This window comes from Vulpes lagopus, chromosome 22 (genome assembly GCF_018345385.1).
Source record: "Vulpes lagopus strain Blue_001 chromosome 22, ASM1834538v1, whole genome shotgun sequence".
Lineage (NCBI taxonomy): Eukaryota > Metazoa > Chordata > Mammalia > Carnivora > Canidae > Vulpes > Vulpes lagopus.
Window position 1 is genome coordinate 8,352,744 of NC_054845.1, and position 144,179 is coordinate 8,496,922.

Here is a 144,179-nt window from a genome sequence, read left to right on the forward strand (position 1 = left end):
GCATCTGCCTTTGGCTCAGGTCCTGATCCTTGGGTCCTGGGATCCAGTCCCACATTGAGCTCCCCACAGGGAGCCTGCTTCTTCCTCTGCCTATGTCTCTGCCTCTCTGTCTCTATCATGAATAAATAAAATCTTTTCTAAAATGTTGGTAAATTTAAATCGATTCTTACACACAGAAGTAAAATTATTATTTAAGTGTCTTTAGGTAACTGTTGATTGACCTGATAGAATCATTTTAAAATAGTTTTTATAATTTCCTTAAAATACTGTTTAGTAAGTGGTAATATACTTATCATTTGGACTCTCAATAATTCACTACTAAAAACCTCAATCAATATCTATTAGGAAGTAATGAAAGCATGCATAATATTTATTAGGCATCATTCTAAGTTATTTTATACGTATTAAATCATTTAATCGGGATCCCTGGGTGGCTCAGCAGCTTGGAGCTTGCCTTCGGCCCAGGGCGTGATCCTGGAGATCCGGGATCGAATCCCATGTCAGGCTCCCTGCAGGGAGCCTGCTTCTCCCTCTGCCTGGGTCTCTGCCTCTCTCTCTGTGTCTCTCATGAATAAATAAAATCTTAAAAAAAAAAAAAATAAATCATTTAACCCTATAATCTTATGAGGCAGAACTATTATTATTCCCATTTTATAGGTGAGACAACTGAGACTCTGAGAAGTAATTTGCCCATGGTCATGTATGTAGTGAGTGATAGAGCCAAGATTTTAACCCAAGCAGTTGGTGTCCAGAATCAATCATCTTAATTACTGCATTAACCTATAACCTGTAATCTTAAACTCTAGAGGAGGCAAAGCAGTAGAGAGAGTAAACAAATTCTTCACTCAATGAGCAAGAAAAGGGTGGATGTGTTTGTATAATGTCTAATGAATCCAATTTTTACTAGATATTGATCAATTCTACAAAAGAATTTGGGACATTAACACTCTGACTTAAGCCAATTTCATTTTGTATTTAAAGCAACTGCATGCACTTCGGTCTTCAAATAAAACTATCAGGAAAGACCATCTTGCTTTGCTATTTATTAAGCTATTAGAACATCAATCACTAATTCCACTCTCAACCTCTAAAACACACATGCCTACCTACATGTGCACACACACGTATACACACTTTCCTAAGTTGCAAGATCTACCTAAGTAGTTTAATGTTCCTGGAGAGAAAGGGTGGCTGACAGGAACAATATCCCTACTGTTTCATGCACTGTCCATTTCTGTTTTTCTCATAAAGATCATAGCAAGCAATATAATCTTCTGTAACTGACTGATGTTTTGGTTTTGTGAGGCTTGGGAAGCAAAACGACCAGGGTGAGAAATCAGTTCTTCTGCCTAATTTCTTATAATTTCTAAGTTCTTCTGTACAATTCCCTGAGTTTTAGGTCCCTTGTCTGAAAGATGACAATGATGAAATCCACCTCATAAAGTTATTGTATGTAGGCCCGCCCAGGACAAGAATACAAATAGAGCCTCACATACCATATGTCTAAATATTTAAAAGTTATAAATGAAGCCAACAAACTGCTAAATAAAATATGCTCTACGCTCCTACCTTGACAAATATACCTTCATAATGACAAAAATCAAAAACAATATGTAAAGCTATGATTCTTACGTGATCAAAAGTTGGCAAATACTAAAGATCAGGACTTCTGTTAATGAGTCAGCAGTTTTAGAATCAGAAATAAAATAACAACTTACATAATGCAAATTAGGATCCATTTGTCCTGTAATACTTATTGTTTACCTTTATTTTAGCAAAACGATTATGTTGTTAAAAAAAAAAATCAAGATTTTTACATAATCTGTTTTGTTGACCATAAGGATCTAAAGATTCTTTAAAATTACACATCAAGTTCAAAAATATATACAAAATTAATCAGCATAATTTAATGTAAATATAAAAATCTAAATATTTTCATGTTAACAAAAAGTTACTTCCAATATTTGCTTATCAGCTAAAATCAATATTAGCAAGTATCAAACTTATTAATCAAGATTATTAAACAGAGATAAATTTTTATTTTGAAAATATAATGAAACCTTAAACATCTTTAATAAACTTATTTACAAATTCTACTGTTCAGCCCATCTCATTGCTAACATAATGAATATATTTCATATTATATGTTACAATACACACACACAAACTTAAAACTAATAGAAATTGTTGCACAGCAAAATGTTTTCTGTTCAAGTGCCACAGATCTGCACTAATTGATAACTATTGCTGGAACCACTGAAGAACACAAAAAGAGGAAAAAAATAAAATTCAGTACTTCTGGGAAAAAATGCTTGTTATTCAAGAATCTTTGTACCCACGCTATTAGAGGAAGAATTTCATTAGTTAATCTCCTGATCTTTTCTTACGGAAGTCTTTCCACTACTCAAATACTCCCCATATTCCAAAGCAGTGTTCATCCCTGAGGTCAACAGTGGACAGTCAACACACCTATATAGCATTTGTAAGCACCATCCTTCATTTCAGAGACAGAGCAAGAAATGTGAAAAAGCATTGCTCTGGGGTCATAAAAACAATGCTTAAAGTTAAGATTCATACTGTGTCCATACTAAGTGCCTGTCCTTGAGGAACTCATGGTCCAATCTAAAGTTAAAGGTGCCAAAGAATCTGAAAATGTATGATCTGTTTTGTTTTGTTTTGTATACTTGCAGTGTCAGGGCTCTCTGAACCAAGGCCTGGGCCCCTCTTATGACCAGGGTGTCCTGGTCATACAGATTAAATATGCAGAGTAGAGCATATCAGGTATGTAGTAAATGTTCACTAGGTGACAATTATTGTGATGACGAGTTCTGCCAAATTTAAAAGATTTACCTCAACTGAAAACTGTGTATGTGCAATATTTGTGGTGGAACTTCATCAGACAATATTTTAAACACCCACTGAAGAATAAAAGCTTCTATGTCTATAATAATAGTCACTACTTTTGAGATTTCCATTCATTCATTCGACTAAAATTTACTAGGTACCTACTAAATGCAAGGGCAGTGTGCTAGAGATTTTGGTAATACAAAGATGTGTAAGGTTCACAGTTTAGAGCAGTAGTTTTCAATCAGAGAAAATCAGAATTGCCAGGGGACAATTTGGCAACATCTAATGAAATTTTTGATTGTTGTTGTGTTCGTAGGGGGTGGTGGTACTGAAAGATGCTACTGACGTCTAGTGGATAGAGGCTAAGGATGTTGCTAAATACCCTATGACAAAAAGGGCAGCTTCCACAACAAAGAATTAACTGGCCTAAAACGTCAATAGTGTTCAGGATGAGAAACACTGTCTAGTGAGAGAAATAAACTATGTAGTAATATCTAATACATGTATACACAATGTGCATCTATAACAAAGCAAAGGTAGCTCCAGAGATATTACTGGAGAGCTACTCAGTCTTTGAATCATTAGGTCTTCTTAGCCTGTGTCTGAAGCATGAAGATGTTCAGAGTATCATTCAGTCCATTTAAATAACAGCATCAGTAGGAGTGGTAGGCATAATAATGATCTTCCAAAGAAGTCCCTGTCCTAAACACCATAACCTGTGAATATATTATTTCATATAGTGTAAGGGAATTAAGATTATAGATGGAATTAAGGTTGCCAACCAGCTGACATTAAAATAGGGAGATTATCCTGGATTACCCATGTGTCACAATGTAATCGTAAGAGTCTTTAAATGTGAATGGGGGAATCAAAACACTTGGTGTCAGAGTGATGTTATGTAAGAAATACTAGAAAGCCGTTGCTGTCTAGACAGAAGATGGAAGGGGACCACAAGCCAAGGAGCGCAGTTGGTCTCTAAAGAGCAGAAAAGAAAGAAAAAAACGTTCTCCGCAATAGTCTCCAGAAAGAAACACAGGCTCACCAAAACCTTGATTTTCACATAGTAAGACCAATTTCAGACTTCTGACCGCCAGAGTTAGAAGATAATAAATTTGCATTCTGTTAGGGCATTAAGTTTGTGGTAATTTGTTAGCAGCCAAAAAAACCTAATAGAGTAGGATATCTAAAATATCAATAGAATATAAAAGGATGGAACACCAATTAACAATACTATCATGTGGGATGTTATTCACTCAGTTATTCATTAAATTGGAATTTGCAGGCCATCCTCCTGGTTTCCACCAACATGGATAATTTCAAAACTCTATTGACTGGTAATATTTGATAGAAGTATGGTTAATTGAATATTCCTAATTTATGTGAGTTCATGAAAAAGAAAATGAGTCCATGTGTTTTTTAAATCTCCATGAATTAAGGAGATCTGTGTTAGAGTTCTCATCACACTGTTATTTGTCTGCATCACCTTGAATGAGTCTCATTACCTATCCAGCTCTAGTTTTCTCAGCTATAACATAGGAGGCTGGACTGGATAGTGAGCTTCTCAAAGAGAAGACCCACATCCTGACCATCTCAATATCAATAGTAGTAGCCAGCACAAAGAACATATGTATTCTCTGTTGAATAAATGAACCATCTCATGGTTCCAAAGTTATCATGTTATGTCTTCCCAACAACACCTCAGCAGAAATAATAACATTTATGAAAGACAGTTTTAGAAATTTTAATTCCGTGCTTTGCCTCCATTCATGCACAAATTCCTACGGCTTCAGTGTCCCTCACTTCAGTGCCTACCACTCCTACTGAGCTGTCCCAGCTCAATAAAGTCATGAGATTCTAGGAAAGGAAATAGAATTCTGTAACCCATTTTAATGACTTAGGAAATCAGAGAGTTTTGCCTAGACATAAAAGGTAAACTCTTTATGGGGTAGATCCAAACCCTGCCATGCTGTCTTAGTAAAAAAGAAAAATACCAATTACATCTCAGTGAAGAAAAATCAGTGGGAAAACAAAATAAAACAAAACAGAAGCACTCAATTGTGAAACAGTCCATTGCAAATGTGAACTACTGTCCTTTTTTCTATCCTTTTTTTTTCTTTTTTTTTTTTTTTTTTTGGTCATTCTCTACTGAAATCCCAACTTACAATGGTCCAATTAAAAACCACTTTATGAAACCTTTTTGCGATTGAAACTCCAATTGAGCTTCCCTTTGAGTACTCTATTAAGATTCAAGTTTTGTGTACTAAATATTTTGGCCTTTAATTATAATATGTTTGCGAAGTGCTCTTAATGCCCTTGATAAAATTTTTCTTTTGATGCAGTTTTCCTGTCTTACATTTTTCACAAATTTCTTACAAAAGTTTTCATAGCCTTATGTATGTGAAAAAATACCTTGTGGTTTAAAGTGAGTATTAGTTAAACTGAGCACAGAGGCCTCTCAATATTTTTATCAAATAGGCTTGGAAATTTGATTCCAGTCCAGGTGAAATAATAACAAATATTGACAATACAGAGAAAAATAAAGTGTCTCTAAATCCATTAGTCACACTTAAGCGACCAAAACAAGTATCAGTGCAAACAAGATGGAAAAAAGAAAGAAGAAGAAAGAAAGAAAGAAAGAAAGAAAGAAAGAAAGAAAGAAAGAAAGAAAGATAGATAGATTGGTTATTGAAGGGAAGGAAGGAAGGAAGGAGTGAGCAAGTCAAATTTCTAGTCCATGAAAAGACCAAAAGCCTGCCAGAAGGCATTTCGCATAGCTGAATAGGTCAAATTTGCTGTCACTGTACAGGTACCACTGCCCTTGGTCTACACAAATGTCATAGATATAGGAGCTGATGGCCAGTCCTTTAAACAACATAGAAAGGCCATTCAGAAGCACATGCTTTATGCGTTAGGCATTATGCTCTTAGGAGATCCCTGAAATCTGAATATAAACATAACCTAGCATGCATGCTAAAATAGATTTGTTTTTAGAACATTTTTTACAACCTATGTTCACCATGTCTAACTACCTTTTCTCTCTAACATGTGTCCAGATAAGCATGGTATTATTCTTATGAATTTCAACTTGAATCTAGCATGAATGGTAACTTTTTATATTGCTAATCCAAATAGAATCTGACTGCAGACTCATTAGCACTTCTGTTCCCTGGGTCATTCTAATTGAGTTTTTCAGAAGTAAAGGAAGATGATCTCAATTGATTTCATCTCATTTTGAGGTGGTAAGTAGGAAATCAAATATATCAAATCTTACAATTTTTATTTCTTCAAGAGATGACACTTAAACTTTAAGTAATTTTCAAATCCAATTAGTATATTTTAATCCACAGTTTCCAAACGCTGCCCTAAATCTTTAATTCCTAGCTAAAAAGAGGAATTAAGCATAATATTAAATTATGCTTTAAGCATAATGTTGTAATGCAACCAAACTCCATGAAAATAAGCGGGCCCCCAAATATCTGCTATTCACTTAGTAATGCTTGAGAGTATTTGGAAATAATTATTATTGTCTTATATTCTTACCTGCTTTTAACATTGTTAATATACTTGCAAATAACTGTCATCTAAACACATTATAGAAGAATAATCTGCTGAAATATTATTTGCTGTCTTTGTAATTTACTGTAAGTAACTCAGAACAATTTTCCCCTTACTCTCCATCCTGGAAAAATAGCCAAGCTTTCATTCCTATATTTTTAAGTTTTTCTGGTTCCAAGGGCACCATCTAACAAAGCTCATGCACCAGAGATGCATGAAACCTTTATGAAACCTTTTTGAAACTCTCCTTTATGAAACTCTCTCTTCTAGAGAGTGAGAGACTCAAGATTTTGAGGGAAGAGGCAGTTGCCCAAATATAGGGAGTAAGATTTTTTTTTTCATTTCAAGGGTCATAGAGCAAATTCACATATATTACAATAAGATATTCATTTCCACATCAATTCACATTTAAAACCACGACTCTATTTCTGGCAAATAGTCTACTATTTTCTCTAAGTTAGGTAATTATGTGATTCTGGCCATACAAACCAAAATTTACTATGCTCAAGATTCCTCTGCTCTTGTTATGTATTCTAAAATAAGTTTATTAACTTCAGTATTATTCAGCAATAGGAAATTATTTTCTGAGAAATTACACTGTCCTTTTTGTTTGTTAATTTTGAAACAGGATATTCAGAGGTGGTATTTTTTCATGACCTCCATCCACAATATAAATGCCCTGATTTTCTGCCTGGGATGAATAATTCCAAAAAAAAAAAAAAAAAGAGCAGAAATAAAACACATTCAGGTTTTTAGAAAACTCTTATATGGACAGGATTACTTATAAGAAGGACAGTTCTTTCAATGGGTATATCTCCTAGCTTAAGACAACATTCCATAAAGCAAAATGGTAAAGGAGAGCCTAAAGAAAAAAAGATGAAATATTTACTTCAAACACCACAAATTAGTATGAACTATATACTCTCTGGGTAAAGTGTGTCATTGAGGAACGATTTAGTGAGAAAGAAAGTTAGGGTGCTGAGAAACACCCTTTCACAAGTACCTATGCAACAAATGTTTCATATGCTGTCGTGATTTTTTTCCCTAACTCTTCCTTATTTCCAAATAATGACCAATAATTGCCCTTGTTTGCCAATGTTGAAACTGGATTGATTTAATAAGGCAGCCAACTGAATCAATTTTTATAAATAACTATCTTTATTGTCTTATTTCAAGAGCTAAGTCCAAATTTGCCTTCTATTTCTTAATTATCTAAACTGCATTAGTAAAAGCTGGCCTTTGCTAAATGTAAATAGACCCAAATATACAGTTAAGGAATTGTGTTAAACAAAGGCAGTTTATTTTTTAGATTTGAGGTCCTGTCTAGTTAAAAGCTAAGGACCATATTAGCAAAACCAAAGTAATATGGCATTACTTTCCTTCCCAAATGGATCTAATTTATAAATATATATGACTTTCCTTATAGCTCTCAAACTTTTTAGACAAAATCTATACCACAAATTCTCTCCAAAATAAAGGACAGCACACGACAATTTATCATACCCCTCAGGCTACAATGTGTGTGTTTTATAGTTATATGATGTTCTTAGTTCATATAAAATATATAAATTGATTGAGCATAGTACCTGAACTCTCCATATAACCTTATCAATTTACCACAAGTTACATATTTTTAAACAGTCTTATTTTTTTAACGTAGGACTTTAAAAGTTAAGAATGCCAGAAGACAAAGCTAAACATTCACTCAAACCATACTTTTTCCATGTTTCCACTCCACCCCAAATGGCATTCATTCATGGAGTACCCATATTGAGTATTGCTCAGTGCTAAGTGCTCAGAGGTTTTCAATAATTCCAGGAAAACATGTCCCTAACCTCACTGGTATACAGTTTTAAATTGCCACCTTATGTATTAATTTAGTGCGTTAAATTTGCACAAGACGATGCATGATGTGACGTGGAATCTACAATTTAAAAAGTTCCTCTCTGATGTACAGAAAGTCATAAGTAATACTGAATAAACAAAGGGGATTTTGTGCTTTTAATTAAATTGATGGCCAAAAGCTTTATATATTATGATGTTGTCATTATCTTTTTTTTTATTTTAAAAGATATTCTTCCAGATATAAACTCTAGTATTCTTTAACACTACTTGACTCTTTCCAATAAGTCTATAAAGAAATCTGAAAGATCTATTTGTTGCTAAATATTACCCAGAGACATTCCATTTTATACAAAATCTATCATATTTATGCCCTGTATCCAAGACTGCTTACTTATTATCCCTTAGCGTTTATCTCTTAGATGTTTAAATAGTAGTTCATCAGTCCCCAATCTCGTTAGCCTTTATCTGCTCTCCTCTTCAGTTGTAGCTGTCATCAGCAGAAAGGAAAGAGTGGCAGGGAAAAGGAGAATCAAATTTCCAATGACTTTTATCCTCTGAAAAGAAAACTATTAATAAGTAAAACAGCCCTTGCATGAAATATATATGCTGGAAATTGTTCAATGCATTATTCTGTTGGGAGCTTTCCCCCCTGCCTTCAGAAAGATGATGAGAGACAAACTTTACTATGTGATATAACATCACAAAGAGGAGAGAAAAATAAAAGTTTTGCATATTCCCATTCATTCCTAGAAACAAATAATTTCTAAAATATCCTAATAGCCAAATCCTTCCAATACTAAAAAGATTAAAACAAGGGAAAAAAATCTACCATCAATTCAGTATTATGAACTACCAAAATTCCAAAATCATTCATCTTTATTTACAGAACCTAAAGTAAATAAACTTGTGAAAACATATTTTTATCTTTTACCTTTTAAATCATCTATTTAATATAAGAGCATTTGGATTGATCTTTATTAAATAATTTAACTAGAAAATAAATTCTGAGAACTACCCTATAATCTCTCTGTGAAGATCCTAAATCACATTGATCATCATGAGGAGTGATAAAATGGAAAATATTTTTTCCAGGATCCATCCTGTAATACTGTTATAATATTCATTTTTGTCATGGTAATTAATGCATAAGTTACAAAGGATCCCAGATTAGATTTCTATTTATTATATTGGGCCCTTGGGGAATAGAAAATAAAGGTTATGATTATATCGATTCCAGAATTTGGGGTTTCAGGAGATAACTAAAAAATATACAGTTCAAAGTAACAGAAAAAAAAAAAAAAAAAAAAAACAAGAAACAGAAATTGGTAACCAAACACAGTGTATAAAAATAATTACAAGTTGTAAGGAATGGGACCAAGAAGGATAATATTTGAAAAGAAGTTACTGAAAGCTAACAGGCAACGTCAACATAATAAATAAATAGAAGGCATTATAAAGCCTATGCAATTGAACTAAAGTTAAAGGAAAGTCCTAGTTAATAGCAGGGGCATTTTCCATGCTTCCTCTTTCCATACAGTGGCTCAACCATTCTCAACACCTTAAACAAGGTCTCCATTTTCACCAGCCAGAAAGGGAAAAGAACATGGAGGATTGTAGACAGTATGTTAAAATGGTACACATTACTTTCACCCACATTCCAATGGCCAGAATTTAGTCACAAGGTCACATCCACTGTAAGAGAATCTGAGAAATGGCTGTTCTAGTTCTACGCTCAAAAGGAAAAGAATGTAGTTTTGGTAAATGCAGAGTAGCTTCTTCCAAGGATTATGTTAAGAGGGGCTAAGCTGGTGACACCTCTCCACTATTCATTACCAGTCTGAGTGTTTTTATATTCTAAGATATAATCCAATAAATACCCCCTAAATAAAAAATCATGGGTCAGGCTCAAATGACATAAAAGCATATAAGTGTAAATCCAAGAGGTATTAATGGGGAAAAATAGAAAAACAGAAAACTAAGCTTTGCCCATAAGAGAAATACACTGAATGGAATCGAGCTCATGTTATCAGCAGGCAAGAAGTGAGGACAAAAGGTAGCTTGGTGCCTCCTTTTTTCTCCCACACATATTCTAAACCTCAACCTCCTTATTGAAATTAGTTCCTCATTTAAATAACTTCAGAAAAACTTCTGATTTTATTTATATGTACACAATACATAGTAACAAGTAATAGGATATAACATATACATATTTATGTAAACAAGTACAGTTGATCTGTGAACAATGCAGGTGTTAGGGGCACTGACCTCCGTGTGGTCAAAAATTTGTGTATAATTACTGTTGACCAGAAACCTTACTGAAAACATAAAATAGTCAATTAACACATTTTGTATGTTACATGTATTATATACTACACAACAATAAAATTAGCTGGAGAAAAGAAAATCATAAGAGAAAACACATTTCTAGTATTATACCATAAAAAAATTTATGAATAGATCCACATGGTTCAAACATGTATTGTTCCAGGGTCAACTGTAGATATGACCTTGGGTAGATGCCCCATATTTGAATCCTCCAAATAGCTTATCTGAGGTGGCAAGGACAATATGTGGTTGGTAAAGGGAAACCCAAGACAGTTATCTAGCCAAATTGGGGAGGAGACAGTGAAAAATAGCTAGTACTAAGAGATGAGACTATCATAGATGGTATAAAGTGGTAAAATTTTTATTAAATTATTATCTGTGCAAATTTTTGGCAGGAACAAGGCTCACTGCTATAGAATAACATGTGTAGGATCCCTGGGTGGCGCAGAGGTTTGGCGCCTGCCTTTGGCCCAGGGCGCCATCCTGGGGACCTGGGATCGAGTCCCACGTCGGGCTCCCGGTGCATGGAGCCTGCTTCTCCCTCTGCCTGTGTCTCTGCCTCTCTCTCTCTCTCTGTGTGTGACTATCATAAGTAAATAAAAATTTAAAAAAAAAGTTTCTAAAAAAAAAAAAAAAGAATAACGTGTATGTGTGTGTATCATCTAAAGAATCCAATGACTGTAGAATAGGACGGTTGTTAATAGTACTGGACAGCACAATATATAAGGTGATAATCTTATCATCTTATCAGCTGAAAGTTGAAATAGAGGAAAATCAAACGTAAAATTTGGTCAAATAGAATGCTGAATTAAAAGGTCATTTCAATGCAAAGCCTTAACCAATCTCTTATATGAAATTAATGGCACTGATCAAGAAAAAGAGGGATGTTACAAATTAAAATGAGATAAATTGGAGAGTTCAGAAGAATGAAAGTAACTTTACATGTCCAATCTCACTATGCCTACATTGCCAGATAAAGCAGTTCTTTGTCCACTGTCTACAGAGGCTCTTTCTGCCTTACTTGAAGGCCCTATATAAACTTTTGTCTAGGAGAGTTGTTTTGCAAGGGAATATCAATTGTGTTCACTGCTACCTCCACTATTCCTAATGTCTTGAACTCTTTAACTAGAGTCAAATCTAAGTATACACAGTGGCCAAATACTAAGCAAGACCTGAAAGAATAAAAGCTCACACAGCAAAATAATTTCAAGATTTTGCTAAATTATATCAATAATATAATGAATGTGTGGGGAGCTAAATAGAAAATAAAAATTTTATACTGGGCTGAAATTATCAATTTATTAAATATGAATATCAATGCATACTTACATGTATATAAATATAGAGAGAGTAAAATGTATAACTAAATATAAGATTGTTAGCTGAGGTAGCTGGGAGTGGTTGTAATTGTTTGTTTGGCTGAACAAAATATGAACTCAAAAGTAGCCCATACTAAATGAAGTTGAAATGGCAGATATTTCTTTACATAATATAAAGAAAGCAATCCAAAAATAGAAATAATAGAAATTTGGGAGTTTATTTATCACATGTTGTCCTCTTATGCATACCCCTATCCAAGTTCCCCAATGGCCCATTAAGGGTTTGAGAAAGCCATTAGTTAAGGGAGTGCTAATATCTCTATAATGACTCTAATGACTCTAATGGATGTACTCTGGTTGCTAGTAAAAAAATGATGAAGTAGAAATGGATTCCATGATTTCAGTGATATATCAGAATCCCAGCTTGGCAGAGATCAATGTAGTAGTACTTACTTGCCTGAAGTAAAATGGACATGATTGCTATCTGTCAGAGAGTGACAACAAGGACAGTGTGGTAATCAAAATAGTCAGAAACTCCAGGATCTGAACCAGTAGGTACCTGATTATGGAGTAAGGAAGTCTAAAAAGTGAGCAATCCACTAATGACCTACTCGATGTATATAACCAAATAAATTTTAGTTCTGGGGGACAGACAGGTGACTTTAGCAACTACATACAAAGTCATACATAATCTCTATCCCAATTCCCGTATTTGAGTGAGTTCATAAACCCAAAGTCCATTAAATACAGGAGAAGCCAAAAACTCTTTAGGAAGTACCTCCTTACATTCTCCAAAAAGAGCTGTAGCAGTTTAAAAGGATAACTATAATTATAAAAGGTATATATCTATATATTTGGGGATTATTAAGCACTATCTATGAGATAACACTAATTCCTGGAGATATAAAACACAAACAAGTCTCTGTGGAGATCAGAGGGAAGCTCATAATAAGGTTAGTTAGAAAAAAGTCCCATTTCAAATTGAGAATAGGCATAGTGGTATCTCAAACCTATATTATGGTTATTTCCCCAGATCCTAAGTATCTATTTGTAACATATATCCTCAATAACTAGAAGAATCGCCACAGTAGATACATGATCCATGCATAAAGTAATATGATCCATGGCAGAAAAATATGACTGTAAGAATTTAGGAGAGGTCCCTAGAGCTCTTTCCATCTACCAAAATGGTAAATCACACACACACAAAAAAAAACAAAAAAAACAAAAACAAAGCTGTATCTCTAGGAGAATAACAAAGAAGAGTGCCATCATCCAAGACAAATGATGCAAGTTAGACCATTCTTATCACATCCCCATTTAATTCTCTAGTTTGACAACAGCATAATAGAGATGGGTTGGGGAAATAGTAGCATATCATATGAAATATAATCAGATTAGAATTCCAATAATCTATTCCAAGTATGATTCCATCAATTGTTCTAGATTTGACTCCTTTTGATATGGCAAATGGCCTCCTTTCTTCATCAAGTAGCAGACAAAACCAGAGGCAATTTCCTTTTCTTAATAAGATAGTAGTATACTTAACCAACTTGCCTCAGAATTACATCTATCCTCTCCTCTCTGTCACAATTTAAGTTATAGATACAACTTGTAGATATTCTCATGATCCTACCAGCTATCAGTTTCACTACATGGATAGCATCATGCTATAGAACCTTAAGAATGCTGGACAACACTTTCTTTAGTTGCCTTGGGAAGACCTATGAAAGTTAGATGGTAGTGGATCATGTGGCCTGTGGATCCATAAGGCATTCACTTGGACGAGTCCACTAAAAAAAAAAAAAATCATTTGAGTGAGGTTTGATGGTTTTTCTGCCAAAAGCAGACTCCTGGTATTATCTATTTTCTATTTATTTATCTATTTGGACAGGCTCTTAAAGAACAGTAGAGAAGGGAAAGCCTCAAAATGAACATAATTTTAAGCAATACATATCCACTTTGCCTAGAAGGAGAATTTGCCTCTGGTTAGGATATGCATCATTTCATGGGCAGTGACTAATCACTGCCAAATGACGGACGATTTGAAATAATATTGGAGGACTGATAAAAAAAAAAAAAGAAGATTGAGACATCCATGAATATTCTAGAACCAGTCTGGGTTATGAGATATTTTTATATTATACAAATATTCATTAAAAGGCTCTACACAAAAAGAAGTTAGTAATAATCATATGAAAAGGATAACCTGTCAGTCATTTTCCTTAGCTACTCTAGTCACTCATCAATGAGATTATAAATAAAGCAAATAAAAGGATATACTTAGGCTCAACAGCATGGATATCTCCCACACACAAAAGAAGTAATTAATACCCCAAAATCACAATGTTTTTGCAGTAAATTTACAATACTGAAATGTCTTATTAGTTTCCTATTGCTTCTGTAATAAATTAAAATAAACTTTGTGTCTTAAAACACAAATGCATTATTATAGTATTCTTTTTTTATATATTTTTTTTAATTTTTATTTATTTATGATAGTCACAGAGAGAGAGAGAGAGAGAGAGAGAGAGGGGCAGAGACACAGGCAGAGGGAGAAGCAGGCTCCATGCCGGGAGCCCGACGTGGGATTCAATCCCGGGTCTCCAGGATCGCGCCCTGGGCCAAAGGCAGGCGCCAAACCGCGGCGCCACCCAGGGATCCCCGTTACTTAGCTTTTTCAACCCACATTCCTTATCTCATGGCTCCACATCACTCCGATCTCTGCTTCAGTGTTCACATCTCTGTCTCCGATGGACTCTCTTGACTCTGTTTCATAAGGATCCTTGTAGATATATTGGGCCTATCCTCACAATTGAGGATGATCTCCCAACTCAAAATCCTTAATCACATCTCCAAAGTCCTTTATGCCATATATATTAATACATTCATAGTGTCCAGGGATTAGAATGTGGACATCTTTGGAAAGGGAGGGCATTATTTAGCTTACCAAAATAAACAATAAAAGACAGACTCACATGCAGAATATATAAAGAACCCCTACAAATGAATATGCCATATTTCTAGGCAACACTATCAATTAATTTCAAATTAACTTACAAGTTCAAAAAAACCCTCTGAGTATAAAAGTTGGTAGGAAAGATGGACAATAATAGCCAATGATTTTTGAAAAAGGACAATGAGTAATACTTGCCCTAATAATCATTAGTGTCATACAGATTCCAAAATAGAGAAAATGATAAACAAAACCAAATGGAGTCTAGAAATAAACTTATGTTGTCAAGAATACTAAACATGTAGTAGAGATGACACTCGAAATTATCAGAGTAATATGAACCATATGATTAATATATTTTGACTAGCCATTATCTTTTTGAACAAAATAAAATTAGACTCCTAGCTTATATGCAAAAGTAAATTCAGGATAGCTTAAGGAGAAAAAAAAACTTTTTAACTCTAAAGTAGTGGATTATAATAAAAGTATCTATTATGGAGCACTAGTCATTGTGAGAAGCTCTTCACTTGAAGGATCTCAGGTAATTCATACAACAATCCTCTGAGAAAGATTATGACCTGCATTTTAAGATGAGAACGTGGACACATGTAGAGGTGTCTTGTTCAAGGTCACACAACTAGAAAAAGATATAGCTAGGATTTGATCTCAGGTATCATGACACCAAATTCCAACCTCTCAACCTCACAGCCAACGTTCGAGAGAAGAATGTATTCTTAAGGAACAAAAATATTCCAAAGCCATTATAGGAAATAATGCTAAATTTGATTAAATATATGTTAATATATTTTTGCACTCCAAATAACTATAAACAAAGTTAAATAAAAAAGCAACACAACAGGAGAAAGGGTTTGTTAACTGATAAAGTCTTAAAATACATAATATATATAAAGCTCCTAATGATCATTAAGAAAAGAAAAAGGAGAAAAAAATAAGAATCTTAATAGGCAATTTAGAAAGGAAGAATCTGGAGGGTATTATGCTGAGTGAAGTAAGTCAATCGGAGAAGGACAAACATTGTATGTTCTCATTCATTTGGGGAATATAAAAAATAGTGAAAGGGAATAAAGGGGAAAGGAGAAAAAATGAGTGGGAAATATCAGAAAGGGAGACAGAACATGAGAGACTCCTAACTCTGGGAAACGAACTAGGGGTGGTAGAAAGGGAGGTGGGCGGGGGGTGGGGGTGACTGGGTGACGGGCACTGAAGGGGACACTTGATGGGATGAGCACTGGGTGTTATTCTATATGTTGGCAAATTGAGCACCAATAAAAAATAAATTTATAAAAATAATAAATAAATAAATAAATAATAAATAAATAAATAAAATATATACGAGTGTACTTACATATAGTCTAACTTCGATTTAAAAATTATGTCTAGGGATCCCTGGGTGGCGCAGCGGTTTGGCGCCTGCCTTTGGCCCGGGGCGCGATCCTGGAGACCCGGGATCGAATCCCATGTCGGGCTCACGGTGCATGGAGCCTGCTTCTCCCTCTGCCTATGTCTCTGCTTCTCTCTCTCTCACTGTGTGCCTATCATAAATAAATAAAATTTAAAAAAAAAAGATAAAAAAAATAAAAAAATAAAAAAAAAAATAAAAATTATGTCTAGCTATCCATTTTACAGAAATACTACTTCTGTAAAATCAAATCCTAGTCTTTTTCTAGTTGTGTGACCTTGAACTTCACCATCATGCACAAAGATGTTCACTGTAATATTACAGTTAGAAATAATCTAGTATCAGAAATAAATGACCATGAAACACCAAAACTATGGAATCCTCTGCATAATTTAAATATGAAGCTAATCTATAGGAAATGATATAAAAATATATCTAAGATTCATATTGTTATAAGGGAAGTTGCAGGATCATACATCATGAGTATATACATTAAATACATTATGAGCCTCTTTTAAAGAGGTTTTAAAGAGGTTTTTTAAAAAAAAAAAAAAAAAAACTATATGATGTCCATGCAGTACATAGAACGCAAACAAATGTTTTAGAAAAGGGCTAAAAAGGATACAGAGTAAACTGTTAGAAAATGGTTATCTCTGAGAAGGGGGAGTTAGATTGGAAAAAGATGGTGATTTAAGGGGAACTCTTTACATCTTTTAATGTTAAAAATGTATTCAGGTATTCTATAAATTTTTTAAGAAAAAAAAATACATTAAGTGAATCCTGCGATTGGGAAGGAGCTTTAATGGGTGGTACCAGTTGCCCCAGTAAAACCCAGGACCCTGGCAGTCTCTCATTTTTGTTGTTTTGATTTGTTTTCAGCTTCACTGAGATATAACTGACATATTGTGTAAGTTAAAGGGTTGATTTGATACATTTATATAATACAAAATGATTACCACCATAATGTTAGCTAATACCTGCTTCACATCACATAATTCCCATTTCTTTTGTTTGTGGTGAGAATATTTAAGATCTACTCTCATCAATTTTCAAGTATATAATTCAGTACTGTTAACTATAAGGTCCTCAGTTATAGGATCCTCAGAACTTATTATACTGTACATTATACTCAGAACTTACTCATCTTATTAGTTCTAAGTTTACACTCTTTGACAGATATTCCCCCCTTACCCCAATCATCACCCAAACCCTGGTAACCACCATTCTAGTCTCTGCTATTAGCATTTTTAGATTCCACATATAAGTGATATCATACAGTATTTATCTTTCCCTTTCTGACTTATTTCAACTGGCATAGTGCCTCCAGACTCATCCATGTTGTTGCAAACAGTAAGATGTCCTTTCTCATGACTGAAAAATATGATACAAAAAAAAAAAAAAAAAGGATTTAAAGGGATCCCTGGGTGGTGCAGTGGTTTGGCGCCTGCCTTTGGCCCAGGGCATAATCCTGGACACCCGGGATCGAATCCCATGTCGGGCTCTGGGTGCATGGAGCCTGCTTCTCCCTCTGCCTGTGTCGCTGCCCCTCTCTCTCTCTCTCTCTCTCTCTCTCTCTCTCTCTCTGTGACTATCATGAATAAATAAAATCTTTAAAAAAATTTTAAAAAATCAAAAATATGATACACAAACACGCTATATGTATGCATGTGTGTATGTTTGCATGTATAAATCTTCCTTATTCATTCATCAACCGACACTTAGATTGTCTTCATATCTTAGCTATTGTACAAAATGCTGCAACGAACATGGGAATGCAAAGTGCAGATGTCACTCAAGATTCTGTTTTCATTTCCTTTGGACACATCCAGAAATGAGATTGCTCAGTCATATGCTAGTTGTATTTTTTATTACTAATACGGAGGTATAGCTGACACACAACTAATTCTATTTTTAACTTAAGGAAACTCCATACTGTTTTCCATAATGACTGCACCAATTTATACTCCCACCAACAGTGGGTTCTCTTTTCCACACACCTTCACCAACACTTGTTACTTCCTATCTTTTTGATAGCAGCCATTCTAACAAGTATGAAATGATATCTCATTGTGGTTATAACTTGCATTCTCCTTATCATTATAGATGCTGGGCATCTTTACATATATCTGTTGTTTGTCTGTCTGTCTTCTTTAGAAAAAATATCTATTCAGATCCTCTGCCCATTTGTTAATCAGATTTCGGATATTTTTTTTTTTTGCTACTAAATTGTATGAGTTCTTTATACAATTTGGATATTAACCCCTTATCTGATATATGATTTGCAAATATTTCCTCCCATTCAACAGGTTGCCTCTTCATTTTGTTGATTTTTTCCTCTATCTTACAAAAGCTAATTTTTTTTTTTTTTTTTTTTTTTTTTGCATTTGGTGTCAGATCCAAAAACAGATTTCCAAGACTGATGTCATGGAGCTTACCCCCTATGTTTTCTTCTGGGAGTTTTATAGTTTTAGGTCTTGCATTCAAGTCTTAAATCCATATTGAGCTGATCTTTGTGTGTGGTATAAGATAATGCAGGCTTCATTCTTTTGCATTTGGCTGTCCAGTTTCCCCAACACCATTTATTGAACAGATTGTCTTTTCCTATTGCATATTCTTGACTCTGTTTTGCAAACTGATTGAACATATACGTATGCATGCTTATTTCTAGCCTCTCTATTCTGCTCCAATGGTCTATATTTGTATTAAGGCCAATACCATACTGTTTTGATTGCTTACAACTTTATAGTATAGCTTGAAATCAGAAAGTGTGATGCCTCTAGATTTGTTCTTCCTCAAGATTTATTTGGCTTTGTGGATTCTTTTGTATTACATGAAATTTTAGGATTATTCTGTCTCTGTGAAAAATGTCATTGGAACTTTGACAGGGATTGCACTGAATCTGTAGGTTGCTTATGTCATATGGACACTTTAACAATATCAATTATTGCAATCTATTAGCATGGAATATCATTAAAGACTAGAATCGTCTTTAATTTCTTTCACCAGTGTTACAGTTTTTTTAGTAAACACTTCTTTCATCTCCTTGGCTAAATTTATTCCTAAGTATATAATTTTCCAAATGCTGTTGCAAACTGGATTTTCTTAATTTGTCTTTCTGATAATTCATTGTCACAGAGATGTAATTGCATTTTTTTGTATTTTGTTTCTGCAGCTTTACTGAGTTTAGTATTTCTAATGTATTTTGGTACAATCAAGGATTTTTATTTAAGAAATATCATGGCATTCATACATAAAGACAATTTTACTTCTTTACTTCTGATTTGGATCTTTTGTTTCCTTTTCTTACCTAATTGCTCTGGCTAGGACTTTCAATACTCTCTCAAACAAAAGCTGCAAGAGTGAGCATCCTTGTCCTGTTCTTGATCTTACAGGGAAAGCTTTCAGCATTTCACCACCAAGTATGAGATTAGCCTTTATTATATTGGGGTATGTTCCCTTTATACCCTGTTTGTTGAGAGTTTTTATCATGAAAGGATCTTGGATCTTGTCAAATGCTTTTTCTGCACCCATTGTGATGATTATATGATTTTTATCCTTCATTTATTCATGTGGTATATCACATTGATTTATTTGCAGATACTGAATCATCCTTGTATTCCTGGAAAAAAATCCCACTTGATCCTGGTATACAATCCTTTTAATGTATGTCCAAAATTTGTTTGCTGATATTTTTTTTATGATTTTAGCATCTATGTTCATTGGGAATATTGGCCTATGATTTTCATTTCTTATGATGTCCTTGTCTGCTTTGGGTATTAGGATAATGCTGGCCTTGTAAAATTAATTTGGAAGCATGCCCTCCTCTTCCATTTCTTTGGAAGAGTTTCAGAAGTATTGGTATTAGTTCTTCTCTACATGTTTGGTAGATCTCACGCATGAAACCATGTGTCCTGAACTTTTGTTGGGAGATTTCTGATTACTGAATCAGTCTCTTTACTAATAGTCTATTCTGACTTTCTTTTTATGATTCAGTCTTGGTAGGTTGTATGTTTCTAGAAATTTATCCATTTCTTCCAGAATGTCCAATTTGTTGGTATGTAATTGTCCATAGTAGTCTCTTAAGATACTCTGTATTTGAGACGTCTGGGTGGCTCAGCAGTTGAACCTCCACCTTCAGCTCAGGGCATGATCCCATGGTTCAGGGATCGAATCTTACTTTGGGCTCCCTGCATGGAGCCTGCTTCTACCTCTGCTTCTGTGTCTGCCTGTGTGTGTGTATGTCTCTCATGAATAAGTAAATAAAATCTTTTTAAAAATCTTCTGTATTTCTGTACTATCAGTTGTAACATCTCTTTCATTTCTGATTTTGAGTCTTCTCATTTTTCTTGGTAAGTCTAGTAAACATCAGTTTCCTTCCTTTCAAAAAATCAGCTTAGTTTCATTGATACTTTCTATTGTCTTTAAGATTCTGTTTCTATTTTTCTGCTTTGATCTTTGTTATCCTTCCTTCTACTAACTTTGGGCTTAATTTTTTCTTTATTTTTCCTAGTTCCTTGAAATATAAAATTAGGTTATTTGGAATTTTTCTTGCTTCTAGAGGTAGGCATTTATCATTATGAACTTCCCTCTTAGAATTGTTTTGCTGCATCACAAAAGCTTTGGTACATTGTACTACCACTTTCATTTGTCTCAAGATATTTTTAATTTCTACTTTGACTCAGTGGTTATTCACTAATATGATTTTCAATCTCCACATATTTGTGAATTTTCCAGGGTTTTTTTTTCTTGTAATTGATTTCTAGTTTCATACCATTGTGTTTGGAAAGGATGCTTGATATTATATCATTTTTCTTAAATTTATTAAGACTGTTTTGTGTTCCAACATATGATCTATCCTGGAGAATATTCCATGTGTGCTTGAGAAGAATGTGTGCTCAGCTGCTATGGGATAAAAAGTACTGTAAATGTCTGTTAAGTCAATCAAGTCTAACATGTAATTTATGTCCAATGTTTCCTTACTAATATTCTACCTAGATGATCTATCCGTTGTTGAAAGCAGGGTCCTGAAGTCCTCTAATATTGTATTTCTGTCTATTTCTCCCTTGAGTTCTGTTAATTTTGCTTTATAGATTTAGAGGCTCCTATGTTGAATGCATTAATATTTACAAATCTTATATGCCCTTGACCCTTTTATTATTATACACTTACCTTCTTTGTCTCTTGTTACAGTCTTTGTCTTAAAGTCTGTTTTGTCTGTATGTAGTAGAACTACTTCTGCTTTCTTTTGGCTTCCATTTGCATGGAAACTCCTTTTCCATTCCTTCACTTTCAGTCTCCATATGTCCTTAAAACTGAAATGAATCTCTTACAGGCAGCATATACTTGGGCTTGACTTTTTTTTTTTTTTTTGGCCACTCTGTCTTTTGATAGGTGAACAGTCCATTTACATTTAAATAAATTATTGATATGTGTGGACTTGCCATTTTATTAATTGTTTTCTGTGGTTTTGTAATTCCTTTGTTCCTTTCTTCCTCTCTTATTCTCTTCCATTGTGATTTCATGATCTTCTGTAGTGGTATGCTTAGATTTCTTTATCTTTTGTATATTTACTATAAGTTTTTGCTTTGTGGTTGTCATGGGTCTTACATAAAGATATTATAATAGTCTATTTCAAGTTGATAACTACCAACATACACAAAAGCTCTATATTTATATACTCCCCTCCTCTCCTATTTATGTGTTTGATGGCACAATTTACTTCCTTTTACACTGTGTATACATACCCTCACAAATTATTGTGTTTATAGTTATTTTATATAAGTTTTATATAAGTTACCCACCACCATTATAACATTAGAGTAGTCTAATGGAGTTACAATTAATTTACCATCATCATTGCAACATTAGAGTATTCTAAATATATATTTACTTTTCCAGTGAGTTTTATACTTTGATGTTTTCCTGTTATTAATTAGTATTTTATTGTTTTCACTTGAAGAATTCTTTTTAATATTTCTTGTAAAACCAGTCTAGTGGTGACAACTCCTTCAGATTTTGCTTGTCTGGAAAACTATTTCTCTCTCCTTCAATTCTGAAGGATGACTTCAGATTGGTTGGCAAGTTTTTCCTTTCGTCATTTGAATATACCATGCTAGTTACTTCTGGCTTGCAAAGTTTCTACTAAAAACAAAAACAAAAACAAAACTGCCCACTATCTTATTGGGGGTTGCCTTGTAAGAAACACCTTGTTTTTCTCCTGTTTCTTTTACTATTCATTTCTTGTCTATAATGTTTGACAATTTAACTATAATGTATCTCCTGTGAATCTCTTAGGATTCCTCTTGTTTTTGCTCTCTGGGCTTCTTGCATCTGGACATCTGTTCTTTCCTCAAATTCAAGAAATTTTCAGACACTTTTTTTTTTTTCAAATAAGCTTTCTGTTCCTTTCTCTCACTCTCTCCTCCTAGGATGCCTATAATGTGTATACTGGTTGGCTTGCTGGTATCCCATGAATCACTTTAGCTATCTTTGCTTTTTCCTTTTTGCTCCTCTGATTGAATTCTAGTGCCCTGTCTTCAAGTTTCTTGATCTTTTCTTCTACTTCAGCTAATATACCACTGAAGCTACATATTGAATTTTTCAGTTCAGTTATTGTATTCTTCAGCTCCATGATTTATGTTTGGTGCTTTTATATAATTTCTATTGTTTTGTTTAAAGCCTCACTCTGTTCATACATTGCTCTCCTGATCTTGGTGAGCACCTTTATTTCCATTATTTTCAACCCCCATCAGATAAATCACTTATCTCCATTTCACTAAGATGTGAAGTTGTTTTTATCATGTTCTTTCATTTGGAAAATATTTCTGTTTTTTCATTTTCCATGACTCTGTGTAGTTTTCTGTACATTGGATAAAATAGCCATCTCTCCAGTCTTGAGAGGTCAAGTGTAGGAGACAAAATGTATTAATCAGCCCACCCCAAGCTCCTAGTCATCTTTCAAACTTCTCTAGGTATCTAACTGCCTGCCTCTTATTCTTGGTCCTCCCTAATAGCTGAGGGTATGCAAAGACCCATCAACGTTCCATAATGAAAGATCACAGTTGGCACCTACATGCAGTTAAATGGAAGCTGAACTCTCACATAGCAGCTGGAAAAGTATGCATTTGGGCCCCTTCCAGCAAGAAGCTGAGAGGTGGCCATTTTTGTCTGTTGCTCTGCACTTGGCCTAGGTACAGTTCTGGTGGGGGAGGAGGTACACCTAATGCCATCAAGATCTGCTACAGTGTTGTGGGATTCATGAATACAAACCCTGTTGGCTATCAGTGCCATGCAGTCCAGGGGCCTATGCCTTGGTTAGCAGCCACAAATGCTGGTGTACCAGGTATGAGTACAAACATCTTCCAGGTGTCTTGGAGAATGAAAGAAGGCAGCAGGGAAAGTATCTACAGGCTTCCTTGGTCTCCAGAAAAAATCTCAGTCAGCCTCTAGATACATGCTAAATTAGAAACCTGGCCCGCAGGTAGCAAGTTTTAAAGTATGCAAATAGGCATTTTTCAGTGGAAGACTAGTAAATGGGTATTTTTGTTTGTTTGTTTCTTGCCAGCTCACACTGTGCTGAGCCCTGGGAGAATGACTGGTTAAGAACTATTTCTTTGTTTGCTACAGTCCTATGGGACTTGTGAACATAAGCCCCATGGGATATCAGAGCCAGGTGATCTGGGGACCTGTCCCTCAGGCAGCAGCCACTAAAGCTGGGGTACAAACATGTGTACAAGCTTTTAGCAGGTGATTTGAAGTGGATTAGAGGGAGAAGGCATTAGAGGCATCCCAGGCCTCCAGGGACAATGGCAATCATCCACTGTGTGCTAAATTGGAAGTCTGACCCTCAGGCAGCAGCTTTTAATGTAAATATATACTTTTCAAGGAAAAACTGGAAGGTGAGCATTTTTTGTCTGTTCTCTCTGCACTGAGCCCTAGGGAAACAGCCATCGTGAGCTCTCTAAAGCTCATTAAAAATGGTTTTATTATTTGCTATAGTATTGTGAGTCTCAGGGACACAAACCCTGTTGGCTTTCAGAGCTAGGTGTTTGGAGAGTCCACCCTGCAAGTGGAAGTTTTAAAAGTGAGGCATTAGATGAAGGGTCCAAACCTTTAACTCCTCAAAGAAAAGCTGGAAGTTAGGAGTTCCCTCTTAGTTATATGGCGCTATGCTGTCAGTAGGGAATAGAAAGAGTGTGTCTCAGACTTTCCAACCCATTTTGATGTGGGAATTTTCTTGTTTGACCAATGTGTAGGAATTGCTCAGCTAGTTTCTGGATTTCTTTCAAAGAGAATTGCCCTGGCTGTCTCTTATATTGGATTCCAGCTAATGAAAATAGCAGGCCCAAGCCCTCTGAAAATAATAAAGATTCTTCCATGTGTCCCAAACCAGTCCCAATTTAAAATTACAATATTGTGACTCAACACTCTCACTTGGAACTCAAGTGATTCTTCTTTAAAATATCCTTGTGGATTTAAAATTAAAGTACAGCAATGTATTTTGGATCTACTTCTTTTAATTTAGTTTTCCCAAGAGAAATACATGGACTCTGGCTTTCTCTTGCCCCCTCAGTAAAGCCTGTTCTTGGGAAAGTACCCACTTTCTTCTAGGAAAAACTGAATTGAAACAGTTACTTTTAATCCTAATCATTAATATGCCATTCAGTTCAGCTAATTCTGATTCAGAATTAATAGTGAGCACTAGGATGGTTTCTGGATTAAAGAAATCCAAATAACATCCAGAAAATGGAGCTATGGAAGAAATGTCTTATATAAATCCTGCTTTAAATATTTGTTGTTGATTGTATTAGAGGAAGAGGAAAAGGGTGAGCTCTCAAGTACATAATTGCCTTTTTAGACAATAAAAGGCTTTCCTAACATTAGTTCCATATGTTGAAAATGGCTTCTTTTTTTCTTTCCTATAACTAGAAATCAGTAGTTACATAAGCATTGGAATCTACATTTCTAGAAACTACCTTTTCATGGCTATATTTTTAAACACAGAAACAAAAGTATGCAGCTTACATAGCGTTAACCAGGGGGCACCAACCTCCACTATCTCCACTGTCTTCACTGTATTCATAGAAGTTCACTTTGTCCGTTTAGAAAAATAATGCTTACATTTTCTGGTGCACAATGCACATCCCCACAATATTAATGTTCTCACCATTTCTCCAGATTTAAAATAGCTCTTCTACCATAGATAAACCTCATTAACTCATACACTGATAATTCAGAATTTTCGGTAACTCAAAAATATTTTATATACTCCTCTGTTAGACAGTAAATCACATTCAAATAGATCAAGAGCCAATGAAAATAGGTTAAGCTTTATGTCTTAGAAACTCTTTCACCACTGAGAAAGCCTCATTTATTAGATTGTAAAAGGAAATACAAGGCTTCCATATCAACAATTAAAATACTAAATAAAATGAAACTCATATTTCCTATCAGATCCTAGCAGGGAAAGAGATGTGGAGGGATGGGGGCATTATAGAGAGTCCCACAGAATCAAGGAATATAATTATCTTTCTCTGAGCCCGTAAGGGAAAAATCTGTAGCCCAGAACCCCCCAAATTCCTCCTTTTCTTATCTCTACAATTTCAGAGCAGTTAACATCAGGGCTTGGAATGGGACGCAATATCAGAGCATTAATCTCTTGCTTCTTCCTCAGACAATTACTCAACCCAAGACTTAAGTACCTTATCTGCCAAAAGGAAATAATAGTTGCTTTAAGGATTGAAATAGTACATGTAGCCTAAACACAGCACCTGGTATATAAATTCTCTGAGTTTCTCCACGCTATACTCCCTTTTCTCACTCAAGTTCTCCTTTCCCTATGTTACCATCACTTGTTGCATTGCTATCACTCTTCTTGGTTGCAGCTATTGCTCAAAAGGCTTCCTTAGAATCCACATAGCAGTAGGGTCTTAGCTGCTGCTACTATTTTGCTACTAAGTGGATCCGGAATATAAAGCCAATGTAAGAGGATTTAGGCCTTGGAGGAAAGTCCAAATATAGGTTTCCTAGAATTTGCAGAAAATTTCTTGCATCTCATTTGTGCCAGTTTGGGTCAATGCCTATATTTCTAATCAATTGCTGTGGCCAGGGTAAATTATTGATTGGCTCAGGTCCAAATCTCACATTCCACTTAGAGAATTGGAGATGCTCTACCAAACCATATGGACAAAATAAGGGAAGGAGTGGGTCCCCAAATGACTATTGCCAGAAATAGGATGAATGGATGCAGAGAAAACACATCCTTTTATATATCTCCTTATATTCACTTCTCTTTAGTGGCTATATAATGCTTTTCCTTGATGTCTTCCAAAATTTCTGTAATACAAGTATTTGCATAGATGATCCAAAGTGTCTATTGCTTGGATATTCTAAAGTCTTTTAGTCTTTGGGGAACTCACTGCTTTCATAATTAAATTAAAAGGATTAGTCCTCATCTTATGTCCTGGAGGAAGTCCAAAACTCTCCCAGAATATTTCACATATTCTCATGGTTAGATGGAGTCTCCTCATCACCTCTCACTCACCTTACCCTCTCATTTCCTGCAGCTGCTATCTCATCTTGTCTTCTCTCTTACTCCTCAAAATAGGATGTAAATTAGGATTACAAAATAGGATGTGTAAATTTTATTAAAATTTTAGGTAAAATAGAAAAGGATCACAAAAAGGGTGGATCAGGGAATAATTTTAAACTGCACTTGAGAATTGCTATTCTTAGAATTTGCTTAACCACATGCCAAAGTTTAATTTTAGCGACTACCTTTCCACCACCACCCCTCAAACACTGATCTTCTGCCGAGCTGCTACCTCTTCTCTCTCTCTCTCTCTCCTCCACATTTTAGGACTCACAAAATCCTACCTCTCCAACCCATCAGGGAAAAATTTAAATATTTTCTTCCATTCCATATAGAGCAATTTAGCTCCATATCCCCATTCAATGGAGTATGTATTTCATTCATTTTATGCTATAAATCTGCATAGAGTAATGGCAAAATGTTCAATATCTGAATTTCCTTATGCTGAAAATTCCATAAGTTTAACACTGAGAGAAAAGCAGGAAATGAAGATGTCCTAAGACACATTTTATTGGCTTTTTTGCAACCTCAAATTTTAACATTAAAGTGATACAAACATTTAACATTAGAGTGATACAAAATATCTGGTGGATGGTCCCATAATTCTACAGCCCCAGAAGTTGTTAGTGGCTTTCTTCTATTGTTTTTATACATAAATTGCATTTGACAGTAAGAACTAACTCGCCATCTCCAAGCTTTCTCACCTTACCACATTAGTGTACATCCTTTAGCAATTCTGTCTTTATTAATCTCATAGCCATTGTTCCATTCTTGTCCTTCTGAGCCACCAAATATTATCATCATGTACATGAAAGTTAAAATATTCCCTAAGAGGACATGTAGTCCAGTGTTCTGCTTCCACACAGGAAAGCTGTTAAGTGTAACACAGTATCAACATTTACATACACAGTAATTAAGATTCAGACATACAATTGGCTTATAGTAAGTTGCCAGAGAAAGACAAGAATTCTCTCTCCTGATTCCTTGTACCATGCTTTGACCTAGACTCAGTGGATTCCAGCAAGCAATGCCAATAGATGCAAGCTACATCTTGATGTCACCACCTCTCTCCCAGGTTTTGGCAATCCTTCATTATTTGTGGATGTGTTTCCCCTCCACTGTACTTTCTGAAAATAACAGGCTCTTTTGTTTCTGCACCCTTAGGCTATGCTAAGGCTGGCATCATGGGCTCTAAAATAAATTTCAAGCCATTTTCCTGATGTCTTTTTCAAGAGCTATAAGCCAGTAGAAAAGATAGTTGATGCCTCATCCAGAGTAAGCTTGAGTGGCTATTTACGAAAAAAAATCCATATGCTGATCAATATATTGCTTCATATTTAAGGTTCTTTCAACAGTCCAGCAAATGCATTTTTTTTTCATTTTGGATCTTTACACTGATTTTGTGTTTGTGTGTCATATTCTTGTAGTTAACTAATTTTATCCTTCTTATAATTTTAAGTAAAAAAAACAAAAAAAAATTAAATAAACAACAACAAAAACCCCAGAGGTTCTGTGTTGTACTAGGTACTAAGCAGTAGCTTACATGGTAAGAAAGCCAATTGCATGAGTAGATGCCCTTTCTACGGAGACAGGATGGTGGTTAAGCCAAATGACTTTTTTTTTTTTCTTTTGAGAGAGAGAGAGAGGGGCAGAGACACAGGCAGAGGGAGAAGCAGGCTCCATGCAGGGAGCCTGATGCGGGACTCGATCCCCGGTCTCCAGGATCAGGCCCTGGGATGAAGGCGGTGCTAAACCACTGAGCCCCCCCCCCCCCCCCCCCCCCCCCCCGGGCTGCCCGCCAAATGACTTTCTAATGAAGCTGCCTAAGTTCAAATACCAGCTGCTACTTACTAACTACACTATTCAGGGAACTCGATTATCTCATCTTTTAAATTCGGAATAATGGTACCTACCTTACATAATTGTTATAAAAATTAAATGAGTTCATATATCAGAAGAATTTACTAAAGTGCCTTGGATATAGTAAGTCATTGCTAAATGCTTATCACCATTAATTTTTATTAACTGGGTTGAAACAACCACAAAGGCTCATTACTAGTTTTAAAAGTCTGAAAGTATTTACATTATAAAACACAAAGTTCTGCCTATTTTCTAGGGAAAAAAAGATATCCCCCAGCTATTTTTCAACCTTAATTCATTTCACAAATATAATATTGAGCACCTAATCGTTCATGCACTAGAAGATGTACCAGAGATATGGTGCTGAAGAAGAGAAAAGCTCTTTCTAAAGGAAAAGAAATTATAAACACATAAAAAAATAAAATGAATAAAATATATTATAAAATGGGATGATTTAATAGGTGAGTGTAGGAACAGGGTCATGGTGGGGGGAGTGACATTCTAGAAGATGAAAGCTGAGATCTGAGTAAGAAGATTGTTCTGCAAAGTCTAGGTGAGCACATTCCAGCAAAGGGAAGAGATGATGTTGAGGAGCAGAAAGAAGGCCGGTATGGCTGGAGTGGATCAAATCAAAGAACAGGAGATAGTGTCAGAGAAACAGTCAAGAAGAGGATTATGTAGAGCCTTACAGATCCTGTTGGAGTTTAGATTTCATCCTAAGTAAGATGAGAAGCCTTTGGAAGATCAAAGGAAAGATGTGATCTGATTCATAATTCTCAACAGTCACCCTGGCAGCCAGGCAGAGAATGAACAATAGAGGAGAAAGACAAGGGCAGGGCTGCTAAGAGGTTACTGCAGTCAGATGAGAGGCAATGGTGACAGTGGCGATGGGCAGATTCTGGAAAAACTTCTATTTTAGTCTTCTGAAATGGTACCACTGGTGAAGCTAACCCTAATTGACCAAAGAGACAAATTCACCCTCCCTTTATTATTTGAGTTGTGTGCTTCATTTGCATATACATATAGCTAAAATTCAAAGAATGTCTGCAATCTCTCTTTCCCTAGCTTTCTGCTGAAAATTTCAGAAAGCATGTACTCAAGAGAAACTAAGAACCATACCTGCTTCACTTACATTATATATGAGATATATATATATGTGTGTGTGTATATATATATATATCAAACCCACAGCACAACTTAAAGCAACATGAAATAAATGAATTTTATTGTGCTGATGATGGTAGCAGCCAAAAGACATACCACAAAGAGAAGCTAACAAAGTCCAGGACAGCTTATGTGCAATGTTTTATACCATGTCTTAAACATTAAATAGCTCTCATTCCAAATGAGTCATTTTTCTTCTATTTCAGGTCTTCACAAAGAGTACAATCAGTTCTGCTGTTGTTTGGAAAACAGGAATTTGTTCTGCTGCATTTGATACAGTAGGGACAACTTGAGGACAATGCATATTTAATGTTTCCTTATGCACCATTTCACGTGAGCAACACTAGATAATGAAGAAAACTGCACCCAACTGATCCAATTGCACAGGAATACACAAAACACACACCCTCCTCAAACATCTGCCAGCTACCTTAGTTCACTGGCCTGGATTATGAGCCACACCCATCCACATCTGGTATTAGAACCTCCCACCTAATTTCAGATAATCTTCCTTGCACCATTTCACAATAACTCACAAAATGCTACCCTTTTAACACCCACAAACTTCAAGTTTGTTTCAAGGTAAAGCACCATAGTTATTATAGTATTTACATATTTTCTAACCATTCAATGTATATAAAACAGTGCTACCATTTTTTACTAAGTTGCTACTTTTTTTCTCATATATCACTTACAAAAGTTTTGAGTCTTGTGCTCCTAACTGCTTTATTCCATAAACCCCAGACCATGTATAGCAGAATGGGGATATACCAAAAATGTAAATTCAGTCTTTGGGGGTTAAGTTTCTAAAACTAAATGAGTGTCATCAAAGTGATTAGATAAGTTTAATTGTAGTTTCTCTGAATCATAAAATGTGATTTAACAAATGCTTAGAATGAAAGGGCTATTGCAAGCTTAAGAAAATCACATTCTGATTGGATATTAGGTATCAGGCACTATTCTATTCGCAAGTATGGTCATATCTCATTTGAGTGTTTAATTTTTGCACTATATTTATCATTTTTAACATCTCACAAAAGAGAAAAGAAGTAACTAAAGAGAAGTTCTTTTAGTCTTAAAAGAAGCAGTCAGTTTTGTGAAATGTGTACATGGGGGGTGTGTGTGTGTGTTGGGGTTAATTTTAAGTGCCACCTCAATCTATCCTGAAAGAGAAGTGTTAATGTAAATGTTGAATGCTTATAGTGAAAGGAAAAGAAAAGAGAAAGGGAGGCAAGGGAGGTTGGTGAAAATTTTACTTTTTCACTCTCTAAAAGCTAGAAAAATCACTGCTTGGGAAAAAAAATTTAATAGTGGAATAGAAAAGTCTTAGCATTCATTCAAATACTATAAAGTCTTTATAAGCCAGACATACAACTATGGCATATTTTATGAAAATGAAAGTAAAAGAGAATAAAATATTAGTATCAAGAGTCTTGAACACTAGTCCATCCTGGAGCCCTTTGAGATTTAGCAGGTATCTCTTCAAGAAGTACTAACTAGCTGAGTGTGTGGGTGTGTACCAGAGACTCCTGTCCACTAGGGGCTAGACTTTCACCAATAAACTGTTTTTTACTATAGTCCTCTTAAATAAAGTCCTATTTAACAAGCATACAGATAAAAAGATTTTTTTTATTAATACTGAAATGTATTTCTGATCATAAGGGATTATTTTTAAATAAGTATCTTAGAATCAGTTTAATAGTTCCAAACAAACTGACTCAAAGATGTATATTCTCAAATAAAATGCTACTTCGGCAAGTTTACACCGATAGTAAGTTTCATTATTGAAACATTTGCTGTTTTCCCTCTTTTTCATCTCCTGGTTTTATGAGAGCTAAAGATTTATCATGCATTAATCATGCTTAATTAATATCAAGCAATCAAGTCTTCCTATTAAATAAAAGGCAGAACAAGATTATAGGCTTTTTAAAAAATGTTTGGAATTCCCCCATTTATCAAACATTTGTTCAGTTATTTCTGGATAATGGGTTTGGGGAATAATTTATGTTTTTGTTTGCTTATTTGTCTATTTATTTGGCCTTCTATAATAAGAAGGTAAACTTTTATAATCACAAAGAAGTGGTAATTTTTAAATTGGAGATTCATTTATTGAACTCCCAAGGATCTGCTCTAGCCACACAAAGATGAGGAAGACAAGAATTCTCTCAAGCTGGTCAGACTCATTAGAGATACTGGTAAATAAACCAGGCCCTCCCAAGATAATGAATAACCTTCCTTCTGCTATAAAAAAAAAAAAAAAAAGGTGTATAAAAGGCACATTACAGTATAATGCAAGGTATGTACCAGTTAAAATCCACGGGTTTGGACTCAGAGGGAGATGGTCTAAATATTGGCTCTGCTGTGTGATTCTCATTATATTTTTAGCTACCCTGTTTCTCCCTTTTTCTCTTTACTAGTACCAGGCACATATTAAGTGTTCAAAAAAATACTATGTTTTTACAATAGAGTACTAGGAAAAGATACGTAGGGCATTAAGACTGGACACACTTACTGATTGACAATGGACAGACAAAAGAGGATAGCTCCTCAATGTATCAAGAGTCATATACTTTGGATGTCTGCTACACTAGAATTTTAGGGTTACATGGAGGTAGACAGTTGATTAGATGGACGGACAGATGGATGGATGGACAGAAAGATCTTCAAGAAGCATTACTGCTTAATAGCCTAGAGTCTATTTTGAAGCTCTAAAATCAGTAAGGTCACAGAACTCTCTCAGGAGGAATGAGTTGGCCAAGTTCTGCCCAAGGAAGTTCTCACAAGAAGGCATTATGAAATGTCCTATTCCTCAGAACCTAACTGTAAAATGTTCCCACTGGAGTCCAATGGGAGGTTTATGAGAGTAAAGGATAGAACTAGGTCTTGTATATTTTTAAAGGGTCATTCAAAAAGGCAAAACCTAAATTTTTTACAGATGGCAGAGTAAGGACTGATGCAGTTGGCCAAAACTGACCTTTTATGTTTTCCAAAAGCAAATGTTTACTGAAAGAGGACTTTACTATACTACCAATGGAAAAAAAAAAAAAAAGTCCTGGATGCTTACATTGGACAACTCAGTACACACTCACTGCCAAATACATTTATAAAAATCAATAATAATATTTTCCATGGTACCTGTTTTCAACCTTCCCGCAAAATTTTGCCCTGTATTTGCTTTTTCTCAAACACAAATATGTTTCTGAGGAAAAACAACATTTCATATGAGAATAGGCTTGTGAAAGCACATGCATTTTAGGAACCTTACTGCTAGCTCCACAGCTCTACTTCAACAATGACACAGGCCAGGGTGAAGATAGTTGATTTTGCAAGGTCTTCTAGATAATGAGTTTAGAACTGGTTTTAAGTTCTTTCAGAATGAAACTCCTTTTAAACTTCTTTTAAAGCACACACCCCATCTCAAAGATGAAAAGAGGTTTCAGAAATTTTTATGTTCTTTTGGATATTAAATAACTCTTTAAAAACAAAATTTTGATGAATTCAGTGGAAAAAGTTAGAAATATTAAAATTCATGAAACATGAATGGGAAAAACTAAAAATGGATGGTCACAACACATATTGGGTTTGATGAGTTCAAAAAGTTTGGGGGGTGAGTAGGATGCTCCCATCAGCAGCACATATCCTAAAACTACAACCATAGGAAGATTAGCATGGTCTCTGAACATGACATGCAAATTGGAGCAGCACTGCATATTTTAAAGTTTTTTAAGACACATGTAATAAAAATGGATTTTAAGAATGCCACTGGCATCCTACTTGAGAAGAGTCTTGTTTTGTTTTTGTTTTTCTAGAAATGAAAGTAATATCCATTCTATAATGCAATTAGGGAAGTGTCTAGAAACACATGTAATAAAGATGGTTATGTAGTGCTATGTGGGAAAAAAAAAGTTTAGAGGGATAGTTTGAACTGTGAACTCAAATTAGGAGTAGGATTAATCATCCCCACAAGAGCCATAGTTTGGAACTTTCTATCTTCTTCCTTATTAAGTGGGTTTTAAGTACTCTTTTAACATATAGATTTTTTAAAACATTTTGTTCCATACTTAATCCCCAGAAAAATCAGAAATACCCTACTTTTCTTTCTCAGGGTAAACACAGCTGATTTTCCAACAACACTTAAAAATACCTTGTATATACAGAATGATTGGGTACCTAATCTAAGTTCCCCAAATGGCCACTTTCTGCTAGGAATTGCAGAAGTCTATATCATTTTATTTTATTTTATTTTTTTTTCATTTTAAAATAATAAAAATAAATGGGTAGTTTGAAGCGTAAAATAGACCCCTACTTTTGAGAAAGGTTTGGCAGATTCTTAAAAGGTAAATATACCTCTATCCTTTGTCCTAGCAATTCCACCCCTAGATATTTACCAAAAAAGAAAAAGAAAAACAAGAACATACATCCACAAAAACATTTGCACAAGAATGCTCACAGAAGCTTTATTCATTAGTGGCAAAAACCAGAAACTCAAATTCCATCAAGATGAAAACGGACAAATTTTAGCACATTCATACAGCAGAACACCACGCACCAATAAAAAAAATATTGGTAGGCACAACAACATGAATAAGTCTAACAGACAATATGCGAGCAAAAGAGGCTGAATACAAGAGTAAACAATTCATTTATATGAAAGGTAATATTAGGCAAAACTAAATCAACAGTTTAAAAATCAGAAAAGTGGTTGCCTCTGAATGAGAGGAACAACTGGGAAAAGGACGTGAAGGTACTGGCTGGAATGACGGCAAAGTAGGTTATATGGCTGGCTATATCCATTTGTCAAAAGTCATCAAATCATACCATAAAAATGTGTACATTTCACTATATAGAATTTCTATCTCAGAAAAGAACAAATACATTTTTGAAGATTTTTATGTATATTGTGTAAATAAAAGAAGTGTGGCTTCGTTTATGTGTCTTCCTATACCGCTGTTGATGAACCTAAGTGGTTCCAACCACTCAATGAACATATTTAATTCTGCAACTGTGCATCATTTTTCTAACTGGTCTATTTTCCAGAAGGCAAGAGCTTGTCTTTTTTTTTTTTATTTAAATTGTTTGTAATACAGCACATAAATTGCCATTAAACATGGCAATGCAATGAGAACCTCTAGAAGGAACAGGTGGGATCACTTCCCTTTTTTTTCTTATGACTTTGAGAATAAATCTCCCCCAAATGACACCTTTCTCCTTCAAACACTTCAGTTGTATATTTTATAACTTTTACATATGTCATTTTTACATGACAGTCACAGCTCCCACCTGGAGTTTTGCAACACTGTCCGCATGTTACCTTTTTTTTTTTTAGAATATGCATGTTTTATTCTGAATAATTTTGCATAATAAAAATGAAAGTACAAAATAATTAACACAAAATATTTTAACAAGCTGAAATAAATCATGAAAGAAAAAAAGCAGAAATGTAATCCATGGCAGAGTCTCCAAAAGTCTTAACAGCCTTTCAGTTTCACTAATGGGAAGACTTAAAGGTCAAAATCTAAGAGTCTAAATCAAGAGTCTAAAATAATCTACTATACACTACCTGGGCAATTAATATTGATGTTGAAGGTAGCCAGATTCAACAAGTTAAAAAAATAGTTTAATAGTTACAGGGATTATAACTAACATGTTAAGAAAAGCATCAAGAATCTTGAGATCCTTATTAGATATTTCAAAAAAGATTGCACTCATTCACTGCCTTGCATATTCATTCACATATCCACTTATTTGTTCATTTTAAAAACAAGTATTTATTGAGCATCCATTATGTATTAGAATGTTCTAAGCACCTGGAATATGTAAAAACAGAAAAATCTCAACTTTTTAATGAGATAGAATGTTTGATAGAGTTATAATAAGGGGGTATAGTAAGGCAGGGAAAGGGGGTTAGAAATCAAGGGAAGAAGGCTGAAATTTTTAGTAACGTGGCCAGGGAAAGCCTTACTAAATAGGTGGTCTTGAGTAAGGATGCAAAAGAAAGAAGAGAATCAGATATGCCAATATATGTAGGAAAGAGCATCCTACACAGCCAGAACAGTGATGCCAAGGCCCTGAAGGGGACAGCACCTGGCAAAATTAAGAAGTTAAAAGGCTGTTGCAAAAACAGCAACAGGAAAAGGGGAGAAAGTCAGATCGTAGCAGCACGGTAAACTAGGCCACACCTTTCAGACTATTGTCAAGATTGGCTTTTACCATGTGTGATGGGCCACTGTAGGTCAAAAGCAGAGGGGTCACATGATCCAACTTCCATTGTAACGAGATGATTCTAGCTGGTCTTTGGAGAACAGAATGGGAAGGTCAAGTGTGAAAATAGGAAAACCATGTAGGACGCTACTGCAATAATCCAGATGAGAACGAGAGTTTACAGTAACTGGGAACAGGGTGGAGGCAGGGCAAAGTAGTCAGAAACGGTCACGTTTTACATATATTTGGAAGGTAGAGCTAATAAGATTTACAGGCAGATCACATATCAGACGTGAAACAAGCAGTCAAAGACACCTGTAGGGTTTTTGGAATAAGCAACTGAAAGAACACTGATTTCCCAATTTAGGTAAAGTCCTTGTCATATTAATGGAATTATACTCACCTGCAAAGAGGGAAATGCAGTAGGGGAAAACCTGCTGGTGAAAACAAAACAAAACTTCTATCCCTATATAATAGATAACCTCTGAAATTTTTTCACAGAAGCAGTATTCCTCTAACTTGAGTCTTTGATGAACCTAATTAAATGCAAACTCCACTTTTTCTTACTAATCTTTGCTGATAGGTGATTTTGACAGTACAGGAGAATGATATCACGTATATAGAAGGATAAGTATTTTAAAAACATACCATTTACTGGGAGGTGAGGATTTTAAAAGGTCCACTTTAGAGGTAGGTCTAAGCATAGGTGATGATCTGAAATATAAAACACAATAATTTTCATCAATGGGAAATTTTCACCACTTTTCTTTTGTTAAATATATCATTAATTTATAGTGTTTATTAATCAATGAAGGTGATGTGGGGGTCAAGCACAAGCTCTGAGACAGAAAGAACTAGGTTGAAATCTAAAGTCACTGCTTCAGGTTACAGGAATTGGGCACATTATTTTACTTCTCTAAATCTGTTTCTTCTATTCAAGACTAGACGAACAGGGGTGCCTGGATGGCTCAGTTGGTTGGGCATCTGCATTCATCTCAGGTCAGGATCCAGGGATCCTGGGATCCTGGGGTCCCGGGATCCTGGAATCGAGGCCAGCCATCAGGCTCCCTGCTCAGCAGGAAGCCTGCTTCCCCCTCTGCCTCTCCCTCTGCCTGCTGCTCCCCTTTCTAGTGCTATCTCACACTCTCTCAAATAAATAAAAAATATAAAATTCTTTTAAAAAAATGACTAAATATACAAATACTTGTATCTGGCACCATTTAGGTATCTAAAAATAGTAATGATTATTATTATCCGCTGAATCAAATTTTCTAATTTAATTTTGTAATATTGAATTATTTAAATCTGGGACATAATTTTTTAGAATTTTTATTTATTTATTTGTTAGAGAGAGAGTGAGCGAGCAAGCACGAGGGGAGGAGGGAAGAAGAGGGAGAGGGAGAAGCAGACTCTCTGTTAAGCAGGGAGCTTGATCCCAGGACCCTGAGATCATGACCTGAGCTGAAGGCAGTTGACTGCCTGAGCCACTCAGGCACCCGTGAGACATAATTTTAAAAGGAAAAACAATATATATTTATTGTTGGGAAAAAGTTCTTTTGATTATTTATTTACATGAGTCATATTCAGAAAATGTGAATTTAGTTTCAGAATATTTTTTCCCAGCACACAACTTTTGCTCACTACCAGTGGCAAAAATTAACCCGTATCAGTAAGTTCAATAAGTATCACCTCAGTCATCTCTACTCTTGCCTTCTCTACCATAAAGGCTTCTGTTGCAACTAAAAGTAAAATGTGACACATTTCTAACCAATAAAATGTGGGGAAGTCTCCTGAATAAGGCTTCCAGATGGTTTTTGTTTTCTTAATAAAAAGAGACATTCTTAGCTGATATATTTCTCTTTTTCCTTACACCACTCTTTTCCTTTTATCCTTTCTGAAATGTGGATACAATACCATGAAGTCTAACAGCCATCTTGGTTTTATTAGGCAAAAACTATGTGAACAAAATGCAACAGCTAAGGATGAACAAAACAGAGATGGATATAATATGTATCCCTGAAAAGATCACTGAGACACTAAAAATTGTGAACTGTCAACCTCCAAACATCATCTCAGTTTGTGAGAAAAATTAAAACATATGTAAGCCACAGTAGCCATAGGCTGCTTCTACTCACAGCCAAATACAGTCCTGATAGGCCACTTTTCTTTATACAAGGTAAGAACTATCTGTCCACTTTGTTCCTTACATTTCATCTTGTCATTTTTTTCTAATAAGGTATATTATTTTTACTATCCTATTTTCCTTGTTTAAATCAGGTAAGCTACACCGGAAAAATCTTTTTTTCTGATACTACACCCATATTTTTCACAGATTTTAATAAACTCTGAAATATATACATCCAACTACTACTTCTAAAAGGAACAGGATTTTTTTAACCAAATTAATATCATAATATAGGCACTTTTAAAATTTTCATACTTTTTAAAAAGCTATAGTATCATCTTTAGAGAATTGATAAATACTCCCTAGTGACTGAAAACAGTTTTTCTCCATTTAATGGAGGGTAGGAGGCTAGTCTGTTTATCCTAGAAGAAAAAATTTGTAAAGCACATTTTCAGCCTAGGTTATTTCTTCTTCTAAAGGTGTAAGTCTGATGTTAATGGTAGCACTGAGGCATACTGGAATGGCTTCCTAAGCAAATCAAGCCTATGTCCCAAACAGCCATACTTATTGCTGGTTTTTTCTTTTCATCTCTGTTTCCTTCTTCCCTTTCAATCTTTTCTTTTCACCCAAAACAGGACAATTGCAAAACAAAATAAGAAAGAAGATGAGAAATGACCTTCATTTGCCAACATCAAGTAAGGTCAGCAACCTCTAAGTCTCATTTAGAGTAATTTATTTAAAGATAGACTACATAGGAAATACATTTTATAGTGATAATACTAATGATGCAAGAATAATATAGGCTAAGTGAAAAGTCACTTTTTTCAAAAGAAAATACATCAGGTAAAAATCTCTTAGATACTAAATTAGACACCCCTATTTTATAGATGGCCGCAATGGTGGAAATAGTTTATACAACAAGGAACTTCTAGAAAAGAATATTTCTAACAGAAATCCATAGGTAGCTATAATGCTAATCATATTTATTTGTTGATCTGCTATCAACAGGCCAACCATTTAGCTATTAAGATAATTAAAGTTCATTAGAAGAACTCAAAAGTCATATATCAAGCACTGGGATATGATTACATACCACAGCAAATGTGTTGCTTTCTGACAAAGAAAACAATACTATTTGGCAGGTTTCTACATAGTCAAAATGAACAGGAATGTCTGTGTGTGTGTTTATGTTGATAGAAAAAGAGATAAAATAAAAACCTGATATCCTTATATAAATAAAATGCTTAAAGACTCATCTAAAAATTGAGAAAGAGGGGACACTTCAAAACTCATTTTATTGGACTAGCATTACCCCGATACCAAAGCCAAAGATACCCCAAGAAAGAGAAATCTTTCAGGCAAATATCTCCGATGAGCATATCAAAAATCCACAACAAAATACTAGCACTAAAAGGATCATATACCATGACTCAGTGGGATTTATCCTAGGGATGGCAAGGATAGTTCAACTTACAAGTCAATTACTGTGATATACTAGATTAACAATATAAAGGACAAATATCACATGATCATCCCAATAAATGCAAAAAAGCATCTGACAAAATTCAACACTCTTTCGTGATAAAAAAAAAAAAAATTCTCAACAAACTACGTATAGAAGGAATGTACCTCTACATAATAAAGTTCATTAGGACAAATCCATGGCTAACACCAATCTCAATGGTGAAAAAGGAGAAGCTTGTCCTCCAAGATCAAGAACAAGGCAAAGATACCCACTCTCACCACTTCTAAGAGTACTGGATGCCTGAGCCAATTAGTTAAGAATAAGAAATAACAGGCATACTAATGATAAAGGGAAAAGTAAAATTTTTCCTGTTTTCAGATGATATGATCTCATACATAGAAAAACTCTACAGTCTCCATTAAAAACTGTTTGAACTAATCAACAAATTCAGTAAAATTGCAGGATTAAAAAAAATCAACACACAATAATCAGTTGCCTGTCTACATACCAAGACAAATTTTCTGAAAAGGAAATTAGAAAACCAATCCCATTTATAAGAGCACCAAAAGTGAAAAATACCTAGACATAAACTTAAGTAAGTAAAAGATGTGTACATGAAAACTATACAAACACTGATGAAAGACATCAAGGCAGAGACAGATAACTGAAAAGACATCTCATTTTCATAGATTATAAAACATAATATTGTTAAAATATCCTTATACCCTAAGTGATATACATATCCAATTCAATCCCTATCAAAATCCCAAAGGCATTTTTTACAGAAATATAGAAACAATTCTAAAATTCTTATGGAACCACAAAAGAACACAAATACTAAATCAATCATCACAAAGAAGAGCAAAGTTAGAAGTACCACATTTCCTGATTTCAAAACATATCACAAAACTAGAGTAATCCAAACAGTATGGTATTGTTAAAGACATGCAGTCCAATAAAACAGAATTAAGAAACCAGAAATAAATACACACACATATGATCATCTGATCTCCAACAAGAGTAGCAAGTAACACAATGGTAAAGAATATCCTCTTCAACAAATGGTGGTGGGAAAACTGAATACATACCATATGAAAAAGAATGAAATTGGACCCTAATCTCTTACACCATACACAAAACTCAACTCAAAATGGGTTTAAAACTTCAGCATAAGATCTGAAACTATAAAACTCCTAGAAAAAAACATACAATTATAGTTTCATGACATTAAACTTGGCAATGATTTCTTGGATCGTACCAAAAGCACAGACAACAAAAACAAAATAAACAAGTGTAACTACACCAAACAAAAGCTTCTGTATGGCAAAGAAAATAATTAACAGAATGAAAAGACTGTGGAATGGAGGAAAATATTTACAGACCATGTTATCTGATAGAGTCTCTAGAATATATAAGAAACTCATACAACTCAATAGAAAAAATAATAATCTTATTAATAATCTTATTTAAAAATAAAAATTGGGTGCCTGGGTGGCTCAGTCAGTCAAGAATCTGCCTTCAGCTCAGGTCGTGATCTCAGGGTCCTGGGATTGAGCCCTGCATTGAGCTCCCTGTTCAGCAGGGAGTCTGCTTCTCCCTCTCCCTGTGCCCCTCTCTGAGCTCATGCTCTCTCTCAAATGAATAAATAAAATCTTTTTTAAAAATTTTAAAACTATATTAATATTTTATAAAAATTCAGTGACTATTCCACATTTCCAAAGAATATTTATCAAATCACCATGTAATTTAAAATTCGATAATGAGCATCTCATTTAAAAAGTTTTTATTGTGGAAAGAACATTTAAAAGGAGATGTACTTTTGTAACAGTTATTTAGGTATACACTATATTATTATTGATCATAGATAGTCAATGTTGTAAACAGATTTCTAGGGCTTATTTATCTTGCTTGACTGAACCTTTAACTTTGTTGATTAGAACTCCCTATTTTTCCTTCCCTCTAGCTCCTAGCAACCACCATTTCATTCTTTGATCTATGAATTTAACTATTTTAGATACTCATATAAGTGGAATCATGCAGTATTTGTCTTTCTGAATTGTTTTGTTTCACTTAGCATAATGTCAAGTTTCATCCACGTTATGGCATATTGTGGAATTTCAATTTTTTTTAAGTCCGAACATATTCCATTGCATGTATATACCAGTTTCTTTATCTATTCACTTGTCAATGAGTATTTAGGCTATTTCAACATCTTGACTATTGTGAATAGTGCTGCAATGAACAGAGGATTGCCAATATCTCTTCAAAATCCTGACTGCAATTCTTTCAGAGGAGTATCCAAAAGTGGGATTGCTAGATCTTATGGCAATACTATTTTTAAATTTTTGAGGAAACTTCACACTGTTTTCCATAGGGACTGCACTCTTCTGCATTTCCACCAATAGTCTGAAGTGGTCCCAAACTTTCCACATACTGCCAATACTTGTTGTCTTTTGCTTTTTTGAGAACAGCCATCATGCTGAGGTGATGTCTCATTGTGGCTCTGATATTAATTTCTCAGATGGTTGGTGATGTTAAACAGTTTTTCACATACCTGTTGGCCATTTGTGTGCCTTCTTTGGAGAAACGTCTATTCAAGTTTTTAGTCTATTTTTTTTAAAGATGTTATTTGATTATCTGAGAAGGAGCAGAACAAGAGAGAGCACAGCAGTAGGGAGGAGCAGAGGGGGAAGCAGACTCTGAGGCTGAGCAGAGACTCCAACACAGGTAGGGAGCCTGATTCCAGGGTCCTGAGATAACCAACTGAGCTGAAGACAGATGTTTAACCAACTGAGCCACTCAGGTGTCCCTAAAATATTGTTAATTTAATACTTAGAGGCTGAGGGATCCCTGGGTGGCGCAGCGGTTTGGCCCTGCCTTTGGCCCAGGGCGCGATCCTGGAGACCCGGGATTGATTCCCACGTCGGGCTCCCGGTGCATGGAGCCTGCTTCTCTCTCTGCCTCTCTCTCTCTCAATGTGTGACTATCATAAATAAATTTTAAAAAATGTAAAAAAAAAAATGCTTAGAGGCTGAGGTAAGAAATGCATCACTAACTGCTAAGAAGACAGGAGTAATTCTTCCCACTATGAATTTCTGTTAGAATTTAAGACAAAGTGGAAAGAACACAATCCTAATAGATGAAAGTTTCAAAAAACATAGAAAGTTTCCTATATGGAGCCCTATAGGCAATGCTATCTATCATCAGACCGAAAGCAAAAAAAAAAAAAAAAAAAAAAAAAAAAAGTCATGGCAAGTTTACAAAAACCAAATGCACTGCCTATCAATATATCAGTTAGAAAGTACATTCTTATGTTAGTAACAGAAATCCAGGCTTATATACAAAAGAAGTCCAGAGTTGAAAGCCCAAACTTAAGGTGGCTACACAGTCATCCTGAATCCAGGATCCTTCAGTCTTTCTGCTCTACCATCTTTGAGGTTGCTTAAGGATCCAAGAGGACTGCTGGAGCTCTAGTCAAAGAAACAGAAGAGAGGTAGATAGCTAGGACAGAAGAGTTTTTCCAGATATCCAACCCACAACCTCCAATAACATTTTATTTTTTCATCCCTACCATGGAAGGCAGAGGGATGTAGTTTTTCAAATGTCCAAGATTAGTAAGGAAAAGAACAGATATTGGGCATTCCTTCTTATAAAACCAATGTCAGAAGCAAAGATTAATTACACCCTTTTGCCTAATAGAATAATACAACTATAACAACTGTAGTTGTTTTTGGTCTTCAGTGATAATAGCAAAGCAAACAAGCGGTTACCACATCAGGCAATGTTCTAATGCCTTACTTGCATTAATTAATTACTTGTCTTAATGTATGTACTCTTTATAACAAGCCTATGAAATAGGTATATTGTATCCCCATTTATAGTCATGAAACTAAAGCACAGAGTTTACAAAACTTGCTCAACTTAATAGAGCTGTATGTATCGGAGCCAGGATTTAAAATCAAATAGTCTGCTTAAGTCTATAAAACAAAGAGCTGGGATCCCTGGGTGGTGCAGCGGTTTAGTGCCTGCCTTTGGCCCAGGGCGCGATCCTGGAGACCGCGGATCGAATCCCCACCTCGGGCTCCCGGTGCATGGAGCCTGCTTCTCCCTCTGCCTATGTCTCCGCCTCTCTCTCTCTCTCTCTTTCTCTCTCAATGTGTGACTATCATAAATAAATTAAAAGAAAATTATAAAACAAAGAGCTATAAGAGAAATAGTATTTTTAAATAAAAAGTGATTCAGAGGGACGCCTGGGTAGCTCAGCGGTTGAACATCTGCCTTTGGCTCCAGGCGTGATCCCAGTCTGAGATCGAGTCCTGGGAGGAGCCTGCTTCTCCCTCTGCCTATATCTCTGCCTCTCTGTGTCTCTCATGAATAAATAAATAAGATCTTTAAAAAAGAAAGTGAGTCAGAAAGGTAAAACTGTCCTTAAAATTATAGTATTTCATTAATATTGGCCATAACTTTTATTCTAAATCTCCAAAATCACCATAATGGAGGAGTACTGCTTTTTTAAGAAAGAAAATATTTCATAAAATAACAATATCACCAGGCCCAGAGGAAGAAGAGATATTTAATTGCTAAGCTTAACAAGTACATAAAACATGAGATTGAAAGGAGTCAGCATCTTCACCTTCATAAATGCCGACAACACCCAACCATCAATGCCTACAGAGCTACGTCAGTTAATGCACTTAAATGTAATTCTCTCCAAAGGCAAAAACACTGTTGATCAACAGCCTTTTAGTAAATAGTCATCGACTTAAATGCTGGATGTCTAAACAATGCACATTAAATTCACTTCAACCAGGCACACATTCTAATTAACAATGTTTATTGGAAATGCCACATTGTGGTTCAACAATCCTTAAAGGGCATTTCAATTAAATCAAAAGAGAATAACTGAAAAAAAACCAAAAGGTGTCTGGGGAAGAAGGGAGTCTTCTATGACCATAATGACTAAATTTTGCTCAACTGCTAACTTTGTACCCCTCTCAACGTGATAATGTGATAAAGACAAAATCTTTATTCTAATGGAAAAGAAAAGAAAAAGGATTCTCGTAACTTACTAAAAGGGCGGCTGACTAAGCATTGTACAAGAATACACTTTGTTTTATAAGGTCTTTTATGCAGAGCCATTACAATATAATCTGTGACAATTGAACATTATTGAACCTAAATTTGGGGTTTGGGTCTTTTACATCAACAGCAAAACAAGAGCAATAAAACAAGTCATAAAAAAAAAAAAAAAAAAAAAAAAACTTTCCAAGAACTGATTCTATTGCAAGACCTATTCAATTACAGGACTGAGAATGTTTTTAGAAAAAACATTCTATTCTACCTCACTCCTAAATTATAGACCTTCTGAAAACAGAATTACCAACAACTGGGGAAATGAATAGAAAACATTTCAACACTGGTGAAGCATTCAAAACACGAGTTACAGGGTTCTGTTAGGTCAGATAAATGAAATTAGATGGAGAATAGGACTTGGATCAGAGGGTGGGAAATCAACCAGGACATGAGAAAGCTAATCTCTTGCGAAGACATGCAAACGCCGTTAGGAGACACAAAGAATTAAGAATAGGTAAATCTCAGAAAGTTAAGAGTTCAGGCTGAGTATGTCTAAGAAATGAAGTAAAAGTTTAGGTGCTTATCTAATACTCTACATAGCACTTAGGTTTGCAAAACTGAGCATGATCATTTGCCAAAAATACCAGCTTTCTTAAGAGATGGCTGGTTTTTCCACCTCCCAACCAGACAGATTTGAGCTTGTCTGATGGCTTCTGCGGACTCTCCTCCTCCTAAGAAACTAGAAATCAAAGATACTCATTTCAGTATTTTTCAACTGTAAGAGATACTTGCACAATACTTTGTTTTCTTAAATTGGAAGGTTTTGAAGGGAAGTCTTAATTTACTGTATTTTACCCATGCTTATGAATAAAAAGGAAACAGTATTTATTTTGTCAGTTATTTTTAATGAATGTTAAAGAGCCATACTTTTTGGAAAAATACCCAGTTGGCAGCTAAAATCAATTCCATAAGATATTCCAAGTTGATTATGATATGTGGCTTCTATACCCTTTCCATTTTCTTTCTTTAAAAGGGAATATAATACAAACAAAGAACCAAAGTTTTCTTCATTTTGTTCTAAACAAATTCTGTATTGATATGTATAACAAAGCTTCACTTATCTTAGAGACTTCTGTATAGTAATTTTTATATTTCTTAAGCGGACTGGCAGCGAAATAAAATGTTATGTAGGACACACAAGGAGGTGTTTGCCAGTGGCAGAGGAACCAAGATGAGTCCATGAATGTAGACATCAATAGTAAAATCATCCTGTTTTCTAATTTTCATGCACTATTCCATTTTCCTCACTGTTTTTTGAGAAAGCAATCTTATCTGTTATATATGTATGCCTTAAAAGCATCATGGGTACCTTCTGACGTTCATCATCTTGCCCCTTGTAGCAGGGATGTGCAATAGAGGGTATCAGGAGCTGCTAACTGTCCCCCAATATCTTTCCCCTTATTCCACGAAAATTGAAGTCTTCACCATGCAAATGGCTTCTCAAAAGAAAAATTTTATTTTCAAACCTCCTTTGTAGAGAAATGAAGCAGGTTATTAAGTTTTGGCTAATGGCAGATAAGCAGACAACTCTCCCTGAGGTTCAGCTACTAAGCACACTTTCCGCCCCCATCCCCAAATTCTTCCACTAAGCCTAGGCTCTGGAATGTAGATCTCAGAGTCTGAGAATAATGGTCATTATCCAGGAATGAAGAGCAATGAACTGAAAGAAGGCTGGATCCCTGAGGACTTGAGAAGCAGATCTATCTAGTAAAACTTCCAGACTTTGCAATGAATATCAAAACACTCTCTATGCTATTTCTTGAACTTGCTATGCATTCTTCTGTCTCAGAGCTTTTATACCTGCACTTCCCTATGCCCAGATCTCCTTCTCCCAGTATATCCTAATGACTTGGTCCTTTCCTCACGTGTCCTTACTCAAATATTCCCTCTCAGGGCAGTTACCCAAACATTCCTATTTAAATCACAAACCCATGTCTGTTTTTCCTCTCCTCCTTCCCTGCTTTAATTCCTTTTTAGAACTTATTAATATGCCATATGTTTTCCTATTTATCCTGTTTACTGTCTCTGGTACTAAAATATATGACTCAGTGAAGACAAAAAATTTTATCTGTTTTGTCTATTCATATACTCAACACCTAAATTAATGACTCACAAATTCCATTAAATATTTGCTGAAATGAAAGAAACCAAAAGAGTAGAGAGATATCAAAATGAAAGAGTGATCATGATGTTATGAATCATATGAACCTTTCCAACTCACATTACTCAAATGCTTTTTGAACACTTAATCTGTGCCAAGCATTAACATGTTAGCTTCACATGTAACATCTCATAGAATCCCAACAAGAGCCTGCCTCAGTAAATATTAGTATCCCATTTTTTACAGGTGAAGAACTTGGGGTGTAAACATTCTAAGCAAGTTACTGAAGTTAAGAAAAATATTTTCAGAGAGGACACTGACCAGATTGGTTCCTCTCTGCTTCATCAAAAAGGATGAGGTAAGGAGAAGGGCATCTTCCCCGGTGTCTAAATAAAAGATAAAAAAAAATAAGACATAAGTAATAAAACCTGGAAGGGGCCCTTATTCCTTCTTTCCTTCTGTACTCAAGCAAAACAGGGAACCTAACAAAAATTCCTAAAAGCAAAATATGCATAATGATCTTAAGAAAACAGCAGTCACTAGTAAAATGCATAAGGGTATTACCTTAATCAGCACGTCTAGACTAGTCTTTTGAAAACTGTACTCATAATGGCAGCTGTGCCTTCCGTATCTGCACTAATTAGCAATCTGCTTTAAATAAGTATCTTCTAAATGAAAATGAGTCAAAGAAAAATTTCTCAAATTACTTTATATCTTCAGCTACAATAGAATTAAATCATATATTTTTATCCAATATAAGTGGTATATTATAAACATTAGCACTTGCACTCTTTAGATGTGTCTATAGGTACATGTGAGTAGTAGACATATACATAAAAGAAATAAATGTTGATGGCTTAAGCCCTTTCCAAATAAATAAAGCAATATCTGAATACTCATATTATTTCTTTAAGATTTTATTCATTTATTCATGAGAGACACAGAGAGAAAGGCAAATACAGGCAGAGGGAGAAACAGGCTCCCCACAAGGAGCCCGATGAGGGACTCAGGATCATGCCCTGAGCCGAAGGCAGACACTCAACCACTGAGCCACCCAGGTGTCTCTACTCATACTATTATTAACATTATTTTTTAAATCATTCTCCAGTTTATTTGGATAGGAACAGAATGTGTAAAAAGAGAACAGATATTTCACTCAGATAGAAGTGGTCCCTAATGTTTGTGACATAATCAAGGGTAGGTTACTGTGTATCTCTAATCACTAATCAGTAGTTTCCCCACCAGTAATCGAAGAAAAAGAATATTTACCTTGCAAGAATTTCTATGAGGAATAGAAAGAACATACGTGAAGTGCCTGCATGTGCCTGGCTCCAAGTGGGTGTTCAACAAACAGTAATCATAATTATCACAGTTTTGAAAAGGTAGCTCATGAAACATCCCTCCTCTTTCTTAGGTCAATTGTACTTTCTTCCCCCTCTGAAGCCTCAATAAAATAACATGTATCAGATTCTCCTAATTCAGACAACAGGTCAACTCTTAGAACTAATTCTTCATAATGATGTATTTGGTGCAATATTCAAACCTAGCCCCCAAAAAGATAAACCATTTTTCTCTGGATCAAAGAATCTAACCAACAAACCCTAATTCCATCAAAAGTTCTATAGAAAACAAAGTTGGTGGGAAGTATGTGGATTTTGAAACCTCTGAAAGAACCTGATCACAGATGATGTGAATGTCTCTTCCATAAACATATTTATTCCCTTTCATACTGAATAATGTTCCAGATGTTTTGGCGAACACTCCTTCAGTGCAGCTGGTGCCTACAGCAGCGTACCTGGGATGTTCTGACGCTTCAGTCATTCTAAAAGATGTGCTAAATAAAATTGCATGCAAGATGTTCACCTCGGCTATCAACAGCTGATTGAAATGAAACGATTACTTGGTGAAACTAAGAAATAGCCACTTGAATATGTGTCCATGGTATATAAAAGAATAGTACTAGATCATAGAGAGAAACTTTCAAAGTTTCATTTCAAAAGTGTCATTTGTTTTGAAAATACCATCATAGCAAAGAAATATACTCCAACTAGCTCATTAGATTTGTAATTTGGTCTTTGATGATGTATTCATACTAGACTTTGCCCCGATTTTTCAGTTAATGAGTTGAAGGCCAAATGCCCCCAAGATTTAGTTCCAAAGAACTAATGGTTGGATTCAAGATGAAAATATTTCATACAATCTAAATAGGAAAGCTGTAATAATGAACACTACAGTGTCTGTGGAACATTCACGTGAAAGCAGCAGTTTCTAACTGCTAATTCCTCCACCCGTATACTAAGTCCCTTCCTTTCCTGTCTAAATAACAATGACCCACTCCATCTCCTATATGTTGTCAACTTTTTTGTATCCACTGGGCCTTCCTGTCAGTATTCCAACAGGTTCTAGTCTCTACCAGCTTATTAAAAACAAAAACTTTCCTCAAGCTTCTGACTCTCCAGCCCTCCTCGCTAGTTCTCTTTTCCCATCTAAAACCAAGGTTCTTAAAAGAAAGGTCTACACTCACTGTCCCCACTTCTTCAGAACTCTACAGAAATATTTCGTAACCAAGGTCACCAGAAAACTTTTTTGTTGTCACAAGCCAAAGGACTCCTTCCACTTTACCTCTTATTTTTCACTATTGTTTATTCACTGATACTCAGAAACCCACTCTTCACTTGAGTTTCCATGACAACACACCCTTCTGATTTCCACGCTACCTCCCTGGATCCTCCTTGTCAGTCTAAGCTTCAAGTTTTTCATTCTCTATCTGCTTCTCAGAGTTTGGTCCTCAGCCCTTTTCTCTACAACCCTTCTTGACAAATCCTCCATCATTGCCAAGGCAAGCATTAGTAGTTCCCAGTTATCTTTAGCTACCTCCCAACACCTCTGTTCTCTGTGCATTTCCTTGCTTCACTGTCCACTGAGTCGCTCAAGTTGGGAACATTCGTTGCTTTGATTCCTTCCTCTCCTTTATTCCTCAATATTCAACAGATGGCCAGATTCTGTTGTTCCCATCTCCTAAATGCCACTTGAAACTATTAGCTTCTTTTTTGTCTCTTTGTCCAGAACACTACCCTCCCCTTCCTGGTTGACTGTAATAGACTAGTCTGTTTCTACTTGTGTTTCATCTCTATTCTTCATGCTATCATAAGGAAAATCTTTCTGAAACATACTATCCTGTTTAAAATGTCTCAGTGGCATTCTCTTGCCCTCATAATACTAAATTACTTAGCATGTTATATTAGACCCTCAGTGATCTAACCCGGGTTTACCTCCCTAACCTCATTTCCCTCTTTGACACCACAGTCCAGCCAGACTGTGCCAAACAAATTCGACTTTATCAGGATAACACAATCTCCTTCACCTTCCAGTGCAACACATGCCAGCCCTCCTGTTGGAACATCCCCCCTTCTACTTTCATGTCACCAGCATCTATTCTTTCTCTACTTAAGTGCCACCTGCTAACTCCTCTGACCATCTTCTTCACATGAACCATTTGAAGCTAGCATTAAGTTTCCAGGAACAGGAGATACTCCAGGGTCAAGCACCTGCTTCAGGGCCCACTAATTCTGTTGATTCATATTTGTCTATGATTGCTGACTTCTAAGGGTTTTTTTTTTCCTGCCAAGTTGGCTATTATTGTAAAATATGGTCTTTTTATTCATTTCAGCATGTTATTTTTATCATACCTGACAGGGTTTCTCTGCATGTCTAATTCACAATAATGCAGAAATGAACATTTTTGGTATGGGCATGGATTTCTGGTCAACGATACTTCTTCCTATAACACCTTTGCAAGATGACTGACCAGATATTAAGAGGAAAATCTGTGACTCCGGAAAAGAACTGTTAACCTACAAAAAGTCAATTTACCAACACATTTGTAGGATGACTCCTGGTATATAATGAAGCCTGATATAATTCTGAGCCTCTACGACATTGTTTTAATCAAATCAATTAACTACTACATGCTTTAAATTACAAATCAAAAATATTTCACATGATAGTAGATTATTAATTAATTGCAGAGCACATTATCAAGACCTTAAAACATACCATTTATTTAGAATTTTAGCAATTAGAGTATTTGCCGTAATGAGTACTAAATTTTTGTGGCTGATTAGAAGTTCTCTCACAACCACAATGAAAGAAAAAGGAGTCTCTGCGTTGCTAGGGCAGGTGAAGCAGAACACAGAAGGTAAACATCTTGGGGACTATTTTCAGAAGGTGATACATTCTTGCGGTGACACCAAGACTGTGGTAGAGTTTACAACAACTGACTCCTTGGCACAATGTTTCATATTTTCAATGCATTCTAATTTTTGCTGCAAGCATATTAAGGAGATACATGACAAATTTTTAATTGCATGATGAACTTTTCATGGTGGATCAGTTCAATTATTTTTTCTAATTTTATTTTTGTTTTATTTCGTTTTAGTTGAAATTCACTTCTCTTAAAATAAATTTGTTCTAGAGAAAGAACTTGAAGAGTAAAGATTGGGATCACATATGCTACTTTCAAAAGGTAGTGTTTTTTAACTGCTCTCCACATAAATTTTGTTCAGTATATGCATTCTTTGATCAAGCCAATGTTAAACTCAAGTCTCCAAAGTTGTTTTTTTTTTTTATAGCTTAATTCAAATGAAATTATCTTTAAAAAATCTCTTAGAAGTAGGGTGCCTGGGTGGCCTAGTCAGTTAAGCAACCAACTCTTGATTTCAAGTCAGATCATGACCTCAGTGTTTTGAGATGGAGCCCTGAGCCCAGCATTGGGATCCATGTTCAGCCAGCTTCCCTCTCTCTCTCTCTCTTTCTCTGTACCCCAAATAAATCTTTAAAAAACCTCTTAGGAGCTACACTTTAATATTTGCATAAGCTTTTCTTCTGCTTTTAGAAATATTTTTTGGAAAAAACATCTGAACAATAATATAGATCTAATATAAAAAACATACACAGAAATACAAAAACAATAAAAAGCATTCAGATTTCTACCACCCAGAGACAACGTCTTTGACATTTGCTTCATTTTCACATGGCTTTAGGTTTATATTTTTTAAAGTTGTTTTATAAATTTGAGGTTATCCTATATATTGTTTTGTCTCTAGTTATTTTTACATTAAATTCTTAGTATTCTTCTCTCATCACTTTTTTCCCATGAAAATTCAATATGACACAGATGTGTTTAATTTTTCATTTATTCTTTATTATTTAGGTTTTCCATTTTTTAGTATTATAAATTACACTATGATGAAATCCTTAAACTTAATTCTTTGTCTTCACTCGTTGTTTCCTAAGGTAAATTCCCTGAAATTTAATAATTGGATCAAAAATACTATTTCCATTAAATGTTATTTAAATATTTTAATCTATACACATATATATGAATATAAATTTTAATATTGTGTGCAAGGATCATTTATTCCCTGATGCCTCATAATGTTAGAAGGAATCATGGTGAAATATTTCTTCTTCATGTTAAATATTAATAAGCTCCCTAAGACTTGTATCACCTTATTTTCCTTTTCTTCTTGTACATATAGTTCATACACAAATTAAAATACCAACAGAGGTGTCTCCCTGTGGGGAAACTGAAATGGTATTTCTTTTATTCACTGGTCTTGAAACCAAAGCACTTTTCGTGATCACTTTTCATCATTTTATGGCAGGAGGTATGCAGTGTAGGCTATTACCCAATAACCAGTCAATATTAATATACAAAAAGCTTGGCTGGCCAGTTCAAACCCAACAATAATACTTGAATTACAAATTATATATATATATATATATATATATATATATATATATATATATATATTGCAAACACTGATGATAGTGTTGCTCAAAATAAATATATAGTTACAGCCCTTTCTCCTGAAACTTCCCAAATTAATTAGAAAACATATTAATTTTCATCACTGCAAATTTCACAATGCCTTCATTTACAATACCATTAAAGTCTTTTTTATAGGGATTAGAGAGGGTGCATACTAACCAAGCACACATACTGCAGGTGCAAATTATCAGTAAATTAGCATTTCTCATATACAGAACTCATTTATTCCATTTATAGCAGTGAACCAGAAAATAAGAAAAAAAGCGATACAATCAAAATAGATTTTACCTAATCTCATCCAGTCAAATGCACATATTTCATGCAAAGATCTCAGATCCTCACTCAGAGCATATTTACAATTTTTTTTAGTTAAAATTCCAACTAGGGTAGAAAACTTATTTTCCACTGAGTCACAGATTACATGGAGGTAAATTAGAGCCACCAAGAAAGTATCAGGGCTTGCCTAGAAGTAACAGAGGTCATTTAATGCATTCAGAGTTGGAGTAAACAGCCTCCCATGTAGACTGCAGCACAGACCCATTGAGTCAGTATAGCAAAGTTCACACATTGACTCAGAGTCACCAAGAAATGGTGTTATACTCAGTACCTTTGCTTTCAGACCCACAGAAATATGTATTCGGTCTCAAACACAAATGCATAAAAAATGTTTGAAATAATTTTAGGCATTTAAAGACTTGTATGGATTTTATCACTAACTCACTCTGTTTTAATTTCTGATCTATAACAATAATGTTCATTTTTAAATCTTTGACATAATCATAAATATTAACATTGGAAATTCTGGTTAGTTAACCTTGTCTTCATCTTAACTGTCTTGCATAGCCATCAAAGATATTATTGGCTCAAGTTCTACAATCAAAGGATTCAAATAACCTCAGGAGCTAATTCCACTCACCCAAACAGAAAATAGGCCCAATTTTCCAACTCACAGGTATTTTCTTGGCGTACCCTGAGTTATACCAATTAACCTCATTCCATGGGAGCAGGTATATTTACTATTATTTACTATATATTTGTTTAATGATCATATTTAATATATTACTATATTTTTAATAAATTACTATATAATGTATAGTAATATTTATAGATTGTTGTTCTATGGTGAATAAATTATGAAATTTCAACTCAGTCCACACGTTGGATATAGATGCTTGATAACAAATTTTTTTAATAACATGAATTTGTGGACATATGACACTGAATACAGTTGAAGATAGGGTCATATTTTTTCAACAATTTGACTTTTTTCTAAAGTTACTATAGTGACATGGTTATTAGAAATTTATGCCACCAAATTTCATCTGGGCCCTTGCTTCTTCTCAGCTAGTGTCTAATTCATTTCTTGTTGATTCTCCAGGTTGGATTCCTGAAGACAAATCTTCATTTTCCCCGGTCTCACAGAGCTTCCACCCTGTCTTCTTTCTTCTTCAACCTCTTCCTAATTTACCCCCTGCCTTCTAAAAAAGATTATATCCTAAGGCCTTCTGAGTTCCAATAGATTTAGCTAAGATACCTGATTTTGTCACTCAAAATTCCCTCTGAAAATCCTATTCACTGTCAACTGCTATTCACAATGCTTATGAAAAATAAGACTAATCTGTTGTCAAATAATGGGAGAAAAGTTATTCTTTCATTAGTGTGGCTGAACTGGAAAAACAAAAGAAAAAATTCTTTTAGCTCACTCTGTGTATGTTTTAATTTCTGACCTATAATAACAATATCTATTTTTAAATTCTCAACAAAACGATAAGTATTCATAAACATTCAGCAATCCTATCAACCTAGTCTTCACCTTAACTGTTTTCAAAGATCAATTACCAGCTCTAATTAGTAGCTCTAGGATCTGTATCACCACCACCACCCCAAAATTAGAAATTCAGTGCTCCACTTTATCAGCACTTGTTTCTTAGGCAGTCAAGGTCTTCTTCTTGGACTAATTACCTCCACCACTACCCCCATCACATTCATAAATTCTTTTTCTGCAACTCTGCAATAACATACTACTGAGAAACAACCTTCAAGAAGGAAGCAGAATACAGGTGATCCTTCCTGCATGATACAGTTGTTATATGTAACATATTTGAGTCAGAGCAAAAACACAAGAGATGCTGAGAGAAACCCACCTTATGGTAATAGCATGTTATGTTCTTTTTCCAGTCTAAGATTCAGAGAACCCTTCAGAGAAGGAAAAAATACTTGCCTCAGTCCAGTAGACCACACTGTGTAAAAGCCTGCTAGACACTGGGAACTAGAGCTATGATCCTCCACTTCTCATTGTCAATATTTTTCAAAAAGCAGACTTATGTTAAATAATTCTACCTTTTTATTTAGTCCCATGAGATCTAGTTTCAATCTATATTGTCCTGTTCCAACAATATCCTCAAAAACTCAACAATGACTTTCTAACAAACCCAAAGGCCTTTGTTCTTAGGTCTTTATTTTTCTTGGCTTCTCAGCAACATATCATTGTTGAAGACTCTTCCTTTAACATTCTTCTACTCTGATTGTTAGTCTCTCTACATTAGCATTTTCTAAATTGTTTGCTTCAAATCAGTGGCCAAAAAAGATGGGATTCAGAAGAATATTTATAGTCAATTAATTTGCCAAACATTGCTCCCTTGGAAGATTCATAGTCCTTATTAGCTTATGAGAGTCTCTGTGAAGTGTGACACTATGGCAAACTTCCACAACTGTGATAAGCCCAAAGTTTCCAAACTTTTTGAACTACAGAACCCACTTCAATGTTTATCACATGTTAACACCTTTGATAGTAGGCTGCATCTAATAATCAGTGGCATCTTAAATCACTGCTAACTGGCAAAAGTAACAGTGTAGTAGATAATGATCTTTTCTTTTGCATAGACAAAAGGTCATAGCTGATCATGTTTTCATCAAAGCAATCGAATGGTGTGTTTTGTTAGTACTATACATGCCAATTTTAATTACTATTTAAAATGTCTTCAAAAATAATACACTCTAACTCAGCACTGAACAACAACAACAACAAAATGTATTTTCTAAGCAGAAAGAAAATTAGACCAGTGGGGTATAAACTGATTTTAGTGAAGCAAGTATTTGTCATTAGAAATAACTGCAATTGAAGGGAGCCTGGGTGGTTCAGTCAGTTGAGTGCCCAACTCTTCTTGATTTCAGCTCAGATCATGATCTCAGGGTCATGAGATTGAGTTCTGCGTGGGGCTTTACACTCAGCATGAAGTCTGCTTGAGATTCTCTCTCTCCCTCTCTCCCTGCTCACATGCTCTCTCTAAAATAAACATATAAAAATATAAAAATATAAAAATATAAAAAAGAAAGAAAGAAAAGAAGAAAGAGAAAGAAAGAAAGAAAAGAAAAGAAAAGAAAAGAAAAGAAAAGAAAAGAAAAGAAAAGAAAAGAAAAGAAAAAAAGAAAAGAAAAGAAAGAAAAAGAAAGGAAGAAAGAAAATTGCAATTATTTAGTTTTCTTACAAAATATCAACAAATTACTTCATGGGACCATAGGAAGGAACTACACATAGATGGATTATGTTTGTTACTGAAAAAGAGATACATGTTGCCTAAGCTATAGCAAGTAATTTAATGAAAACCTGGAGAAATTGCTAAATATCTCAAAATAAACCAAAGAAGTTTCAAGAAATGGGGGTCTAGTCTCACAGGACTATTGTTAGTGTTGTAGCATTGCATCAGAGTTTAATTGCCAACATTTTTCTTTTTTTCCTGTTAGAGGCACATAAAGTAATGGTGCATCTTAAAATTAATATCTTCAGTTCTCTAAAGCATGACATTAACATGCTGAAGCTAGTGTCCTTTACTTATGAAATGTTGCTCTAATTTTCTTTATATTTCAGTCCATTGCCTAGTTTATGCCTTCCTACCACTCCCCTAAATATTTGCACCCCCACCTCACACTGATACAGTTATTACCTTGCTTTAATTTCCTATAAACAAAATGGCTAGATCCCACCTAGCTTTCCCAGTTGAATGTATAGGACGATCATTCTCACAGATCTCCAAATGCAAGGTGTCGTGATCATGGAAGTAAAAGATACAAAAGGCAAACTCAATAACCTCAATGATACCACCACAAATTTATGGATCATCCAGACCCAACGCATGGGCTTCACATCCTCCTTCAGAATATGATGCTACTATCAGAGAAGAACACTGAAATTTCCCTAGTAAACAAGCTTGTTCTTCCAGGATCAGAACTTTCTCTAATGAATCATGATTCATGATTCATGGGTCCTTAAGTGCTACTAAGATGTGTCTTCTGATGGGTGACAAAACAAATAATAAAAATGTAAATCTCTAGGTTGCAAAGAAACCAGAGAAATCTTTGTGAAGGATGTGGTCAAATCAACTTCTCCTCTTGCCAACATCCATGACATACCTTGAGCCTGACCAGCTGGCAGAAAGTAACCAAAGTAATTAAGGGAAATGAGATAATAATAACTAGTTTTATAGCAAGTTCCCGTATGTGTTATCTATATGGCACATACTACTTTGAGTGTTATCAATAATCTCATTTTACTAATGAAAAGCATCTTCCAGAAATTTAAGACATTTTCAGAGAAATACAGAGCTATAAAGTCATTCAGTGAGTGCTCTAAACTTAGTACTCTTGAGATAAATAACACATCTGATATCCTTTATAGAAGTCACTGCAGGGGGATATCCAAACTGTGCCTAAACACCTCCAATGGTAGAAAATAAAAATTTCCCAAGGAAGCTCAGTCCAACTTTAGACAGGTCATAGCTTCTCTGGGAACCTGAACTTCAGGAGCCCTGAAATTCAGTGAGCAAGGGAAGTGAGCAAAGGAAGAAAAGAGAAGGGGAATGTGGCAAACTGACCAACTGTAATTTACATCCCTGAGTTGGTGGTCAACTGCCCAACTTGCTACACTCAGAGGTGGGCATATTTTTTCATGCTTTGGCCTGCCCGTGATACTCAAAAAAGTCTAATTCAGAGGGTAGGTGTTCAGAAGCTGAAATAGGGACAATAAGCTTTATTTGATATCCAGAAAGGCATCTTTGTCATGAGCAGGGCCTGATTCTACAGTTAAGAGGATGGAGATGCCAGGTTGTTCCCTGAGAAGATACTAGAAGGGTTGAAAGCAGAAAGATAAAAGAAGCAGGGTATCAAGAACCTAAGCAAATGGGTGGAGATCAAGACAGCATGTGTCAGTTAACCACAGCAGTAGACCACATTAGAAATAGGATCTGGGCCAACCCTGCAAGGACTGAAGGACATTTTACCATGAAAGACATTATAGATTTAGGCTTGGGCAAGACCTGACCAACAGGTATGTCCAAGCCACATCAGCTTAGGCCAGAACTGCCTCACTAACGGGGCCTCATTAACTGACTAGAACTACATATGCACAGAAATAGCATCACTAAGGGCTCAGGAAGTCTATGAATAAGGCTACATGTTCTCTAGATTCCCAGAACTCAGCACAAATTCTAGCAACCAGACTCAACAAATATTTTTTGCTTAATCAATGGATATTAGAGGTATAGCTCATGTTCACTTAAAAACATGTAGAAGAATGAAACACTATGTAGCAATAAATATGCACAAACTATAGAACAGGCTAAGTCTCACTGACATAAATTTGAGCAAAAGAGTGTGAGACAAATATTACATATGGAACAATTCCATTTATATGGAATTTAAGAAAAAGGCAGAGTTAAATGATGATAGAAGCCATAATAGTGGCCACCTTTGGGTAAGGGTATTGATTAGGGAGGGACACAAGAGAACTTCCAGGAATTTTGGAAATGTCTTTACTTGGTAGTTTTCACAGATGCACAAATATGAATTTTTTCTTGAATTAAGAAATCTCTTGAGCTATACAATTAATATTTGGGAGTTGTATCACAAAAAAATATTTAAGTACAGTTTGTGTTATTTTGAAAATTTTCTGTATATTGAATACAATTGGTTTCTCCACAGTTTCTACCTATTATTCATAATTGTACCCATGAGGGGCTAGAGAACAAATATATTTAAGTATGTCATATATTCAAAGTCCTCAACTACTTTTCCCTAAAGATGCCTCTCTCTGGGTTGATTATCCCAGGTCCTTGAGCCAAGTTATCAAATTCCTTCACTTAGGGAAGTGGTCTTAATTGTAGAGAATCTTAAATACTTTTTGACAAATGATGTCCTAACCTCCTGAATAAAAAGATCTACACATAATAGTCCTGCCTATAGGGTGAACTTCTGGAACATCAGCTGCCCCCAACAATTTCATAGCTTGCTCTCTCTTAGCCAATAAAGTACCAGTGTTCTAGCTCACAGTGGCCACTCTGAGACATAGCTTTTAAAAACACAATCTAGGCCTGGGAAAGCACCTCTTCCCTTACAAAGGGACACAATTTATTTTTTTTTTATTTTTATTTTTTTTATTTATTTATGATAGTCACAGAGAGAGAGAGAGAGAGAGGCAGAGACACAGGCAGAGGGAGAAGCAGGCTCCATGCACCGGGAGCCCGATGTGGGATTTGATCCCGGGTCTCCAGGATTGCGCCCTGGGCCAAAGGCAGGCGCCAAACCGCTGCGCCACCCAGGGATCCTGAGGGACACAATTTAAAAGTGGTGTATTGTTTTGACCCTGCTACACTTGTGGCCTATTTCTGAGAGTTGTGAAAAGAAATAAGGATCTAAGAATTGAATGTAAGCAACTCATTTCTCGAACTCAACACTTCTTCAATAAAACTACATATCAATTCTACTAATTACATAACTAGACAAATTCGGTCTGAGGTCTAGAAATAAAATTTTAGTACATTGCGTTCTTAGTACTATAGATATTTAGATGGCATAATGTTTTATTGTAGGGAGTGGACTTATGCACTTGAAGGACAGCATCACCGGCCTCTACCCACTAGATGCCAGTAGCACCCCCTCCCCATTATGACTACAAAAATGTCTCCAGACATCACCAAGTATCTCACTGCCCACATTAAGAACCACCATTTCAAGTCATTCATAAAAATATTTAAATTTTTTGATATATATTTTCTACCAAGCTCACATTTAAGAAGTATGGCATCTTGCTTACCACTCACATAAATTGAGAATTTCCTAAATAATACTATTGCTTTACCATCCCATGTATAAAAGTCCTAACAATGAACAGTTTTAATATATAATGATCTCACTGCCCTTTTTTTTAGTTGTTTTATATTTAATTTACAAAAGAGACCCCAAAATAATAATAATAAACTATTCAGGGGCAGGAGAGTAGGGTCAGGTCCTCTCTGGCCCGGCTGTGCCCCTCTTCCTCTCAGGCTGGGAGAGAAGGCATTTTGCTTACTGAGATCCTGTGATAGTAAAAGAAAGAAGTTTGGCTTTAATTATTATTAATCATGAAATTCTATTAGGCTCTTCTGTCCATACTGAAACCACCACTTTCTAAAATCCCAGCCTAGAAATTGTGCACCCACCCAAGCCACTCACTCCACATGCATCAAGGTTGGAGGAATGTAGATCCAATCACCTCAGTAGAAACTGAAGTCATACTGAGAAGGTGAAGATTGGAAGGACTGAGTCAAAGAAGGAATGGTATGAAGACTGGCCAATGAGTCAGAATTTTCCCTTTACTCTCAAACTAAAATACATGTGCTTTCTACCAGAAAGCGTTCAAATCAGTACTTATCTTCCAAAGGAAACTGTTGTTCTGTGGCCCTGCTATTTTCTGGTTTATCTAGGATGCCAGCTTGCATAGAAATCTGAACCAACACTTCCCACATTGTTTAAATGAAGAAGAGAATTCCATTTACTAAGCAACTTATTTGCAAAAGAACTTACAGAACATAATTTGGCCCCTATATTCAGGGCCTTGAATGAATAGGAAAATATGGAAGGATGGCACCCTTCTCCACCCACCCTCCCTCACCCCATCACCCCCAGTCATCACACCCCATTTGCAGGTTCTGTTGCTCAGGGAAACCACAGCAGTACCTGCAAAGTCAACATCATATAGAGTCTGACTTTGTGATCTTTAGGGAAAACAAGAACTCTTCACACCTTTTAGCATCTGCATTGCAGACAACAACATAGAATTGCGTGTTTTCAACATCATTTTTCACAGAAAATGGGGCTCCAGAGCTTTTCCTAAGCTAAATTATTAACATCTTGATAGAACCGGCTTCCAGTTAAGATGACAGTGAAGATGTACTTTGTACATTGTCACACTCAGTGTTTGGAGAACAGAAGGAAGGGAAGGAAGGAAGTTCCATTTGCATCCCTTCCCAACAAACCTCTCTTAACCTTACTTTGCTATCTGTAAGAAGGGAATATTTGTACTTACTAAAAGGAGTCAACCAAGTCTCACAGTAACTAAAACATAGTAAATAAAAAAATCAATTGTATTCCTTCCTCCCTCCTATCCTTTCACCCATGAGATACCATGAGCTTTTATTTTGTTGGAAAGAGAATAACAGAAAAAGACGAGGTGGAGAGAAAATAATAAAATAGTGAGGTAGAGAAACAGAAAGCGGACAGCAAGCAGGGTGCTGCTGAGAAATAGAATAAAATAATTCATTCTCTGGCAACTCAAACTCCTCAGAAAGAATAGTAACAAATGATTACGACACTGAAAATTTGAAGGTTTTTCCTTCTGTTATAAAGTCATTTTGAGAATAATTTCTTTTTAATGTGGATAGCATTTATCAGAAAATGAACCCTCTTATCTATTACAGCTAAATGTCTTAAAAACTAAACTTTACAATTGATTCTTCCTATAGCTCCTTCTGATCATGGTATTCCAAAGACACTGCAATCTAAACACTGGAACCAGAACTAAACAAACTGTGCCATTATCACCAGGCCAATGACAAGATTTCATACCCCTCCTTACTTTCTGCCAACGTTGCAGAGCTGTAGAGTGGTAAACTTTCAAAATATAAACTATAATAAACTCAAATAATATTAGGCATGACTCACTCACCAGAAGAAGCAGAATTCAATCATTATTAATTAGTGTGCTTTTGATTATCAACTTATAATAGACGTTATCCAAAGGCTAATCTCATATATACAGTTGAAATATTAACCAAGAATGCTGATAACGTAAAGGATTTACTCATTTGTAATCTTCACCTAGATTCCTGAGCTCATAAAGTTGGTGATATAAATTTATTTTCATCTTCATCTCTGTAAGAAACTTTTTTAAAAATTTTACCCAAATCCCTAAAAAAAATTGGCTTATGTTACCTGAAAGACTAACCTTTGCTTTCATTATGAACTGCACCATTATTTGTCTTATAAAGGTATTTTTGAATAGGTTTAATTTAAGTAAAGACTATTTTTTCAAGGACAACCTAATATATAGGCATTAAAATCACTTCAGTTGATATCTTTAATAAACTATAACCAGATAATCAAGGGCTATAAAGGATTAATTTTTCTCTTACATTATCAAAGAACAGCTGTAAAAGTACAAAATCCACTGTTAAACCTGTGTTTACAGTTCTAATGGCAGATTTATAAAGTAATGTGTATAGCAACGGTTTCTCTATCATTTTTTTTCCTCTCTTTCAACAGAATTGAATACCCTCTTTCTTTTTCAAGCCTAATGTTGAAGATTCCATGGTAACTGACTTTTATTTGGTTTCCTTTCTCAGCTTTTGTTTGTTCTTTTCTTTCAAGTTGGAAAAATATTTTACTTAAAAATACAAGGAAATCAACAATCTAGTCTTCATTGTATTTAACTCCTAAGACTTTTAATTTTAAGAAAATATAAAAGTTCTCTTAAAGTCTTGCATTAGGTCATAACATTGAAAAGAATTAAACTGGAATCATAGGACTGAAATACAATGTAGTGGCTGAAATACTGGATTGAATAATTCTGTTCCATTTCCCAATCACTGTTCTACATTTCTTATTTTCCTCATGTCTGTAGAGAAGGTACTGCAAGTTGTGGGAATTACCAATTACCTCTTGGGTTGTAACAATAGCCCACTTGCTCAAAACTTATGGATTTAAATCATTCTAATACATAAAATAGAACTGAGAATGCTTCCTACATCTACTCAGTTCAATAAATATAAAGTGATCATTAATAAGCCTGGCTCTGTTAAGGCAGTTGAAGCTGTTCTTCTCAGTATAAAATAGTATAATTAACCCATAGCTAAAATGAACATTTTTTCCCATTTATATTTTGATTCCATTTTATATTTTAATGAATTTATTGATGGCTTTGAGCTGAAAAATTCAGTTTGGAAGCCTCCAACAACATTTTACTTTTTTTAAACTGCCAAAAGATATAAATACAAAAGTGGAAGGATTCTTTTTCTTTCTTCAAGTTAAATGATTTACAAGTGAGTTTCAATGTTTAATGTAAATGTTTTACATGAATTTAATTGCAGAAGTTTTAAAAACTATTTCTATTAATGAGTTACCTAACTCTATGAAGAAAGTCAAAATTATTAGCTTAATTTAAAAATTAGTAATACCACTTGGTTACCAGTAATTGATATCAGAAAAATCAGCAAGAATATAGAACAAAAGAACCAATGACTCAACAGGATCTAATTGACATACACAGAACTCTCCACCTAGTAACAGCAGAATACACATTATTTTCGAGGGCCAATGGAACATTTACCAAGATAAAGCATATCCTACGTCAAAAACATATGTTAACAAATTTAAAGAACTGAAATCATACAGACTATGTTCTCTAACTATAATGGATTCAAACTAGAATAACAGAAAAATAACAGATCTTCAAACACTTGCTAACTAGAAATACATGTTTAAGTAATCCATTGGTCAAAGAAGAAATATTCATGAAAATATACAGAATTAAATGAAAGTGAAAATACGACATGTAAATTTTAGAATACACTTAAAGCAGTACTGAGAGAAGTTTATAGCATCTATATGTTACATTGGAGACAAGGAAATGTTTCAAATCAGTAATTAAAGTTTCTAGATGAAGAAATATTTTTAAAAGAGGAAAATAAATTCTAGGAAAGTAGGAGAAAATTTAAAAACCTAAGAGCAGAAATTAGTGAACTTGAAAACAGCAAAATAGAGAAAATTAATGAAACAAAACCTAGATCTTTAAAAAAAATCAATAAAACTGATAATTCTCTAGCAAGATTGATAAAGATTAAAGAGAGAGAGGAGACACTATAATCACCCATCTCAAATAAAGTAAGGGATATCACAACAGATCCTGCAGCTACTAAAAGATAAGAGAACACTATAACTTAACCCTTATAAATTCAGCAGATTAAAAGAAATGGACAAATTCCTCAAAAACCACAAACTATCACAGCTCAGCCAAGATGAAATGAATATCTGAACAGCTCTATGATTGTGAAATAAATTAAATTTGTAATTAGAAGTTCACCTACACAAAAAGGTATCTTCAGATCCAGGTGGTTTCAGTAGAAATTCTTACCACACAATCAAAAAGAATTAACATGAATTTCACAGTCTTTCTCCGAAGATTAGGAATAGGAAGAAATACTTCTAAACACATTTTGTGACCAGTATGACCCTGATACAAAAACAGACAAAGACAACACCAAAAAAAAGAAAGAAAAAGAAATGACAGAGCAATCTCTTATTAATTTACATACAAAAATCTTCAACAAAATATTAGCAAACGAAATCCAAAAACATATAAAGAGAATTACACACTATAACCAAGTGAAGTTTACTCCAGTTATTAAAGTTCACTATTTGGTTTGATATCTGAAAATTAATCAATACATCATATAAACAGACTACAGGGAAAAAAAATCATATGATCAAATCAATTGATTCAGATAAAGTATTTGACAAAATCCAACACTCACTCATTATAAAACTAAAACTTTCAGTATTGTAGAATAAAGGAACATTTCTTGAACCTCATAAAAAGTATTTACAAGAAAATCTATAGCTCACAGCATACTTAATGGTGAAAGGATGAATCTTCTCCCTCTAATATTGGGAGCAAGAAAAGGATGTTCACACTCACCATTCTTATTTGACAAAATATTGGAAGTTCTAGCCATTGCAATAAAATTTCCTAAAAAATAAATTAAATTTCCTGTATGAAATGGAAGAGAAGAACTAAAACTATCTACATTTGCAGATGCCATGACTGTCTACATAAAATTACCAACAAATCTACCTAGAACTAATAAATAAGCTCAGAAAGGTTATAGAAACTAAGATAAAACATGCAATACCATTTATAATTTCTCCAAAGAAAATTAAAAACATGGGTATAAATCTAACAAAATATGTATGGCAAAATACTGAAATGTTAAAGAAATAAAAAAAATATCCATAGAGAAAAATTATGTTCATAGATGAGTCAATGTAATAAAAATATCAATTTTCCCTAAATTTATCTATATGTATAATGAAATCCCTATCAAAATCTTAGCAAGATTTTTATAAACATAGCACATCTTATTCTAAATATTTATGAAATTGAAAGATCCCAAAATAGCCAAAACAATTTTGAAAAGAATTATGTGAGAGGTATTCCTCTTCTCAATGTTAAGACATGCTATCTAGCTACAGTAATCAAGACAAAGTGGTAATAGTGGAGTGATAAACACAGATCAATTTCCATTTCTGAATGGAAAATTCAGAAATAAGTCCACATAAATATGCACAATTAATTTTTGGCAAAAGCACAAAAGCATGACAATGAACAAAGAATAATATTTTCAATAGTGTTGGAGCCACTGAATATAACATAGGCATAGGTTAAGAGCCTTAACCTAAACCTCACACCTTATTTAACTCAATGTAAAACATAAAACCATAAAATATCTTTAAAAAAAAAAAAGCACAATCTGCAAAAGGAAAGCTTGATGAATCAGACCTCATCAAAATTAAAACCTTTTGCTCTGTGAAAGATCCTGTTAAGAGGATGAAAAATGAATTACGGATTGGGAGAAAATATTTGCAAATCACATACCCAATAAAAGACTAGTATCTGGGATACAGAACTCTCAAAATTCAACCTTAAAAAATAAATGATCCAACTAGAAAGTAGATAAAAGACATGCAAGACATTTTGCCAAAGAGGCTATACACATGGCAAATAAGCACATGAGAAGACATTCAACCTTATTAGTCATCAGGGAAATGAAAATTATAACTATAAGGTATCACTTTATACCTCTCAGAATGGCTAAAAATAAAAAATAGTGATAAAACCATATACTGGCTAGTGTGTGGAGAAACTAGATCATTCATACATTGCTGATGGGAACGTAAAATGATAGTTCCTGTGGAAAACAACTTTGCAATTCATTTGTAATTAACAATGGAGCTTAGCATACCACAAAGCAATTATACTCGTGGGCACAGGGCCCAGATAAATATTTATTTTCATCAAGAAACATGTACAGAAGTGTTCACAGCAGCTTTAATGATGATCGCTGGAAACTACCCAAATGTCCTTCAGTGGTGAATGGTTAAACTGTGGTATATCCCTACCATGGTTACCAATCAGCAATACAAAAAACTATTGATGAATGGTACAATCTGGAGACATCTAGAAGAAATTATATGGAAGCCAGTGTCATAAAGATGCATACTGCATGACTCCATTTATATAACCTTCAAAACAAAATAACACAACTGCAGATATGAAGAATATAGTAGCAGTTACTGTGGGTTAAGGAAAAGAGATGAGAGAATGAGTGTAGTTGTTGAAGGGTAGCATGAAAGAACCTTGTAGTCATGGTTAAGTATTACAAATGCAGTTAGGCAAAGCACAGGTGATACAACTGCACGGAGCTATACACACATAAATACACACACACACCACTGCATGTGTAACTAGAAAAAATCTGAATAAGCTCTAGACTGTACCAATATTAGTTAACTGGGTTTGATATTGTACTACAGTTTTGCAAGGTAGGTTGGATGAGGAGTGCATTGGATTTCCCTGTACATTTCTTTGCACAGTTCTGCAAATATATAATTATTGCAAAGTATAAAGTTTTTTTAAAAGTTAGTAAATGAAACAAATCAATTGGGTATAAGGCACATGCAAAGTCAAAGCCAAATATAGATCCTCTAGAATATTACTCACAAAAGAATAATATTTTTAAGGTCAGCTAGCATATAACTTTCTCATTAATAATAAAACAAGTTGGTTGCATGCTTCCCTAAATCAAAGGTCATCAATTTGTCTTAAGCCATTTCTCCCTTTAAAATGTTATAAATTGTTAAATTATTACAGTTGATTTGCCTACAGTACAAATGTCTTCATTTCTTCTAGATTAGTCTATAATCTGGGCCATAGGAATATCTTAATTAAAATTAAACAGTTTTAGGAAATTTATGAAAATTAGTAAGTTTTTGGGAGGTAGCATGAAAGAGTTCATACTTTCTTCCTTTTAAAAGCATCTTGTAGTGAATCCCATTGATAATTTCAAAACAACTCACTGTGACATGATAAAAGATTAAGTCTTTCAAATTTTAAAGAGTAATTTAAAAAGATTTGGTCATTTTTATGTGTATATCTTTTTTTAAACCAAAAATTCTTAACTTGAAAAAGAATTGCTTTTTCAAACTGTATTCAGTAGTCTTGAAAAATGGAATATTTTAGGACATGAGCAAAGTGAAATTTTTGAACTGGAAGCTGCACTTGTTTCCTGTAGCTGTTGTAATAAATTACCAGAAACTTGGCGTGTTAAAACAACAGAAATTTATCCTCTCACAATTCTAGAGAACAGAAGCCCTAAATCAGTATTGCTGGACTGCAATCAAGATGTCAGAGGCCTGTTTCCTTCAGAAGCTCTAGGAGAGAATCCATCCCAGTTCCTGGAGGCTGCTGGTAACCCTTGACTTGTTGCCACATCACTCCAATCTCTGCCTCCATCACCACACTGACTCTCTCTGCCCAGATGAAATTTCTCTGCTTCTCTCATATAAGAGCACTTGTGAATGGAGTTAGAACCCATGTAGATAATACAGAATAATCTTTCCAAGTGAAGATCCTTAATTCAATCCGGTCTGCAAAGATCTTTTTTCCTTATAAAATAATATTTACAGGTTCCAGGGATTAGGACCTACTATTTTTGCCATTATTCAGCATCCTACAAGGGAGTCAATAACCATGGTTTTGGTTCTTCTCAACTTCTGCTTAGTGTAGATAGGCAGTAAACAACTAGATGTATTTGAATGTTGTTAATTGTGCATCTTAGAGTAATTTAGTAGACTTTTTTCTTTTATTTCCATTTTCAAAGGTCTTGTTCAGATAACAGACTTCTACAAAAAAATATGGACATTACCAATGTTGTTAACAAAGCACATAATGGAACAGCTAAATTGTACTACTACTAAGGATTCCAAATCTAATTTTCTATTTAAATGGAATGGGCACATAAGGAATAAGAAAAAAGATAACCAATAGTCTGAGAAAATGTTCAGCCTCACTACTAAGTTAAAGAAATGCATATGAAATCAATATCCTATTTGTAAATATTGAACAAGGCAATAAATACCCACCTAGCTTTAACCGATCTTAACATGTTGTCATATTAGCTTTAAATATTTCTTAAAAGATATATAGTTGTAATGGAAGCCCCTTGATTCCTTTCCCTTGTCCTCCTTTTCTAGAATAACATATTACCACTTCTACACATTTTTCATTCCCTTACTACATATATGTGTTCTCTTTACATATTTACTACTTATCTGAATTTAGAAGTAATCAGTATTGTTCCTGTTGCTATTTTTCTATTAATACACATAGATCTAATTCATTCATTTAAATTGCTTAAGTTTCCTTATATGGCTATACGCATATTTACTAATCCAATTCTCTTTAGATGGAAAGGTTTCCAAAGTTTTATTATTATACAAATGTTTCAATGGGGATAACATTTTTCATGTCTCAAAATGACAAAAGACTGAATTAAAATAATCCATGCTGATGAGAATTACTGTTAGGAATGTAATTTGATATGGTTTTTCTGAAAAAAATTTGATAATATGTACCAAGATCTTAAAAAATATGTATACTCATTAACCCTATAACCTTATTACTAAAAGTGTACTCTTACCAGTATTTCTCAAAGTGTGATGCTCAGACCAGGAACATCAACATACGCAGAGTCTCAGGACCCTGCCTCCAACCTACTCCCCATCATAATCCTTGGGGATGGGAATATGCAATTTGTGGTTTACCAAGACCCACAGGTGATTCTAATGCATGCTAAACAACTGAGCAGTTGTTTTCTGGTCGAAAATTCTCAAGGAGGTTCACTACACAATCACTTTTAATAAAAATGTAGGACTCATCCTCAATGTCCTCCAAAAGGAAATGGTGGTATAAATGAAATATAGGATAAAAATTGTAATTACATGGGAAAATAGCTTCAATATTATGCTATAAGAAAATGGCATGATCTGAAGTTCTATATATAGCAAAATAACTTTTATAAGTTATATATAAAAAAGTTTTATATACACACATCTACGCAGCATCCTGTTCAAAGGTATTAAATGAAATAAGAATACTCACATACACATATAGTTTGATTTACTATATTTACATTTAGGTAACACGTCACTCATTTATGCCAGCATGTAACTTCACTAATCATATTTTTTAACTATGGCAAAGTGATAAATAATGCTTATGTTTTTATGAACATAAATAATTGCAACTGAATTTTTTTAACTCCAAATACCATGATGCTTTCGTGAACAAACAGGTTCCCAACAAGGTAAATTGAGGGGGTTTTTTAAATGTTATTTTATATAACCATTTGCTTAAAATTGCTAGACATTATTTATTTTATTTTTTTATTTTTTTGCTAGACATTATTTAGATACAACCTTGAACACATATTCTAACAGTCTATTAATAGAAATATAGGGAATGGGAACACCTGGGTGGCTCAGCAGTTGGACGTCTACCTTCCACTCAGGATATGATCCCAGAGTCCCAGCATGGAGTCCCACATGGGGCTCCCTAAATGGAGCCTGCTTCTCCCTCTGCCTGTGGCTCTGCCTCTCTATCCCTCTCACGAATAAATAAATCTTTTTTTAAAAAAAGGAAATATAGGGAATGTTGAAGCTAGGTGGTATGATACCCAGTGAAATAGAAATAAATTCTATATCAATAGACCTTGTAAATTTTTTTTAAATGAGCTTTAAATTGTTTGGCACTTGAAATCTTGTAAAGTTCTTAGTATTCTCTATGGTTTTCAAATGAGTCATTATAACCTCAATGTTCATTGCATAATTCAAATGTTATTTAACTTATTATATGTAATCTTATTTTTTTAAAAAAATATATATATATACATGTAGTTTTGCTCCATCTGATGTATATACCATGATAAAAATTTAATTCCAATTTTCCTGAACTGGAAAAAAGGTTTTTGTCTGAGCTCTGTAGCACTTACATTCAATTTTAACTTGTAATTCTCAATATGTTCCTATTACATCCAGAGAATAATAGGGAGCATGCCTGCAGCTAGTTTAATACCTTTAAATTCCTATGGATCACAATGAAATACCATGTCGCCCAGCATGCTTCATATTTCAAAGGTTGTGGGCTGTTAACATTGTACTTTTATTAAAATTCCTATTAATTTTTTTCCTGTCAATCTGAATATAAAATTATCATTTCTCTAAGAATAAAAAAGTGAAGAAAATATTACTTTATTTCCAACTAGTTATCTAGCCAAAAATGGAAAAAGAAATTTATAAAAAGCCAATTATATCACAGCCTAAGAATAGCTAATTTTTTAATATTTTAATATTGAAATGGCACAATTATATATCTATTCATGTAGTGATTTGTTTAGTAGATCCACAATTAAGTCCTCTGCCCTCAAGAAGTGCTCATTCTAGTGGGAGTGGCAGACAACAAATACCTAATAATTCAAGTATTAGTACCATGAAAAAGAGGAGCTTCTAAACATCTAAAAAAAAGGCATCAGAATTAAACACAAAAAGTGGTTAAAGGCAGGCCAAGGACAAAGCAAAGCCTTACAAATGCCCAAGGTGAGACACTGTTGATGAGAAGCGCTCCGAGGGTAGAGGGGAGATAGAGTGGCCAGAGAATTATGAGCAAACAAGAACAAGGTCCAAGATGAGGCTGGGTAAAGGCAAACTCAGATCAAACAGCCTCTAGAAATCATGATAGGACATTGAGCTTACCCTAGGAGCACCAGGAAGCCACTGATGTGTCAAAAGGCTATCCCTAAGAACTAAGGGAGAGATGATCACGAGGACACAAAGATGTCATGGTGGACCAGGTGAGAGAGATGGTAGGAACTTGGGGTTGAGGTGATATTATTTCAGATGGAAATGCAAAGACATATTCACAGTCTGGGAATATGTGTTGGAAACAGAACTATAGGGTGGAAGTAGATGTGCGCTGTGGGGACTGTGTACAAAGTTAGCCCTTAGTTGGCTTATCTGAAAGGAATGGAGTTGTCATTTACTAAAGTTGAAGCACTGGAGGGGAACAGATTTACTGTATGTGGAGGGAGGCCATGCTAACTTTGAGATGCCTGGAAGATATGTAAGTGAAGATATCACAACCAGATATAAATTAATCTAGCACTCAACGAGGGTCTGAGCTAAAAAAAAAAAAAATCTAAATATTTAATCTTACCTTTCACCTTCCCCCACAACGGTGGAGGGGGGTGTGGGGAATTAAAAAGGTACCACAGTTCTTTTTCTATATGTGCAAACATACACAATTATTCTTTATAAGAAATTATATTGTTTCTAATCTGATTTTTAACTTAATGTATTTTTAAGCATTTTTTTCTTCAGAGAAATAGATTTCTTCTGAGATACATAACTTTACTAAGCACATAATGTTGATTTCTACAGCTAAACTGAAAATTATTAAACCGGGTTGTATTTTTATAAAGGTACATAATTTCTAACATTTTGCTATAGTAAGTAGTACTGCAATAAACACTCTTGTTTGTGTAGTGAAATGCATATAGTTCACGAGAAACACTATGCAATATGTGTGCTTAATGTACACAAAAAGGATTAAATTAATACATCACTTCTAGGCAAGAAGTGAGAAAGAATACAGCAAATTTTTTTGCAAAGGACTATAAAGAAAGTTTTAGATTTCATTTATAATACTACACGTTTTAAAGCTGCAAGTATACAGATATCAATTTCAACCTTAGAAATGAAAAGCTCTCAAAAGGATCTTCTAAAGGCATAAATAAATCTATTCCATTAGATTTCCTACCCTACTGCCCAGTTGGTCCACACTAAAGACCCTGTCGAGAATGTCAAGATGCTGCTCACTTTAGCAGCATTTAGCCTCTATCAAGGATGACCCACAAATTCAGGAAGCATTCCACTTTGAGTTTATATTAAAAGAGTAGATCCTAAAAATTCTCACCAACAGGAGATTTTTGTTTTTCTTTTTATTGTATCTATGTGAGATGATGGATGTTAACTAAATCTGCTGTGATAATCCTTTCAAAATATATATAAACCCAACCATCATGCTGTACACCTTAAATGTACACAGTGAAATATGTCAATTACTTCTTATTAAAACTGGGGGGAAGGCATATCAGAGTATCAAAATGTTCCTGGTGAGGTAGGAGCATCTTCAGGTTCTGGAGACATAGATCATTTGTGTCTCCATCCACACACCTGTCTCTATCTCTGATCTCAGTTTACTTGGTCATACCATCATTTGTGTATGTGAGCACTTTTTCCCCCAAATCAAGAGCAAAAGAGAAGCATGTGTCCAAGATCAGATTTCTGAAAACAGCATGCTGGCCTGTATCCCAGGAAATACAGACGTATTCGATGGAAACCATTCCTTCAGAGGAGGATGCACTCCTTTCTTTAATGTTTTTCTCCAAACTACTTCCATAATAACAACAAAGAGACACGTGGGCAATCTGTTTCCTTTGAAAGTCCATTCACTGCTGAGCTTGGAGGGGGTGCTGGCTCCTCTTAGTAACAGATATCACCTAGACATTTTTAACTCCCTTTGCTGTCCCCAGTCCCACCTGCAAATTGTAAATTGAAGAAAGAGGTGTCTCAAAAACATGAAATTTTCTTTTGCCTGGTGGGATATCTTTATTCCCGAGTAATTTCTCCAAATAACACCCTTGAGTCTCTGAAAATATAAAAATTGCCTGTAGAGTCAAGGCAAATGAGGGCTAAATCCATTCATTATTTCCCTCTAGACTCTCATTCACCTCTAGCTGTAGGAAGCATCACAAACACAGGATTGATGAAAAGTGTATAAACATATTATCCAGATACTCAGGTTGTCACAGAGAGCATTTTTTGTTCTTGATTTTAATGTAAGCAAAGCTGAGCAGTAGAAATGTTCAGGTGAAAATAGAGATTTTTCTTTGTGCAAGATAGCACTTCTCATCTGAATGATCTTATTCTTTGCCTTTGCATTCCATGGCAAATTCTGAAACCAGTTCATATTTGACCTATCTTGGATCCTTACCTATGTCTTCATTACCCACAAGAGATAAGTATAATTGATAAGCAGTCCATGGCCCTAATCTTTGCTTTATTATGAAGGATCTTTGCATCTCTCAAGATAGTCTAGATTGTGTTTTGGTAGCAAAGTACTCCAAACTCCCAGTTGCCAAATACAACTTAATAGTCAACACTCAGGGACCCTGATCAGCAGATCAGCCATCATCTCAAACGTTGCAGTAAACAAGCCAAAAAAGAAATGAGTGCTAAAGGATCTCACAGGATAATTCAACTCTGGCTCAGAAATGGCATAGTCCAGTCACTTCTATTTGCAACTCATCAGCTAGAGCTAAACATATGGTTCCACCAAAGAGAGGCTAGGAAGTACAATCCTAGCATGTTTCTGAAAGCAAAGAGCCAGAAATAGTTGAGGAACAGCAATAAGGACCATCCCATTCCTCTAAAAGAACTATTTTTTTTTCCTTTCAAAAATGTTGTAGGGAAAATTGAGAAAAGTTAACTGGATAGCAAAGTATAGAAAAGCACATATTTTTCATTGTTAAGACTCTGCTTATAAAAGGTAATGTTCCGCCAGCTGCACGCACCATTTCTTAGCAAATAACAACAACACGAGAGCTCTTACTCTCTTATCTCCAAATGTACACAGTTTGGGACTTCTTTCATTTATACCTCACCTTTTTCCAAAAAGATTTTGAGAAAGCTTATTACATAGATACATAAAACAAAACAGAATAAGGAACAGTGAGTCAGGGGAAATGGAAAAGAAGTTAAAAGAGAAAGCTAACAATGAATTAGAATTCAGTATCTGTGACAGGAGATCTGGAATGCATTTCTAGAAGTCAGTGACAATTTTGGCTCTGAACACTCCAGGAAACATGCAAAATGAGAAATATGAACAACGGTATCATATATCATACCAACATGGTACCAACATATCAACATATCAGCAAAATATGTCATTACAAGAGGCACAGCCACACCCAGCCCTGGCTCCTCATGGATAGGGAAGGTATAACATGGTGCAGAAAGCAACAAAAAGTAGGTCTACAATAAGCAATAAGTAGGTCTACTATAAAGCTGTGTCATATCTTTTACGGTGGTATCATAGTCACACATCACAAACATTTTTATTATTATTTTCAGGTTTACTGATAATTATTATAATGACTGTTTGTCAATGTCCCACATCTTTAAGGTGACCTAGGATATGAATGAAGCAAAGAAACAGGCATTCTCTCCCAAATGGAACAGTCATTAAACCACAGCTCACAAATGGGCATAAAGACTGCTGAATGTGGCCTTTTATTATTTACTTCACACAGTACTGTTTTTGAACTTGAACTTCAACATTTTTAGGTCTAGAATTCACGCTCCAGTTTGGCCACAACTTCTAACCACTCCTACCGTGATCCAATTTATGTCCTCCCTGAAGCCCCTGAAGGAATTCAAGTTTGAGACCCTTGGTACAAAATACAGTGACTCAGTAAAATAGGATGTTTCATAAATTCAGTGTCTATTCCCTCTGTACCAGTTGCTTTTTTTTTTTTTTTGTACCAGTTGCTTTGAGGAAATATAAAACAGTAACTATACTGATGTCTCTCAAACAGCTAAGTCTGCTGAGGGAGATAATAGCAAAACATTTGAGAACATATAGTACTAAAATAACAATAAGAATTCTACATATTTTATGACTCTCTATATTTTAGCAAGCTATTTCACATTCATCACTGCAGTGGGTTCTTTCAGGAGCCCCACAAAACCATCAAAAGAAGGATTATGGTTCCCATTTTTCAGATACAAACACTGAGATCCAAGTAGGTAAGTTGCCTTACTTCAAGTCACAAGGGTAATCACAGAGCATAAGTTCCATGGGGGGCTCTGTGCTCCACAGTTTTATATCCTATATAGCATTTCATAAACATTCTCTAAATTAACAAGCAAAAGAACCTCTGAGTCAACACACATACTGATTCATAAACAGGAAGAGTAGAAGAAAGCTCACAGATAAGAATGATAAGAATTCACATGTCACATTATATCATACCCCTTATTTGTGAAATTTATAAGAACTAGACACTGTTATGATGCCAAGATGTTTATGACAGGTAGGAAAAATGAAAAAAAGCAAAGTACCTAAAAATGTATACAGAAATATAATAATCCCAAATATTCATGAAGGATATCAGTGATTACACTTACTGCCTTAAAAAAAAAATCAATGGATTTACTCAGAGGAAAGTATGCTGGAGTTTGTGGACTTCGAAAATAAGCAGTTAGAACATTTACAGTATTTATTGCAATATTATCTGTAATAGCAAAATATTGGAAGGTACCCTAATGCCCATTGATAAAAGCTAGTAGATCAAAATATGGTATATCATCACAATGGATACTTTTATTTATTTTTTTTAAGATTTTATTTATGTATTTAAGAGAGAGAGAACACGAGCGGGGCCAAGGTTTGGGGAGCGGGAAGGGCAGAGGGAGAGGGAGCAGCAGACTCTCTACTGAGCAGGGAGCCAGACATGGGGCTCAATCCCAGGACCCCGAGATCATGACCTGAGCTGAAGGCAGATGCTTAACCAACTGACCCACCCAGGAACCCCCACAATGGATATTTTTAGACTGAAGTTTAAAACCTGATTTAAATACATTATTTCCTAAATTTAATAGGGTAAAAGAAGAATACACAATAAATGGATATTCTATGGGAGAATGAGACAATCTAGTACATCTTTTTTCTTGTCTGTTTTCGTGGTTTGTGTGTGAGAGAGACAGTTCAAAACCAGGAAATAGGGAGAACCCACCAAATTCAGCTATTTAAGGAAAAGTACTGTAGATGAATCTCAAAAAAAGTCCTTCATTTGTTAAGAGAACCAGGAATACACAGTCAATAAATATATTGATGTAAGAGGTAAGGAAAAAGGGCCATGTCAAGAAACTGAACACATCCTAAAAAAGGAATATTGCCAGTAGTTCAATTTTTATTTTTAATATGGCCTTGTTATTGCAGACATGCTATATCAAACAGCAATAGGAAGTTTCACACATACTTTTTAATTTTATTGAATTGCCCAAGTCTACCCTTATCCCTTACTCCAAGGAGAGATGTTCTTTTTTTCATCTTTTATTTTTGAATACTCTTAAAAAATACTTAGCTTTCATATATACATATATATAAATCACAAGATTACTCATGGCAAACATTAAGAAGTTGCATTTCAATTCAGACACATCTCAAAGTGATACAGGGTTTCTAGGGCTGCTGTCTAACCTAAAAATATCAAATCAAGGATTATATCTGAACAAGTATGTTTATGCCATTCCCTGTACAGTAAAATTTTCTTATTCTTATAACAGAATCGAAAGGTAGCACAGTCAGTACACTCTGATTTGCTGTTTCCTTTAGAAAACATGAAGCTGTAGAAACAAATGTTAATCAAGACCTACTAAGTTTTGTTAGAATTCTGGATACGTTCTAATCAAAATCCCAGTTATTCTGACCTTCTTTATTAGTCCTTCACTGAATTAATTTCCTTACATTTTCACCTCTCTTACCTGTGTAATCTCTATCCAAGGATGCTATGTGAGACCAAATGGCTACAGATATGCTTTCCTGAATGAAATGGTCTTCCTGCCAGTATATCTAAATGCCTGCTACAAAGTAATTATAAAACTAATCCTTTTTAATGTACCATTCAAGTCACAAAAAGAGTTTAATAGCTACAACAGAGGTAAGTCAAAAAAGACATTACAAAATTTACTTGATAAAGTATCTTAAAGTTACACAAGGAAAGAGACAAAATAAAATAAATTCCCCTAATGTACCGCAAATATCAACCACCACACACTACCTACAAGCCATATGTTTTTTCCATCTGTTCTGTTATCGTCAACTAAATTTATAGTATTTGGGCTATCAGAAGGATTGTCAAACACGAGCTGGGCAGGATTTTAAAACCTAGGTGTTACTGTTAGTTGGGTTTTTCCTGTTTTTTTTTAAAGAGCTACCCACCTCTAAACTCATCCACAATTGATGATATTTATTGGTTTCAGAGTGAGAGTCCTTCAATATTTCTGAAGAATGTAAGTTAGTCCTCAGAAAGCTTAAAGTATTCCTAGAACCACTGACACTGTTTTCAATGCCTCAAATGATGACTTCTCCATATAGAGAAGCTGGAATTTCTGAAGATAAATATGATTCTTCCAAGCGTGGAAGTGCTGGATTTGTGACCTTTGATGGGTGGATTATAGTGTGTGATAAGCAGAAATCTAAGAAGATCCCCCAAAGATCCAAACCTTTGTAGAAGTCTCTCTTCTTGGGTGGGAGAGGCACCTGCTGATTTCTTCCAGCCAGCAGATTATGACAAAGGTAACAGAATTGTCCCTCCCTTAGTTAGGTTACATTATATGGCAAAAGTGATGGCCTACTCATACACCTGAGATTATACTACATTTGGACACCTGGGAGGCTCGGTGGTTGAGCATCTGCCTTCAGCTCAGGGCATGATCCTGGGGCCCTGGGATCAAGTCCTACATCAGGCTTCCTGCACGGAGCCTGCTTCTCCCTCTGCCTGTGTCTCTGCATCTCTCTTGTGTCTCATGAATAAATAAATAAATAAATAAAATCTTTAAATAAAAAAAGAAAGAAAACTCGGTTACACTGTGCCTAGAGTCCTGACCCATAGAAACAGAGAGATGATAAATGTGTGTTATTTTTAAATGACTAAATTTGTGGTAACTTTATATAGCAATGGAAAGTGAATACATTGCCCGTAAAATGTATTTCTTCTAGTCTCTACCTTAAGACTTACCCCAAGTATCAAGTACTCCTGGGTTCCCAAATTAGATACATAGAGCAGAGGTACCCCAGCTTTCTCGCTGACCCCAGCCTAACGCAGAGGCATTTCAGCTGACTCACGAGAGAATAAATATTTACTGTTGTACGCCACTAATATCCAGCTGTTATTTCTTATACACATCACTACTACCTTGGATTCATAAAATACCATTTGATGCAACTTTTTAAAGCAATCCTGTTTACGTTAGTGTCCCAAATATCCCAAAATATCATGTACTATAAGATCAAAGACTAAAAAATCAGATACATCTTACACTGGGCTCTAAAGGGAATAAAGGACTATCAAATCAGAGGAGGAGGAAGCTGGTAAGAGGGGGTAAGCTGTAAGTAACTCTCTTTTCACTCATTAACAACATAAGTCAAAGAATTCAAAAAATAATAATCATATCATTTGACAATACATTCCTAAATTGTCATGTCAGGAAGTTAAAACTCTTATGGAAAACATTTTTTAAATTATCTCTAATTTCAATCATAAGTATTGAAAGCATGAACAATAAGTGATTTCACTCATTTTAAATTTCATAGGAAAGCTATTTCATGTGCCACGTGAAGAAGTTGTTGAAATTATGGCAAATGCACAAAATATATTTAAGGTAAAATGCTCTAAGGCAGATATATTTTTAATGTATCCTGAATTCAGATTCATGCATACACTCTTCTCTCAGAGCCCACGGACATAATATTCAAAGTACCCTTAATTGGGGAAAAGGAGTAAAAACACTCCAACTCAAAGCAAAGTAAGATGGCTTTCAATTCAGTATTCTTGGAATACTTCTAGGACCAATGTCATCACACAATTACATAAAAGATACTAATTATATCAGGACAACATAACATACTGAGAATAGATAGTCTTACGTTATAGATGGTTGGCATCTGTGGGAGCTGAATTAAATTATCCTTTAAGATTACTAAAAAAATACATGTGTTTATATGTAAGTGATACATATATCTACATGTGTCACATATCTATGTATACAGGTATGCATATATACACACACGCATACATGTGCACCCATACATGTACATATATATTTCCCAAGGGCCTGTGAACCATGCCCAAAATAATCCCAGATAAGAAATTCATTTAACACTTCTTTTTATTACACTGGGCAAGGAGAAGGTGAGATAGAGACGCTAAGATCTGATGAGCAAAAAGAGGGGCAATGCAAATTCCATAGAATAAAGAAAGGTCTTCCTAATCTTCGAGTTTTTATCAACTAGTTTCGAAGGTAATTTTCAAATGAAGTAACTCTGTTTCAAATGCTAAATTATAAACATTGAAAAAAATAAGGAATTTTACTCTCTCATTCTGTGATAAACCATGATTCAATCAAAAGCTACTTAGAAAACTATTTTGTAAAAATAAACACTAAAGTCCAAGAGTTCCTCTAGGTAATTAGAGTCTTTCCCTGTTCCTCCAAGCCACTCCTGCTAAAACCTCTGCAATGTTAAAGAAATTGAATATTACTAAAGAGATGGTCCAGGACCCAGGCTACAGTAGTTTTCTTTTCCTGAGAGACATTATATCTGTAACTACTGGTTCTATTTCTTCATTTGTTTACAGCATCTGAATAACGCTCCATGATATATTAATCTTGAACTTGTTTTTTGAAATCATGGCTTCAAAGTTAAATACACACACACACAACAGTGGCAGTTTAGCAAATGTGATAGTGTCGACATAAATTATGTGTGCACAGTAAGCTTGTGTGACCTACCCACCTTAAAAAAAAAAATCAATGATTTGTATATCTTCAATTGTTCCTTCGTTCTAAAACTGTTAAATTTCTTTCATTGTAATTCTCTCAGAAGGGGACATTTCTTTGTCAGAGTATGAGAGCCTAGCACGCAAGAGTTAACTGCTTTAAACTGATAGCTGCATTTATTTTATACCCCATTTCTTCAAGAGTACCCCATTTACTTTCTCCTCTGAACATGTTGGGGAGATGGTATGTGTGTGGATACATATGTGTACAAACGTGTGTGTGTAATTCTATTTCATATACACAGGGCATGTATGAGTGCATGTGTCTCGCAAAGAATTCTTAAATCTCCCTATTGGTATAAACCACTGATACGCATGGTTTGGTTAAATTACCCCTGTCAGGTTTATTATCTACTCTTTTTCCCTGCTGTTAGCATGTGTAATTGTATGGTTTTAAGAACTTGAATGACTCACCATAAAGCAAGCTGAAAAAATAAGGGACAGATGTGTTTCTATGTATTTTCTGAGGGTTGCTAGGACGGGAGCCCTTTCAGCTTATTTCGGAATCTCATCTCAGAGGTAGCTTTTGCCTCCTTAGCTTATCTCTCCCCGCAATCCTCAAGCCCCCTCAACCACCAGAAGGATGGAAGGCTCACACTATAAATGCCACCCACCAACTTGAATGAGGACACAGACAATAATACAATGGCTACCCCTCAGCAAGAGAAATGACTATTGCCTTCTCCTCCAGTAAGGTTAAATGAAGGGGAACCTGCCTATGAACAAAAGATAAGGCAAAGGGACTTCCTCCTCTTTGAGAGATGATTAATAGGAGACAACCTCACAGATCGTTTGTGGTAAAAAGATCATAAACAGAACTATGGCTGTTGATCAGATTTCAAAACGTTGGTCTTGATCCTTTAACCCCGTGGTTAGCATAACCAGAAGCCGGCAGCAGCCAGAAGTTTTAATGAGAGGTCAAGCTGTCAACCAGAGAGTTGAACTTTTACAGTTTGGGGGTCAGACAACTTGTCAACAGAGTCAAATTCCCTCTTTAACTGCAGCCCTATAAATTCAACGTGGAGTAGATGTCTCATAGAAGTGGCTGCTGGTAAAACTGTTTTATCTCTAAATGAAAAACATCTTAGTAACAAGCTGCTAACTGGTTGAAGCCATGTTATTACACTTCCAGAGGGAAGTGGCTCTCAGTCTGAGGCTACAAGGATGCCTTATCTCCCCCTTGTCATTTTTGGGGCCGTCTGTGATTTTCCTCTTACTTTCGTTACTAGCCACTTGAAAAAAATACTGTACCTTTTGTGACTTGCAATTAGATGCTAATTTAGAAAATGATGCCAAGCCAGATAGTAAACTGCTATAAGGTTCATTTTGACCTAAGGATTACATCTTCCATTACTGGGGAGACAACAAAAGAAACTATGAATCTAGTCTCAGTATCACATAGTTTCTTCTTGGGGATATACAAGACACACAAAGACAAAAAAAAAATTAAGAGAGAGAGAGAGACCAGGGGCGGAGAGGAGCAGAGAGAGAGGGAGAGAGAAAATCTTAAGCAGGCTCCCTGCTGAACACTGAGCCCCACAAAGGCTTGATCTCATGACCCTGAGATCATGAGCTGAGCTGAAATCAAGAGCCAACACTTAACCGGCTGAGCCACGCAGGCACCCCAAAGAAAATTTGATAGTGTGCAGCATCCTAAATGTGATGCAAACCAGTCGAGGTGGAATTGAGTAATGCAGCAGTTGAATGACACCTGCTGAAGGAGCGTCTTCACGATTCTATAAGCTTTCAAAAGGACGTGGTTTTGATGGCAGATTGCAAGTTGGAGGAGCAGAGTGGAAGAATCATTCCAGCAACGCAGCGGTATGAGCAAGCAATGCAAAGTCAGAAACAGTTTAATAATGGAGTCAGCCTGGAAAAAGCATGAGCCAAAGATTTCTAGAACTAGGTTTGGTCACTCGCCAGCACAATCCCAGAGGAACTAGGATCTATCTCATAGGCTGATTATGAAATGAGACAATGTATATTAAATGTAAAAACCCTATACTGATATTAATTGCTTCATTGCTATAATTATTAGAAAAGTAATTATATCTAATGAAAAAGAAAAACAATGCACAGAAATATGTAAAATGCATGGTGATAAATTCTTGTACTTGTCTCACCCCAGTCCCTGGGTGGGGGTAAACTATTTACAGCTTGAGCTCTGTATGTTCTGGGTTTTTTCCTATGCTTGTGCAAGCATACCTACGATTATTTTACAAAAATGGAAATTTTGCTCTCAACTTGTTTTCACTTAATATGTCTTGATTATTTCTCTTGTCATCTCTGAATATTTTCATATGAGTGTATCTAATCAGGTTCACCTTACCCTACTGATGAACTCTATATATAAACTTTGTATAATTCAAGACATACATAAGCATTTTATGAAGGGCTTTAAGATAAAGACCAAAAAGTGAAGTTGCTGACTAAAAGTTATACAATTTTAAAATTTTAATAATTATCATATGTTCCTTTAAAATGTTGAGCCAATCTGTTATCCAAAAAACAGTGTATGAGAATGTCAATTTTTTTCATGACATTTTTAGTTTATCTTAAACTTTTTATTCTAACAACATGGATTCATATGTCCTTATAAAGACAATAGAGGGGAGCCTTGGTGGCTCAGTCAGGTAAGTATCTGACTCTTGATTTCAGCTCAGATGATCATCTCAGGGTTGTGCGATTGAGCCCTGACTTGGGCTCTGTGCTCTGGGTGGAATATGCTTAAGATTCCTCTACCTCACTCTGCCCCCTTCCCCCTTTCTCTCTCACAAACAACAGGGGCACCAGGGTGGCTCAGTTGGTTAGGTGTCCAACTCTTGGTTTTGGCTCAGGTCATGATTTTGCAGCCATGAGATCAAGCCCATTGTCCCGCTCTGTGCTTAGCAGGGAATCAGCTTCAGATTCTCTCTCTCTCCTTCCCACTCATACTCTTTCTTTCTCAAATAAATAAAATCTTTAAAAAACAATTTGAGGGATGCCTGGGGGGCTCAGCAGTTAAGTGCCTGCCTTCGGCCCAGGGCATGATCCTGGAGTCCTGGGATTGAGTCCCACGTCAGGCTCCCGGCATAGAGCCTACTTCCCTCTATGCCTGTGTCTCTGCCTGTCTCTCTCTCTCTGTCTCTCATGAATAAATAAGTAAGACCTTTTATAGATAGATAGATAGATAGATAGATAGATAGATAGATAGATAGATAGATAGATAGATAGGAGATCCCCTATACAATTTACCTAGTGACCCCCAATGGTAATATATCATAAAACTACAGAATATTGCAACCAGGATATTGACATTGAAAGTCCAAATAGAGAGTATTTCTATCACCACTGATTCATACATTGCCCTTTTATAGCCACATTCATTTCCCTCTTCCGCCCAATCCCCTCTTTAACCTCTGGAAACCACTACTCTGTTTTCCTTCTCTATAATTTTAAGACTTCAAAAATGTTCTATAAATGGAATCATACAGTATGTACCCTTTTGAGAATGGTTTTTCAGTCAGCATTAATAGCTTTGAGATCCATCCAAGTTGTTACACTAATAGTTTCTTTTTTCCTTTTTTTTTTTATTGCTGAATAGTATTCCATGGTATGAATGTACCATCATTTAACCACTGCCCTATTTTAGTTGTTTCCAGTTTTCGGCTGTCATGCATAAGAACTTCTAGAACTATGTATAATAAAAGTGGTGAGGGTAGATATCCTTGATTTATTCTCAATCTCAGAGAGAACGCATTTAGTCTTTCACCATTAAATAGAATGTTAGCTGTAGATTATTTTTTTATTTTTATTTTTGTCATGTACGTGTGTTCTTATCAATTTGGGGCAATTCCTCCTTATGAACAATTTACTGAGTTTCTATCATAATTGGATGTAGGATCTTGTTAAATGCTTTCTTTTGAATCAGCTGATAAAAATCATAGGATTTGTCTTTGTTACTCTGTAAACAAGGTAGATTACCTTGGCTGATTTTCAAATACTGACCCAACCTTGCATAAACAGAATAAATCCTACTTGGTCATGTTGTAGAACTCTTCTTATACTTGGTTGATTCAGTTTGCTAATATTTTAAAAATCTTTGCTTCTGAGTTCATGAGACAGATTGGTCTGTAGTTTTCCTCTTTTGCATCATCTTTATCTGTTTTTGACATCAGAGTAATCCCGGCATTAGAAAATGGGATGGTAGTAGTCCCTTCTCTTACATGTTCTGGAGACAGACTTAATGCCAGTTTTACACTCTCTTTAAATGTTTGGTAAAATTCTTCAGTGAAACCATCTCAGCCTGAAGATTTCTTTTTGGGGAGTTTTTAAACTACAAATTTAATTTTCCTTATAGATATAGGACTATTCAAATTATCCATAACTTGTTAAGTTGTAATAGTATGTATTTTTCAAGGAATTAATCTATTTCATCAAGTTTATGTACAGAGAGCTGTTTATTATCCTTTCCATGTATGCTGGGTATGCGGTGTATACTTTCCCCATTCCTGATACTGATGATGTTTCATCTTTCTTTGTTAATCTTTCTCGAAGTTGGTCAGTTTTATCATACTGGAGAACTAGTTCTTTGCCTTATTGATTTTTTCTATCATTTTTCTGATTTCAGTGCTTGCTTCAGCAGCACTGATATTTTTCTGATTTCAATCTAATTGATTTTTGGCTTCTATGTATTACTTCCTTCTTTCTACTTACTATGGGTTTATTTGTCTTTTTTCTGGGTTCTTGAGGTAGGAACTGAGATTATTGATTTGAGACTTTTCCTCTTTTCTAATGTATGCATTTATTGCTACAAATTCTGCTCTTAGTAATTTTTAGCTACTATGAATTTTGATTTTTTTTCATTTTAATTCAATAGAAAGTTGTTTTTTTTTTTTTATTTCCCTTGGGACTTGCTCTTTGGCCTATGAATTATTTGGCAATGCGTTGCTCAGTCCCACATGTTTAAATTTTTTTCTGTTATCTATTATTGATTCTAATTTGAGTTCATTTTGGCCACAGAAAACAAAATTTGAATGCTGTTAAATTTGTTAGTATTTGCTTAATGATCCAGAATACACTATCTTGGTATGTTTCAGATAGCACTTTTAATCTTTGCAAAACATATAGGTAAAAACGAACCTCAAATTTAAGCTGATATTTTTTAATTAGTAAATATGAATTTTTCCTATGTTTGTTAGCCTTTTATAATTCTATTATACTCCTATGTCCTTTATGCACTTTTAATTTGGTTGACTTTTTATTAATGTACAGGTGCCTTATATATTAAGAATATTTGGTGTTGATTATTTTTCCCCATTGGCAGATTATAGTCTTTCAGTATCTTTTACTGTAGTTTTTACATATACAAATTTAAAGTCAGGTATTTTAATTTACTAGCATTTCCCTTTCCATCTTGGTTTTCACTTCATGTTCATGCACAGAAAGATCTGCATACTTCCATAAAATTATGTATTTTTATAATTTTTATCACTTCATTTGAACACTTAATACCTGATTTACCAAGAATATCTTTAGCAATGATAATTCTATCATAACACTTCCATATATAATACAAAACTAATGTAATACTTGATTGGGGAATAATTTATATCTATATTTGAATAGAACTGTGATTATTCATCCATTAAATACAGGAAAGAACTATCATTTAATGCACACTTTAAATGTGCCAGAAATTTTGCTAGGCAGTTTATGTTCTTTAATTTACATCTTACAACAACTCTAGGAGTTAAAGCCTTCCCGTTTTGTGAAGAAAATGGAAACCTAAAGCATTAAATAATTTGCTAAAGCTGGGACAAAGTTGGGACTCAAATCCAGGCATGTCTAATGCCCAAACCTGTGATCTTCCTCCTGTACTCATTGGCTCCCACGCTTGACATATAAAAGGCACTGCAAGCAGTACAGAGGATAACAAAACTTAGCCATTGCCTTCATAGAGGAATTAATATTACATTTTAAAAGTGATTTATAATGTCCAAAGCACACTGGCATTCAACCATTTATTGAATACTTTCAACCTCCCAGATGCTAGGACTACTGATTACACATAAGATGTAGTCTTTTTCTGTGAGCTACAATATGTATATTGTCATCCTCACTTTTTAGAACAGGGCTCTAAAACAGAAGCTATGTATGTAGTTCGCTTGCCTCCATTGGCATAATTTAATGCTGCCAGCAACACTTCAAACATAGTCCTCTTACTTTCACTACAAATGATCACCTTCACAGGTGAACCTCAGCTCACTTCCAATGCAAACCTAGAAGCTCCAAGAAGACACCTTGGTGGAAGAAATGTGCAACTACAATGGAGCAGCAGAAGCCTTCTCTGGCTAAGGGAAATGCCAGCTACTTCCTGGCTGTTCTCCCATTTCCTGAGTCCCTCAGGAGTTGGGAAAATCTAGGATTTTGTCCATGATCCTTTCTAGTTGTGTGCCTCAGGCTTTTTCAGAGGCAAGTATTTTTTACTTGCTAATATTTTTAACAGCAATTAGTATTAATTGCCAATTAAAGCTGATACTTTTAACAGCTCTATTGAGATATCATGCACCTACAATTCACCCATTTAAAATACATAGTTCAGTGGCATATACTGTGAGTATATATATATATATATATATACTTATATATATATAAGTATATACTTATATATAAGTATATACTTATATATACTTAGCAGTTTTAAGCAGAACCATGAAAACCTCTGTGACAACTCCCTCCAGCTCCAGGAGTGCCGGGAGGTGGAGGGCGGTGCGTCTGCAAGCTGGCCTTTCTCGTAGTGGTAGAGGGGCAGGTGAGCTAAGCTAAGTATATATAAGTATATACATATATACATATATACATATATACATATATACATATATATATATATATACTCACAGTTATAGAACCATCACTATAATCAAGTTTAGAATAGTTTCATCACCCTAAGAAAGAAACAATGTACCCCTTAGCTTATAGCCCTTATAACTCACCAGCCCAAAGCAAACACTGATACGTTTTCTGTCTCTATAGTTTTACCTATTTTGGACATTCCATATAAGTGGAATTACAGAATATGTGGAATAGGGGTTATTTTACATAGAAAGCTATTTCACCAGGAACCTAATTTGGAAAACTGGTAAAGCAATGCACAAGGTAGATGAGTATCATAAACATTGTTATAAACTCTGCAATCTATTGAGTATCGGAGGATCATGAAGAAAGCTTATAGCAAACATTGTTCACTTGCTGGTGAGTACCCCTGCCTCTGATTTTCCTGTGGACTCATTCTCCATATATGAACATTACAATTTGTTTCAATTCTAAGCAAAGCTGTTTATGTAAATATCCGGACAGTTTTTTCTTGTCTTCAGCTGAATACCATATTTGTTCCAATTTCTCCTCTGCTACTGCTTCCTCTACCACCCACTCCCACAGGACCTTAATTTGGGGGAATTTGAGACTGGTTTTCCCACACAATTTCCCTCCTTTAAATCTTGATTGTCAGTAGCATCAGGAGATGCCTTGAAGGCAGAGAAGAACAGTTGAAAGTTATGAACAATTCTGTTAATTGAAAGAGTGCTCAAGCCCTATTAATAAACATCCTCAATTGCTCTTCCCAAAATGTCAAAGGATCCTTAAGAAGCAAGTTATCATCCAGACCTAGTTATGCGGTTTTAGAGTGCATTGATTTTGCTCTCTCAGCAAAGGTAATCCCTGCCCGTTCTTTAAAAATAAGACAAATGTACCAATGTACAATTCAATGAGATCTGAAGGAAACGTGAAAACCCATATGACCGCACAAACCATTTATAGACCATTTCCTTTACCGAGCTCTATTGGGCTTACATTCAACCACCCCATCCCTCTAGTTACTGTCCTGATAACTACTATTCAGATTATTTTTGCCTGTTCATGAGTCTCCCATACATTGAATCATATATGCACTCTTGTGTCTGGGTTCTCTGTCAGCATATTGCTTCTGAGATTCATCCACATTACTTCATAAAACAGGTAATTCATTCCTTTTATACTGGCAATTAGTATTTCATTGTATGAAACATATGGAAAGCAACCTATGTCTTTGGTTGATCAACACTGACAGTTTTTCTATATGAGGGTTACAATGAATACAGCTACTGTGGATAGTCTTTCTGAGGACATATGCGTTCATTTCCCCCCGGGGAAAATTCCTAGAATGGCTGGTCTATTGCTTAACATCGTTAAAAACTGCCAGTTTCCAAGTGGTTATGCCTTTTTACAGTCCCACTAGCAACGTATGGGAGTGCCAGTTGCTCCACATTCTAAATAACATCTGGAAAATGTAATCTTTAGTTATCCTAGTAGATGTGAAAAGGTACCCCACTGCATTTTTAATTTGCATTTCTCTGATGACTCATGTTGAGCACCTTACAGACCATTCACATATCTTTTGCAAAGTATCTGTTCAAGACTTCTGCTATGTTATTTGGTGTTTATTAAATTCAATTAGCAACATATAGTACATCATTAGTTTCAGATGCAGAGTTCAGTAATTGATCAGTTGCATATAACACCCAGTGCTCCTCACATCACAAGCCCTCCTGAACGCCCGTCACCCAGTTACCCCAACCTCTCACCCACCTCCCTTTCTGCAACCCTCAGTTTGTTTCCTAAAATTAAGAGTAACTTAAAAAAAAAAAAGAGTATCTCATGGTTTGTCTCCCTCTCTGATTACTTATTCATTTGTATGCATTCATGATATATTCCAAGCATAAGTTCTTTGTCAGATATATGTATTGTGGCTATGTTCTTCCAACATGTAACTTGGCTTTTCTTTTTCTTAATGAGGTATCTTGAAAAGTTGAAGTTCAAGACTTCATAAGCTGAAGTTCATTTTACTGATGTTTTTCTTTTATGGTTGTTTTCATGACCTGTCTTAAAGCCCTTGGCTCTCTCCAAGTCACAAAGATATTCTCCTATATTTTCATCCAAAGGCTTTACTGTTTAAGTTTTTATGTTTATGTCCATGATTTACTTTGAATTAATGTTTGTGTATTGTATAGAAATTAAATCCCATTTTTTCCATGTGCATATGCAGTTATTCCATTACCCTTTACCAAAAACATCTGCATACACATACACACACACACACACACACCTTTTTTCCCTTCAATATCTTTGACATCCAATGGGCCATTTAAGTGTAAGTCTAATTATGGACACTCTAGTCTGTTGAATCAAAGTCTGAACATTCTTACACCAATGCCATATTCTCTTGATTATTGTTTATAGTAAGTCTTCAAGTACTAGTAGTGCCCATACTTGGTTCTTCTTTTTTCAAAATTGTTCAGCTACTTTAGATCCTTTGTATTGTTTTGTTTTTCACATTTTATAATCAAATTGCCATTTTCTAAAAGGAATAGTTTGTTGGACTTTTAATGGAGTTGCACTCAATCTAAAATATCAATTTAAGGAGAGGTGATATCTTAAAACCCCAAAGGTTTCAAATCCATGAATATAGTATACCTGTCTTTCTTTAGATCTTAATTTCTTTCAGCAATGATTTAAATGTAGAGGTCTTATACATCTTCTGTTATTTTTATATTTATGTTGGCATTGTAAACAGCATCAGCTTTTGTAAATTAGATTATCAATTGTTTTGTGTTAATATAAAAATACCTTTATTTTTGTATATTGACCTTGTATCCTGTAAGTTTTCTAACTTCACATTTTCAAGAGTAATTTGTAAATTATATACATAATCATGCCCCTAAAATGTTGGATAAAAGTAAGGAAGAGGCATCATTGCATTATCTTTAATCTTAAGGGAAATCATTCATTATTTCACCATTAAATAAGATTTTTATCAATTGAGGTAGTTCCCATCTATTTCTAGTTCACTAGGAGGTTATATCTGTAAGTATTGAATTTTGACAAATATTTTCTTTACATCTCCTGTGATGACCATATGTATATATTTTTTTATCTTTCCATTTATTTTACTAGTTTTTGAATTAAAATAACATTTGCATTCTGGGAATAAATTTGGTCATTTTATATGTCACCAGACTATTTCCTAATATTTTTATAAGAATTTCACAAGCAACCTCTTTCTGTAATTTTGTTTTCCAATAATGTCTTCAAAGAGTTAGATATCCATGTTATACTAATCTCATGAAATTAAATAGGTTTCTTCCTCCTCTATTTTCTGATACAGTCTGTAGAAGAATGATCTTATTTGTTCTTTAACTGCTTAATAGAATTCATAAGTCGAAATAACTAGATTTAGATTTTTGAGGGTAACATTTCAATTTTTGTAGAAGACAATGTTATTCAGGTATTCTATTTCTTCTTATGTCAGTTTCAGTAAACTGATTTTTATCATGAAATTTTTCCATTATATGCTAATTTCTAATTTACCAGCATAACGTTTTCATAATATTTTTTATTCATTACTTTATTATCTATAGGATCTATAGTGATATTTAATATTTCATTCTTCATATTAAAAATGGGGGCTATGTTTTTAATTAGTTATCCTTTGCTAGAGTTTTATTACATTTGTTTAATCTTTGTGAAAACCCAACTTTGACCTTTTTCATTTTCTCTATTATTCTATTTTCTATTTCTATTTTAATCTACTATTTTTAATATTCCTGAGATGGAAACATAACAGAGTTAATTTTTTTAAGAATTTTACTTATTTGATAGAGAGCACAAGCAGGGGGAGAAGGCAAAGGGAGAGGAAGGAACAGAGAGCCCAATGTGGGGCTCAATCCCAGGACCCTGGAATCATGACCTGAGCCAAAAGCAGACAGTTACCTGACTGAGCCACCCAGGTACTCCGACAGTGTTGATTTTAAAACTTTGTTCTTTTTTTATACAAGCTTTAAGTACTATATATTTTCTCGTATGCATTCTCTTATCTGCAACCCATGCATTTTGTTATGTTGCACTTTCATTACCATTTATTGGAAATATTTTCTAATTTCTCTTGTGAATTCTTCTTTGGCCCATAGTCATTTAGAAGTATATTGTTTGATTTCTAGAAGGAGCATAAGTAGCCCAACTGCCATTGTTAGAGCTCTACTTTCTCTGCTCCATTTCCTGTAGGCAGGAAAAGGTGGGCAGGACAACGTTTTCAAGGTCATAAGATGAAAAAGGAACTCAAGAGGAAATTGTCAGCCAGTATTTTACTGTGTGCCCTATATGTCAGGTATTGGCCAGGCTCTGCATGTAATACTCACCAGTGTTGTCTACTATCTATTGTGACCAGCATAGGCCTATCAAACCTGGCGCAACTCAGAGTGGCCTTAGGGACTATAAAGTATCCAATGATGGCCATTATATTGTGTGCAATGATCCTGGAGATGCTGTGCTGCTCTGGTGAGAGCAGCACTTTTAGGGGATCACAGACCAGGCCCAGGTACAGATTGCTATCAAAAACAGTGGTGTATATAAAAGTCATAGTGATATTATTATTGTTGTTGTTTAAAAAGTTATTTAAGTAGAAAAACAATGAGCTATTACAATATGTCTTTCTAGTAGAAAGACATCAAGTTTTTGAAAAATGGCCTGATTTAAAAACAAAAAAAAATTGGAAGACCTTAAATCCACTCTAATGCAAGTCAGACTTGAAAACAAATTGTCAGAAATACAATACCTGAAATATATTATTAAAGACCTGGGAAGCCTCAAATATTTTACTTGGCCTTCACAGACTTTTCAAAGAGATTAAATCTATATATTCATAAAAAGTTAATCTAATGGATGAAATTATAAGAAAGATGCAGAATTTAGAAGATTCATCAAAACAAATTAAATTCCAAGTAGCTACAACCAGAACTGCCTTCAAATTCTATCACAAGAATGAAGAACTACTTCAGAAAGCACTAAGGTGTTTTAGATGAACATTCTCATCTTAAGGGAAACACAAAACTGCCCTGGAAAAGAAGCACAAACTTAACAAATAGAAAAAAAAAATATGAGGAAAATCTGAAGTGACACTTAGAAAAATCAAAGTGGTAAAGAAAGTCAGATGAAGCTTGGAGTGAACAATTTGGGATGAAAGACTGGGTTGCTATTCTTGGAGAAGAATGCTGTTCTTACATAGTGAGAAGAAGCTAACATTGCATGCAATGGATAAATGAAAAAATGGGGACCACTTATATAGGACCAATGCAAAGGAGTGTGAAGAAACTGATATAGTGAAGTTAAATTCTTATTTAAGAACTTTGGAAGAAAAAGGAAGCTAAATGTACTTAAATAAAATAAATGACGCAGTTAATGATCCGCAAAGTCAAATCAAGAAAGACTAGCCACAGTCAGAAAGCAGAAATTCCAATTCTTTCCTGAATAGCACTAAGAAAATGAATTTTCACTAAATACCCAATTTAGAAAGAATTTACTATAGAAAAATAGAAGGGAATCTTTTCAAAGATGAAAAGATCAGTCATGCATATAAAGAGCTAGTCACCTATAAAATTTAAAATTCTTTCAGAAAAAGTTTTTTAAAAATTACTGTTATCAAATACAGCTCTGTTGCCTGAGAGAAACTGTGTTAACTTAAGAAAATGCACACGTGAGACAAAAAAATACTGGAAAAGAATATAAATGCTTCAAAAAGGATCCTTAATGTACCTGACATTACTTAATAGCAATTAAGTAATACAATGACTCATGAAAGGCATTATGCTTTAAGGTAATGTTTTATAACTGAATATTATTTAAAAATGAATATCAAAAGTAAACTGCTTCCATTTTTTTCTATTTGTAGGTATATAATGTACATCTTACTATTGACAAGTTTACTGAAATACTCCAGAAACACAGCAAGATCTCGTCTCCTAAAATAACTTTTAATTTTTTCTCGCATTTTATTACTTTTATTTTAGTGATTATATGGTATGTCAAATGGGAACTTGAGAGAATTCTTGAGATAGTGTTCTATAATGGTATATTAAATATGAGGGGTTTTTTTTGGCAGCCATAAAGATATTTTTCGTATATTTTTTATTGGAGTTCGATTTGTCAACATATAGTAAAACACCCAGTGCTCCTCCCGTCAAGTGCCCCCGCTCAGTGCCCATCACCCAGTCACCCCCTCCCCCTGCCCACCTCCCCTTTCCACTACACCTTGTTCATTTCTCAGAGTTAGGAGTCTCTCATGTTCCGTCACCCTCTCTGATATTTCCCACTCAGTTTCTCTCCTTTACCCTATAATCCCTCTCACTATTTTTTATATTCCCTACATGAATGAAACCATATAATGATTGTCCTTCTTTGATTGACTTATTTCACTCAGCACAATACCCTCCAGTTCCATCCACGTTGAAGCAAATGGTAGGTATTCGTCGCTTCTAATGGCTGAGTTATAACGCATTGTGTGTACATAGACCACAGCTTCTTTATCCATCATCTGTCGATGGACACCGAGGCTCCTTCCACAGTTTGGCTATTGTGAACATTGCTGCTAGAAACATTGGGGTGCAGGTGTCCCAGCATTTCACTGCATCTGTATCTCTCGGGTAAATCCCAGGCAGTGCAATTGCTGGGTCATAGAGCATTTGTATTTTTAACTCCTTGAGGAACCTCCACACAGTTTTCCAGAGTGGCTGTACCAGTTCACATTCCCACCAACAGTGCAAGAGGGTTCCCCTTTCTCCACATCCTCTCCAACATTTGTTGCTTCCTGTCTTGTTTCCCCATTCTCACTGGTGTGAGGTGGTATCTCATTGTGGTTTTGATTTGTATTTCCCTGATGGCCAGGGATGCTGAGCATTTTCTCATGTGCTTGTTGGCCATGTCTATGTCTTCCTCTGTGAGATTTCTGTTCATGTCTTTTGCCCATTTCATGATTGGATTGTTTGTTTCTTTGCTGTTAAGTTTTAAAAGTTCTTTACAGATCTTCGATACTAGCCCTTTATCTGATACGTCATTTGCAAATATCTTCTCCCATTCTGTAGGTTGTCTGTTAGTTTTGTTGACTGTTTCTTTTGCTGTGCAGAAGCTTTTTATCTTGATGAAGTCCCAATAGTTCATTTTTGCTTTTGTTTCCCTTGCCTTCATGGATGTATCTTGCAAGAAGTTGCTGTGGCCAAGTTCAAAAAGGGTGTTGCCTGTGTTCTCCTCTGGGATTTTGATGGATCTTGTCTCACATTTAGATCTTTCATCCATTTTGAGTTTATCTTTGTGTATGGTGCAAGAGTGGTCCATTTCATTCTTCTGCAAGTGGCTGTCCAATTTTCCCAGCAACATTTATTGAAGAGACTGTCCTTTTTCCAGTGCAGTCTTTCCCACTTTGTTGAATACTAGTTGACCATAGGGTTGAGAGCCCTTTTCTGGGTTCTCTATTCCACTCCATTAATCTATGTGTCTGTTTTTGTGCCAGTACCACACTGTCTTAATGATCACAGCTTTGCAGTACAACTTGAAATCAGGCATTGTGATGCCCCCGGCTTTGGTTTTCTTTTTCAATATTCCCCTGGCTATTTGCGGTCTTTCCAATTCCACACAAATCTTAAGATGATTTGTTCCAACTCTGTGAAGAAAGTCCATGGTATTTTGATAGGGATTGCATTAAACGTGTAAATTGCCCTGGGTAACATGGACATTTTCACAATATTAATTCTTCCAATCCATGAGCATGGAATATTTTTCCATCTCCTTTTGTCTTCCTCAATTTCTTTCAGAAGTGTCCTGTAATTTTTAGGGTATAGATCCTTTACCTCTTTGGTTAGGTTTATTCCTAGGTATCTTACGCTTATGGGTGCAATTGTAAATGGAATTGATTCCTTAATTTCTCTTTCTTTAGTCTCATTGTTAGTGTATAGAAATGCCTCTGATTTCTGGGCATTGATTTTGTATCCTGCCACACTCCCAAACTGCTGTATGAGTTATAGCAATCTTGGGGTGGAGTCTTTTGGGTTTTCTACGTAGAGTATCATGTCATCGGCGAAAAGGGAGAGTTTGACTTCTTTGCCAATTTGAATGCCTTTTATTTCTTTTTGTTGTCTGATTGCTGAGGCTAGGACTTCCAGTAATATATTGAATAGCAGTGGTGAGAGTGGACATCCTTGTCCACTGATCGTAGGGGCTCCCAGTATTTCCCCATTGAGAATGATATTTGCTGTGGGCTTTTCATAGATGGCTTTTAAGATGCTGAGGAATGTTCCCTCTACCCCTACTCTCTGAAGAGTTTTGATCAGGAATGGATGCTGTATCTTGTCAAATACTTTCTCTGCATCTATTGAGAGGATCATATGGTTCTTGGTTTTTCTGTTGTTGATGTGATCACGTTGATTGTTTTACGAGAGTTGAACTAGTCTTGCATCCCAGGGATAAATCCCACTTGGTTTGGATTTGATGAATAATCTTCTTAATGTACTGTTGGATCCTTTGGTTAGTATCTGGTTGAAAATTTTTGCATCTGTGTTCATCAGGGATATTGGTCTATAATTCTCCTTTCTGGTGGGGTCTTTGTTTTTGGAATTAAGGTGATGCTGGCCTCATAGTACCAATATTTTGGAAGTATTCTCTCTCTTTCTATCTTTTGGAATAGCTTTAGTAGAATCGGTATTATTTCTTCTTTAAATGTTTGATAGAATTCCCCAGGGAAGCCATCTGGCCCTGGACTTTTGTGTCTTGGGAGGTTTTTGATTACTGCTTCAATTTACCCCCTGGTTATTGGACTGTTCAGGTTTTCTATTTCTTCCTGTTCTGGTTTTGATATTTTGTGGTTTTCCAGAAATGCATCCATTTCTTCTAGATTGCCTAATTTATTGGCATATAGCTGCTTATAATGTGTTTTTAAAATCATTTGTATTTCCTTGGTATTGGTTGTGATCTCTCCTTTTTCATTTGTGATTTTATTAATTTGAGTCTTTTCTCTTTTGTTTTTAATAAGGCTGGCTAATGGTTTATCTATCTTATTAATTCTTTCAAAGAACCAACTCCTGGTTTTGTTTATCTGTTCCACAGTTCTTCTGGTTTCTATGTCATTGAGTTCTGCTCGAATCTTTATCTTTCTTCTGCTTGGTGTAGGTTTTATTTGCTGCTCTTTCTCCAGTTCCTTCAGGTGTAAGGTTAGCTTATGTATTTGAGTTTTTTCCAGTTTTTTGAGGGATGCTTATATTGCAATGTATTTCCCTCTTAGGACTGCTTTTGCTGTATCCCAAAGATTTTGAACAGTTGTACCTTCATTTTCATTAGTTTCCATGCATCTTTTTAATTCTTTCCTAATTTCCTGGTTGATCCACTCATCTTTTAGTAAGATACTCTTTAATCTCCACATGTTTGAGTTTCTTCCAAATTTCTTCTTGTGATTGAATTCTAGTTACAAAGCACTGTGGTCTGAAAATATGCAGGGGACAATCCCAATCTTTTGGTATTTGATGAGACCTGGTTTGTGATTCAGTATGTGGTCTATTCTGGAGAAAGTTCCATGTGCACTTGAGAAGAATGTGTATTCAGTTGCATTCAGATGGAAAGTTCTGCATATGTATGTGAAATCCATCTGGTCCAGTGTATCATTTAAAGCCCTTGTTTCTTTGGTGATGTTGTGCTTAGAGGATCTGTCACTTGCAGACAGTGCTGTGTTGAAGTTTCCTACTATTAGTGTATTATTATCTAAGTATGTCTTTACTTTGGTTATTAATTGATATACTTGGAAGCTCCCACATTACAGGCATAAATATTCATGATTGTTAGGTCTTCTTGTTGGATAGACCCTTTAAGTATCATATAGTGTCCCTCTTCATCTCTTACTACAGTCTTTGTGATAAACTTTAATTTATCTGATAGGAGGATTACTACCCCAGCTTCCTTTTGAGGACCATTTGTTTTGTTTTGTTTTTTATCAAGATTTTATTTATTTATTAGAGACAGAGACAAACAGACAGAGACAGAGACAGAGACACAGGCAAAGGGAGAAGCAGGCTCCATGCAGGGAGCCCGACGTGGGACTCGATCCCGGGTGTCCAGGATCATGCCCTGGGCCGAAGGCGGTGTTAAACCGCTAAGCCACTGGGGCTGCCCCTTGAGGACTATTTGAATGGTAAATGGTTCTCCAACCTTTCATTTTCAGGCTGGATGTGTCCTTAGGTCTAAAATGAGTCTCTTGTAGACAGCAAATAGATGGGTCTTTCCTTTTTACCCAGTCCAATAGCCTGCATCTTTTGATGGGATCATTTAGCCCATTCATGTTCAGAGTTACTATTGAAAGATATGAATTTAGTGTCATTGCAATACCTATTCAGTCCCTATTTTTGTGGATTATTCCTTTGGGCTTTCTCTTTCTTTTATAGGGCCCCCCCTTAATATTTCTTGCAGAGCTGGGTTGGGTGGTCACACACTCTTTCAGTTTCTGCCTATCGTGGAAGCTCTTTATCTCTCCTTCTATTCTGAATGAGACCCTTGCTGGATATAGCATTTTGGGCTGCATGTTCTTCTCATTTAAGACCCTGAATATATCCTGCCAGCCTTTTGGGCCTGCCAGGTCTCTGTGGAGAGGTCTGCTGTTAATCTTTCTCCCCATATAAGTTAAGAATCTCTTGTCTCTTCCTGCTTTAAGGATTTTCTCTTAGTCTTTGGAATTTGCAAGTTTCACTATTAAATGTCACAGTGTTGAACGGTTTTTATTGACTTTTGGAGGAGACCTCTCTATCTCCTGGATCTGAATGCCTGTTTCCCTCCCAAAATTAGGGAAGGTCTCAGCTATGATTTGTTCAAATATGTTTTCTGGCCCCACTTATACTTAGATTCTTCCTTCTGAGGCTATCATTTATTTCTCTTAACCTTTCCTCATGGTCTTTTAATTGTTTTTCTCTTTTTTCCTCAGCTTCTTTCCTTGCCATCAACTTGTCTTCTATGTCACTCACTCTCTTCTACCTCATTAACCCTCATCGTTAGGATGAGGGTTTGGATTGTATCTCATTTAATTGATTTTTAATTTTGGCCTGATTATATCTAAATTCTGCAGTCATAAAGTCTCTTGAATCTTTTATGCCTTTTTCCAGAGCCACCAGTAGCTTTATAATTGTGCTTCTGAGTTGGCTTTCTGACATCGAATTGTAATCCAAATTCTATAACTCTGTGGCAGAGAGTACTGTTTCTGATTCTTTCTTTCATGGTGAGTTCTTCCTTCTAGTCATTTTGCTCAGTACAGAGTGGCTGTATGAATGGGCTGCATCAAGAATATCAACCATGACCTAAGTAAGTTTCACCCTAGATAATTCTGAAGGGTCCTAGAGGGTGATCCCCTTGGTTCTGAGTGTATTAAGTTCTGTATATCAAAAGATGCTCAGTCCCAAATTTATATAAACCAGCAATACATATAAAAAGCCGCAACTGACCATCAAAACATAAATGAAATAAAAGAGGGGGGCGGAATGGGAATGAAGAGAGGATATAATCTCACAGAATGAACCCGCACGGTATACCACTTGGTTCTGGGTGCATACTGGTCATGTTTTAGAAGGTATTAACTTCCACCATTGTAGAACAAAATGAGTCAGGGAAAACAAAAAAACACAAAACAAACAAAAAAAAAACATATATATCTCCCAAAATTAAGTTGAGTATGTTGAAGGGCATCTAGAATTGGAAAGTATATCTAAGACATGTAATTATAGAAATACAAAAGTTAAAATCAAAGAAAAATGAAGAGGTGGTAAAAATATTGTAGTTAACGTGGGAAAAGAGAAAAAATATTGGAAATTTTTAGTCTGATATAAAAATGAGTAGTATGGAAAAAAAAGAGAGAAGAAGGAGGTCCTGCCCGAGTTCCCAGCGAGCACTTTCCCTCTGAGAAGAATCCAAGCTCTGCTGCCCCCAGGCTCCCGCGCCCTTAGCCCGGCTCCTGGGGGCCCCTCCCCCACTTGGTTCTTTTTTATTTTTTTCCACCTTCCTACCTTGTAAGAGGCAAAACCCCTTCTCTGTAGCAGAGAGAAGAACCCCTTCTCTGTAACCCCTTCTCTTCCCTCTTTAAATCTCAGGTGGGATGCGTAGGTGTTCATGATGGTTTGAAGGTTATCTAAGTGAGTGGGGGGGAACAGGTAGACTTGGGAACCCAGCTCTTCTGCCAGCTTGCCCTGCCCCCTGCAACAAGAAATAGGAGTCTTATTACAAAATTATTTCTATTTTATTTGATTTATGAGGATTGTAAGCATAGCATGATTTATTACTATTTAACAAATTTCCTGTATTGATCCAAAATCACACAAAAATTTTGCCTCTTCTAAAGTATTTTCATAGTTTTACTAGTATAGGTAACTGATTCTATGCATGTATGTGTATGTGTGTGTAAAAATTCAAAGTCCATTGAATGTCCAATTTGAATTATCCAATAGAAGAATTACAAAATTAACTGTCAAATATCAATACAACTAGAACCAAATGCAATAATTCAAAACAGAAAACAATCTAAAAAACTTGTCAACCTGACTTTAGAAAGCTTTTGTTTAATATGTGATGTAAGTTTATTAAATTTTCTGTAGTCTACATTTGAAGAGCTCATCATAGTGGGACAAAATTTAACCATCCTGTTGATTTCCAAGGGTCAACAACCTCGAGTCTAATGTGGCCTATCCCAGAAATTAAAGCTAATTTTCTTCTCCATTTGAACGGGTCATCTTTCTACAATAACCACATAGTAAGGCCTATGTACTTCTAATACCTTTTCCCTTTTGACTTTCTCCTCTCCTACTCTGACCCCAATTAAGAGTTCATTATAATTCATATTCGTTCATTTCTTTCCCTGGGCTTTGTTTTCTGACTCCATTTCCTAAATGATAAATCAGACACTTCTGTCTTTTACTTCTATCACACACTAAACCATCCTTCATCCTCTCTCTCCTCTTAATTGTGAGGAATCTTCTTTCATGCTCCCAGACCAGGAGTCCTTACCCATTTCTCAGGCTCTTTCTTGCATGTCACAAGCTAAAATTCCTCTTAAAGTGCACCAATATAGAGTAGACCATACAAATGACAATTATAATGGATTTAAGTTTAAGTGGACCACTTACATCTCAAGAAAATCTAAGAAGGAAGTCTCTCATTTCAATATTCCCCAAGAAAGGCCATTTTTTGACAAAAGTGGGCAAGCAAAAAATGTGCTGGGTGGCAGAAAGCAAGCTTATATGTAATGAATAACTCACTCTCAAGTATTTGGGAATTTAGCCCTATTTAGCATTATTTTTATTAAGACAGTATGTTCTCCCACATTAGCATTTTAATACCATTGACCAAGATTCAGCTGTGCTCTTTCTATAAAGCTACTATCCAAGATCATGAAACTGAAGCTGCAAAAATGATGGGGTGATGTTGGTTATGTTACTTAACCTCTGTAGGCCTCAGCTTCCTCACCTGTAAACTGGAGATCAGAATGACCCCCACACACATACCCCTCCCAGGATTGTCCTGAGGCTCAAAAAGGATGATGTTATTCCTTTCACACGCTCTGATCCAGCCACATCAACTCACCCGTCATTCCCAGGCAAGTCATCAAGACTCCAGGCTTTTGTAAATACTCTTCTGCCTCACTGCTCTTTCTGTCTCCTCCTTCCTGGCCAGGCACAGTATCCTGATCATTTGCAAAGGTTCAGTTCTAATGTAACATTCTCTGGCAATGGTTTCTTCACTTACCCCACTAGAGAGTAGCTGCTTCACTGAGCCCCTTTGAATTGTGTGCAAATCTCAGGTGAAGCCTGCATCACAATATGACTGCTTTTGTGCCTGTATTCTTTACCCACCTTGTTAATTCCACAAGAATAAGCACGTGTCTTAGTTGCCTTTGTACCTACCACCTCTCACATTCCCAGGGCCTACCACAGTGCTTGACACATATCTGACATTCAATAAATATTTGTTGACTGTTAAGATTGTATCTGAATTCCTAGTACCAACAGACATCTAAGTCAACCTGCTGACCGATAAAAGTATAGCCCATTATATAGAAATCAGAGGACCATCGGCATTAATTCCACCACTACAGCTTCCACTTGTCGTAGCTATCAGAAAATCAAGATGTTATTTCAGTAAAATATGGGACTGTTTCCAAACCAAGAATTTTTGACAGACCCCATGGTTCTCTGTTGGACTGTGTTAACTTGCTGTTGACCCATTTGCATTTCAGCAACTAGATCCTCCCTTACTAATAATTCAGCTGCATTAATTTTTCCATATTCAGTGTAGTGAGTATTCTCTCTCTAACCTCACTATTTGGGGTTTGTGAAATAGGATACTCATATTAAAACCAACAAGAATTTGTGGTTACATGGCTTTAAGTATACCAGAAATGGAGTTCGCATTTTTAATGCGCCTAACCCATGTTGTTTGTATACCTCTACTGGATCATGTCTGAAATAAATTTTCTAAAATCTAGGTATTCATCAAGACCATAAAGTAAGATAAATTGAATTATAATTTATTTCTGGGTAATAAGTAAGCTGAGGATGATGTGTTCCATCTTTTGATGGAATGCAAATTTACCATTAAAAGACAAATTCTTCACTTCCAAAGTTTGAATAGGGTGGTGCTTTAAAAAGCATTCCATCTGGTTAAATTTAGGGTGCTGAAAAAAGCCCACTATAAGAATATTCTCTGGCTCCAGACCCATAACATTTTTACTTGATTATGAACTGGATTCATTTTCATTTACTTGAAGCACTTCCACATCGCTGTTTTTTTTTTCTTCTGCAACAAGGCAAGTTGTCACCATACATGTTGACTTTGGTAATATTGTCTTCTCTAAATAATGCATTTCAGATGCATTATTGCCAGTAAAAGAAAAGCTTGTCTGTACTGGCTGACATTTTTAAAGGATTTACTTTTTTTCTTTTATTCACCTCCCTGCCCTTTTCTTCTCAGTCTCATTCTACTTTTCTTTCCTACCCTGCTCTCCTACCCTACCACCTGCTCCCTGAATCTTGTCCTATCAAGGTTCAATCAACAGCCTTTCTTATCTCAACTATTATAATGGTCTTCATGACCCTCAGCTCAGGATTCCTACTTGCCATACAGATAAAATTAGTGAGTAAAAGAATGAATGAACAGCCTAAACCCTTACACCTGCTGATTGATGGGTCACTAATGTCATTTGTTTGCCTATCTCCTTTACACAAGAGTTCAAAGAGTCCATGGGCAGAGACCACATATAGAGGAAAAGAATGAGGCCAAAGATAAAATGAGTGAAAACAACGAAAACATCTACCTTGCTTATTAACAGTCCTGCCAGGAAATTCAGTAAATTTGTGAAGGCCAACTAATTAGTACAAATTTGGGGGCTCTCCAACAGGAGAAAAGAAAATGAAGCGATTCACTGAGAAAGTCAAATGTAATTGACAAGTCTGTGAAAATATACAGAAGTAAATTGGGACCTATTTTAGAGCTATAAAGGAGTATAGAGAGAACCCTGCCCACATGGGCTGGAAGCCTATTCTGATTCAAGCACTAATGTCCTTCACTATCAAAGCAAAACTTTAAAGATTTAATTAGGTTTTCAAATAACATGGATGGATATTAAGCTCTAGCATTTCCAAACTACAAAAGCCCATCATTTCCTCTTTATTGAGCACTATGGGAAGACTAAGTATGAGAAAAAGTGATATTGGTACTGACAGAGATAACCCTATCTTTATCTACTGATTTTATAAATGTTTGCTGTGCATTTACTATATGCAAGCCCTGTGATCTCTGGTGAGGTCATGGTAAGATTACAATGATGAGTTTGGCATACATGGTGTCCCTGTTCTCAATGAGCTCATCAAGTTAAATAGTTCTTACAGGCACTATTCCAAGTACTTTGCACACGTATTAACCTATTAAATGCTCACAACCCTATGAGAAGTAGATACTATTATATTCTCCACTTTACAGTTAAGGAAACTGAGACATGGAAAATAACTCGCTCAGTGTCACATAGCTAGGTAAGTGTCAGGGCTGCACTTAGAACACAGGTCATTTAGCTCCATCATTCATGCTCTTCACCACTACCTAACTCCTTGTAAAGAGAGGCAGCCATCAATCCAACAGTCATGCAGATCAGTGGATAATCACAAAATGGACATAAATGCTAGAAAAGAAAGGAAACAAGGTTCAAGAGAATACAGAATAAAGAAGCCCAATGGGGGAAGGGAGGACACAGCTATCAGGAAACTGACACTTGAGTCCTGAAGGCTGAGTGAGTAGAACTTAAACTGGTATTCCGAAGAGCTTTCCCCGTCTAGGATCAGTGTATGAAATCTCTTTGATAGGGAGAGCTTGGTCAGTGTGGGAAGTAAAATGAGACCAAAGTGGTTAGAAGGCAGAAACTGGTCAAGGTGAGGATAGAGGGATAGAAGGCTAGTTTTAGTGGAACATCAGAACATTAAAGTCACATTAGTCTTAATTCTAAGTACAGTAAGAAGCCATAGAAAATTTTAAGCTGGTGAGTAACAAAAGATTTGATTTTAAGAAAAATCAAGGGCACCTGGGTGGCTCAGTCAGTTATGGATCTCCCTTCAGCTCAGGTCATGATCCTAGGGTCCTGGGATCAAGCCCCGCATCAGGCTCCCTGCTCAGTGGAGAAACTGCTTCTCCTTCTCCCTCTGCTTCTCTCTCTGCTTGTGCTTTCTTGCTCTCTGTCAGTGAAATAAATAAATAAAATCTTAAGAAAGAAGGAAAGGAAAGGAAAAGGAAAAGGAAAAGGAAAAGGAAAAGGAAAAGGAAAAGGAAAAGGAAAAGGAAAAGGAAAAGGAAAAGGAAAAGGAAAAGGAAAAGGAAAAGGAAAAGGAAAAGGAAAAAATAGATCACTCAGGCTGCCTTTTGGAGAAAGACCCGGGTGGATGTAGGGTACCAGTTACACAGTGCTTGCAGTGATCTAACTATTGATAGTAATTTTCTCACAAAGATCCAGTTATCAAATCCAAATGACCTTTGTCTTTATTGGCCAGAAATATTAAGTTTTACTCTATATATCCTCTCTTCTAACTTAAGTAGCTTGTTTTTCAGTCTCAAATTTAGCTGCAAGAAACTGATAAACTATCTGCATTGCATTTTTGCCTACTACATTCCCTTCCAGTTTGATTCATTCACAGATATGAGTCAGAAGTTAGAAGCTAAAGACTTCAATTTCTACCAGATATTCTCTAACCCTGAAAGACACTTAGGAGAATTATTAATTAAGGCAAGCTGCAGAGAACCAAAAACATGTCCCAACAGAGAGAGATGCTATAGTATTACAGAAGGAAGGAGGATTTTGGAACCACATAGACTTGCCATTTCCCAGGTTTATGACCTTAGGCAAGTTACTCAAGCTCTCTCAGCCTTAGTTTCTCAATAATAAAATGAAGAACTTTAAAACCCACCTGGCCGAGTAGCTCTAAAAATTAGAAATGATATGCAATGCCTGGAATGTTAGTTGCTCAATAAATGTGACCTATTATTGGACTCAATTATTTTTTATTGATTGGTTCTCCAGAGCCATGCATTTACCATTTATTTATTTAACAATTTCTTGAGAGTCTATCATGTACCAAGCATTATGCTAAGTTCTTAGAAATAGCTAGATAACATGATAAAGGTTCTGCCATCAAGGAATGTGGCAGACACTAATCATAGCTATTTCTTACTTGCTCCTTTTGAACAAGATCCCAATTCTGTTGGGGGGAGAAAGAGTTTCCCTAGCCCCAGTATGAATTAAAATCATGTAAGTCAACCATGAGAATCCCATTCCCGTTTGCCAGTGACAAGTAAGACAGACACGTAATTTGATTCTGGTCAATGAGATTTAAGTCAAAGCAGTCTTGGGGGACTCCTGGAAATACCCCTCCTCCGTGATAAGAGAGATGGAAGAGAAAGGCCTCCCTTCTCCCAACCCTGCTCCCTGCTTCAAAATGATGCTTGGAACTACCACAGTTCATCTTGAGACCACGAGGGGAGATATTTACGACTTATTTAGTATGACAAAGCAGAAAGATTCTAAGAGCCAGATCCTGGAAGATGCTGTTGAACTACAAAGCCAACCTAAAACCACCTGCTTAAAAATGTCATCCATGAACAAGTTAGGAGTATTGAAACAGAAGCCTGAAGATAGTGGGCACGTTAAGAAGCAGCCAATTGAAATACTACTCATTCGTTAATAAAGTCTTATTAAATATTTATCCAATCTCCACAGTCTTCAAGAGAATCCACCCATCCCTTCGCGCAAGCCATGAAGCTACATGGCCTGAACAAATTATTTTGTCATTCTGCTTATGCCTGCCACTCTGCTCCCTCCACAGGCAAAGAAGTAAAATCCTTCTGATAGAATCTACACCCTCCAGTATGCCCAGAGAAAAATTAAATTACTATCTACAACTAAGAACCACATTTTAAGAAAGAAATAGGCTGTATAGTAGCAGTATTTTTCCAGCAAAAATTTCTTACCACAAAAGAGAGGCCTATGACCTCAAACTATTATAGAATTCTCAAGGTTTGGTCACCATGATAAACTTATTATTTCTCGATTCTGTTTCAGGATGTCGCTGGGACAAAACCGTTTGGTGATTTAACTTGTTTGTTTGATCCTTAAATAAAGTATAAGTGAACATCCAATAGAATTTGACAGTTTCCTTCCCTGAGTATGCTGTAAAAACTGCAGCATTTCCATAGGAATGTGATTAATGTCAAGCATTGGAGCCAATGGTGTTGCTCTCCTGCTGCCTCTCCACCTGTCCACTGCCAGGTGAGCACATCCAGCCACTGCTCCTTCTCTGACTGCCAGATGATGCTTTCCTGCTGATCTGTCCACGTGCTTGGTGGTATCTTTATAAGATCTCACCACCTGTTAAGAACTGGCTCCTCACTTTCTTTCAAGTGCATTCTTTACTTTGGACGTGATTTTGTTTTTTTAGGATTTTATTTATTCATTCATGAGAGACACACAGAGAGAGGCAGAGACACAGGCAGAGGGAGAAGCAGCCCCCTGCAGGGAGCCCGATGCAGGACTTGATCCCAGGACCCCAGGATCACGACCTGAGCCAAAGGCAGATGCTCAACCGCTGAGCCACCCAGGCGTCCCTGGACGTGACTTTTAATAAAGGTTCCACAGAAGAAATACCATTTCCTCAAGGATCCAACAGCAGAATTCACTTCCCACTGAGAATAGCAATTAATGTTGAAGATGATCAAAAGTAAATATAGGAATTTTTTATTACAACATATTGTAATTGCTTGCTTTAGCACTTTACCTTCAAATTCCTCACTTAGTCTATGTGATGAGCCAAGTAGTTACTGTTATTCTCATTTTATGATGAGTCTAAGACTCTGAAAGTTTAATCAACATGCTCAAGCCTTGCAGCTAGCTAAAGACTAGAATCTAGGTTTTTTTGTTTTTGTTTTTAATCTCCCGACCCCACCCTTCATCACTTGTTTCTAAACAAAACAATACAAGAAGCTTTGGACTTTCTTTAGTTTGAAGGAAAGAAAATTGCTTGCCACTAGAGACACCCAGTATGGTCACAGTGAAGGCACCCACAAAGATTATCTTTTATACAGAAAAAGAATAGGTATAAAACAGGATAGATGCACTGGCTGTAAGTTCTGAGATCCACAGTCTCACCTGAAACCAAGAGTGAGTTGGATGCTACCCCTTCCCACCATGAAAATTGCCATCCTATGCAAATTAGCATCTTGCCAGCCAGCTGAGATGGGGCAGAAACAATTGGTCTGCAGTCAGCCAGAAAGAAAAACAGCAGCCAAAGTGCATAGTGTTACTTTTCCCACACTGAATGAGGCATTAACTTCCAAATCTCTGACCCTTTAAATCTGTGTGACAATAATTAATGGGAGAAAGATAACTAATATTTAGGTTCGTACTCAAAGCCCCAACTAATAAGAGCACAGGTTACATAAGGAGACATAGAGTCTCACCATTTCTTACATTTGTTTCCAGCAGGTGAGGCATTAATTTCTTTTTCACTATGCTTGAGCTCCTACCTACTCCAGCAATGCTGTCACATGCTGTTTGGGAACAAATGGCTGGGAGATCCGAGTAGGAAGAGAAAAAGTTCAGTTCTAAAGATTTACTCATTACCAGCTAGAGGCTACAGCCTTTCATCGAGTACAGAATCTCTTCAATTGTCTTTACAAATACACATTTCTGGGGACACCTGGGTGGCTCAGCATTTGAGCAACTGCCTTTGGCTCAGGGTGTGATCCGGGAGTCCCCTGATGGAGTCCCACATCCACCTCCCTGCCTGGAGTCTGTGTCTCTGCCTTTCTGTGTCTCTCATGAATAAATAAATAAAAATCATTTTAAAATAAATAAATACATACATACTTCTGTGCTGTGCATTTAAAGAACACTTTCCTTCTCTCGGTTCAAAACTCCTCCTTTGTAAAAACATAGCTAGATTGAGCCAGGTCAGTGGTTGCCACTACCAAAGTCACCTGTATTACGATGCTTTCAAAATGCAAACCCCCAGCATCTTTCACCTTCAACACCCCAGTTTACTGAATAAAGGGGTATGAAGAGGATTCTGTATTTTTAAGACGTTTCTCTAGTAAATAGGACGCTCAACTTGGGTTGAGAACCCTAGATCATTTAATCAATATTGTTACTTAACCTAAATTAGACAAGCTCTAGGGTTCCAATGACCTCCTCATTCCAGAACAGAAACATTGCTTGGAATAAAAACCAAAAATGATCATGTATCACTTTCCACTCAGCCCTCCAGATAAACACCACAGGAGATATGAGCATGGTTTGGCAAAGAAAAAAAGTTATGGAGACGATGTGCTACCAAATTATTTGGAAGAATATTTTAGGTCCATAAGAAACCAAATACCAAATACATTTAAAATACATATACTGTGGGATCCCTGGGTGGCACAGCGGTTTGGCGCCTGCCTTTGGCCCAGGGCGCGATCCTGGAGACCCAGGATCGAATCCCACGTTGGGCTCCCGGTGCATGGAGCCTGCTTCTCCCTCTGCCTATGTCTCTGCCTCTCTCTCTCTCTCTCTCTCTCTGTGTGACTATCATAAATAAATAAAAAAAAATTTTAAAAAATACATATACTGCAAAAGATTGTATTATTCTTTGGTCATTAAAAAATGGTTCTTCTCTCTCCTCCACTTCCTTTCCTTTGATTGTGTGAAAACTTCTTTTGGTGCTCTATTTATTCCACTCTACTGAGAAGTAAAAGATATGAGGTAGTCTTTAAAATCAGTTACTTTAAAAAAAAAAAAAAAAAAAAAAAAAGGGATCCCTGGGTGGCGCAGCGGTTTGGCGCCTGCCTTTGGCCCAGGGCGTGATCCTGGAGACTCGGGATCGAATCCCACGTCAGGCTCCCGGTGCATGGAGCCTGCTTCTCCCTCTGCCTGTGTCTCTGCCTCTCTCTCTCTCTGTGACTATCATAAATAAATAAAAAAAAATTAAAATAAAATAAAATAAAATAAAATAAAATAAAATAAAATCAGTTACTTTTTTTCTCAGTGATTTTTTTTTAACACAAAGCAACCAGACTCCTAACCCAAACCCTAACTTAGCTGATCTCCAGTTCTGATTATCAGCCCCAGAAGACTTTCCATTTTCATTTCCCTTGTTAGTCAAATCCATTCAATACCAACTGGTAAACCATAGAAGTTAAAGATGAGAATACCTCTTAATTTGCTTTTATTTCACCTTTGAGGATTGCATTCTATTTGGGTTGACTCCTTCTCCCCACCTTCAAAAGAGGAAAACAGAATTTAATCTCAATTTTTTCCCTAGTGATTTCTAATGAAGGAAACTTAAAAACCCCACTGGTAGAAGGAAAGGTTAGAATTTGTTTTAAGCTTCAAAAAGTGGTAAAGTAAGCAACACAATGTTCATTCAACAAGAACTTCTGGAACTCTTACCATGTGCCTGATACCATGCTAAGTACTATGGATACAACAGTGAACAAGAAATAATGTCCAAAATTTTGGCACTGCTAAAAGCAAGGATTCTTTTACACAGGGTAGTTCTAACTTACAACACATTAAAAATAATAAATAATAGTGCTTTATACATATGTCATCCTTTGATGCTTTTAATAACCTCTAAGGCAAGGCAGGTATTTTCATTTTGTATTCACTAATGGTAGTGGTTAATTTGCAATGCATACTTAATAATAGTAATAATTTAATGTTTTATAAAGCATTGACCTAAGCATTCTAGACAAATTCATCTTATATTAAAATGATTTTTATCCTCATTTTACATTTAGAAAACTGAAGCTTAAGAGAGAGGTCACACAGTGAGTGATGGGACAAAACTGAGACTCAAACCCAGGGCTGTTTCTAGAGTCCACGTGCTTAACCAGTTTGCTGAATTCAAAGAGGTTAAATGATTTATCCAAAATAATCTGGCTACTAAGCACTGATTTTGACCCATAATTTCTTTTTCATATTATGTTACAAATATCTCAATATATAAATATCCATCCAAGATACTATATGGAACAACCAGTCTCTGTAGAGAGGAAAGATTCCATTGTTTTTATTTTCAAATAACTCCGAATGGACTTTAAAAAGAATGCTGCCTGTTAGGGAATGAGTCCAAAGTCCTGCCGTGTCTGTTAATGACTATATTAATTATTTGCAAACCTGTAAAATGCAAATGATATTTTTCGATTTTCAAAGAATTAAGAGCTTCTTGACTTTCCAGGAAGTGTTTAGAGAATCAAGCTATACACGAAAAAGCAAAACATGAGGGAAGCTAACAAAGTCTGCATGCTGAAAAAAGAAGTGAATGAGCCCGACGCTGAGCACTAGACTTCCACATCCACTGCCTACATTTAAAAAGAGACAGAGTAGCCAAAAACTGAAGGAAAGTGCTACCAATGGTTGCTACCAAGAACCATCAGTCTTGAAACAAATGTGGAAAATCATAGCATCTTAAGAATTCGAGAAAGACCAGCATCTTATTTAGACTTACATTCATCAAATATGCTATAATTATCATCTTTGATAAAAGATGTTACTGCCCAAAACTTAAAGAAAGAAAGAAAAAGTGAAGAAAAGCAGCTTAGCAATTATTCTCCATGGGAAAAATGACTATAAAATAAGCGCACCTCATAAATTATTTGTAGACATGTCTATATTAGAATGAAATAAGATCTTTCAGAGGATAACACACCTGTGCCATGGATAATTGCCCTCATTCACAAATAATAAGTGGTCTACCAGATGTTTAGCCCCACACAGGCATATGTAAGGCAAAGCAGTAGGAGAGGGGGTCTCAGCTCAGACCAGAGACGATCTTTTTTATCCTCTACAAGCTCTCATGCTGTGTCAGCAGCTTATTTAGTAAGGTAACCAAAATCATAAAGGATTCCAACTGTTAAGTACTAACATTTCATTTCAGTTATTAAACTTAAGAGGTAGAGAAACGCACAGGGTCATTAGAAACCTGAAGTCTGATTCAGATGTCTTTATTGCCTTTGTTTCCTATTTTATTTTAATAGGTGCAAACTTTACCAAGATTTTCTTTAATTTCAAGAGTCTCATCAAGATGAAAGGATACTGCAATGCTAAAAAAGAACTTCAACATGTGGCTAGAAACAACTTCCCTTATCAAATGAATATGATTCCACTTTGTAGCATAAATATTTGATTTGTTTTATAAGAACTATTCTTGTTCTTTGTAATATTCAATGTATTAAAAGGCCATCTAAAAGGCTGATCTAGTTATTAAAATACTGTCAGAGGGTATCACTGGTAGGCTACTTGGTGCTCAGCAGCAGCTTAGATATAGGCTATTTCATAAGTTACTTTGTTGCAGAAGTTTATGTTCAAAACCAGTGAAACCAAAGTTTTAACTGTGTGAATATTATGAATATTGTCTGTTTGGTGTTTATATCCAGAGCATATTAATTATATTCCCATGCTCACTCACCTAAAGCCCTTTTGCAAGTACAGTCATAATCACATAATAAACATCTTCTTAGGCATACCAGGGAACCTTCAAGATCAACATAACAACTCTCCTTAGTATCAAAGGAGAGGTGTGTAAAGATAGTGTTACCTTCCATGACAAATTCAAAAGAGCACAACAAATCCATCCCCAAACATCCAAAGACTTTGTTAATAATAATAATAATAATAATAATAATAATAATAATAATAATACATCTATGGTTATGACATCTAGCATTCCTCTCTCTCTTCACCTGGGAGCAGCTCCCAGTCATACCATACCATATACCTACAGAGGCACACACTAGCACTCAACCACAGTAAGAACTTCCATACTTCTACATGACCAGGCTGCCGTGACAAAGTTAAACAATCCAAAGTGGCACCTGACCTTAGCCATACAATCAGAGTCCTTGAAAAAAAGTCAGCCTTCCCTCTTTGGAGGAAGGCCTTTTGGAAGGCCAAAGATGTTAAAGGACCAAGTCTTCACTGAAAGTGGGAAACTAGAGGCTGAGAGCAGCAGCGAGATGGAGGAGTCCTGAGGCACATCTAGTCTCTAGTTCCAGCTGTTCCTAGACTCAGCTGAATCCCTATCCTCCCATATAGTTTAGTTGCACAAACTGTACTTGGATTCCAAGAGCTATTAATTTACTTTCTTGGCCTAACCTAATTTGACTCCTGTAGCTTATAAAGAGATTTCTCAAGTTATATTAAGTATATATAGATTACTGAATTCTGAAAGAAAATGCTTAAAAATTAAGATTGCCTAATATACAACTTAAAATCCTACAACATAAGCCAAGACCCAGAGGTAAAACTGAGCTTGGTGCATCTAGGGAAAGAAAAGCAAAAAGCATCGCCAGAGTAAACAGATTTTGCAAGGGGGATGGTGGAGGTAATTTGGTCAAGGTAAAATAGATATAAAGCAGGAATACACCAGACAGAGAACTGCAAGGGGCAAGGAGTATGCAATACACACCAATGCAGGGGAGTAACATGGTGAAAGCAACACTTTAGAAAGGTCAAAAACTGGAGACAACACACACAACTCATGGTGATAAGACTGAGGAAAAAACCAAGAGTTCATATTTCATAAGAATAATTGACAAGGAAGAGATGGGGATGTGGTGTCATACTTATGGAGCAGCCATTATGTGTGAGTCATGGCTTTAAATAACTATCTCTCCATATGTACAGCTATACATACACACAGTCATACGTGCTTTAATCTTCCCAACCCCCTTATGTGGTAATTATATGATCCATTTTAATTGAGAAAACTGAGGCTTAGAAATATTACATTGAAATTCCCAAGTTTATACATACGTACGTACTTTATCTATCTATAGAGAAGGGGAGGGGGCAAAATTAAGATTCAAATCCAAGTTCATGTGACCTATTTCATGATGCCTCTCAAGCCTAATTAGATTCAGAAAACAGAGGAAGCCACCCATATAAAAATGGCAACAGCCTGAAGGCAGTTGGAAATATAATCTAAATAATCTTCCCTAAAATAGCATGTGATTTCAGACCATTACAAAGTTAGCTTTGAAAATCTGTGCACATCAGAGATAAATGTGAAAACAATAGGTAATGTTACAAAGTGGTTAGAGCAACTGGACTCACGAAAAGCAACAAAAAAAGTATTTGCATAATCCAGTAGTGAAGGACATGGAAATATATGGCCTTATTTAAATTCAGTGAGACCAGAAATTATGTCGATTTGGCTCAGCCTTGTAACAGCAGGATTTATAAAAGTGCCTGTCACATAGTGTTTTAATTAATATTTTTAAATTTTGAATTCCTTATACTTTGAAAACTTTATGTAAATCCAAGAGGTCTTAAAATAACAGGACAACTTGATAAATTCAGATGGTCACTTTGCAGATATGGGGTGGACAGGAAAGATTACGGAAGTAGGGAAGAAATCCACGAATGGGAGGAGTCCTGGAGAGGTACCCTTGTTGCTTTAACTCTGAAGGCTTCTGCATGCTAAAGAAGAAACTAGGTCCTCATGCAAAGCTGTAAGAAGCAAACGCGAAAACATTGGATTTTTCAAGCTCCTTTCATGCTCATTTCTTCCTATTATATTTACACTTGGTAATTTCAGGTGCTGCCTGTCCCTAGGAAAGTTCTTCTCAGATGCCAGCTTCAGGCAAGCAGCAATTGGACAAGTCTTTTGTTTATTTTTGGTTGTTTTTATGTTTGGGGTTTTTTATAGCGGGCCATCTTTCCATTCAGATACGACAATCTGCCACAGATAAGCTCACTAGGCTGTATAATGTCCTATTAACTCCACTTTCGAGTTGTGGGACTTTGGGGGAGTCCATCACTGCCTCAGAGGCTCTGTTTGCATGAGATAGATAAGAAAAAAACATTCAAGACTGTCCTAAGTATGTTAACAGAAGGTTCTAGGTTGCTCTGCATTTTCTCTTAGCTAAACCTGCAGCAGAAGTCAACAGCAAGAATGTGGGATAATTCCACTAGACCTACTTCATAAGGTTGTAAATAATACTCAATACATTTAGTTGTTTTCAGAAAAATTTTTAGTAGTGGTAACTTTTTCCAATTGAAAATTTTTCCAATTTTATACAGCCTTGCCCCCACCAACTAAATAACAAGTAAATATTAAAAAATCAAGCCACTTAGGTCAATGTGGGATTGAGAAGAGGGTAATGCCAGGCATTGCGAGGTATGCATGCATCCTCAGAGGTTCCAGGGCATCTCCAGAATCCCTTAGGAATCTGGAATTCCTAAATTCTAAGAAAAAATGAGTAAAATTAAGAGTCCCTTATCAATTAATACTATTAAGCCAAAATACAGAGCTCACTTGAATTTTTATTCAGGTTCCTTAGCTATTTAAAACAATCATTCTCAAACATTGGTGTGCAAGAGATTCACCTGAAGGGCTTGTTAAACTACAGATTGCCAAACCCAGGTCCTGAGTTTCAGACTCAGTAGATCTAGGGTATGACGTGACATCTGCATATCTAACAATTCCCAGGTGATGTTGTTGCTGTCCTCTCATAAATTTGAGAAATTCTTAGCTATTTCTCCAATGGCCTCTATAGTGGGCAGAATAAGGTTTCCTTAAAGATGCCCACATCCTAATCCCTGAAACCTGTGAATATGTTACCTTACAAGGTAAAGGGCAATTCTGTTTGCAAAAGGAATGAACACAGCTAATCAGCTGACCTTGAGACAGGGAGAGGATCACCTGTATGATCCAGGTGAGTCCAATGTAATCATGAGTGTCCTTAAACGTGAAAGGGGAGGGTCAGGGTTAGTTAAGGTGTGACAGCTCTTCCACTCCTCTAAGTTGTATGAACTCCCGGGTGCACTGAGATGGCACCTCTTGTTGACACAAGTCAAAAAATTTTACTTTCAAGGCCTTAAAACCTGGAAACCAATTGTTCAGATCCGCTACTCCAGATCAATTAAAGATCACTAGTCGCTCCAGAATGCTCAGGACCCTTGAAAGAAAGTTTCCTAAACTGAAAATTCAATTCCCACTATCCTGACAACACTAACTTGAAAAACAACAAAACAAACTCCCAGATGTAGCGTAATGACAAATAATCTACCCTAAAATAAAAAAATACTCCCCAAATCAATGTTATTTTCCCAACTAAAATTCATGAAATATAGCCAATGAGGGGGATTTGGAGGACTCTGAGATCTAAGATACATAAAATACTTTTAATATTTTTGAGTCAGGTTCATTCAAGATAATTATGAAAAACCAAGTTTTGGGCTGAAGATAAAACATAAAATTCAAAGACGTCTTCTGTGAAAGAAAAGTTAAAGCAACTTTTAAATTTTCCTTGCTTAGTCCATTTCACATCTTCAGTAGTCACTTTCCAAAACTTTACCGCCTATTTAAAAACTTCTCTGTAAATACTGGGCAGAAACCCACACATGGGAACGGCATGCAGAACTCTTTGAAAACATGCCCAAAAATTCATCCCCTGCTACTCAAACAAGTTGGAGAAGGTTCAGAGAAAATCTGGAAAATTAACTTTAGGAGGGAAACTTAAAGAAGCTTGAGTTTTTCATCAAGGAGGAGATACAAGTGAAAAAAAAGAATCTTAAAATGGTTTTAGTGCAGAGGTTTGGAACTCTGGTATGTAATCGACTCACCTCAGGCACTTGTTAACAGGCTTATTACTAGGCCCCAACCCCACAGAGTCTGACTTAGTGGTTCTGAGCTGGGTCCCAGAAATGGGTATTTCTATTAGGCACCCTGATGATGCTATTGCATGTGGTTCTTGGACCACACTTGTTGAAAAACAAGTTGAGAAACGCTTACTAAATAAGTATAAGAGGAGCCCACACAGCTGTTCTGAATCTTTGCCATAAAACAAGTGAAATCCATTTAAACTGCATAAAACTTGATTCCAGAATGAAAAAAAAAAGAGAGAACTCCCTGACAGTGAGTGAGTCGTTAAAATGACACAACAAAGCAGTTGTGTGACAATAACTGAGCAAGGATAACTAACCGATCGAGGAAATAGAAAACAATGTTCCTTCTTGCAGAGTTTTACAATCTTAAGATGGTTGTTCTCACAGTATGAAGATATCTGGGAACTTGTTACACGTGCAAATTAACGGGCCCTACTCCAGACCGACTGAATCAGAAACTCTAGGGTTGGGGTCTAAAAATCTGTTTTAACAAGCCCTCCAAGTAATTCTGATGACTAAAATGTGAGAGTCATGGGTGGGAGGGAAGGAAACGACCAACACTAAAGATGTCACACACACACAAAAAAAACATGTCATGTGGTGGAAAGAGGAGTGTTCTAGGATCTTCCCTTCCTTGCACAAAAGCGGTGGGGCCTGGTGCTGAGCTCCAGTGTGTTCTTGGGGTACTTCTAATAGCTTCACTGTTTCATCCGAAAAACCATAGGGATCGACTGCAGGAAGGTATGTGAGAGCTTTTACTGTGTGAAACCTCCAGAGGAAGGCCATCATGGGTAGACCACGTGCACGGTCCCAGGTTGTGCCTGGACTGGCCGCAAGCAGGCCTTCATTGCACATCCACAGAACACAGCATTCACCCACCGTGTTTTTCCACGCTGGATGCAAAGAAAAACGACTGCTGCCACCCAGGAGCCCGTTGCTTGGGCTGGATCACCAAAGACCACAAGTGGAGGAAGCAGCCAGCCAGAATTTTGAAAGAGAGCAATCCCTTTGGGGAAGGGCACTGAGCTGTAAACTCCACCCAAAAAACCAAATTCCCAAAGGCCCAAGCCCCAGCTTACTCAAGAGCAGTTCCCCCAGGTCCCAGAGCTGTACCTGCTTGGGTGAACTCCGCTTCAAGAGGAGAAGAAGCTGAGGCAGGAAGAGGACCACACAGGGGAAGCAGGCGCCAGGGCAGGTGGTGGAAGCGGAAGCGGAAGCGGCCCTGGTGGGCTAGGTGCAGGCAGAGGGGCTTGAAAGTTGAGTGAACGAGCTGCTTAACATGTTTCATTGAAGTAATGATTCCACTTGACAGTAATGAAAAATTAAGGTTGCAGAGACAGGAAGGGGGTTGAAACACCTAATAAGGAATTTGTCATATTTACAACATAAGAGTTTGTTGTAAGTTTTCTAAGCAGGTATTATTTTTAAATTCCGTCCTTTGGAGATCCTTAACCATGGACGTAGACAGTAAAGCATGGGCCTTAAGGATAGGAGACTTCCTGGGGAGCCTTACAAAATTTTAATGCTGAAATTATCCAGTCCTTACTTCATTGATCCCATATTTATTGACTGAATAAGCTATTTGATTAATGAATTCATTGACTCCAATCCGAAGTCCTGGGTGTGTTTGGGTTTTGTTTTCCTTCAACCTCTGGGATGAAAACCCAGCAGTGGGTTATTCTGGGCCCTTTCACCAAGCAAAGTAATGATGCATCACCATCAGCAGGAAACTGTGAATAGCCCTTAAACCCAAAGCCAATCAAACAAACAAACAAGCCCCTGCTTTCAATTGCTAATCAAAGTTAAGAGGCACACATGGAAAGCCTCAAGGACAACTTTTGTTTGCCAGCTTGTCTGCAAATGTGGAGGATAGAGAATGGCTAGAGGAGGGTCACTTGTAAAGTTTTGCTTTTTTAAATAATGAAGTGTGTCTGTCTCTTGAACTGATGGCTGAAAACATTCCATCCACCAGAGAGTGATTAGACACACATGTAATCAGGGGTCCACATTCCAAAAGGAAGATGAAACATATTAATAAACCATTAGGCACTGTGAATTTTTATTTTTTCCACTTCCTCCTACCACCCACTTACTGGTGGCAAAGTATTCTCTAGCTATTATTTTTAACACACGGAGCACATACTTCGAAGATTCTGTAGCCTTTTAATTAAGCAGGCATTGAGACCTCACAACTAAGGAGTCGTTAATAATGTTCATTGTGAGGCATTGCTTTTTTCCCCTCAAAGTGGGAGTTTTGAGACATTGTGCTAATTTCTCGAATAAGCCTTTGTTAGCAGGGTCACTTTTTTTTTTTTTAAGTTGGCTTAGAAACTCATATTTTATGTTAGAAGTAAGCAGTTCTAAATTAGAGGCAGAGCCTTCTAATTGAAATGTTCAGGGGCACCTGGGTGGCTCAGTGGCGGAGCATCTGCCTTTGGCTCAGGTCGTGATCCCGGGGTCCTGGGATCAAATCCCACATCGGGCTCCCTGCATGGAGCCTGCTTCTCCCTCTGCCTGTGTCTCTGCCTCTCTCTCTGTGTCTCTCATGAATAAATAAATTTAAAAATTTTAAAAGAAAAAAATGTCTGAGCATCACGGGTGCTGGGGAGAGCTGGTTGTTGACACCCAGCCAATAGCTCTCAGCCTTTCTTCAAATCCTAAATCAGACTCCCAGCTGACCGGAAAGCCGGAGAGCCAAGATGAGGGGGCCTCTGGCTGAGCTGTGTGCTTTAGACCTGTCACTAGTGCTCCTGTCTGCAGGGCACTGCCATCGGCCCTCACTGTACAGATGCCCCCACCCTCAGACTAGTGCATGCGTACCTTTCAAGTGCCCTTGGAGAGCAGAAGCTCCTCCAGGCTGCTTTCCCTCCCCTTGGCCTCCCTCTCTAACCCCATTTAATAGAGAGTATGTGCTGTGGTCCTTTGTATTAAAAGATAAGTGAAAACCCCCAAACTGTGATGGATTTCCCTTCTCGACTACTGACAAGAGTAAGCCCACAGTAACGTCCTCAGTCCTTCTTACTCCTACTTTCTAGGACAATGGAATTTTTCTCCCATCATTTTAATTTTACCCAACTATAGCTTGGTTTTTATACCCACATATAGATACATGGTGTGGGTCTGAGTCATCAACCTTCGTGTCAGAAGGACCATCATAGCTACTATTTAACTCTTAGAAAATATCAGCGGTACAAAGCACTGGGATTCAGGGGGACAAGAAGGTAAGACACGGAGGTTTTCTCTGTTCTGAGGGTTACCACCCAGTTTTTAAAAAATATATTTCCAAAAATGTATCCATCCCTTTGTTGAAACTTTGAGGTAGAAATACATACAGAACAACCCGAGTGAGTTTACAGTGAGGTCCAGCGTGCCAGCCAGCATTTGCCTTGGGACGTATGGTCAGGGATGCTATATGACCCCTTGCTGGAATGTGCTTGAAAACACCGAGATTCATTCTATACAACTTTGCCTTCAATTCTATAGAATTCATCCTGTGTATAATTAATTGCCTTCTATCAGCATCACTGAAGTTCACCAGAGACCTAGAAAAAGCTATCCCAAGCACTCCTCTCATTTCTTCTCCCTTCCTTCCTTTCTTTCTTTCTTTCTTTTCTTTCTTTTCTTTCTTTCTTTCTTTCTTTCTTTCTTTCTTTCTTTCTTTCTTTCTTTCTTTCTTTCTTTCTAGGTAGGAAGCATGAAAATGCCGCATTCGATAATTTTTTTCTTTTGTTGCCAAAGCTTGCCCACATCCCTATACTTATTGAACAAGTTAGTATGTGAGAAGCACAGAGAATAGGGTCTGACAAACAGAAAGCACTGTACTCATTAGCTCTTACGGCCTAGCTTTTCTTACTTGCCTTATACTGTAGTACTGAGCCACGAAGCCTAGTGATACTAAAGCAAGGAAAGGAGATTTCTGTAATAAATTATGAAAGAATATAATGTGATGATTTTTTACTCCTTTTCACAATTCTCAAAGTGCCATTTGAATACAAAACTCTTTTGAAAACGAAAAAGGATTTTCTGTGAAGAATGAGAAAATGAACCTAAGAATTTGACCAAACTCAACCTTCCTTTCTTTCTTTCTTTCTTTCTTTCTTTCTTTCTTTCTTTCTTTCGTCTTTTAATGCACTAAAAAAAAAAAAAACTGGGACAATACTTTACTTTTGAAACTTCCACTGATTATGAAGTTTTGTTTTTAAAAATGATATAAATTCAAATAATAAATCTTTTTTCACTTTTCCTCTAGCTAGCTACTGGGAAAACAAGAAAAAGAATGCTGTATGGGACTACCACATGCAAAGTAAAGTAGAATAAATGTCTTCCTCCAAGAGAACTTTCCCAAACCACCAAAATAAATACATATGTGAAGTAGCCAAAAATGGTGTTGTACATGAGGTCTGCTATCAGCTCTGATATTTAGATTGGCTTCCAAATGATTTTTTGGATACAAATATATTAATAAAATGACCAAACTGATATGTCAATTCTATGCATATTCACCAGGAAGAGGATTTTAAGAGGTAACAAAGAAAATCCATCTTTCCTGAGGAAGGACCAGTCTTCAATCATCCCAAACTCTTGGTAGGAGATTGCCTAGCCTCTCTGAGTAACTTATTTTAATATTTAGCATTCCTTACTGTCATAAAACTCTTCCAGATATTGCATAGTCTTTTTTAAAAACATTACTTTTTTATTTTTATTTTTTCAAAAGAGAGATGGTGCAAGCAGAGGGAGGGGCAGAAGGAGAGAGAATCCTAAGCAAGCTCCATGGAGCTCACTGCAGGTTCAATCTTATGACCTTGAGATCATGACCTGAGCCAGAATCATTTTTTCTTTTTTTAGTAACCATTTATGTTTACTCTTTGGTGAATTATTTATACATAGTTTAACTGATTTTTTTTCATTTGTTTTTATTGGAGTTCGATTTGCCAATATATAGTATAACACGCAGTGCTCATCCCATCAAGTCCCCTCCTCAGTGCCTGTCACCTAGTCACCCCATCCCCCTGCCCGCCTCCCCTTCCACTATCCCTTGTTCGTTATTCAGAGTTAGGAGTCTCTCATGGTTTGTCTGCCTCTCTAATTTTTCCCACTCAGTTCCCCCCCTTTCCCTTATAATCCCTTTCACTATTTCTTATATTCCCCGTATGAGTGAAACCATATGATGATTGTCCTTCTCTGATTGACTTACTTCACTCAACATAATACCTTCCAGTTTCAACCACGTCAAAGCAAATGGTGGGTATTCATTCTTTCTGATGGCTGAGGAATATTCCATTGTATACATAGACCACAGCTTCTTTATCCATCATCTTTTGATGGACACCGAGGCTCCTTCCACAGTTTGGCTATTGTGGACATTGCTGCTGTAAACAGTGGGGTGCAGGTGTCCTGGCATTTCACTGCATCTGTATCTTTGGGGTGAATCTCCAGTAGTACAATTGCTGGGTCGTAGGGTACCTGAAGCAGAATCATGACCTGACCCTTAACCAACTGAGCCACCCAGGCGCCCCAATATTGCATACTCTTTAAACTATCATGGAAACTCACTTATAATTCTGCTGTCTGTGGAATAAGAAAACTCTGCCAAGAGCCCTTTATATTCTTTGATCCTCTTATTACTCATTTTTCTTTCTCTTCATTGTTTTTCACAGAAGTCCTCACCTTTCCTCAGAGATCTAATTGATCAATTGTTAATTAACATCCTTTAGATGCTCCCCCAAGTTTTCTAAATCCTTGCTTCTCATAGTACGGTCCTTGAACTTTCCACATCAGTGTCATCTGGGAACTTGTTAGAAATGTAGACTCAGGCCAGCTGAATTAGAACCTGCATTTGCACAAGATCCTCTGATGATTCATATGCATACTAAAGTTGGGAAACACTAGTCTAGAACTGAGGACTATAACTATAAATCACTTTTGAGTAGGGCAGAAACCATGAAACTTTCATTCTTGTTTCTACTACTATTGTTTTAGGAAAATTTTTATGGTTTCATTGGTTAAACATGAAATCTAAGATTGTTGAGGCAAGATCCACATCATTCTCTATGTGTTCTTACCTTTCAGGTGTTTTTGTTTATTTGTTTGGTTTTAGTTTTATTTGCTAGTTTTCTATAGTTTGTAATTCACCCACATTTTCAGGATCACACTATTCCAATTATCACCTATTAAATGAATTTCCTAGGATTATATTTTTTTGCCTATAATAAAAATTAAGAAAAGGAAATTATTTGTTTCTTCAGCAGCTTCTGCTTGAGGAATGTCAGCCCAGCTTTTTATAGTCCATATTTTTCCTCTCTGAGATAGGAAAGGTATAATGTGAAGAGCATTGAAGGTTCTTTAATGCTAGAATGTATTGGAACATTGTCATTAGATATCAAGTTAAGAATCATTTCCCTACTCATCCACTTTCTGGGTGCTGAGATGCACTTCATTTAAAGCTTTTCCTGAGGCTGAGCCCCTCTTAACTTCTTACTTATTTCTTTTACCCTAAAATTCTACCCCTAATTATCTTACCCACTTACCTCCACAGATAATTAAAGTCATAGTGTCATTCTTTGAAAGAATAAAAAGGTTGACCTGATGGCTGATAAGAAAATTGACATGAATTTATTTTATGCAGATTTTTTCTTTTCTTTTTTCTTTTCTTTTCTTATAATGCCTTTGTTTGTACCAGAATTTTGCAACCAAGCCATTTGTCAACATAGCCATATTTACCTTTCATCTGTTTGGGGTCATGAATTCACAGATGCAAAACAGTTAATCATTTTGTCAGTATGGACAAATCGTGCATAATAATCCACCAAAATGGTGTGTTTGAGACCCCAGGGTGTGTGCTCACTCAATTTGCCTACACAAACATTGGGTGTGTTTCCTTTAAGCTTCACTTAACAGTAATCATTTTCTTTCTCCTTTCAGCAGTACATGTTGCTGATTTCTCCTGATGTGTGAAAATTTCCACAGCTGTATGCAAGACACATTCATCTAACTGAAGAGGGTTTTTAGTCCCTAAAGGACTAAAGTCAGAATAAAGGAAGAAAGTCAGTTTTTCCTGCTTTGTTTGAACAAAACTGAGAATTCTATGCTCTTACTAGGTGTAGCTAGAAAGACTAGGTAATTTAGATGTCTCTGTTCCTGCCAAGGCCAGTAATTAAAGGTGGAAAAAAATATAATGTAGTGAGACAACACTCAGGATTTGTAAACTCTGATTTTTAGAAGTATTTAACCCATAAGCAGTGTGTTGGAATAAATATTATAATGCTAAGCTGATTACCCTGGTAGACCAATTAAATGTACAAAATAATAGTAAGTGCCCTGAGAACTTTGAATGAAATGGTACGTGAAACTGCATTTGGGACGTCTGGGTGGCTCAGTGGCTGAGTGTCTGCCTTCGGCTCAGGGCACAACCCTGGAGTCCCCTGAACAAGTCCCACATCAGGCTCCCTGCATGGGGCCTGCTTCTCCCTCTGCCTATGTCTCTGCCTCTCTCTATATATCTCTCATGAATAAATAAATAAAATCTTGAAAAAAGATGCATTTTTCAGAATTTTATAAGTAATAATTTTTCAGTATTACCACTTTATAAAATGTATAACCTCCTGAGCTTTTTAATATCAAACATTCTAATTAGCCACTTAATTTCTTGTAAAATATTATCTAAACCTTCCAAAAATGTAATTGCTCTCACATTCATGCCATAATTCAAGAGTCGATAAGAGCTAGTAATGATTTCTACATCCAAACAAAAAAATATAACGCAAATAAATTCTTAATGTGCTCATTTGGAATAGTTTCTCATGACCACTGCTTAGTTTTATGTTCATGACTTTCTATACCCTTCAAGGTTGAGTCCTGTTATGAGTGCTGGGCTTACCATTGGTATTTCTGGATACCATGGAAATAATTTGTGCTTTACTAAATGTGTTCATCCTCACCTAATAAAAATAGTTTATTTACTACTAGGACTAGGATCCACCACTTTTTAATATCCTAGTAAGTGATAGCTTAAATCTCTTTAGTTTTACTTTTTCAAATATTAAATACAGATGACCAGATAAGAATCCAGCTACTGAAAATCTCATTAGACAGTGAGAGGAACTTGGCCTAAGTAAAGGTAATGGAAAGCTTTTTTGATAGAGTATATTTGGCTGAAATGATGAAGAGGAGAGAAAGGGGGAAAAGACTTGGCACTGGTATTAAGACATCAAAATAATTTTTTGGTATAAATATTATTGAAATCAATGACCTGAGAAATTTTAGAGAAGAAAAAATGATAACACACTTGAATTAAAATAATTAACATTCCACTTCTTCTTAGACCTAGGCTGAGACAGGATTCTAAAAACTGAGAACCAACAAGCATGAGAACAATCCAGAAAAACCAAATGTCTACAATAAGTTATTCAAGACAGTTCATGAAGCAGTTAAGAGGATCCAGAGTATTTTGAGTTATGGTAACTCAATGCACACCAATATCATTTCATTGCTCAGTACGGATTCTACACAGGGATTATAAGAAATAGCAGACATATCCTATCTTTATTTTACCAAAATTTTTGGCCTCTAAATTTAATATTTTAAGTCTGTTATTATATCCTCGAGTATAAGATAAATTGGATTAGTGATGTCTGAGTGTAAAACTGGTTAACATTTCACAAAAAATATAGATGTCCTGGTATTTGTCAATATTAATCAAAGTCTCTACTTGGGCCAAAAGTCCTAAAATGTTTTATAATGGATGCTGGGGTGCACCATTAAGACACCACACTTCTGGACCAAAGGTCTCATTCCCTCAGCTACCTGGAATGATACCTCCCTCATAGCTAGGGAGCTCCACATGGATTGCCCTAGGCTGAAGAAATGCGACTTACCTAAGAGAGTGATCCTGGGAATGTTCCAGCTCTGCTCCCTCCCTAGGGATAGCCTGCATCAAATCACTGGTGACAACTATGAAGAGCCACTTCAGCTTCCAACTCCTATATAATTAACCGAGGCCTCTGTTACAACTAAATCTCAGTTCAACTTCTCTGCTCTAGCCTACGTTCCTCTCTCTCTTGCAAGTGTGGTTCTCAAGAATGTTCTCCAATTACCCACCTATGTGCAAAACTAGATCTCACTACTGCCTTAGGAATACAACCTAAAAACATTGACTCCAGGGACAGTCCTAAAAAGTAGATACGAAAATGGGAGCTTGGGGCTGAATCACTTGCTGATCACTGGTGGTGGGTGAAATACAAAAAGCCCTCAGTATGCTAGAGCTGTGCCATTGCTGGAACTTTCACCAACAGACAACTAGAATTAGATACCAGAGGAAGAATATATACTTTTGGTGCAATGTTCAGGCATTTGGAAGTTTAGCAGAAGTAATTATAAAGACTATGGAATCTGATGGCTATTGCTGAGAGCCATGGAGGCATTGGAGAAAAATGGTGAAAGACTGAAGAATATTTACAATTCAGGTCAAGTGTGGAAACTGAAGTCTTCCTTGGAAGCACACAAAGAGACTCCCATCTCCTGCAGCAGGAGAACAGAAAAAAAAAAAAAAAACAACTGAAGGATCAGACTCATAATTTAGGTAGCAGAACTGCCGAGCAGGTTGATTTCTCAGCCCTGGAAAATCAGCTATGCCAAGAGTAGGGCCCTGCTTAGGAAGGGGTGGGATCCTGGCACTTGATAAGGACATCAGAGTTGATGCCCTTGATCTTGAATTACCATATTCCCTGAAGCACCCTGGATTACAGAATAGCACACTCTTCCATGTTAAAGGCTGGTGTTCCCTTCTTAATTAAAGATAATGCAGAGGCCTCTTCAAACAACCCCTCATGATTTGCCCCCTCACACACTCCCTGCCCAGTCCAACAACTTGGGGTAAGTAACAGAAGAACCAGATTAGAAATATGTTGGCCCTGCTAAAAGAGCAAAAATACTGTACTCCAAAGGAGCTGCCAACATGGAAAAACACAGATTATAGGGCTTGATCCTGAAGATGTGGATCAACAGATGTGGAAGATGAAATAGGATAAGAGAGGGCTTATCAACATGAAACAATCTTCTATTATATAGGATTTAACACTCTGGAAAAACTCTGGTAGACAATGCAAAGATCATTTTAGGATGATCTTTGGAGGATTAGATGGCCACAGTAAGGAAAAGGATTTAAAGACTCAGTGAAATGGGAATCCTTGAGAGGAAATATTAGTGAAGGCCAGAACACCTGTGTCCACTAAGTTTCATGGAAAAGCCTAAAGGATATTCTGTTTATCAAAATGATAAGGAATGCACTGGTCAGAGCATCCACATCATCATTGACCAGCTCAGAGATGGTGCTTCTCTAGAGTCCAGCACTAGAAATGGGAGATGGTGTTACAGAATTGGGCTTACTAATAGCAGTGAAAATAAGAGGATCCTGAAATAACAGAGGCCAGGGGTGGCACATAACATCAGAAGCAAAGTAAGCCCAAATATCACAACGAAAGGCAGAGTTGGAGTAGCAGCGACAGGGTCCTGAGGAAAGAAGAGGTGGGAGAGGAAGTTATAGAGTTGGTTAATAGAATAGCAGGGGGAAGAATACAAGAACAGTAAAGAAGGACTTGGTCAATCTGTACATTCAAAAGAAATTGTGGTCTACAAATATCTGGAAACTAAATAAGTTGACTGATTTGAGACCTATCTTTCCTAATGTGAGTTTCTAGTGCTATAAATTTTACTCTAAATACTTCTCTAGTTGTATCCCACTAATTATATGGGGTTTTTTTCCCATTTTAATTCAGTTCAACACTTTCTGATTTTCTTTTTTACTTCTTCTTGAACCCATGAATTATTTAGAAATATTTTATTTAGTTTCCAGGAGGGAGGGAGGGAGGGAGGGAGGAAAGGGAGAGAGGGAGGGAGGGAGGGAGGGAGGGAGGGAGAAAGAAGGAGAGAAAAGATCCTTCCAAAGCTGTAATAGGTTGCAACTTCCTGAAAATGTGGTAGGTGGTAGAAATAGTGGATCCTATGTCATGTGCCCAACATTGCACTTCCTTTGTTGTAAAGTGGTTTCTTTGGTCTAAGGGGATATTATGTAGGATCCTGTGTTTGTTGTTAAAATAGCCTGAAACCATTAGATAATGGCACTGGCCAAGGCAGGCAGGAAAGGCAAATTCATATCTGAAATACGTGTCAGTTTGTTGAAGACAAATCACTCTCCTTTCTTAGCTCGGAAGAACCCAATATAATCAAATAGCCAAGTATCAGATGGATTCAAATAACCAAGTACCTGGCTGGTCTCCTAGAGAACTGGTTGTATGTCAGACTCAGCACTGGTCTCTGGCTGCCAGATTAGACATCTGACAATGACAGTATCTAGGTCAGCCCTGATGGGTGGCAGTCCATGTTGTTGAGCCCGTACATAGCATCTACATCTGCCTCAAAACCCCATTCATATGCTCATTCTACTGGCACTTGGGTGGCCAGTGACAGAAGCCAGCTGAAGCCAGTTAACTGAGTTATTTTGTCTGCTTTATTATTTTGAGCACTTTCATACTTCAATTCCTTAAGTCCATCCACAAGCCTCTCACTCTACCCTCTGGTCCCTGATCTTTCTCATATTTCTTCTTGCTGTCATTTGATAAGCCAGCCAGGCCATTTGCCTCTGCTCATAAGTACTCTTGAACTATTTTTCTTTTACACAAAGTGGATGACCAGATGCACCATCTGAAGTTCTGCTAACTGGGGACATTTTTTCCCTTAATTATGTATTTTAAGACCTCTTCTCAGTGGGGATGTAGTTCTGGAGCACTCCATATTGAGCCTGTGCCAAAATACTTAATGAATCTTTTTTTCATCATCCATCAACTGCTTAGAATTTCACATTTGGCCTTTGGTTTGAGCCAAAGAGCCTCAGGTGCAACAAAGGTGGATGACATGTAACTCTGGTCCACCTGGTCATGCAACTTACTTGAAAACCTTGGCCTTACTTACAGCTGAACCTAGCATTACATTTTATGTGACTATTAATATGGGTTTGAGTTTATCATTTTGCTTTTTTTTATTTGTCCCAATCTGTTCTCAGTTCCTTTTTCCTCTGTGCCTGCCTTCTTTCAGATTAATATCTCTTATGGTTTCATTTTGTTGGCTTATTAGCTATAGCAGTTTATTTTGTTATTGTAATGGTTACACCAGGGTTTATCATATATATCTTTGACTTATCACATCTACCTTCAAGTGATATCGTGCCACTTCATATTTATCATAAAAGACATACAATAGCACACATCTATTTCTCCCTTTCTGGCCCTTATGCTATAGTTGTCATGCAATTTCCTTTTTTCGTATGTTATAAACCCACAATCAATAATCTTGTAGGAAAAAAAAAAAAAAATCTTGTAGGGAGGTATAAATCAAACTTGAAAGTCATGTATTTACCACATGGTTGGCATTCCTGGTGTTCTTCATTCCTTTGTGTAGATCTGGATTTCCATCTGTTATAACTTTCCTTTGGGCTGAACGACTTTGTTCAATATTTCTTATAGTATAGATCTGCTAGTGATAAATTCTTTAAACTTTTGCATGCCTGTAAACATCTTATTTTTGCCCTTTTTTGGAACAGTGTTTTTGCCAAGTATAGAATTCTAAGTTGATAGTTTTCCTTTTCTTTCAATAATTTAAACATGTTGCCTCATTGTCTTCTTGCTTGCATTGTCTCCAATAAGAAATCTGATGTCATCCTTATCTTAGTATATAAGATGTCTTTTTCCTCTGCCTACCTTTTAAGATTTTCTTATCACTGGTTTTGAGCAACTTGATCATGATGTGCCTTGGTATTACCTTCTTCATGTTTCTTTTCCTTGGAATTTCCTGAGTTTCTTGCATCTGTAGGTTTATGGTTCTGATTCAGTTTGGACAGTCTTTGGCCATTTTTTCTTCAAATTTTTTTCTGCCCTCCCCGCCCCCCCCCCCCCCCGCCACCTTATTTAGGAACTCTAACTACTCATATATTAGGTCACTTAAAGTTGTTCCATAGCTCACTGATGTTCTCTTCATTCAAAAAAAGAACTTTTTTTCTGTTTCATTTTGGAGAGTTTCTACTCTTCTGCCCTCAAGTTCATTGACCTTTTTTTTTTTTCAATGTAGAATCTTCTGTAGCTCTCCTTCAGATTATTTTTCTTCTCAAACATTGTAGTTTTCCTCTCTAGGAGTTTATGGATTTTAAAAGTATATTAAATATCTGTGTGGAATACAGTTATAATGACTGTTTTAACATTCTCTTTTCCTCAGTCTAGCATCTGTGTCTGGTCTGGATTTGTTTTGATTGATTGATTTTTCTCATTATGGGTTGTATCTTCTTGCCTCTTTGTATGCCTGGTAATCTTTGGATGTCAGACATTATTAATTTTACCTAACTGGGTACTGGATAATTTTGAATTCATGTAAGTTGTCTTGAGCTTTATTCTGGGCTACAGTTATTTAGAAACAGCTTGGTCCTTCCTAGTCTTGCTTTTATGACCTATTAGCAGGTCCAGAACTATGCTCAGTCCAGTACTAATTGTTCTCCACTACTAAGACAGTACCTTCTCTTACATACTCTGCTTAATTCCCTGTTAATTATGGGGTTTTCCAGTATGGCTGGGGTGAACAGGCACTATTCTTAACCCCAAGGAACACCAGACATTATTCTCTTTAATACTTTGGGATCATTCTTTCCCCAGTATATGCATGTACTGCTTAATATTCTGCAAAGTACTCAAAGGGGTCATCTGAAGATCTCCACAGTGCTCTCTCTGTGAAGGTCTCTCCTCTCAGCACTTGTGTCCTATGAATTCTAACCACCTTTTCTGTCTGAACTCTTAGTCCATTGCTTCAACTCAGAGAATTTACAGACCTATCTTCCAGTTCCCCCTCCCTGTACTGGAAACTCTCTCAACACAGTTAAGGGTATCATATTGCTTACCATGTTTCCTGTCTCTCAGGGATCACTTTCCTTCCTTGCTTTGCATCAGTGTCTTGAAAACTGTTGTTTCATGTATTTTGGCTGATATTTCTGTTTGTTTCAGAAGGAAAAGTAAATGTGGTCCTTGTTACTCCATCTTGTCAGAAGCAGAGGCTAGAACAACTTTTCGAAAGCATGCCTGCAGCTCAAGCTTGAAAGCAATACCCTATAAATTTGAAGTACCATCCTTCTGGATTACAGCATCATGCTAAATCAATAGTCATCATATCTATACCTCCAATTGATAAACAGAATAAATGGATTTGGGAACCATAGGATAAAAGTACAAGTAGTTTTTCTTGACATAATTTCTGCTGACCCATTTAGGGAATTTGCTATCCCATCCCCACAACTTTGGGTCCTAGAGGTATGGAGATATACACTATTTCTACCAGGGTACATTGCAAAAATCTTTTTAAAAATTAAGTTATGGCTCCCATCCTGTTATTTTGGGTTTCTTGTGTGAAGCAACCAGTATTTCAGTATTTAAGGAAAGTTAACACCACCCTGATAATTGACCATGATTATCAAGAGGAGGCAAAGCTATTCTGTATACAATGTAGGCAGGGAAGAATTTGCTTGGCAAACAGATAATTCAGTAGAGCCACTCTTGGTATTCCTCTTTCCAAGCTCCATAGTAAATTAACAAACAAAACAGTAGTCATAATCTGAGAAGAGCCAGGTAACTCAAGATCCCTCCAAGATGAGGATATGGATCAATAGGATTCAGTGATTAATTGGATATAAGGTGTGAAAAAAAGAGGACTTAGGATAACTGCAAAACCTCTGGCTTAAATACCTAGAAGAATGGGGTTGTTATCTCCTGGGCTAGGGAGGACATTGAGATTTCACAGAGGATCAGAAGTTGAGTTTGGAACATGTTATTTTGAGATACCTAGTAGATATCGAAATAAATCTTTCAAGTAGGCAATTGGAATGAGGACTGGTATTCAGAAGAAGTTTGGAAGTTGCTTAAAATATCATTGCAGAAAGGTAGACTTTCAGAGTGCTGCTTGGGTGCACAAATGGTGTGTCTCTCTCAAACTACACAGGGGCATGCCATATTTGGGGAGCCAGAACTCATCTTCATGTGGCATCTGCCCCTTATTTGCTACATCTGCACTCATATTTTCCTGCTCACAACCTCTCCCTTTCCCCTTGCCTCCTGCCACCCTTGACTTTTCAAGGGAACTATTACAAATATTCTTTCCAGAAAGTATTCTTTGCCCATTTTGGGTGTCTAAGAAGGCCTGTGGTGATGGCTTTGAGCCGAGGCATTTTTCTAAGAAATAGAACACGGGCTTCCTTGAGCATGGTGTCACTCAGCAGAGAAAGTTGTTCAGAAACAAAACAGAGCAAAACAAAACCCCCAAATCCTTTCTCTTCCTAGAACATTTTTTCTCCCCCACTTTTTCATCATTACCTACCACTCCACAGATCTAATGCCATCTCTTGGAAAATCTATTGAAATCTACTGGGAGGTTTCCACAGCAAGCCATGACCATCAGATCTTTGCACACTGGTCCATTGTGGAAAGGCTGAGACCTGAGCAGGGATTCACATCCCTGAGCTTCAGTCTTTCAGCATCTGTGAAATAGTGGGTTTGGACTAGATCATCTCCAAGGACATTTCCAACTCCACAATTCTATTAACTATAAAATAATTTAAATGGGTCAAGAAATTTCAATGTTAATTTGAACCAAATGCAAAACTAGGCATAGTTTATATCAAGCCCTAATTATAATTATCTAAGAACTGGATTAGCAACCAGAAGATTCTTGGCACTCCTGGCATCAGCAACAATGACCTTTTAGCTTTGGCAAGTAACCTAAAATGTAGTCTCTAAAGAAATAAGCAAGAAAACATTTATCTACCTCAGGGGAGTCTTTTGAAGATTTTATTTGTTAATTCTTTTTAAGTGCTTTGACTCAGCAAAGTATAATAGATCATCAATACTCAGGGTTATTATTTAGGTTTATGAGACTGGATTTCCATCTGATGTGCAGAATAATTTCTGTGTTCTTATTGTGAAAGGTTGGCAAAGATGCCCAAAACTGCCTGACTCCCCACAGAGTTGCCTTTAAAAAAAAAAAATTAACATTCTATAAATATCAATCATTGGACCAACTTTTAAAAATAAACTAATTTATTCCAGCAGTGAGTGGACATTATTTTTATTAATATTAAAGTCATTCTTCTCCCATGATAATAACTGTTAATATACTAAGAATAACCTCATGTTTACTTGGTACATGGGAATTTCTGAGCACTTTCAGAAAGAGCCACTGGGAAGAGCTAGAAAGACCCAAGAATAGAGTGAGAAAGAAATTATTTTGAAAAGGTTTGTTTTCTCCTATAGAATGAAACTAGAGATCTAAATAATACCAATTGAACTAGAAAACTTGGGGAAAGAAAACAAAAGTTCAAATTAAATGTCTTGGTCATTTATATAAATGATCAAAATCAAGTCACCTAATGTAGAAATAATCTAAGAGAATGTTTTAGTTAAGTATATATTTCACACATTAAAATACTTTTTCAAATTATCACTTAGATAAAATCACAGTTTCAAATAGCTTAAATGAAAAATTAAGTAATTACTAACAAAATTATTTTTGCCAAAAAAAATATTTTTGCCAATAATATGTTTAGTGCCTACAAAAAAATGGTAAAACTTTTAGTCTGATATGAAAAGCCATGTTTTCCAACAGAATAAAGTTTCCATGCGGTTTGTCTCCTACTGTTCCTTGGTGTGAGTGCATCTTTGTAGATTTCTTAAATACCTAAACAGGAAGTAAAAGAGAGTGAAATAGAATGAGATAACTACTTTTTAAAAAAATAACCATTAATACTTTCCATGTTCTGCTTCTGGATTAGCAAAAAAAAAAAAAAAATCAATTCCATTACATTTCTTTACAAATAAATTAAAAAACTAAGTTCTAGACAAGAAAAAGAGCTTTATACCAAATGAAAAACCCTCTTTTGATCTTGTGGCTGGCCATTTATCTGCCACCTACTGAATTTCCATTAAATAAATAGGGTGTCATTTTATTAAGAATACATGCATAGATTACATTTATGTGGCAAGGTGGACGTTCGACTGTGAAAATCAAAACAGAAGTAGCAGATGGTTTTGCTTTGACCCAAGAGACCACTCACTGAGCCAGCTCAGAATGAAAACCTTTATCCAGCATGAAGATATGAGAGTTGGAATTCCTACCCCAATGCTTATTTAAATATCAAAATAGAAAAGAATGAGAAAAGAGGATTGGTGCAAACTGACATCCAATCATCAACATCCCAGTGATTGTCTGTTTATCTCTGCTTGCTCCAGGCCAGGAGTAATAAGATGGTCAGATACATATAATCCATAGAAACAGCAGCGCATAGTGTAAGGACACTTCTCATCGGTTATAATGATTCACTTACATACACTCAATGTCTCATTCAAACTAATAGACCAAAATCTCCTCCTCTTACATTTTCTGAAGAATATTAGTGTATCTCTCTTTTAAAGAAACATGTTACTTAAAAATGTCAGAATATAAGAGATGATGTTTTCATATCACAAACATAGTCTTCACATAACAAAAGAGATCATTTGAATGCAGTATTTATAACAACAATTTCATCATCCCAAATAAAAATGCCACAACCTGTCAAACTCTTTACCAAAAACCAACCTACCTAGAGGAGAGAAGAGACGGGCTTAAAGATGTGTGTCTAACCCTTCTTTCCTAGCCTCCTTGGAACATTATTTTTTACTCGGCAATTCACTGGGGAGAAGATGAGGGCCACTTCTGCTCTTAATCAGTCCACAGTGATTTCGTATAGGACTATATTTTAATATAGACTATTCATCGAAACAAAATTTGACTACTAAGAAGAAAACTCATACACATTTAAGTTTACTGTAAAGGAAGTCAGCACGAATAATAATACAAATGGGGGAGGGCACAGAATACATGAGAAACTGACCAATGCCCTCTTTCTTCTATGGAAATGCTACTCTAGTTGTATGTGAAGCTTCTGATAAATGTTTATGAAAAAATGAAATGGCAGATGTTGTCACGTGTTCCACCCATATCCACTCTGATCTCTTTAGAATGCTTATGCACAACAGCTTCCAATATGCTTTTACTGCCCACAGCCAGAACCTGAATCCCCTTTTGGGAGCGCTGCCCTGGCTGTCAGAACTCTTTGCTTACACACAGAGCTAGAAGTGCCAGGATTCATGTCACCTCAGGTGCAGCTCCTAAACATTGACTGATCATGGCTGGGTAATACTCCACTCCCTTGCCACTAATCAAGACACTCTGTTTGTGACCTCTGCTATTTTTTGCCATCTTTTCAGGGGCTGAGCCAGTTACCCTCCTTAGGATTTCATTTGGTAATGTACCCTCTGGCTTCCTTCCTTTCTAGGTCTCGTATCCCTACTCTCTCACCAGTTTTTCCTAGAAATGTTTCCAATTAAATCACTTCCACATGGCTTTGCCTCATATTCTGCTTCTGAAGAATCCAACCTAAGTCACCTGATACTAAACTTGGTCCGAGGTATTAGACTCTCTGATAGGATTCTGGAGTTGAGTCACTTGCTGGCCAGATGCTGACAGGAATCCCATTTTGGAGGTAAATCAATCAGGTGATACTAACCAGTGGCATGTTTAACATGCCAATCAATAAGATCTTCATCTGTGAAATGGAATTGGATACTGAGTCTTTTCAAAATCTACTCCCACCTCCCTACTGGCTACTAAACCCATGACTAGGATCTAGCACTTAGCATTGGTAATCTGGAAAAATACATGTCCTTCTTAAGGAGAGAATGAATTATTCACCCAAGTACTACAGAGCCTAGGTAATATATATTGGTAGGAACCAAGAGAACATGGCCCAAGGAGGATCTCGAGGGCACTGGACTGAATAAATGACAGTGGGTAGAATGTTGGTCCCTACAAGGGAGAATTTGTGGATATGGGGGTGTTCTTCCATGAATCAGGATTCAACATCCTCAAAAAGTCACCTAGAGCCAACCCTAGTACACTGATAAAATGGTTCCTGGAAGACTGAAAAAAAAAAAAAAGATGATGTCCCACATGAAATTAAATGAAAATGTCAGAATTAGAAAGTATATTTAGCATACTTAGATGGTAGAATTAGCCAGTATATTTAGCAGTTTGAAGAACTCTTGTATTAGGTCATTGACCTCTAGAATAATGAGCATCATGGGAGAAAAGGCCAAGCGAAATATCCCAAAGCTGCTCCCCACCCAATGCAGCAAAGATTGAAAATCAGAAGCAATACCCTATTCAAATGGAATGGCAGAGATTAATACCACCCTCAAAGTCTTAACAAATCCTTACATTCCCTTAATTCACCAGTCTTGTACCTACAAAAATCCAGTCGATCATGGTAGATGACTGGGAACCACATTTAACTAAGCTTAAATGACTGATACATTTACTAAAACAAATTAATACTATTTCTGATACTGGGTATGCAGCTATGTATGGATCTGGCTAATGAATTATTTCTAACACCCATATTTAAGAAATGTGAGCAACAGTTCTCATTCACTTGAAATAGACAACAGCAAGCATAATCACATCCACGGTCTCATCTCAGGATGATCTTGACTTCCTTACCTTTTAATGAGTGGCCCTTGAAGACCTTAGTAAGGGGGGAAACATTCCACTGGATAGAACTCTGAGCAGTAGACATGATCACCCACTTTGTGGGGAGATAGAAGTAGCCTAAAGTAAAAACAGACATGAGCTCCTGGGAAATGACAAATAGGTTAGCCAGAAAGTAGAAGGAGCAAGATCAAAAGATGGAGGAAAAGAATTCTGGGAAAAGTCTTGCGAATATATCCATGTACCTTTGGAAGTGGACACCAAGTGTGTGGATCCTTGTTCCACATATAAATGCCCACCAGAGACATCCACTATAGGATGGGCAATACGCAATGAAGTAAACAAAAAGATTCATCTGGAAGATGATAGCCAGCCTCTTCCCTGAACCATTCTAGGTTTCAACAGTGACTCCAAAAGTGAACTAGCCATTCATAAAAGCCAGGCTCTGCATGGACCCAATAGCATGGACCCCCTACCCTTAAGACTGATCTAGCCACAAATGCTGCTGAATGTTCACCCTAACAATAGCAGAGACAAAGGATGGGCCCCTGATACGGCACCATCCCTTGAGGAGACCAATCAGCCTTTTGGTGGCAAATTCTGTACATCTGGACTCTTCTACTACCAAAAAAATAATAATACAACAATTTGCCTGGAATAGGAGAGACATATGGATTCTAGACATGGATTTGCATTTCATAACAGAAGAATCTTGGCCAGCACCACTATCTGAGGGATCTCAGAATGCCCAGTTTACACATCTGATGTCCTAAATGACCTTGCTTCATGCCAAAGAACCCATTCTATAGCAAAGAAGATGTAAGTGTGGACATTTGATTATGGGATCCAAAGGGTCCTATCATATACCATATCATATCCAAGTTGCTTACCTTATAGAACTTTACAATGACTTATTAAAGATGTGATTAAGGCACAGCTTAGATACCCTGTGGGGTTGGGGCTTCATTCTTCAGGTTGAAATATGTACCTTGAACCAAAGCCATTATGCAGTGCTATGCCATGCCCTGCACCCCCACTAAATAGAACATGTGGGTCCAGGAACCAAGTGACAAAGTAGGAGTGGGCTTCTCTCACCATCATATCCAGTGCCCTCTCAGGGAATTTGTGCTTCCATCATTGCAGTGTTAGGTTTAGTGTGTCTAGAAGCCACGGTTAGGGGTCAGGAGCAGAATATTTCCATCAGGGGAAACAAGGGCTCCACTGAACCTAAAGCTACAAATTTCCAGTCATTTCAGGCCCTTGGGGCTAATCCATAGATAGAACAAGTATTTCTATACTTTCAGGGGTGATGATCCTGATTATAATGAGAAGACAGAGTTGCTGCTACATAACAGGGCAGGAAAAGGGCCATCTGGAACTCAGAGTACCCTCTAGGGCATCTCTCGGTGGTCTTTTGCCCATTTTCAACTACAAACAAGAATAAGAGCAAATGCATAGTAATCAGGTCCCAGCCCCCCCCCCCCCGCCCCCCAGGGATGCGTGTCTGGATCACCCACCAGGCAAGCGAGCAGCTCTGCAGAAATCCCAGGCAAGGCTGAGGGTAATCGAAAATGGGTGGGATAGAAAGTAGATCATTAATATCCATCTACAGCAGGAGAGGCTGTAGCTCATCCCAGTAGTCTTCCTCTTGAAGATCTTTTTTTTTATTTTCTAAAAATTATGACCAACCTTATCCTGAAGAATCTATACAGTTCAGCTAATGTGAAGCATGAAGAAATCTTTGTAGCAGAGGGATAGAACTGGAGCAGAGGCCATCAGTGTTCCAACCATCCTTTTGGATCTCTTCACCAGATTCATGTACGATGACCCCCAGTATGCTTTCACCCCAACAGCCAGCATCCATACCTCTTTATGTGACACTGCCTTCAGGCTGTGAACCCCATTTACTCAACTGATTGAAAGAGCCTGGAGGGCCTAGAGTTTGTATCTCCCCTGGGTGGCAGCCTTTAACCAATGACTGATGAAAATGGAGTATAAGACACATCAGCTCCTCTGTCTTCTGATCAAGACACCCCAGCAGCCAGTGTTCCTCATCCAAACCACACAACACAAAATATAATTTGAGCGACTGATTTCTCAGTTCTCCGAAGAATGATTCATAATGGATACCACGCTAGATGCATAGGAGAGAAATTAATTCATTACATACAAGGGAAGCCTTAGGAAATTAGGATTTAATTCTCTCACCAAATTCTAGAGAAATGTTGTCTGAAATGTGACCTACACTGCCTCCAGAACTCCCCTGAGTAATTGAGCCAAAGTTATTCTCTGTGGGACTTTTCAGGATGTTACACCCTCCCTCATCCTCCTCTCCTTCCTGGCCTCACTTCTCCACTCTCCTATCAGATTTTCCTGGAAATACTTCCGAACAAGTAACTTTTATACAAGCTCTAATCTCAAGGTATGCCTAGGGAAACCCAACTGGAGATGCCAACTTTCTATACCTCGATTCTTCAATTTGGTTGATGAAACAAACAGACCAAAAAAAAAAAAAAAAAGAAAAAGAAAAAACAACATTCCTAATTCCTAGCTGGAGCCCAGGATGTAGCTTCTGTGCTTAGATTTTGGAGAGAACTGCAGGGTGTTGTCATATTGGGCAGCAGGTGAGGGTGGTTCTCTCTACCAGTACAGAAATTGAGGTACATTAAGAGGAAGCCTGAATAAATATTGTTTTGTTCAGGCCCACAACCAAAAATTTGTCAGAAGTAACTTGTAAAAAGTAAAGGTGGCTAGTACAGTATCAGTTTTAATTACAATCCAGTTAATGATTCCAATAAAAAAATTTCCACTAGCAGCTTAAGCACTCCGTTTTCAACCTTTTTGTTCCTTACCCATTAATACACTGGATTGTTAATTTTGCGAGTTAACACTTAATGCAAATAGATTAATAAATAACAGTGAAGGAGTACAAGGAAGGAAACTTTGCCTTCTTTTAACAAGTTCTATTAACTTCTGGTTTTCTCCCAGAAGGCTCAAAAATGCCAAAGGTTTACCTTTAAAGTATGAAAGTATAAACAAGGTAATGATGTTCTGTTTATACAAAAGATTATCTTCGCTTTGTAATGCCCATATTAAAATCTTATGGTCAAAACTGTGTTACATCCAAGACCGTGTTCTCACGTCCGTCTTGTGCCAGAGCCTGGCATCCAGAGGTCCCTCATAAACTATTGCTCGATAAATAAATGTGTTATCTAGCAAGAACAAAGAGGGGGGGAAATCTCCCTATTGCAGGTACGAATATCAATCTATGAATTCAGCTGTGCAAAAAATGTAACTGTCTTTGTCTATACATCTTAATCTCTGTTTCAAGTCCCCTTTTCCATTGGCTTTTTGGAAACTAAGTGTCATTTTGGTTTGGGGCGCTCCCCATCTACTGAGGTCATACCAAGTACCGAAAGTCTAAAATAGTTGCCATGCACTACTGATGTGAGAGGGGAGAGCCGGGCAGCTCAGTGTCGTCTGTCTACATAGCATTTGCTGACGTGTTTCTCATACTATGTGGTTCTTGTGCTCAATCCTTATTTATAGCTGCTCCAGAGATGTTCTCATTCCCAGGCCAAACTTCTCTCTTCCACCATGCCAAGTCCTTCTTTGGAAGTGAGAAATGATAGCGCTCTTCCCAGGCTACCTGAGGTCAGGACACACCCTTGACGAAACCGTATTAATTCCCATCTGTCACACACCAGACAAATATTTCCCCTTGAGCCTTTTACCACCAAGGATCTAGAACAAAGGGAGAGAAAAAAAAAAAGAAAAGATGATTCCTCTACTCTTTGATCCTCCAGAATTATTTGGTCTTCCCAAGGCTCAGACTTGAAGCACCAGGGCCACATGTCTCCCCATGCCATCCCCTAACTCTCTTCTCACCTTCTCTCTCCCAACTACTCCCCTGCCATCCCTGGCCTAATATGAAGCCCATGGAATTTTGTGGCAAGTAGATTTGGGGTGACAGAGAGGTGTCAGGGTTAGGGAGAGGAGGTAATCTTAGAAACCTGGCATTCTCAGAGTTTTGTTTTAAGGGCCAAGGTTCTGAAAATCAGATACCAGGAGCACAGATGCCAGGTGCCCTAAATTAAAGGTGGAGCTGGACTAGGAAATATCAGGAGGAAACATCAGTTAATATCGTACAAATATTGGTCCTCATCCCTTAAAGACAGAGAAGTCTTCCACCTCTGAAGTCTCCTCTTTTTCCTTCCAATCAAAATTTTCCCTGCCTCTTTATCTTCAGTTTGTCACTTTTGTAGTGATTACCCATCATGCTGCCTATTAATTTTGTTGTTGTTGTTCCTTTCTCCTCTCTAGACTGGGAACGCTTAGAAGGCAAGACTGAATCTTATTTATCTTTCAGTTCCCAGAGCCTAACACAGCTCCTGAGACAAATGGGCAAAAAATGTTGGTTGAAAAAGGAACATAACTTATCTTCTAGTTTAGCAGAAGCAGATTACTTGTGAGAGCACAGTGATTAGGTGGCAAAAGCCTGCAGTGGTTGTACTGGTACTAGGCTGAAATGCTGGTTCTTCTTCCTGGCTTTACCCCTTACTGTGTGACTTTGGCTTTCACCTCTTTCTGTCTCAGGTTCCTTATCTTTAAGAGCAGAGACTCTGGAGCCAGACTGCCAAATTTGAATATTGTTTCTCCCACTTGGGAGTTGTGTGATCTTGGTACACGACGTATCCTCTCCGCACCTCTGATTTCCCATCTGTACAATGGGCATGATAAATGTCCTCCCAAAATTTGCCATTCAGGTCACATAACTTTATATTTGTAAAGTATTCAGAATGGGACCTGGTACTTAGAAAGTGCCATTTAAAGTTACTGATACGGGGCACCTGGGGGCTCAGTCAGTTGAACATTTGACTCTTGATCTCAGCTCAGGTCTTGATCTCAGCATGGTGAGTTCAAGCCTTGTGTTGGGCTCCACACCAAACATGGAGTCCACTTTAAAAATAAAATAAAATAGGGGCACCTGGGTGGCTCAGTGGTTGAGTATCTGTGTCTGCCTTTGGCTCAGGTCCTGGATTGAGTACCACATCGGGCTCTCCACAGGGAGCCTGCTTCTCCCTCTGCCTCTCTCTCTCTGTGTTCCTCATGAATAAATAAATAAAATCTTTCAATAAAATAAAGTTACTGATACATAAGTAAAATAAATAGATTTTGTTAATATTATTTCAGCTCCAATCCACATATTTGGAAACTGATTAGTATAGAAATTTTAAGAGTAGAAGAGGCCAAGGATCACTTGTGTTCTTTGAAGTCTATTGGGGAGAAGGGAAAAATAGTTTAATGGATATTCCAGAAGCTAAAGAATATGTGTACTGATAATCTAAGTTAATTCATGGAAATAGTCTATCTTAGTATACTCAGCATGTACAGTTTCACGTCAATTGTCTAAAACAATTATGTTTGTAATATAGGAAATATGAGTCAAGTACTATGTATTTCACATTCCTCCTAAATAGAGAACTTGTCACCGTCTTACGCTGTCTTTGACCTTGGACCACTCAGCATCCATGGTAGACAATTTCCTAACTTAAAGTGCTGGAGACTCTCAGGACATACGCCTGGGCTGAATGCAATAATGTGTATGCACTACTGTGCTAGGGCATTTGAAACTGGAAAGAATAGGGAGGGGGTCAGCTTGGTTTTACTGGGGAGAGGGGACATAACTCAGTAGCTCCCAAGGAACAAACCAATATAGAAATGAGGACACTGGTATATTTCCAGCAAAATTTAAACAAACAGCAGAAAGATAATTTGGTGTGATCGGGTGGTGGCCATTGGCAGTGCAATGGATATTTCCAGGAATCAGGAAATTTTGGTTCCAGTCCCAATTCTGCTATCCACAAACTGTGTGACCTGGAAAGTCACTTGATGTCTCTGAGCCTCAGATTTTTATTTCACATGATCTTTTCTCACTCTTCTGCCTTAAAGAAACTATAGTTTAATTCCAAGATTATTAAAAGTATAGGGATGGTAGTAATGTTACAAATAGGTGTGGAAATAATAATAAATTGGTATCCACCATTTTTTCAGTGCTTACCACATGAGAGACACTATACCAAGTGCTCTGCACCTGTTAACTAATTTAAAAGCTTCTCCAGTATGCAAAGCTTCCAAGGCCCAGTTTCTTTAAATGACCTGTCCTAGGTCACACTGCTGTTAAGTAGATGACACAGGAAGCATTCAAACCAGCATCTGCTGAGCCCCAAAGGGGATACAGAGCAGTGTTCTCTGGGAAGGATAATGTCAACAAGAGAGAAAGTCTAATTTCAATTATTTTTCTTTTCACGAGGCGAACAAATTCTAACCTGAACCCACCCACCTCCTGCCCAAAGAGTAATAGGTGAATCAGTCATCAGGATCAGTCAATCAATTAGTCTATCAATAGTGGTAATAGAAGGATGTGGACCCTGTGCTAATTAAGTCAAGGCCAAGGTCAGAATGTGTGCATAGGCCACAGAGGGAGGGCTTGTACTCCTAATGCGCTCAGCTCATTTTCAAATCATGGAGAGAGACATGAGTTACATGGTGCCTTCCCTCCATGGTGCTCGTACTTTAACTTTAGGTACCTATTAAAGGCTAAAGGACGAGCCAGTATAAGTAGGTCCCCATGCAAACCTAGAAGTCTCAGATTAAAGGACAGAAATCCAGTTCCCAAAATGACATGTTTTGTGGGGAAAAAGAAAAAAAAAAAAAAAAGCTTTTATACTACTAGGAGGGAATAGATCTGTAAACACAAAGAAGTGTGGTCCTTCACTTAGCACACTGAGCTAAATGTATCAAGTATATGAGAACTAGAAAAAGTTACCAAGCAAGATTTTTTGTCTTTTTCATTATCCTTTAAAATAAAAAATGCATGGGTAAACATGTAAATGTGAGGATTTGTTTTTTAGTCACTGGGTTTGTAATTCTTTCCTGCATCTCTTCCCAGAATTAGCATGGATTGGGTAATAGTTTCATTAACAATGTCCTTATTAGATTTTTGGGGTGCCCCACCCAGAATGTGTAACTGGAGTCTGTGTATCTAAACCAATCTACACAAAGAAGTCAGAAAATTATGAATTTTTTAATGTAATTAATCAGTATTTGAAAATGGCAAGGCATTCATTAGGGAACAATTAAGCTATGATGCAAGAAGATAATTAGTAAATTGGGGACAACATGGGTTCATCCATTACTTTAAAACTTAAATAATGCTGTTTATCTGTTTTCCTATAACAGTGGCATTTTTAAAATTAACATTGGGATTTAAATAATCACATATTCTCTTTCTGTGTGTGTCCATATGTAGCTCTCAGTTTTCCTAGGAATAAACGTGATTGTTTTCATCTCTCCAGCCATCAACTTTCCTCCTACATCTTTTCATCACGTTAGGGTGGGGTTTTGTTTTTTTCATAAATAGCCATGTCTTATATAGAGTAGGTACATGCGAAACTGTAGTTTCTATCATTTATTTGTAGCATTATGGTTGTTTTTGTCATACGTAAGATGATCAGTTAGCCTTCGTTTCAGAAGACGAGACCTCTGCCAGGTTGCTTGTCTCTTCTACTGTCCTTTGACACAATTTGCTTAGCTATAAAGTACATGCTTTAAGTCATAGAAGGCTAAGATTTTGTAAATTCAAAAGCCCAGGCCTTGTCATTAAGATGCAGACAATACAATAGAATAGTGGACAAAAGACTTGAACAGAGACTTCAAAGAGGACATTATCCAAATGGTCAATAAATATAGGAAAAGGTCATCAATGACACAAGTCATCAGGGAAATGCGACACTACACACTCGCCAGCATGACTCTTTGAGAAAAAATAGTACCAAGTGTTAGAGAGGACATACAGAAACCCAAACTCCTGCATTCTGTTGGTAGTAGCACAAATTGGTACAACCGCTTTGAAATGGTGGTATCTACTGAGCTGAACATATATCACCCTGTGACTGGGAATTCTCGGTATATTCCCCCCTAGAACAACAGGTGTATGTTTACCAAAAACCATGTTCAGGAATGTTAACAGCAGCATTATTTGTAACCGCCCTAAACTGAGAACCACTCAAACACCCAGTAACAGTGGAATGGATTTTGTAGCACACGGACACCAGGGCAGGCATTCTTCTGTACAGCAACACGAATGAACACATTAAACCCAACACAACATGAATAACCCAACCGACGTAATATTGAACTACTCACAAAAAAATACACTCTACATTTCCAAGCTCATAGATTAATTGGCAAAACTAACGTATAGTATTAGAAGTCACTTAACGGTTCCCCTTGGGAAGATGGGGAATACAGGTGGCTTCTGAGGGGCTGGTGACGTTCTGCTCCTTGTGAGGTGTTGCCTACAGTGGTGTTTTCCCTTGTGAAAATTTATTCGGCTGTAAACTTATGATTAGTGTGCTTCCCTCACCTGTAACTTACCAAAGTTTTATACAGAAAGAAGTCCAGGATTCTGCAAATAAAAAGCTCTAGCTTTTGCAATTCCCAAGCTTCTTTCTCTGCTATTCTGCTGTTTGCATTTTCTGGAAGGCTGTGACGCTGATGTTGCGGGTAAGGGGAGCACATATGGGGAGCCACTGTTCTCTAGTTTAGCTCTGCCGGCTCTCACCACTTTCTCATTTCTCTGAACCATACATAGTATGTTCCAGTCACAATAGACCACTGAACCTATGCTCTCCCATGTACCCAGGAACTGGTTTCAATAAACCCTTCCAGTCCCTGCCCCCCCCAACCCCCCATTAACCTCTCTGTGGTAAAAGACCATATCCAAACCTCCTTGAAACTTCTCCTCTCGTTCTTGGGTCTAATCTTTCCCAGTTTTGCTCCTTCGTTTCTGAACTTTTACTCTTTGATTTTTCTTCACCTACCACTAAGCGTTGGTATTGCCCAGTGCTTTGTTCTAGACCACCATTCTCTTCTTCCTGGTGACTTCTTCCTCTTCCTGGGGATTAATTACCGCCTGTGCACCAATGACTCTCCAGTCTGAACCTTCAGCTCACACTTTCCTCTGAGTTCTGGCTCCATATGCATAATGTCTTCTGGACTTTTCTTTTGTGATTATCCACCTACAAACTCCTCAGCTCAAACTTCTCATCTTCTTCCACAAAATCTCTTCAGCATACATCCCCTTCCCCACTGCTATCCAGCCAGTCACTCAGATCAGATTATTACACATTATTCTACACTCTTCGGTCTGCCTCACCCTCAAACTAGCATGTTTTGCAATTCTATTCCCTGCCTCTCCATCCCACTGCCGTAATTCAGTCTCTGCTCCCATCTCTCCTAGCCCATGCAGTAGCCGTCTCCATCGGCTCACTCCCATGGCCTACCCATCTACAGTTCTTTTATGTGGCAGCTACCCCGCTGTTCTAAAACCTGAATGTGATCCTTTTAAGAATTTGCTTGAAATACAATGAGTCCTCCTTCTCTATAGAGTAAAATCCAAATCTGGCATCTGACTTCAGCCCACAATTGCAATCCCATTTTCAGAAACCTAGAAGCTTCTCAAATGTCCAATTTTATATGAAAGAAGGGGAGAGAGATTCTGTTAAAATATAAATTGTCATCAGATCTAGGCTGGGACCCCAAACTGCATCCTCACCGGTTCCCAGGTGACACTGAGGCTACCATTGCACCAATGCAGACCACACTTTGCATAATAAGGCCCTGCATGA